Source organism: Lagopus leucura, unplaced genomic scaffold, assembly GCF_019238085.1.
Source record: "Lagopus leucura isolate 7727_CA_CO unplaced genomic scaffold, USGS_WTPT01 Super-Scaffold_100002, whole genome shotgun sequence".
NCBI classification, from domain to species: domain Eukaryota; kingdom Metazoa; phylum Chordata; class Aves; order Galliformes; family Phasianidae; genus Lagopus; species Lagopus leucura.
In genome coordinates, this window is record NW_024962263.1 from 33,931,451 (window position 1) to 34,040,955 (window position 109,505).

At 37.3% G+C, this 109,505-nt stretch overlaps 1 protein-coding gene and 1 long non-coding RNA gene across 3 annotated transcripts; both read right to left on the reverse strand.

Annotated features, from left to right (window-relative positions):
* Nucleotides 1–661: 661 nt before the first annotated feature.
* Nucleotides 662–68,030, reverse strand: ZNF236 (zinc finger protein 236). Its single transcript, XM_042868912.1, has 33 exons — nucleotides 67,970–68,030; nucleotides 59,376–59,518; nucleotides 57,825–57,989; nucleotides 56,018–56,196; nucleotides 52,548–52,672; nucleotides 49,749–49,921; nucleotides 48,309–48,455; nucleotides 47,044–47,115; nucleotides 42,908–43,111; nucleotides 41,197–41,425; nucleotides 38,900–39,172; nucleotides 36,859–37,062; nucleotides 33,824–33,968; nucleotides 32,418–32,678; nucleotides 31,980–32,230; nucleotides 31,469–31,570; nucleotides 26,548–26,699; nucleotides 25,316–25,422; nucleotides 25,071–25,222; nucleotides 24,745–24,957; nucleotides 23,956–24,235; nucleotides 23,317–23,420; nucleotides 20,895–21,260; nucleotides 19,456–19,601; nucleotides 18,092–18,335; nucleotides 17,516–17,695; nucleotides 16,473–16,625; nucleotides 16,043–16,233; nucleotides 13,794–13,925; nucleotides 9,264–9,461; nucleotides 7,706–7,835; nucleotides 1,303–1,479; nucleotides 662–842 (listed from the first exon to the last, which is right to left on the reverse strand). The coding sequence occupies exons 1-33, from the start codon at nucleotides 68,028–68,030 to the stop codon at nucleotides 715–717; spliced, it is 5,787 nt and encodes a 1,928-aa protein (XP_042724846.1). The 3' UTR covers nucleotides 662–714.
* A 16,726-nt stretch (nucleotides 68,031–84,756) lies between these two features.
* Nucleotides 84,757–97,567, reverse strand: LOC122179164. Of its 2 annotated transcripts, none has more exons than XR_006178557.1 (4): nucleotides 97,537–97,567; nucleotides 97,050–97,136; nucleotides 85,513–85,625; nucleotides 84,757–85,111 (listed from the first exon to the last, which is right to left on the reverse strand). It is a non-coding gene; the product is annotated as an uncharacterized LOC122179164 (long non-coding RNA). The 2 variants fall into 2 exon arrangements; XR_006178558.1 differs by having other exon boundaries at nucleotides 97,050–97,141; nucleotides 97,537–97,558.
* Between the last annotated feature and the right edge of the window lie 11,938 nt (nucleotides 97,568–109,505).

The following is a 109,505-nucleotide window of genomic DNA, read 5'->3' on the forward strand; positions in this document are numbered from 1 at the left end:
CTTCTATGTAGAAACAACCACCTGCCTCTGTGGTTGGAATGGAAATGAACATGCTCTCTCTCAAGAGCATAACTCAAGAAAAGCCATGCATTCATGGCAATTTATTTCAACATTCTGAAAATGCACTAACAAAACAAAAATAGAACCTTTTCACGTGCCTTGTAAAAAGAAAAGAACTACTTTTGCTGCATGCATCTAGTTGTAAAAAGAAAAGAACTACTTTTTACTGCATGCACCTACTTGTAACATTTTGTTTCTGAACTCAATTATTTCTTTAAATAGGTAAAAAGAAAGAAAAAAGAAAGCTAACAGCTTCATGGTTTTCCCATGAAGTTATTATTCCCCTCCTTTAAAAATTCTACTCTAGTATGAAGTTCCAGTTCATTTTTCAAATAGATATACTGGCTGTGAATTAAAAGATGAAACTGTATACAGCATTACCTGAGTTCATTCATTCACAGACAACTTAGCACAGATTAAGTGATGATTTCACAATATTTTTCTACAAGCTTAAAAAAAGGACATTGATTCTTTTAGGTAATTTTTGCAAATAATTAAAAAAAAATCCTATAATATATTATCTTATTGTTAATATTTCCAATGCTTGAAGTTTCAACTGTAAAATCCAACTTTTTTTCCTTCTCTGAAAACTTCTTTAGAGAAACCCAAGTTCAAAAAAAAAAAAAAAAAAGTCAGCTTTCAGACATCAAGGTGTCATCGAAAAACACTGCCTATATTTTGCCATTCACTTGACGATTCTTGTACCACTTCCTCTAAATTCAGAGCACGACTAATATCTTCCCCTTCTTGTTCTTGATTACTAGCAGGTTCTTGCACAGGACCTACAAGAAAAAAAGAAAATGAGTATGACTAGATGGGCAGTGTAAGACAAATGGAAATACGCTGAGAATTATTACATGTGAATAAAAAAATTACACTCGGAAATCTGTTATGCAACTATTTCAACAGTGGCATCATACAAATACCACAGATTCTACAGATGCTATTTAAAAAAAACATTTTGGGAAAAGCCACGCACAACAGACCAATATAAGCAATTATTCCCCTATACTAGGTTTTGAACTTTCTATTTTAGCAACAGAGGGCTCCACCACAACCACGGAGCCATAAGCAGTTACCCATTTGTTTCAAAGTGTTATTTGGTCGTGTTCAACTATTAGCTCACCAACTCCTCAGCTTATTGATGTCTAATTCTTCAGTGACTTAGGGGAAACGTTTTCTGATTTCCTAATAAACCATGCAGCTTCCTGTACTTGCCACTGCTAACACTGTGCTACATACCAGTGTAACCATGAGCCCGTTTCATATGAAGTTTCATATTGCTTTTCTGTGTAAATCCCATTGCACAGTAATCACATTTATAAGGCCTTTCTCCTGTGTGCTTTTTCATGTGAACTTGAAGAGCACTCTTCTGGTTAAAAGCCTTTTCACATAGCGTACACTGAAACGGCCGTTCCCCTAAAAGAGAAAAACGTAATTAATGTTCATTTAAACATATAAAGTTCCAAATTCAATAAAATAATTAAGACCACCTAGAAATTAAGTAGACAAACAATTTGTTTCCTCGTGTCTCCCTCAAAGTGCTATAACTCCACATAATCACAAAAACATCCTAAATGAAATATCAGAATATTGACATGAATCTTAACTCATCAATACTGTTAAATTTCATATTCGAATTACATCAAAGCAAACTATTTAATAGAGATTTTAAAAATCTTTTTTTTTTTTTTTAGCCAGTATGACTTTTCTGTACTTGAGGGGACCATCACTGTCTTACAACATTTATGAGTAACAGAGATAAAACAATATTCTAAAGTTAACAAAGCTGATGTCTGTAAGAAACTAGAATGCTGAATGTGTTAAAATAACGCTGGTAATTTTCCAAAGGACTCACAATATTAGTAATTTTTTAGTAAAGCCCCCACAACTTCATCATCATAACAGTATTTCAACAAGTATCTGAAATGACACAAATCCTCTTCTTTCATTACCCCTGTGCTTCACAGATATTGTAGCTTCTCAGGCTTAATGTAACTTCTCAGGCAATCAGTAAAAGAATATTTAATGCTAGTAAATCATTAAGTAAGCTTAAAAGTATTAACTAATTAGAGCTACAGGTCAAACAGTAACAGAAAGAGCGCTTACTGTTGTAAACACCAAACAGCACCAACAGTAGAGTAGGAGAAAGGTTTCTGAGCACAAAAAAAGCTGCCTACGACAATGGCCTTTCATTTTATCTCGCTTGTCACTGCTCTTCTTACCAGGGAGTACAGCTGCAGCAGAAAGTAAACAGGAACAGAAGTTCCTCTACTTATAAATAAAGGATTTATGTATAAATTCATTCAATAATTCTTTTGCTACCAGATATGTCTCAAAAGATCTACTTGCTGGAATGAAAACATGACAAGCAGAAGATGTAAGAACAATCTGGACCTATCTCAGACTCAATTCAAACACAACATTTCGAACAGAAATCAGATCTCTTGGCAAACTGAAACACAAGAGAATTTCAGCAATAACAAGAGATCACTACAGTTAATTCTGCTTCTTCTTCCTTTTTAATACGAAAAAAGTATGAAACCAATATGAGCATAAAATTCTTCCTAGGCTTGGATACTATTCTTTTTGCTCTCATCATCATCTCTAGTTACTCCCTGTTTTCTGAAGGGATGAAAACACTACTTCAGTTCAAAGCACGCTTGGAGAGATAGAAGGCATCTAATAGAAGTATATGGACCTAACAGAAGCATATTTCTATTAGGATGTCACTCCAAGAGGACCTCAGATGCTTATGTTACAGTGAAGCAAATAATGCTCAGCTACTTAAGATAAGCAAAAGGAAGATATACCTGGGGAACAGGCAAGCTGAAAAGGGAAGATTACTGTTCAGACTACAAATCAATTCAGCTAACAAGTACAGGAATACATTCTTGCATCTTGAAAACAAAGCTTTAAATGTATTTCTACTTTGAATTTTCAGGGAAAAATCAGCTAGGCTTGCAAAATATTGTTTCCACATACCTGCCTACTAAAGCAATTCTCAGATGTGGTCCATAAGAAAGATTTTGGGAAGATTGTTCTGATAAATCCGTTCAAGAAAGTGATCATTACACAGCCTTTCCAACAAGGCTGACAGTATCTGCATGCAAAGGATTGTTTCAAGGAAAACTCAACAAATTAAGTTTCACGGCATTACAAATCTCCAGTGTAGTGCAAAATTATGGTCAAAGCCACACTCACTTCAATACTCTGATTAAAAGGAACTACTTTAAAACCCAAGCTCCTCCCTTCACTCAAAGTTCTGCTTTTGCAGAAAAGATGCTGACGTTTTTTCTGCATGTACAGCATGCAGCCTGTCATTATTTTTCTTCTTAAGATTACACCGTAGACAAGAAAAGGGGCTCTTGATCTAGAAAGATGAACTGCAGCACAAGTGTTCTTTATTTTTGTTAAGCATGATTTCACTAATTTGAATTTAAAATGTTTCCACCAACACTTTCAGTTTTCTGCTCTAAAATAAGCAGCCATTTCGGTGCTGTGTAAGGGATTACGCCATATGGCTTCTTCTATCAGAAACAGAATCATTCACTTCCCTCTAATTTTTGCAGTGTTTATCCAAACTGCTCTTCACTGATAAGTCCTGAATGTATAAGATGATTAAAGGATGCAAACAAAGAGACTCAAGTTGTGTAGGGGAGATTTCAATTGGATATTAAGCAGAATTCATCCACAGACGGGCTGGTTAGGCACAGGGAGAAGCTGCCCTGAGAGAAGTGGAGCTTCCATCCCTGCAGGTATTTAAGGGAAGTGCGGAAAGCTCTAAAGGATGTGGTTTAGTGACGGGACTCAGTAGGTCAGGATGATGTACGGACTTGGTAATCTTCAGGGCCTTTTTCAACTCAGACGATTCTGTAATTTTACTCAGAGAAGAAAATGTGTTTTTTTTCTTTGGACCATGAATTCAGTAGGCACCGTGTATTATAAATTATTGTGTTTAATCAAGATAGGAATCTCAGTTTCTCACAGGCAAGGATCATTCCTTTAGGAAAGCCATTTGGTTTAGGCTTAACCTCAGCTGCTCTTACTAGGCTTTTTTTTTTTTAATCAATCTAAAGACTTCTTTGCAGGACATTTTCACTTGCTTGGTCTTCAGAGATTTTTAGAACATCCCCTTTCGAAGGAATGACTACCAGGTTTCAGCAGCAGGTGAGCCCACAACTTCAAACAACGAGACAGAAAATAATTCAGCAAGGACTTACTAGCTTGTGGGCACTCCCAGCTCCGGAGTGCTCATATAGAAGAAACCCAAAAATATCTGAAGATTTACTGAGTAAATTACAAGCAATTCCAAAATAGAAATAATTTCTTCTATGACGGTGCAGATTTATTAAGAACAGATGTATAAAGGGGCTCTGGTCTTTTCAAAGCCCTCCTGAAGTGGCATTATGCATTATAATGGACAGCATGAGCCAAAGCAGGAAGGAAGCTGCCTTGTTTCCTGTTATCAGACTATTTGTGGGATTCTTACAGCACTGCCTTTTATTAACATCTGAATTATTTAAGCCAGTTAAACAGAAAGCAAGTTATTATGGAATTTTGAAGGCAGTTAATCATCTTTGACTGCAACTCCTGCCTTTCTCTACCTGCCTTCAATATAACAAGAACCTTCCTTTCTACCACAGTAACCACAAAGAAGCTGTACTCCCTTTCTTCTAGTTTTACTATCAGAAAGAACAGTTGTCACTCACAATAACTTATATTCTCTTTGGGTAAGGTATGGAGGAATGAAAGCAGGCAGCCCATTAGATTAGAATGTACAGGATTAGCAGAAACCTCTAAAACATGAGAACAGCTGTACCATATCAGCTTACCCATCAGTCCTCATCAGGACTTAATGCTTATTTGCCAGGAGTTGTTTTCCTCTAAGTGAATGACTCAGCCCACTAATATTGAAGTCTATCCTATTACGCGTGCATTGAAAACTTACTCCTCAACTGACATAAGGAGGATCTCATCCCTTCCAACCCAACACACACCCTTGATTCTTTATCTCCTTTTTACACCCCTATCTATCCATACCCTGCCACTGCACAATCTCTGAAGCTGCTCTTAGGATTCCCAAATCTCAAGATTTTCTTAGCAAAAATATCTGAAACATAAATTAACATGTTCATGAATCCTCTTTCCATCCTCCTATCCTTTTCTGTTAGAGTTCTCAGCAGAGCAGCAACAGAATGAGATGTGCAAAAAGACACAAGCAACACCTGGACCTTCTGATTCTTAGCTGCCTGATAAATGCTAATAACTCAATTCTTGCAATTATTGCACCTGATTTACTTTTGACAGTATGCAGAATAAGCGCTGAATTAGTCAACTGGATTAGCCAAACTCATTGTAACAGTTCAAGCAATGTCACAGTGGGCTGTACATTATATAGGTCTGATCTAATTCATCCACAAACACATGGATTCCTGAATAATTCTCCTCAAATTCTTTTTTCATGGTAAAAAGCAAGTCACAGGCTACGTTCATTTATTTACAGACTTCACGATACACGCCAAAAGCCTGCAAGAAAGTACAGACAGATAAGGTATACCTTGATCTCAGTAACTGCTTATACACAATGGTAAAAATGAAGTATTCTAACCCTAATCAGAGTCATTCATCACCCAACAATCTTTTTTATCTTCTTTTTAAATAGTATCACTGTTACACAGCAAGTTAAAGCAATTCCCTGTGGCAATGTTATGCTTCCAGCTTCATCTACTTCCCCCCCATCTTCCATTGGAAATCATGTCATTTATTATTCATAACACCACAATGCAGTCTTACATGTAGACTGAAATTCCACCATGTTAAGTCCTTCATGAACAAAGAGCAGAGACAGACACAAATTTTAAGAATCTGCTATAAATATGAGAAAATAATGAAAAGGTAACAAGTGTGTAATGGGATAATCTGATAATCTAAATAATCAGTACAAAGCAATGGTCCTCACACATCAACAGCCTACCAGAAGTCACATAAACAAAAAAAAAAAGAATTTAAAGATGCTGCTCTATGAACACTCAAGGAACATATTCATTCCTCTCAACATTTGGCACAGCCATGTTAGAACGAATGAAAATGTGTGGAATTTTGAACAGGGAGAGAAACGCAGGGATCACATGTTGTTTAGAGATGGGAATAAAGAGCTCAGTGTGGGTCATTTGGTGTAGAGAGGGAAGAGGGAAACAAGGAAGGACAGACATACAGATAAGGGAAGTAACAGGAGGAGACAGGGAGATTGAAAGAACACAGTTTAGTGCGGCTCAAAGTCACTTAAGTGTGAAGACAGTTTGCAGTTGGTGCAACAGAGAACAAAGGTATATATGAATGGAAGTCCAGCACGATACAGAGACATCTGGCAGCGAGTTCTGCAGAAAAGCCAAAGTAGTTCAAATGCATCTGAATAAGACACTCATTTGTTGAAGTCAGAGAAGAGGAAATTCTAATATTTTAAGATATATGGTATGAGAGCATACACAAGAAAGTTGAATATTTGGGCAAGCCTATTCTTCAGAAATACAGTACTTAGAATTACAAGACTGAATCTGTGGGTACAAAGATCCATCCAAAAGATGAAACTCAGATTATACCTCATGAGACAAGCAAGTGATGCCAACTATGGAAAAATGACAAGGTTAACAAGATAGCTTAAATGAAGAGATTAGAAATTTTGCTTTAAATCCATGAACAGTAGCCAAAAGCTACATAAGACAGTGATATCACAGAAAGAGAAAGCTCCAGCTGACTCACTGAAGGAAACAGTAATTATGTTACTGGAAGTCCTCCTATGCTACAGCATACACAGTTATATTCCTTAGTCTTCAGCAGCTTAGAAGCAACATGGATAATTTTACCCATTCCTTTTTAATTCTAGCAGACACGACAGCCATTAATTGGCAGCAGCGGTATGGAAGAAAGTAGTTGTTTCAGAGAATGACTCCAATGTTTAAAACTCATGTTGTTAACACGCACAAGGTGAAGGGGAAGGCAGATGGGATCTATTACACGTAGCTTTCTCCTTGTGGCAGGCCACAAACTGCAGCCTGAAGAGTACTTTATCAAGGGAAATACGTGTCCCCCAGGAGGAGACAGTGTAGTATAATTACAGAATAACAGTTAAAGAAAATAACTTGGCAGTAAAGAACACAACATTGTATTCTAGCAGCAGACACAGATGAACTGACTAATGGTTGAACTATCCACCAAGCATCACTTACAGCAGTCAGCTTCAGCAGTTAAGACTGTTCTTTAACATCACTGAACACACCAAGACATTTGCACATTCTCCTACAGTCTTGAAGATATCCAGTGTTTTCAAACAATGCCTTAAAACATCCATTTATCAATCTATTTCAACGACAAAATTTTCAACATAAGCTTGTGTATTCATATCACTGCTGCAGGACAGTGAGTGCCAATATATGGAGATTCTTAGTCTCACCACTAAGCATAGATTTAAACAGAATATCATGCTACTTGAGATTGCAAGTTTGCTCTCATTTTAACCTTTTTCTTTTCTTTTTTCTTTGTTATCTAAATGCAATTACCTGAACCTAAGAGCAAACACTCTGAAATATAACAGTCACATATGCATAAGAAAATTGTATGAGATGAAGATCGTTTCTGATGTTACCTGTGTGAATGCGACAATGTCTCTCCAGCTGACTTGGTTTTGCAAAAGCTTTTTCACAGGTATCACACTTAAACACCCGAGGTTTCTGGGAACTCAGTGAAGGTCCAGCCTGATGGGTTTGCATGTGTTCCTAAGGTAGCACAGAAAAGATGACATCTCAGAACCATTGAGCATAGAAAGATATTCACTTTTGAAGATAAAAGCAGATGATCTTAGTCATCAATAGAAAACACACAGAAGATGGAACCCTGCATTTTTTTCTAAAAGAGATACTTGTTTGTATATCATCTCTTTGCAGGGCTGAGGCATCAGTAGCTTTACATTTCTGAAAGCCTCTGTCAAGAAATATTTATTTTGCATAAATTAGTACTTTCACAAATTATCTGAAGATAATATAATGTTACTCATGAAAACCCAGTGCTCTTTGAATGTTTTTATCACTTACAAACATAGATTTTGGTCAACTATGTATCATAAGCTAGCACTGGATACTTTTTCTCCCTCTCTACAGTACCCACCTCCCCATCACTTGCCTGATACACGGGCATTTGTACCCAGGTCCCAAATGAAGATCATTCTAAAACAGTAAAGACCTCAAAGGAGAAGACCGCTACACACACAGCTACAGTGTCAGCATGCAAATGGAACCACTTACAACCAATTGCTGAATTACTCAAAAAGAAAAAAACAAACAAAAAAAAACACTAAGGTTCTTAAGAAACATCCTAAAAAGCTCAGAAAGGTAAGACAACACAATTTTACTAGGTATTAATAATTTACCATCAGTGAACTTAATTCACTAACACTGGGCTCAAAAAGTTTACTTCCACAAAAAGAAGTTTAGGAGATTGGTGTCTGATTTCTTCATTTTCACAATTACCAATTCTGTATTCAAATCTCTTTTTCTTTTTTGCTGAAAACTTTCTCCTAAAATATAGGTAACTGAGTTTCACAGCATTTTGTGTTTTCCCAAGAACCAATAATCTTTTTGTCACATGTGCTTGCCCAAAAGGCACAAGCTTCACAACCAAAGTATATTTCCTTAAAACATGATACTCCAGTGAGAAGAAATCTTCTGAAAAACTCTCTTAAGAAGTACTGAACAGCAACAATATAAGGGGATTTTAAAACAAATGTTTGCTCTGAAGATGTCACTTGTACTCACAAAACAGAACACCCAAAAATCAGAGCAAGGATTTTGCTCTGCATTTTACAATTACAAAAAGTGTATCTGGAAAAGAAGATAAGTAGCAATAATATATATAAGAGAACAGAATAAACACCTTTTTCTGACACCACTGTTTATATGACAGGAATCCATGTTTTTCTTTTTGTGGACAACACATAAATTAAAACACTAAAAACTTCTCCATGCTCCATGGAAGAGTTATGTCAGCATATGTTGTCATTTAAGTTCCCCCTCACAGACATCATGCACTTCACAAACTATGCATGAACAGAAAAAGTAAAGGGCTAACAGGTATCTTTCAGTAACATGACAACAATTCCAAAACAAAAGAAGAAGTTAACAGAACAATCCACTGTTATTACCAAATACCTTGAGATGTGTTGCCCGCTTAAAGGCTTTATTGCAGACATGACAAACATGTATTCTTTCCTTGCCGTGAACCTCTTTACTGTGATGCATCAACATGGTGGCCGAAGAAAAGGTCTGACTACACTCAAAACACTGGTGCACACGACCTTCTTTTTCTGCTTGATTGCTTTTAGTCACATTAGGAGAAACCTCTGTCACCTATAACGATTTGTAAAACACGGTCAAATAATCAAGTATACTCACAGCAGACTTGGTGGTTGTTCTGGATGCTGCTTTGATGAGATCAATTTTTTGAGGGTGCTTGCAAGCACCTTATCAACACAAAGGAAAGACAAGTTGTATGTAAACAAACATGTATTTCACTGCTCTCAGAATAACCAAATTTTAAGGAAACAAAAAGACTAGAGTAACTATGCTCAAATTCATTTATGCTGTAAAATCTGATGTGTCTGAGTACATAAATATTTTTTTACATCCAGTTTCATATTCCTGAGATCTCAAATGATTCTTACCAAACAAAATTCAAAGCCAAACAAAGTTCCAGAGAAAAGAAAGAGAGAGAAAGAGAGAAAACATCTCTGACATTTACAAAGGAGAATGTTTATGGTTTTCCATGTGGTTAATTCATTCATCAGGGATTCAGTTACCTTAAGTAAGCATTTTTGAGCTACTAACACAGTCTCACAAATAACAACGAAAAGCTGACAGGGTCTGGGCATGGTTTTCCTGTGTTTCACTTTCCTCAAATGAGGTAACATGAAACTTGTTCAACTTCATGGAATTTTTTTCTTTAAAAAGAAATATATGAAAATACAGAAAAGAAACTAAGTGCTAAGTGACTAATTCAGGATGAACTAAACCCGAGAAAGGTACAAAGCAGTGCAGAACATTATCCATAGTAAAAATCAGGAATAGTAACAAAATTAGTAATGATGTAATATCAAAACAACTAAAAGAAGGGATTAGAAAAAACCTTTTATCACACACACTTATTTATACATTTCCAACTAGTTCGAACCTTTCAAGAAATCGCTGAAATGTCTACTGGTAAATTAACAGTCACCAGAAAGGAAAGTGGTCTTCATTAGTGTTACATGTTGACTGCTACCATATGGCTTCTCAGGTACTGTCACAGTTTGCAGGTGACATTCTAGTAAGCCTTATGAAATGCTACTCTGATTTATGAAAGCATATATAGATTGAAAGACAAAATCCAGTCCTAAATTTAGAGGAGAGACAATATGGGCAAGTAAAATTTTAGACCACCCATTTTCACAGAGTATGTGAACCCTGCAAAATTGTTCAGAATTCTCATTCAACCATATGAAAGTGTAAAAATAGGAAATTAATAGAATAGCTCAAGTTGGAAGGGATGCCTTGAGATCATCTATTCCAAAATTCCAAAGAGCAGGCTCACAGTCATGCCCAGACAGCTTCTGAATATCAAGTATGGAGACTCCAGGCTCTCTTGAAAATCTGTCCAGAATTCAACCACCCGTTTCACTCACAGTAAAACAAGGGTTATAGCCTGCTATCGTTTCATAGGCACCACTGAAATCAGACTGGCTCTGTCTGCTTTATTCCCTCACATCAGATACCATGCACACTGTTAAGAACAACCTCACCATCACCAACCATCATGAAGGTTTTTATCAGGCTGAACAATCCCCACACTCTGTCTCTCCTCCTGCAGCAGACACTAACACAATCATCTCTGGAGCCCTTCACTGTACTCCCTACCATATGTTCACGTCCCTATTTTACTGGTGAGTTATGACTGGGCAGAGCACTCCAGAGCATGTCCTTTCATTGGTGCTGAGTAAAGGGAAAGAATCATCTCCTACTGCCCTGCTGGCAATTATAGAGTCATAGAATGGTCTAGGTTGAAAAGGACCTCAAAGATCATCTAGTTTCAACCCCCCTGCTATCTGCACGGTCATCAAACACCAGCCCAGGCTGCCCAGAGCCACATCCAGCCTGGCCTTGAATGCCTCCACAGATGGGGCTTCCACAACCTTCTTGGGCAACCTGTTCCAGTGCATCATCACCTCCTGAGTAGAAAACTTCTTCCTAATATCTAACCTAAACCTCCCCTATCTCAGTTTAAAACCACTCCCTCTTGTCCTATCACTATCACCCATGTAAACAGTCATCCCCCTTCCTGTTTATACACTCCCTTCAAGGTACTGGAAGGCCACAATGATGTCTCCCCAGAGCATTCTCTTTCCAAGCTAAACAATCCCAGTTCCCTCAACCTTTCCTCACAGGAAAGGTACTCCAGCCCTCTGATCTTCTTAGCAGCCCTCCTCTGAACCCACTCCAAGAACTCTGCGTCTTTCTTCTGCTGGGTGCCCCAGGCCTGGACACAATACTCCAGATGGGGCCTCACAAGAGCTGAATAGAGGGGGACAATCACCTCCCTCCCAATCCTGCTCTTAAATGAATCCAAGGATGCTGCTGACCACCTCTGCTGCAAGAGCACATTGCTAACTCATGGTTAAATACTTGTTCACTAGTACCCCTCACCCCCTCCACATACAAGTCCTGCTCTACTAAGCTGCTTTCCAGCACATACCAGTGCATGGGGTTATTTTTCTCCAGGGACTGAACTCTGCGTTTCCCTAAATGGAATTTCATGACATTCCTGTTGGCCCATTTCCCCAGCCTATCGATATGCTTCTGAATGGCAGCACAACCATCCAATCCATCACAAAACTCCTCACAGTTTTCTATAATCTGCAAATCAATTGAGTACGCTCTCTGTTCTATCATGCAGGTCATTAACGAAGAAGTTGAATAGTACTCATCCCAGTATTTCAACCCTGAGGTACACCACTAGCAAATGGCCTTGACATTGTTGCACAGGTAACATCATCACTGAATGCAGCAGTTCAATCATTTTATTGTTTCTTTCCTTCTCTCTGGTGCCTGAACTCCATTATCTACAGTCTCAGCTACCAAGGGTGTTCCTGACATTCATATTTCTGATCAGTTCTTCCTTGTTTGCAATTATGAAGTCCAGCTGAACATCTTTCCTTGCTGGCTTTTTAACCTCCTGTACCAGGAATTTATCGATACACTCCAGAAGTTTCCTAGATTCCTTGCACCCTGGCTTGTTGCCCTTTCAGATGATCTTAGGTGGGCTGAAGTATATGCAAACCAGGGATTGCAAATCATGGAATTACTTAGGTTGGAAGAGACTTCTTGAAATCATCTAGTTCAGTTCCTCTACTCAAAGTGTGAGCTAGAGGCAGGAAACCCAAGACTGTGTCTGATGAAATACAAATCTTCAGATTCTTCTTAATCACGTGATCTGAAGCAAATGATTAGTATTCACCACAGCCTGATCTTCCTGACATCATTCCCCCATAAAGCCACAGCTGAATCACCATCCAGCTCCTATGCAAACCTCCATGTAATCCCACTATGGTCTTGTTGTCCTGTCCTAAAAAGCCATCATCCTATCATAGCTGTGCTTCATTTGTGTGTGTTCTACCTTCTTTCTGTGATTCCCATCAGATTGCAGACTGTATGCCTACCTCCAGTTGCATCTATCAGTGTACAGACATGCCAGAGAGGTATGCATTTCTGACAATTTTCCAAGAAGCTTGAGGGAGTTTCCTCTACTATTTTGTCATCTCACCACCCTTATGAACATAAACTTGAAGAGGGTCCGCTCTTTTCAAGCATTTTTTATGTTCAAAAGTTTCTCTCACTCACATCAGTCACAACTTGCCTACATATTGATGTCTGCTTGCCAATCCAGTGCCCCACATCTTTTGACTGTTAGTCATCATCTGCCTCTACCGTATTTCCCAGTTTAGAGATCACACAGAATCACAGAATCACCCAGGTTGGAAGGGACCTCAAGGATCATGTAGTTCCAACCCCCCTGCCTGGCAGGGCCATCAAACATACACATTTAGATCAGGTTGCCCAGGACCCCATCCAACCTCGCCTTGAACACGTCTAAGGATGGGGCATCCACAACCTCCCAGAGGTTCATGTTACCTTAATAAAATTATTAATCCTACCTTCAACAAGACAAATCTGAGCTACCCCTTCTGATAATAGTACTGACATTACTCATGTATAACAGCCTGTGGAAACTCAAAACACTTAAGTTGAAAAGTTTATACTCCATTGTTAAACCAATTTGGCTGAAAAAAAAAAAAAAACCAATAAAAAAAAGATAAAAAGATACAGCAATAGATGCTGCTTTTCCCCACAGCTCTTAACTTCATTTATTTTTATTACCTAACAAATTTACTTGGATTTTTTTTGGAGAAAACTGCTGAGTAAACACTGCTGCAGTTTGTAGAAAAACACATTATTAAATGTATTTCTCTTTTGTTTTTCAGCTCAAAACTTAAACACAATCTGGGTGATTAGGAAGTCACAATGAATCTCTTCCCAGTGCTCTTAGGAATGACATCAGCCTTCCTGCTTCAGTATACAAAGGAATTATCCAAATATTTTTATTAATAACATTCTTTACCCACAAGAGATACAGAAATATATAGTATCTACCTGATACGTTATTTCATCGGAGTTTGTAGCTGCTGAATGGGGTGTATGGCTCACCAGTATGACTTGCTGTGAGCCTGACCCACTTTGGCTAGCAAGACTGGAATCTGCAAGTATAGCAGGGAACTGCTGACCCTGTCAAAGAGGGAAGGGAAAAAAAGAAAAAAAAGGAAGAGTAACTACATTTAAACAATTAATTGCAGTCACACAAATTATTTTTATACCTCAAAACTACTTCTTTTTTTTTCCTTGAAAAATACCATGACAATTTATTTGAACAATTGCTAGAAGCATTCCTTCTCCTCTGATTTTAAATATACCAAGGTGTTACATGTAAGAACAATTGGAAGTCCAAAAAAGCAAAAACTCTAATTTTTCCCCATCCTGCATCAATTGCTGCACATTTCAGCCTACATCTTTTGCCTCTTTAGATGATGCTCTCCATAATGTTATCTTTTGCTTTTTTGTGTGGTCTTTCCACAGATTTTTCCTTTTTTAAATCTATTAATTAAACATATTTCCAAAGTACATTAAGTCAAAATATAAAATAACAAATTAAGTTTCAGAATTTTTAAAATCACATTACTTCTATTTCTGCATTACCACTAAAACTTCTACATGTGAATCTCTACATGTGAATGTATGTTACACATTACCAACCCATTTATCAAGATTCATACTATGTACAGCGTACTTGTGCAGCATCCAATTTTTTACTTGACTTAGTATTAAGAGTAGTGTCTTATTAATAAACATCAACACTGCTAAATCTACATTGTTTACATTATTACAAACTCTGAAATGAAAATATATGTTGCTTCTTTACTCCACAACATCAAAAATTCTCAACAGTTCACAAGAATCACACAAGCCTTCCCGCAACCCTTTCTTGACTTTAGCTTTTGACGACACTACAAAAATCTTACATTATGATAAGAATGAAATTAATACTGAAGCTTCTTGAGAGGTAATAGTCATACAGCATTATTCTTGTGTAACTTCTTGTAAGTTTACCTCTTTATTCATAGAATGTCTTGGGTTGGAAGGGGCCTTCTGCTTTTAACCCACCTTCCATGGGCAAGGATATATTCCATGAGATCCAAGCCCCATCCTACCTGGCTTTGGATATCTCCAGAAATGTGGCCCCCTCAGTTTCTTAGGGCAGCCCCTGTGCCTCATTCATCCTCTGAGTGAAGAATTTCCTCCTAACGTCTAATCTAAATCTCTTATTTAACTTCAAAACTGCTTCCCTTTATCCTCTCACTATTAGGCCATGTAAAAAGTCAGTTTCCATCTTTTTCATAAGCCCCCTTTAAATACTGAAAGAGCACAATACAACCTCCTCAAAGCCTTCTCTTCTCCAGGTTTAACATCCCCAGTTCTCAGCCTCTCTCTGTAGATGGGTGCACTCCAGCTCTCTAATCATCTCCATGGCCCTAATCTAGATCAATTTCCAGACAACATAATTCATTTAAACACTTATGTTGCTGTAAAGAGACCTGTTCCAATTTCTCTTCAGTTCATATGTTCTCAAGCACGCTCAAGGTAAAAGAACAATCTTATTTAGGTCTCCACTATGCAGAACCTCAAGGAAGGTACTACACCACAGTCTCCGTAACGTGTCCTATTATTAATGATTAACTGTTCCTCCTCAGATAAATTTAAAATTGTTTTTCAGTTCTCCCCAACACAGCTTCTTGTTTTGATCATACTGTCCTATCTTTTGAAAAGCGGGGATAAAAAAAAAAAAAACCAACAACTCATTAAGAATGACAACAAAACAATTTCACTCACAACAATAAAGGCAGAGATACAGACAAGGTTTAACCAGAAAAAAACACAAAGCAAAAAGATAATCATCTTCTTTATTATTTATCCTGCATGTACCTTATCTTAGGTAGATTTGCTATGAACATCTCTGAAGCATTTTTACTGTAACATTTATGCCAATCCTTGAGAAAATAATATCTACCAGCTTTACCATTAGGTACCCACAGCAAATACTCTTTACTCATCCCTGTTTTTATTTAAAGAGGAAAAAACAAACAAAAAAAAAGCTACAATTAGAAGACATTAAGTTTCTCATATTTTGACAACTTTTGCCTTCTAAAGAAGAAATTACAGCATCCATATATAAAACCAGTTTATCACAAAAAATTCATCTCAAAATTATTTTCTAAGAAAAATCCTAATTCCAGCCCTCTAAGACAATAATGCTAGCTTATCTGTCAGTTCAGAAAAACACTTCTTACCTGTGATGTGATATTAAGTGTAACTGCATCAAGACCACCTGACAACATTCCCTGAGTATCAGCAAGGGTCAAAGTGACACTACCATCTCCTCCAACTCCTGATGAAGACATGACCAAATTCTGGGCAGAAACTGTAGATTGAGATATGGGTGTTGTTGAAGGAAGGTTTGTTCCAGTTGTTGTATTAAGCTCTGGAATATATGCAAAACAAAAACAAAAACAAACAATCTACAGAATATCCTAGGGGTAGGCATTTCCTTCTTGTTCTGTGGAGTGGATAATTGAAATTGGTACAGCAATTTAAAACTAGTGAGAAAACATCTAAATCTTGTTGTTACTTAATTGTAGTGTGCAAGACTGTATTATTCCTGCCTAAAGCTTATTTTTTTTAACAAACTTATTTTTTGTTAGAAAATCACTGGAAGCATACCTGGAGCATTTAGTGAAGTGCCCTGAGAAAGAAGGTGGTCGTTACTTATAGTTAATGTTGCACCTGTACTCTGACTGTTGATGGTTGGTGCTGTCAACCTTAAGCTACTATTCAGATCACTGCTTCCAGAATTATGCTGAATAAGATCTTGACCTAAAAAGAAATTAGTCCTATTACAGCCAGAAATATCTCAACATTATTCTACTACTATACTCTATTAAAAAAAAAGTGTTCATAAATTAAAAGCAGAAGATAAAACCAAAACAAGATTCACTTCTTCACATGCATATTTTTACAAAAAACTTCAACATATTCTTAATATAGGTTCAGATGGCAATATACAGAGAAATACCTGTACTTCTTAATATTTAGACAAATATTGATAGATCTTAAATTCAAGGCACAAGAACTTCATGAAACTATACAAGCTAGCAAACTGAAGACTAATAGTTAAAACACTGGATCCACTTAAGAAATGTAATTAAACAAACATGTCTTTGCGGAAAGTGGACTGCTAATTACATTGTACATAAAATCAGTTTCCTAAAGGCAGTAAGGATAGTCTAAATGTTTTTAAAGACACCTAGAGTACTAACTACTTACTACAGTGACTGAAGAGTACACATGCAAGGATGGTCAGAACATCTATTGGAATATGTATTGGAACAGGTATGGAAGTGAATTTATATTAAATAAACTCAACCCCAATGCCTGCCTTAAGCTGCTTGCTCCTATCCCACCAGGAATTACCCAGGAATTGCACTAAGCCAAATGAGTCACAGTGAGGAAATAAGAACTGCTTACACAAACTTTCCCCCTGAGAAATATCTGTTGAAATAACACCATGAATAAAACAGGGAACTGATCTTACATTTGTACTCACTGCAATTGCATTTGGCTTTCAAAGGTAGATTTAGAAAATACTTTTGAAAGCTGATGAATATAAAAAGGAACGCAGCTGACAGCAAAAATATGCTCAAATACTGTACCAGCTAGCCTATGAAACAGATCTGGTACCACTAAAAATCACTAGAAATACCAACCAGATATTGTAAGAGTGATTTCTTGAGGACTTCCTGATGAGCTTGCAGTAGTAGAACCTGTAGCATGAGCTAGAACTTGACTCAAACTGGAATTATTTATGGTCAATGTTATCTCATGTTGTCCATTTGAAGATGACACCATACCCTGTGAAGTCATGACCTGAGAGATGTCCTGTGTACCTAAATATAAAAAGGTAGAACAAAAATTTCCATGAATATCCTTTCTTTACAATATATATTTTGTAAAACTACAATTACAACATTTTTTTTTGAACTAGTATGAAAGACTTAGCCAAGGTAAGACGCTAAAACTTGCAATCTAAAGGAGAAATTATTTCCACAGTCTAATTTATTCCTCTACAACTTAAAAAGCTTTTGTATTCCTAAAAGCTATACATATTCTTCAATTTTGTAGTACACATTATGAAAACCTTGTATTCAAAAGTGATAAAGTTGCAGAATTTGACAAATACGCTGTTACAAGAAGCATATATCCAACTTACTAAACGAAGTATTAAAAAAAGTGAAAAGTTGATGCTAAACAATTCAAAGCATAAGACTAGTGGCACTACTCACCACTAGCACTAGTCGTCAGCACAGACTCTTGCTCAGATAGGGATCCAATTGTCATGTTAGCTGAAGATGTTACTGTAGGCTGCAAAGACAGGCCTGATATAGGCTGAATAACCACGTTAGCTGGCACTGCATTTTCCGCTGTCTGGAGGGAGGGATTCTGTGGAGCCATACTGGGATCTCCAGTTAGTTGCTGAGCAAGTATATTACTCTGCTGTAAGGTTTGCTGTAGAATGCTTGGATCAATCTGAAAAACAAATTCTCAGTCTGATCAATCTGACTTAATAAATCTGGGTTACATGAATATTTATAACAAATCCAGAATTCAGAAAGGTGCATTTGGAATATATACTATTTAAGATTACTATTAAAAAAATTAAAATTTTTGAAGTATCTATTTGTAGGATGCCTATTCAACTTCGAGGTTCAGGAAATCATGATCACAGCTACAAATAGGCATACTGGGTATCTACTATATTGGCATTTTGTAGTGTCTTGCATGCAAGGCTTATTGCTCACAAATCACTGAAAGGAGCAGAAGGGAAAAACACCATCAGAAATGATCTGTTTTTCAGTCTTTATGGGTCCTAGAAGTCCCAGTTCACCAGAAAATATCTGTTTTCAATATTTAAATACACACTGTTTTCTTTGGGATGTTCGGGAATTAAGGGAAACAAAACTACAGTTTCCTTTACTTTTAGCTATAAACATTTTAAGTAGACGGACTTCAAATGAACCAATGCAATTCAGACGATGATCTTTCCTTGACCTAGGAGTTGGACATAGAAGTCACCAGAACTCTTTTCCTCAAAACGAGTCTCTGAAACTAATCAAACCCAACCAATTTCATCAAACGATTCTTTCATGTCATTTTGAATTCTCAAATTTAATAATTTCACTTTCTTTTATGTAAAGTATTTCTATTGTTCATTTTACAAGTTCAAATGGCATTTGAACTATGAGTCTAAATGTTTAAAACTAGATAAATAACGCAAGTGTCATGGTAAGGAAAATTCTTAGTAACATTTGGGTTCTTCTGTTTTGAGGAGGGTGACTGGGAGGGGAGATGTTGCTTAAAATTTTTTTTTTAAAATGAAAAGACAAAACGCCATTAAAAGAAAAAAAAATGGATTTTAAAGAAATCTGTCAAAATCCCAGAGAGGTAAAAATCCGAAAAACTTGAAGAGAAAAAAAGCCAAAACAAAAATCCCACCATGAACCTAAGCTCTAACATGACACAACTGAAACAGCATGGAACTGTCAGATGTCTCACTCAAAGGTACTACTTCAGAAGTACATATACTCATTAAACTTCCTTCAGTCTTCAAACTGATTCTATAAAATCAAATAAACTGAAAACAACCTACCTGTAATGTTATGTTGTTGATACTAGCAGCATCAATTCCAGAGATTTGAACATTTTGTCCAACCAGATTAGCAGCAAGTTGTAACTGTATTCCTTCAAGAGTGGCCAAGCTACCATCTGTCAAGGACACAGTTAAGTCACCTCCAGCTACCAAAGAAAACAGTTGCATTATGTTTTTCTTTATCATTACTGACCGTCTCTTTTAGCTTGCTTATTTTTATAAACAAAATCAATACAGAAACTACACATACACACTTCTGTGCGTCATTTCAACGTTCTGGCTGGCTAGTTTAAAATTTAATAAGTTCCATGTCATTTAGGGATAGTTATTATTTAAACAGTAGCTGGCATCTTACAAAATAAGAACCACTCCAGAGCACCTATGAAGATAAATCTGGAAAAATTTGCTTTAAGTGTTCCTAAGTGTATGCTACCCCTAAAAACAAGCAGCAATTATACACACAAGGTATGTGCATTCTGACCCATAGCACACGTGAGAGCTGTTACCATATTTATACACAGCACATAAATATTGTTCAAGGAAACTATGGACAACCTATGTAATCACATGGATGGGAAAAAAAGTGCATAAGCATTTGAAAATCGAAATCTTAACAATTTAGAAAGCTAATGTTAAAAATTGAATAGACTACCTCTACAAAAGCTCCCAAAATGTGGAAAGATCACCTCGTGTTTGACATACAACCTCCAAAAACACCTTTATTATGATCAACCAGCATCCTTTAGTGGATGTCCGAAAATCATCCTTCTTTGTGAATAAGTATCTTTAGCATAAAAACATCTTCGCAAGAAATATCTACTCAGGGCAAAATGCAAACCACTAGCCTGGATTTCAGAACTTTCCTGCCTCTACATAGGATTTCTGAGCATAACATAAATGCTTCATTCTGTTCACTCGGAATTCCACGCAAACATTAGGTAGTTTCATAGCAATGTATCACTCTGGTATTTAACTCCAGTAATCTGAGCTCATCTTATGACTTACTCTAAACAGTTATCTAAATCCAGCCAAATGAGTTTGGAAGATACTGGTAAATGTTATTTGAAAAGTTTGATTTGTGATAAATGTGGTATTAATAATCACTTTGCTTCTTTCCTTATTAGGAAAAGGCAAGAATATTACAAAAAGAATACAAGTAGTCTACCTATTTATTATCAGCATTTTTTTTTCCTTTCTATAGTTCAACATCACAGCAGACCTGAAGAGAACCTTCTAGGTTAACTGTGACTACCATAACTTTTTCATTTTCATTCTAAAATAAATTTCTATTTATGTCATCACTGTGCATCAAGTTATCAATGCAATACAACGCTTACCTGTTTGGAAGTAGCGTTTGGTATAAGTTTCTGAACTCTAACAGAAAACAAAAGTTCAGTACTTGATTTAAATACCACCACCAAAAAGTCATCCATTTTTACCTGACACGGAAGCAGGCAGGATAGCCTGGCCCACAAGTCCTTGTTGAAGTAAATTTTGATCAAACTGACTTGTCAAAACAGAGTTATTCATGATGAAAACATTAGGATCTGTTGAAGATGAATTAAGAAGACTGACTGGCTGCAGTCCCTCAGCTGAAGTGCGGGCAACAGGCTTCCTAACCTTCTTTGTTTCTGGTTTATAATGACACTGTATGTGGGTTTTTCTGCGCCCAGAAGTACGAAACCGTAAATCACAGTGTGGACATTTAAATGGCTTTGCTCCTGTATGCAGACGCATGTGGACTTTTAGACTTCCTTTTGTAGAAAAAGAATTACTGCACACGTGACAACTGAAGAGCTTCTGACCTGGAAAAAAAAACAAAAAAACCAAATAGATAAATGAGAATAACTCTAAAATTCAACAGCCCTGTGCCAACAATTTAAGAAAATACTGATTCTAAACTATTTTGAAAAGAAAGAATTTGAAATAAATAGCCTTTTTCTTTATAACTTTGGCTGTTTTTTCAAATGAACCAGTAGCCTAAATTAAGTCTATCTTTACTTCCTCTTAATTTCTAAAACTCATTTTATTTTTCATTCAGAATCTTAATAGGTCAGCTTGAGGCCTCTTCATTAACATCTCTCAAATTCCTCACTAACCACGTAGTTTCAAAAAAAACTCAGTTTGAAACAAAAAAAAGATAAAAAACCTACTTTCTGGTCAGAACTGCATTCCTATAACCTGGTGATGTTTATTATTTACAGTTGATAATGAGATCACAAAAAGAATCAGGGCATGCAGTTTCTCCTATCGAGTTCTAAGTCTCGTTTATTCAGAAGAATTTCCCATCAAACTCCTGAATTATAGTTCAACCTATTTCAGATTATAGACTGAGGTTACACTGATGTCACATTTTGCTCAACAAAAACAAAATCTCTGGCAGCATTCAAGTTCAGCAGAAACAACCTAAGAATAACAAATCAATGTAGTTCATGAAGACAACAGAGGCACAGACTGCAAGCACAGGCATCTCCCCCATTAAGAATACCACGGAAAAAAACATTTTCCAGTCTTTCCCACTAAAACCAAACCTGGGAAAAAAAAAAAAAGGCAGGGTGGAACAGAGAACAAGGGAACAGCAAATGAATTAACAACATCAAAACAGTTCAACTGGCATTTGGATAATGCCCTTAATCATATGCTTTCACTTCTGTTTAGCCCTGAAGCAATCAGACAGTTGGACTTGGTCTTTGTAGGTCCCTTCCAAGTGAACTACTTTATTCTAAAGAGTGAAAAGTAAACTCAACATCTGAAGTCCTCTTTAAACAGAAGGTTAAATATTCAAATTAAGATATGATGTGAATTTTATTAAAATGCCAAAATTCTGGAGAGTGAAAAGAAGAATGGATGGACTGGAATGTTGGAACTTCAACTATGAACAGGGATCTAAGGGTCAAAACGAAACTTAGAGGGAAGACTATTACAAATTGGTGTGAAAAGACATATACAAATGCCAAATGCTAAAGCAGCATCAAAGTGTAATTAAGTGTACTTTATTGCATCTACAAGATTATGTCATACTGCTTGCTATCCAATCAAATTATTAGAAGAACCATTATATGCACAAGAAATTAATAAGCAATGAAGCAGAAATATAATAATGTGTGTTATGCCACCACGCTGTATATGCTAAATCAAAATGAGATGCTGGGAGTAAGTATTTAGCCAAAGGACCAAATCTCACAACCTTTAACCCTATGTAAGACCTGGTTTTATGTATAACAATGAAGTGTAACTATGTATAGTAACCACAGAACAAAGGTCAACAGCATCCATTAGAAAGCTCCCTCCATGGAAGTATTCAAAGCAAGGCTGGATGGGACGTGGTCTAGAGGGAGATACTGCTGACTGTGGCAGTGGGATTGGAACTGATCTTAAAGGTCCCTTCCAACCCAAACCATTCTAATAAGATAACTGAAAAGAAACATAATTGAAGCGCTTGCTCAAAGAAATTTAAAACAATCACCTCAAATCTTAAGTTTTTGCAAACAATGTAGCATTTTTAAAGACCACCACAAACTCAAAGAATTTTTAACATTTAATTATATAAATTATTATTACTATTTTTAACTCCACCCTCTTGCTCACGAAAACCATTTAGCACTGAGATATTACCACTAATTTATGATTAAATTAGTGCAGATACGTATATATATTCTCCACGAACATTATTATGGCATTTTGAATAAACCATACGATGAAACTCGATGACGCTGCAAGCACCAAACGTCACCTAGCCATGGCACTCATGCCATTTTCCCCACATCATAGTGAAATATATAATCCCTCCCAAAACCTTCAAGCTAACACAGCTATGAAAGTAACTGGTTTCTTGACAAAGACATTCAAAATGATACTGACCTGTATGTGTTTTAACATGACAATCTAGAGTGGATTTTACAGTGAAACTCTTCCCACATTCTTCGCACTTATACGGCTTCTCTCCAGTATGGATACGAACATGCCTAATAATTCCAAAATACACACACGTGAATTTCTGTCCTTATGTCAGCTTCTATGAATATTTTCCACATTATTAATTTTAGAAATCCTCAACAATTAATATCAGCTTTACACTAAGCAGAACAACTAAGGAAGACAATTCAAACTTGCACAATTTGTCAAACTGAAAGAATATTCTTGTTTTATTTTATTTTTGTTTTATTTTTATATGCAAGTCTTGTTTTACGAAAAAATAATTTATTCTGAAACTGTAAAAAAAGATTCTAATAGCGTAGGAAACCGGAAACATGAAAAGGCTGTTCTACTCAGATACAGAACTCAGAAATCTGTTCTACTCAGATACAGAACAAGCAACAATTTCATACATATTGTTAAACCATACATACGTATTTTTAAACCATTCTGAAAAAGATAAATTTACATAAACATGAGTCAAGCCTTAGCTTAGGCATAAAAAGTTAAAACGATCTGTTACTACCAAATGTCTGCTAAAGAATTTGGAAAATTGAAAAGATACAAAAGTTTTCCATTTCTTACCTGACTAAATCACTGGGCTTTTTAAAGCTTTTGGGGCAGTAACTACAACAGTTGGCATATTTAGGCTCTGCTTCCAATTCTGCGTGCTTATCTTTGATCTCACTAATTCTGTCTTTCTCTGCAGCAGACTGAACAAGAACTTTTTCTGACACAGTAGCACTTTCTCGAGGCCTAATTTTTGCCAGTTCTGCTGTTTCTTCTTCTGTAAAAGTTATGACACCAGGACGAGATTTTCTGGAAGCTCTTTCAGAATTTTCATCATCATCTTCAACACATGCAACTACAAAAAAGAAAAATTATATACACACACACACACACACACACACGTACGTATTTTTAGTTTAATCTGTCAGCTGAAATTACAAAAACATAATGCTTATTACAAATACATTATTAAATACAAGGCCACTGTGCAGCCCGTGCTTCCACTTAATCTCTCTTTAAGAGATGTAACTATGTATATATCTTTAAAATAACACTAGATTTATTACTCCTGTTTTTACAATAATTAAATACAGGTATAAATTATTTAGAACAAAAGACTTCTACTTTAGTGGCACAAAAAGTCATTATGTAACATACAATACCTTGAGTACACTGGATAGCCTCCTAGCAGACTGATTTCTTATAACAACTTAGACAAAAAAGCAGTTCCAGCAGCCCTGGACATTACATGTTACCCATGCATTAAGGTTAATTTATAGCATTATTGGTACAGCATTCATGTAACCTACTGAAACATCTGTACTTGTTACGTAGTAAGGACTATAAGAGTAAAAATGAAATTACCTCCCCCTCCTGTTTCTGTAGCTGATGCTACAGCTGAGGAGACTGCTTGATGTTTTTTCATATGCTTTTTGCAGTGAACAGTTGTTCGAAAGCTTTCATCACAGAATGGGCACTTGTAAGGCTTCATGCTCATGTGAGTTGCCATGTGCCTTGTAAGGCTGCCATTAGTTGTGAAGGATGTATTGCAAATGCTACAGCTGAATGCTTTAACTCCTTAAAGTAACAGAAACAAGTAAGTAACATGCAGTTGTTCTGTTTACTTACACAAGTTTGGGTATAGTAAACACTCTGACTTAAGAAAACGTAGAGCTGGCATACTCTGTTACCTGTATGAGTCTTTTCATGTGACTTAAGAACTCCTGAGGAAACAAAGCCACGGCCACATAGTTGGCATTTATAAGGCTTCTCACCAGTATGCGATCGTACATGTTGTTTCAAATGGCTGGATTTCTTAAAACCCTTGTTGCAATATTCACATCTATTAAAACAAAATTATTAGTTGCATACAGTTAGTGGCCATAAGACATCCAGGAAATTCTATGGCTGAACCTAAAAGTAAAGTATAACAAACCTATATGAACGCCTGCTTTGATCTTCACTGTCCTCAAGAAAATGAGGCCTTTGGGTATGCAATTCAAGCTCTTCTTGTGATGACTGATCTTGTATCAAGCGAGTAGTCTAGAAATCAAAGCCTCAAGTAAATTTCACAACAAATTACTACTACAAAGCCATGCAAGTAGGCAAGGAAAATTAAAGCATTTACAGAAGTAAACACAAAGCCAGAGATCTATTCTTTCACAAATTCATGACAAGAAATTGAGTGCAATGCAATACCTTAGCTCTTTCATAGGGAAAAGCTGAAAAACATACATCTACTGAGTCAGAATAAACTGTCAAAGGTGCACTTACACCTTCTTACAAGTCTAGAAAAAAAAGTCTCACATTTTCCTAAATTTTATGGTGTTTGAAGGATTAAATTTAACCCTAAAGTAGACTTACTAAGCAATAGAAGACCTACACTGAGCAGCAAAATACCCATTAGTACTGACAGTCTTCAGTACTTTCTGGAGAAGTTTTTCCTCTGAGAAACAACTACAGAAAAACCCTCCAGAAAAACATGTTGTAATGTTTGAAGAAAACTTCAGAGACTGAACTTACTCCAACTTTTTCAGATCTGAAAACCCACCTCACTTCCTTGACTGGATTTTGTCTTTTACCAAAAAGCATAAAAGAGCTTTAATTCATGCAGTTCAGTATGGCAAAGACAGTTTCCATTACTAGATATGGCCTTCATGCTATCTGCTGTTACTATAATAAAATGCGAAATTTAAACTGCAAAGTTTTTTTAAGCAACTGATCTGCTTTACAAACTTAACCAGATGAGAACCATGAAAGAATAACGTACTATGTAACCTCAGTGAATGATGACTTATATATTTGTAATGCTTTTATTACTTGATCATACCTTTAATAATTTAGGAATTACGAAATAATACAATGCAATAATGCAAGATATTTTATAACACTAAGTCACATGAGAAGACTCATAGGGGTTCCTTAGTTCCAGATTTATGATTTAAAAGGATATAATGCTATGAAGTAAAAAGTCTTGAGCAAAGTGTACAATTCTTGATGAAACAAGAACTAATTACAAGCCACACTCCCTTTTTCCCAGCATTTTAACATAAGCAACCTAGGAAAGATTTGAAACTTTCCCAATTTCTCAGTTCACATAATTATTTATGAAGAACTCACAAGAAAATCCTCACTGAGCCCAACACAGTGCCATCTAGCAGTACTTACTACATTAATAGCGTCTGTATTAGGAACTTGAAGAAGGGATGGTGGATGGTAACTTGTTGAAAGAGCCTGAGATTCAAGTGTGCTTGAATCCTGCAGCTGCTGAACAGCTGGAAACTGAGTCTGTTGATTGTAGCTCTCATTAACTGCAAACCCTGCCAGAAATATAAAATCACAAGACCAGAAAATACACTGAATTGAACTCTGAATAACATCACATTTATTGAAGACTACCTTCAAAATAGATAAAATAGTATTACCACACAGTAATACTCATCTTATATTCTTCACTGCTGAGTGGCAAAATACACAACTGTTGTTGGCATAATTGTGTAATTGGGTTACTTACCATTAGCTGGAATTCTATTGGACAATCTCCTCCACAGAAAAACACTGTTTGAAGTTTCTTCAGGGTGCCACAATTACCTTAGAGCCATTGAAATTTTGAATTTCTTGTATGTAAGCATGCATGTGTCAAACAGGTTGACCCATCTCCCTTTATCCACGTTGGTACCACGCTCCCTTAACTACACTGGAAGCCGATCACAAGGATGCAAAGCTCAGTGGGGAGGATGGCGGGTGAGTGGAGGAGATGACCCAATAGGAGAACTCCAGTTTCTGATAAAGTAACCCCACTGTCTCCTACTTTGGATCTCCTCCACATATTCCCACTTTTTAGATAATAGTAAAGTATGGCCTCTCAAAGGCAAACTGCAAAGTAAAAATAAACATTTTCATTCACATTTCCAGTACAAAGATCTGACATTTATTTAGTTTTGTTCTTCTAGAACATCAGATCTTTATTACCTTGTCTTCTGAACAAATGAATGGACTGCATAACTCATTCAAAGCCAGGGAAATATAGCTCAGATTGCAATTTTTTATACTAATAGACACGCTCTTTTATCAGCCCTTCCAAGCTCTAATATTTTTAACGTATATGAATAGACAAGTAAATGTTATGCAGGGGAAAAAGGAGAAACCACAGGTATTCATAATTAACAAGGGTAGTAATTTTCTTATTTCTGTGCAGTTTGCCTTCAATGGACAAAAAGGGTGAAGGTTATGAAAACAGGGTAGAAACAAACCCATATCAGATCATCACAGCACCAGAGGCCAAAAAAGCAACGCTTGGAGAATGTTTTGAATTACAGAATATCAAACACTGGGATGCGTTAAGTATAATCAGAAGTTGCCCCAAAAGATATTTTTCACAGCAAAAGAACACCTGCCTATAGAGAAAAGTAATCTACTTATGTGCTACTGCTTATGCCATAGAATGAAAAGTCACAAATGTAAACCAATCTTGAAAGCATCATTAGTTAGGTAGTGATTTAGAACAAAACCTAATGCTGCAACTCATGTATTAGATTCTCTCTTATAACTACCAAGATTATAGGAAATAAAAAGATTCTAGAGACTAAATCTTGTAGCTGAACTACACTTAGTGAAACAACAAACTAAGAGTAGTATGAAGAACAGCCATGAAAAGCTTTATGGTCATTAGATGGCCACTAACTGCTGTTTTCAAACAAAATGTTAGAAGCATTGTTATGGAAAAGTAGTATTTTTGCTACATTTGGTAAGAATACACGCACAAAAAAGGCCTCAAGAAACTAGGGGAAAAAAGATGCCACTTTCATACCCTCCATACAGAAATGGACATTAACTTGGACATAACTATCAAATGTAAAAAGAAACAACAACCTAAAAAAATACGTATACTTTCATCTATTCACTATTTTTTACTAACAAAGAAGGAAAAAAGCTATTTTACCCAATACCCATTTAAATTGTTTTAATAATTGTCATTTTCCATATCAATTTTTATCCAGAGATTTAAAAAATTCCCAAAGTGCTTAGGAAGCAAAGTTCTGAACTTGGAGATATTTTGGGACAAACTGAAGAAAGAAATACTACTTCTGAAAGCAGATCAGGGATAAATACAAACCAAATGTTTAACAGGAATACATACACATCATGTTGCTCAGCACCTAGGCTGAAGGTCAATGTCCACTCAAAATTTGAAAGGATCTGACAACTCTGAATATGTGGATGACAATTGCCACCACCACACCATTTTCACAGAACAACTTTAAAAGTCTGAGGAGACAGAAGTATAACTAGAGCCTTTAATTTCTGCTCTTATTTCCCATCAATACCTATCATTTCCCTCAAACTTTTGCCTAACCTTTTTTTGCCAAGCAAAGAACAGAAAACAACTTTGGCACCAAAGTTAATAACAGGAGTCTCATACAAGTCTCCTAAACTTCGAAAGACCTTTTATGTTCAGTGTAAGTCATCAATTGCAATGTAATTTGTAACATCACCCAACCTACTCTCTTCTACACTGACAGAATTTACTGAAAATATAGAATATTCTGTAAATCAGTTTATGAGCAGAATCAGAAATCAAACTGTATAATGGTTCATAGAAAATACACTATCTTGGTTTGCACTGACAACTCAGTCTTTGTTTTCTGAACTGACTGGTCATGTAAATTCTAATATCACAAATGCATCTACATGCACTTGTTGATCCCTGTGGAGATCAGTGACTAGCAATCAAATGTTCTGCAAGTTGGCTACTTAGGCAACTTTTAGAACCAAGAGAGCAGCATCCACTGGAATCCATGTGTAAACAGTTACTCAAAGAGCAGGAGTACCAAGTCCTAAGACTGTAAATCAAGTTCTTAAGAAAGCAGAACAGCAGTCTGGTGGCAAGGGCGTATTCACATGGGCTACAGAATAATAGTATTTGAAATTCTTGTTGTATTTCAAAAACACTCCCCCCGTTACCACCAATTTAATTATTAACATTCAACCATGCTTCCAGGGAGACTTCAAAGGAAGAAAGGGTGACATAATCTATATGAAAACATGTTTGGTGACAGATGATGTTCAACAACCCAAAGACACGTCCTGATAAAAAGATCTATTCAGTTGTTCTGACCTCACTAAAAATGAGGATACCTGGATATGTAAGACCAGACAGAACACTGCAGTGCTTTTATTGTCCTTCAAAACTACCTAAAACAAATCCCAGATGAAATCAGAAGCGCACTCAAAATACACTTCTTAACCAGTCTGAACATATCAAAAAGAAACTCTATCTCAACAAACCAAAAATTCTGTAGAAGTACTGCAAACAAACCTGAAAGAAAGAACAAGTTCTGAGAGGTCCACGCAGACCTACGCATCAGCCATCTGTATGAAATGCATGTATTCCCCTTTTCCTTAAAATTAACAAACAATAAAAATAAAACCTGAAGATCTTCTAGGAACTCTGATGCTGTTCTCTTAATGAACACTGAGCCAAAACTTTTTAATAAGAATACAGCCTAAAAATGCCAAGAAAATTAAAAAAAAAAAAAATGTCTAGAACTTGAATGATCTGTCTAGCTGATAGGAAAAAGAAAATAGGAGCATGAAGCACAGATGCAGACATAGGGAGAGGGTCGACCAATTTAACGCATGCATCCGCGCAAATGCTTACCTACCTGAAATTCAAAAATTTTGTAGGGCTCCAGGATCTTCAAGGAAACTTCAAAGAGTTGAGAATCTGTGGATGAGATTCCAAGTAGAACAGGAAACATCTTATACAAATGAGCTTTAGGAAAAAAAAACACGTTTTGATTCTCCAGTACCAATTTTATAATTGTGCTGATGATCAGCCTATATTTCTGATGAAAGAATTGTTTTGTAGGATCTAGAACACTTTCCTTTCCTGAAAAAAGCATTAAGTATTCAACATTTAAAGAAGAAGATAAACAAGCTAGGAACTGAAGTCTAAAATAACAAAACAAGGTTTAAATAATGTTTTTTATAAATTCAAAAAAACAGTACAAATCCAAAAGAAAAAAACCCACCACCACACTGAAAGTAACACTGATGGTGAAAGTTTTCACCTTTATTCTGTATCTCTTATTGCTCATTGGGATAGCTGTAAAAGGTAATTTATAATAATCTATAGGGTTTTAATAGAATCTGTTTCAGTCCTGCTTAATAAAAGAGGAGCATAATCTATTTTCTCAGTTACACACGGAGTAGTATAACCTAGAGAACTGAAATCTGCAACAAATTATCCTATTTCTTCACAATGCCATGCAACTTAGCAATAGATTATATTTTTATGAAAGGCTCCATACAATTAAAGAGGGAATGAAATGAAGAACAGAGAAGTTTAGCCAGCAGGGATATCAACTACTGATTACCAGTTATGTAAAGTTCTTTGCTGGAGTCAGAAACAAATGAAACTCCGTAAACTTAACATCCCCGCCCAACCAAAAAACTACTATCTTCATACAAGCACCAACTCAAGAGAGCCAACAGCAAAAAGCAAAGCAACACAGTAATTTCTTCATAATGCATAAGCATTCCTTATGCACATTTCTGAGTATTTTATAGCTAAAACAAAGAAGTTTCCAAGTGTTTATGATCTCTTCATTTGTCATGCATGCAGCTTTATAGGAATACAAAGGAAATTGCTGTTATTAGGTGAAACTGATTTTTTACATGATTATATATTTTACACTTTTTCTATAATGAATCTCAGCAACTACTCAGTCAAATCTTAGACTGATTCTGATCATCTCAGGTTCTGAACAAGTACAGCTAGAGCTTTCACAGTAATTACAAACAGAATCATGGAAGGAATATAAAATGCCTGACTATAAATTTCATAATTTTATGGCTAAATATCAGCCCATAAAAGGAAAAGCTAATTATATTTAAGTATTCAAAATATTCTACCAGATATGGCTTCAAAACAGTAATTTAAGAAAATGTTTCTGCAAGGTTTCTTATATTGCAGTTACTTCAATTGCGGATGCTGTTTCAAAATGCCTTATGACAGCTATGCTGCAGAATAAAATTTATAAAGATTACTTTCAAAAGCTTTATAAAAATTTTATTTATTACTAACCTTGTGATAAGCTCTGTTGATCAAATGACTGCTGTGTTATAGATTGCTGCTCAAATTGAGTCATGTTTTCCTGTAAAGCATGCTGCGATGTCACAAATCTATCTGAAATGGGGGAGAGAAGGGAATTGGATGGAAAACAAAAATAGAAAAAAAAAAAAAGATGTAATTAACAAGACAATTCATCTGTTCCTAAGAATTTTATAGTAATCCAAACTTTTCCTCTACTAAAACTAAAAAAAATTAGCTGAATACATATATAAACCTTTGATTATTGCAGGCTTTAGTAATTACTAACCAATTACACAAAGAAAAACACCAAATAAAAATATGAGATATGCACAAGTTTTATGCCAGTATTTTTTTCCTATGTATTCAGTAATTTTATTTGATGCAGATAAATTTTAATAAGCTTAATATACACTATCTTTTTAACAGCATACCTAAACTGTATAACATATCAAGTTGTGAGCTTTTACTCCCTTTATTGCTCTGGTTATTTTCATATACTCACCCTCATCTTGCTCTAAAGGTTGATCAGCCAATTGTTGTTCAAGCGCTGTTTCTTCTGTGCCTCCTACTGGCTGCTGGTCTAACTCTAAAATTGCTTGCTGATCTGTTGCAACAGCTTCTGACTGCTGCAGCTCATCACTTTCAATCTCTACTTGCATCTGTGCAGAAACATGAATGCTCTGTTGATCTACTGTAGAATCATCTATTGAAGTAGACTGCTGATGTTGCTGAAGTTGCTGTGCAAGTTCATACCTGCAATGAAAGGCACGAAAGTCTTTTTATGGCTTAGACACTATTTGTCAGAATTTTTATTATACACAATAATCTACATCAGTTACCCATAAGTATCCTTTTTGATGATTAGCAATTACTAAATCGCCTTTCAAAGTATTTTTAAGGAAGGACTGTTGAAGGATACATACAAAAATCATAAACGTACCTATGAGTCTTCATATGTTTTTTACAGTTTAATGAGGTTTTGAATGTTTTTTGACAATACGGACACATATACGGCCGAAGGTCATTATGGATCCCCATGTGCCGCCTGAGGCTACCACCAGTAGTGAAGGCCCCGTTGCATATAAGACACTTAAAAGCTTTCAGTCCAGTATGTGTTCTAATATGTGCTTTCAGAACTCCTGCTGACACAAAACCTCTTCCACACTGAGAGCACTTAAAGGGCTTTTCACCAGTATGCGACCTTTTTAAGAGAAAGTAAAAGTTAATTTGCTTGATTCTAAGAGACAGTAAGATATTAAAAAAAAAAAAGTAAAATATAGACACTAAGGCAACTGCTGCATGCATGGAAGCAGGCTCAGTTAAAAAAAAATCTGGATATTAAAGCTTTAATAATTTATATATGCCCTGCATACCATCAATGGCAGAGCTAGAAGTAGCGCTTTCTTGTCAGACTTGCCTGAATTAAAAAAAATTTGTGTTGAAACAAATATACTCTTTAGATTAAGATATTACCATTCACATGTAATTTGTTCATTTTAGCTAAAATTGTGTCCACAGAAATTCAGAATAAAACATTCTTTACTTAAATCATAGTAATCTTCCCCTCCCCGTATTTTTTTCTTCAGTTATTCATAGATTACAGAACAGGAAGCAGTGCTTGATAACCTGACTAATGGCAGAGGCTGTGGGCTATAAAACTTTGCCAGATGGCTTGGAGCAATTTGATCTAAGTTAGAAGCTATCCATTCCTTTTTAACACAGAGTTGGATTAGTTACTACCATTGGTTCTCCTTCAACTGTAGTTTTTCTACAACTTTATGATTTTATGGTTGTAACGAACACCCACTCTGTGAACTTATACAGAACTTCAAGCAACAAAATGACCCCAAAAAGTATGCTCAACTGCTCTACAAACTTAAATTTTTAGACTTAATACATTTAAAAAATGGACACAGAATGAAAAGCTGATTTCCTTCCCAAATAACAGCAGTTACATACAAAGCAAATTATCTGGAGTGTGCTATTAAAAACTATTATAAGAATTTGCATGTAACGCCTGCAATTTTCTGTAAATCATTCAGTAAAAAAGAAGACTTCAAGTGTCCCTTCCAACCCTGGCCATTATCTGATTCTGTGCGATTCTGTTAATGAGCTGCATAGCAAACACAACCATGTGTACTGCCAGGATTACATGCAGACACAAGTTATTCCAAAATCTCTTTCAACACTACCAGAAAAATCACTTATCCTTGGTTCACTCCTTAAAAGACAATAAAAACAAAAACAGCTTCTTCAAGCTTCTCTTTTTCAGAGCACCCTGTAAATTTCATGCTTTTCATTAAGAACTGGTTTGTACATTTCCTTTTTCCTTTGTGTTTGTTTTACCTGATATGTTGTTTAAGATGACAAGATTTTTTATAGGCTCGATGGCAATAAAAACATTTATACGGTCTGTCTGCATCATTCACAAAATTACTGTTAAAATAATTTTGGAAGAACTGGCTATTCCTTGGAATTGGTTGGATAAGACCTGCACAAAAAACACACACACAAAAAGGAACAAATAATTGTTAGAGATATTTGCAGTTATCTAAAAAGGTAGTATTTGGAAAATAACAATGGCTAGACTTTTAGTATGCTAGTATATGATAGAAATAGCACATCTTCATCACCTATTTAAAAGGTTTGCATGTATCTATTTAGCATTATACACATTGTATCATGTGTGCTATCTTATAGATACAAATTATCACTAGGTCAACCTCATTATATTGAGCCTCAGGAGTATCCAACACACCAACTTTCAAAAAAGTCAACAGTTAAGAATTCACCACCCAACAGATGCTTCACATTTAGTCAAGTACCAAATATGTATCTTGTCAAATACTTAAAAAGCATTTGGTCTATTACAGTTTGTCATGACATATATAAAACTTGTTATGCACTGCACTCTGAAGTCAGTTAAAAGCATAGTTCTGGAAAACCAGTTAAGAGTTTCTGCTAATAAACATCCAACCACTGATACAAGAGTATTCTGTCTCAGACATAGACAACAGAAGCCCATCATTCCAAATGCTGTGACAAAACATGGGCAATAGCACAGTTCTCTCATGAACTTACCATCACTCATGCATCTGAACACAAAAATACTCATCACAACACCAGCACGAAAGACTAGCAAACAGATTTTCAATAAAATAGCAAAAGATCCATTTATGATACTTAATAATCAGCAAACAAAACCCATTTTCAAACCGCTTCATATTCAGAAACGAAAGTCCAGTGGGTTTCTGCTGACTTTCTTTCAAATATAATTGAAAAGATAAAGAGAGGAAACGAGAGAGATGACAATATCAAAACAAGAGTGACTTGTTCCCCCAGGTCCTATCACTATAACCACCTGTTGCTCTGCTTCCATAGTGAGGAAGTTATAGCCTGACATAAGACTTTCCTTCTGCTTTCTCTAGGCTGAACCAATCACGGGACCTCAGCTATTCCTCATACCTCTTGCTCTCCCTTGGACACTCTCTAATAGTTTTACATTCCTTTTATATTGTGGCACCCAAACCTGCATTCAGTGCTCAAGGTGAGACTGCACTAAGACAGAGCAGGACAATCTCTTCCTACATCTGGCTGGTAGCGCTAGGCCTGATGCACCCCAGGGTACGGCTGACCCTTTCGGATGCCAGGAGACAAGGCTGGCTCATATTCAACTTGCCATTAACCAGAACTCCCAGATTCTTTTCCACAGAGACGATCTCCAGTCTCATCTCTCAATCTGTACATACAAGCAGGATTACTCCAACCCAGGTGCAGAATCTGGCATTTGCTCATTAAATTTCACAAGGCTGATAAGTGCCTTACCTGGCCCAGCTCTAATCTATCAAGGTCTCTCTGTAAGGCCTCTCTACCTTAAGGAGGCATCAGCTCCTTCTAATTTAGTATCATCTGCAAACTTGCTTGGGATACATTTGACTCCTGTGTCCAAATCATTTGTGAAAACACTAAGGAGAACTGCCTCTAAAGTGGAATCCTGGGGAACCCCACTAGTGACAGGCCAACAGCTTTCCTTAACACCATTTACTATAATCCTTCGAACACAACCAATTGTTTACCCATGTATTATGTACTTGTAGACAATGCATGAGTTTTGGCTGCATGGATTTTCTTCCCACAATGTCAAACAACATTTCTGTAGTTCTCCCACATAACTGACCTTGCTTCCAGTATTCATACATATTCCGTTCACATCTGAACTCTAGAATCCAGTCAAGACACATTTAGTTTACTTCTAGTACTTTGGAATTGTCTGCCACATACACTCTGAAGAGACAGCTCTTAAAGCATGATCAGCATATGTGAACCCCAGTACCTTCAACAGCAGACTCCAAGGGCATCTCACTAGTTTCTTGTGCTGCCTGAACTCTGTTTTCCAGGTTTCAAAGTTTTACTGGCAGTTCTGCTACCACAAAAAATTTGAAACTCAATTACAGAGTGATCACTTCATCCAATGGGATCCTCTCTCTTTACTAGTAACAAATCCAATTGTTAGTAAAGCAGACTTGCCTAGTCAGCTACCTTAGCACTATAACAAGAAGTTTTCTTCAAGTAACAATTACTCTTGCATACAGTAATTCTTGCAATGTAAGCAAAAGGAATTTTACAGAGAGATAAAGATTTTAGGATACATCTATTGTCTATATGGTAGAACACCATATTAAGACAACTACACAATAGACAAAGCAGGGGTTAAAATACTACCGAGTCAAAAACCAATAAAGAGTAAAGATCCTGCCCACTGCATTGACCTCTGCTAGGTAATATATTATCTTAATTGAGATGTGAGACATCTTGTTCCAAAAAGTGGTTTTATGTAATGTAACAATTACTCTACAATAGAACTAAAATAACTACATCGATTATCTATAGCATGCTCAAGAATTATTCTGCCTCTTATTGAAATATTACCACTAATTCAGCAGAGGATCATAATTATACTAAATGTACTAAAATCATGTAATACTGACTCATTTAATACAGTAATTAGGATAAATGTGATGAGCTCAAGAAAAACCTAGGACATTAATTGTACATCATCTTTTCAATACCGAGGATCTAGAAATAGTTAAAATGCTCTAACTTACATAATGTAAAAATTAATATATTTCTTATTCGTAAGGCTTATACAGTTCCTGCATAAATAAAAAAGACTCTGTAATTCTGAAAAGACAGAAGAGTTCTAATGTAAGCAAACTATGAAATACCGCATTTAGTTGAAGCCTGATTTCTGATTACTTACTTCAAAGCACATCCTTCTCATTAAAGCCTGACTGCATTTGCTTTATTCAACTGTGACCTCTATTTTCTATATATTCTATATTTCATGTTTACAAGCAGGCAGAGGTTTACTGACTCTTTACCTAAATCAGTGATGAGTATGGGCTCCTGCAAAGGGATATCTGGTACAGGAACACTCGTCTTTCCTACTCGAACTTTTGCAGGTTTACGTTGATGTCGCATCTTTCTTAGTTCACTATGTTTAAAATGTGAAGCAATATGAGTTTTCCTGTGGCCAGACGTTCTAAACTTCTTGTCACAGTGAGGACAAGCAAAAGGCCTAACACCTGCAAGAGATTTAAAAAAAAAATTAGTTTCAAATTTTATTTCCATCTTCCCAGAAATGCAGTTTGGGGATATAGATTCTCTTTTCTCTATTTTCTGTTTTGGTTTCCGTCTGGGAGTTCACTGTTAAATATGTTTTCAGACGAGATCAATAAAATGTAATCAACAGCAAATATAAAACTGCCAAGTTACTAACTGGTTCTAACACTTCAAGCAAGCTTATTATTGGGAAAAAGAAGCGACAGCAGTTTTTCAAAGGTTGCTGGAAGCTATCAAAGAATTGCTTTGGTCAAATATCCTTCCAAAACAACCCGCTGACAACTGTGAGAAAAAGACAAATGAAATGTTATAGGACAAAAAACATGAATGGAGATGTAATAGTTAAAGAAATTCTGTATCAGTCTCTGACAATGTCAACAGTGTTAGATGGCAGTCAAACAAGCATGCCAACGACAATTTTTAAAGTGAGACTTTTTCACTACAAAATCCAGTAGCATTTTGAACAGAATATTCAGATTTGGGCACTTGCTCTTGGAATATATACTGGAGAACTTGGTAAGTTATAGAGACAGGCAAAGCTGATGCATTCAACTTCTGCCCAAGAAGAAATCTTGAATTTACAAGGCTTGAAAACATGACTGGGTACACCACGAAGAAAATCATAAATGGAAAAAAATGCACAAGAATGTACTGTTCTTCATAATACAATAAATAAGAAATCTCAAATGAAACTACTGGGCAGAATATTTAATGCAAGAGGAAGTCAGCATAGAGGGCCAAGACGAACCTTTAACCAATTCAGCAAACCTAACGTGACTGACAGAGAAAAAACAGCAAATACCCATTTCTGAGAGGCAGTGGTACAGTTATACGGTGAAGCTCCACAAGCACTGAACTACGTATTTTTCAATCCAAACAGTGCTTTGGATGATTGAATGAGTCTGATTTCTTAAATGTTTACTTTAAAGCAATAGACAAAAGTTTACAATTTTAAAGTAAAAAAAAAAAAGTTCTGCAGATGGATTCAACTTCAATATTTCATGGGTTAAAGGCAGACTAAGACCACAGTGAACACCAAATAAATATAACCAATGAATGACACAGGAAAAGTTTTGCCACAAACTCTGAATTTAGCAAGAAAATGCATTTTACAGAATACAGATATAAACATGAAATTCTTTCATTCCTGTTTACATGAGTATCACATCACGATAGCTGGTTGAAAGCCTGTGTACCAACATGAATAAAAAACAAAAAGTGGAAAATGACAAGACAGTTCATCAGGAGTGGAAAATTCATTTAATCTATGCAGAAAGTAGAAGATCATCCACAGAAAAAGAGATCTTGAAGCTATTGTATATGATATAAACAATAAAAATCATATCAGCACCCAAGTTTTAGGGTATGCAATGCAAGGTTTATAAAGTATCTAAATCAGCAAAACTACCATACATCTTACAGCAGAAGATAAAACAGGAAGTAAACAAATGGCCATGAGTGGCATAGTGAATTTATTGAAGACTGTATAGAAAAGAATATGCAGATTAAGATAACTGACTAAGCTAAATCAGAATCCAAATTGTATGAGTTGATTATGTATTCCACAGAATCTAATACACTCACAATATCAACATTAAAAGAAGAGCTGATTCATCAGAAAACTAAACACTAGAAAGCTAGAGAAAAAAAAATCAAGTTCATCATAAGACACTAGAAGTTATTTACTGTACAGTAGATGGTACGATAAGCACATCTGTAATTAAGCAATTAAAATTGTGTATTTTCCTTTGAGGCCTCACTCACATTATAGAAAACACAAATGCAGCTTTGAGACCTTACCTGTATGTAGACGTATATGAACTTTTAAACTCCCTGAGGTGGAAAAGCATTTCATACAAAATTGGCACTTGAAAGCTTTAATGCCAGTATGTGTTTTTATGTGTGCTGTGAGAGTACTCTTAACGGCAAATGCACGAAAACACTGGGGACACTTGAATGGCTTCTCATGGGTATGAATGCGAATGTGACGCACTAAATCACTTGGTTTTTTAAATTCTTTAGAGCAGTATGGACAAACATGCCACCTTATTCCATTTTCTTCACGTATAGAACCTGGAAAAAAAATAAAAACATTTGTGACTGAAGGATTTTAACCATTTTTTGTTTCTGAATTTCACTGTACTGTCACTATCATACTGAGTAATCTGAAAGAATGTGAAAACATTTTACAGATGCTACTAAAAAAACACTCTGTAGGATAATTAACTTCTTTGTCAGATACATTCAATAGCAATGAGCCATAATGAGAAGATCAAAATCCAAGAAACTCCTGTTGAAATTCAAACATTTTTATGCTATTGAAAATGAAGGGCAAAAGAAGAAAAACAGAGTTAAAAATGTAACTCCACAGAATAGCAAGAAACAGTTCACAGGCCACTCTGAATATAAGCATAATGCAATCCAATATACCTGTTAACTTAGAAATACCACATTTAACACAAATTTATCTAGCAGTGAATGTAACTCCAGAATCATAGCCACACCCACAAACTAGTTAAATCATTAGACACTCACTGGATATTTTATATGGATCTTCTCAATATTCAGTAAAGCTGTGAATCCCTCTGAATCCCTCACAGTTCTCAACTATCAGTACAATGTTCTGCTTTTATCTCCATTTCTAATCAAGTTCATGATGTGTATTTACTAATATTGAAAACAGCATCTGGATTATACGAAAGGCAGAGCTTACAGTTTGGCAGGTAGGGAAGGATTTCACTTTAGCCCAATAGAGCTATGGAGAACATAAATTTACAACTAAATCACTACTTTCAGGTTACAGACTTGCACTCTAATTTTGTCATTTTTAAAGGAATAAAATTCTGTTAAGAGTTGCTCTGAATGCAATTTAAGGCTATTTCTCACAAAAGTTGTTTGATGATCCAAGAATTCTATTACAAAGCAACAACATACCTCTGCTGCTGACAAATGACAAAACAATGACAATGGAAGCTTCTGAATACTATTATGTCTTTGTTCTCTTTTAAATTCAAATACACTGTTTAATATATGAGTTATTTACTCATTTAAATCAGTTTATAGGCACACCATGTGAACTGTCCCGGCACAATTATTTTTTTTAAAGTAACAAATAAAGACTCCTGTTTGACTGTATGGCATAGACATATTTTTGTTTGCAGTAAGGTATTTGTTATCTTTACACACACAGAATAAAACAGTTGTTATAGGCAGTGGGAAAATTTAATGCTGATTTTTATCAGTTACGCAGGGCAAGCTGAGGGGTTTTTTTGTTTGCTTTTTGTTTGGTTGGTTTTTTTTTTTTTTTTTTTACTCTGGATCAACTTCTACATCCCTTGCAAAATAAAAATGCATAATGAACATATTTATGAAGTTACTAGGGACACAGCCAAACGATTGGCCATCTCCAACAGGCCAGCCTCTGAAGTACAGCAGCCATACTTGGAACAAAGAACTTCTAGCAACCTTAAAGTCCAAGCAACCGTAATACTAAACCTGCAATGAAGCACACTGTGAGAGAATACAGACTTGTACAAACAAAATAAAGTGTGGAGGCAGGATATTAACCTGTATCTACGATGACATAATCACATGAGTACTACCATCCCAAACATAGTTTTCATCAAAAGCACTATCCACAATGCCAATCTTTACTCCTCCTTTTACAGACTGTATCAGTAGCCATTACCTATATGAGGCAGCAGCACTATACCTATGTGAGGCCTCACTTCCAAAGACAAAAAGGAGAGCTTGCAACAACTCTCTGCTCCAGGGGATACCACAAAATCCCAATTAGCCTCAAAGAACAATGGGGAAAAAGGTATGGAAAATTTGTATTTTATAATTTTATGTCTTCTATTTTCTCTTCTATTCCAAGAACTTTTGGAAGATTTCATAGTATAACTTTACTTATTGCTACTCTGTCAACTAATGAAATTCATAAATGACATTAATCATAACTTACACAAACACTGTATTTTAGATAACGTAGATGATCCACAATATGTTTTGAGAAATCCCTTTATGAAGTCATCAACATCCCCAGAAATACTGCAGTCCTTACTGCACAAAAAATTAGCAAACAGTAGCAACATTACCAGGTAAAAATGGCGATTTTTTCTTAATAACCTTTTTTTCTTTTTTATCCAGTTTATCTGTGCTCTCTTGTTCCTTATCTTGTTCTGCATTATTAGAGTCAGCCTGGTGATTTGAGAGAGTCTGGACATCTGTGTTCTGATCCTGGGTCCCAGGAGTCTTAGCTTGGCTGCAGTCGGTAGAATGTGCGGAGACAGGAATTGAAGACAATCCACTATTCTCTAAAGCTTGCTAGATGAGGGAAAATAAAAATCTTCAGACTAGAAAAGAAGCATTCCCCACTTCTACCAATTTTTCTGAAATGACTATTCAGAAGGTACAATGCAAATATAATTAAAGGACTCACCTTTCAAAAATGTGCCAGCAGTCTCTATGGAGTCAGGCATTTGCCAGGAATATATAGCTAAGTCTTATACCCACTACATAAGATAACAGTTTCCCATTAACATTCAAATTTGAAGCCCATCAACTTGGGGAGAAGCCATAATTGGTATAATGAAAATGGAAGATGGCTATAATGAAAAAGGTAGCTAGGGAGACACCAACCCTAGACGTGTTCAAGAAATATTTAGACGTACTGAGGGACATGGTTTAGTGGGAAATATTGGTGATAGGTGGACGGTTGGACTGGATCATCTCAGAGGTCTTTTCCAACCTTGTTGATTCTATGATGTGATACATCAAAAAGAGATCTGGAAAACCTCAAAAGCCTCTATCAACAAACCATGGATAATTGTTTTACTGAGGCAAGAGCAACCACCCATTTTACGTATATCAGAAGAAACAGAGAGGATACCTTCATGGATGCTACTGCATCTGAGAAGATCTTGGATTAGAGACCTCAAGAATTCATTTCAATAGGATGGCACAAATATTTAATCACTTGGAACAAACCTTTTTTTTTTTTATTTTGTACAATATGTGTAGTACACTAAATGTTCATGCCTCAAACATTACTTTTTCTCTTCTTTTCAATATAGCTATCAAGACTATAGTTGTAATTCTGTATGGCTACATACAATTTTTCACGCATTAGAGATTTAGTACAGATAACACGCAGAACCTGAACAGAGCAACATAGAACATATGGGTCTTCCAAAAAAGAAATGGAAGTGGTGTTTAACAGGCTAGGTAAGAATAGATTAAAGGTTTGCAGGATATCAGCAATGCTACAGATGAATACACTCCACCTGCTCCACCCTGTTTGCATCTTTATGCAATGGAGGCTTCAAAACAAACACATAGTTGAACTACTGCCCTACAGCTCTTCCACTACACTACACAGTATTTCCTACTGCCAACATCAAGGACATATGATGGGCTAAACAAAACTCAACCTAGGAAGGAATTCGCACAGACAGTAAAGAATCAAATAGCCCATATTAACTCTAGGAATCATTACCAATGGTTGCACGACAAGCTGATTCTAGGCAAGAAAAAGGAACCAAAACATCCACATATGGGTGCGTCCACAGCTTTCTTCTGTCATGAAATCAATATCTGCAATCTTCCTTTTGCTATATTATATACAGCTGTATCTTGGCATGTTCCATTCCTATTCAATAGATCTTTGTAATTCTTTCTTAACCAATAAATCATTTGAAAATGCTGAAGGAATGCTACCCTTGAAAATGCTGAAGCCAAATATCACCAAAATAAAAATGATGAGTAAAACTATTGAAATGTAAAGCTGTTACCATACACAGCTCTTACCTGCAAAATATCTCTGTTGAGTCCCACAGCAATGTTGAGCTGCTGACCAGGTTGTTGAGGCTGGCTATTTTCTACAGCACCTGGTTCTGATAACTCAAGGAGTTGCTGGATGACATCAGTTACAGCCTGTTGTCCCTGATTAGCAGTAGCTGAAGACACCTGGTTTTCTGTCTGCTGAAGAAGTGGAGACCGGAAATGCGTGGCCTAAAACATACAGTAGTACATTTTTAAAGGAAGATGAAAATATACATGAACAGTGCCTGTTGGGCTCCTTATCAACGTGCATAATCAAGGAAGAAGCTGAAATTTATGTATGTAATAACAAAAGAACCTTCAATCAGTCTACAGAACCCAGAGATCAACTACTGAATTCCACATGTATACGTCACAAGAAAGACGCACAATGCTGAAACAAGTCCTTTCAACGAGTAACCTTCTATTAGCTGAGATGTTTTGTATGGTGTCATTAGTATTGTTACACTGAAACACTTCAGACCAAACAAAGCGCAAACTTGTATTCCTTCACCTTTCAACCTTCAAAATCTCTCAGCTTTAAGTGGATCCGTTTATACTTTGAAAGTTCAAATACACACAGAGAGCCGTATCAAAATAATCAAAAAATTCTACTCTTGAAATCAAATGTATTCAGCACTGATTAGATCACTGTATCTTAGCCACCTTAGTAACGAACAGGTAGAAAAGACAGAAGAAAACAGTATTTCTTTTAAAAATCACAAATGAAGGCTTTCTGTTCCCTCTCATCTATATATTCCTCTTTTCTATAAGAAATAGACCGCAAGAGCCTACTGTTATCGAATCAATTGCCTCTAATCATTCTACTGCAAAAAAAGATGTATTTATGTATCAACAGGAACTGGAATTCCATTTCTCTATAACACTCTCTATAATACTCCAGATATGTGTTTCAAACATTCACTTCCCTACCTGCAAAATAATCACTTCCAGGCATGAACATACATATATACATATATATATATATATATATATATATATATATATATATATATATATGTATATATATATATAAAAAACACTATATTCTTCTGGATCACTTCTGACAAGAAAGAAATCTCAGGTTTTCTGCACATTGTATTTCTGTATTTATCTTTCCCAGATATTTTCCTTATATTGATAAATTACACTGGACAGTTAAAATTACACTGTCACCCTATTTGAGGATGAACAATGAAAAGTTAGCTTTGTATCTGTTATATCCTGAGTATATCATTAAATACTTATGTTTTTGGACAAGAGTATTAAAGCACACCCTTATCTCATTACTCTTGCACGCACACAGCAGAACGGCACTTGCTATTTGATTGTTTTTACCATTAGTTTGTCTTTTTCACTTCACTAGTGAGAGGGATGAAAAGACGGAGTCTTTTCAGATTCCAATTTAGCAGAAGTCCAATCAACATTTCACTATCTATTTTACAAAAATAAAACACATCATGTGACATTTTCACTGAAACAACACTGAAGCAAAGCGTGTAGCAACTCCTTATAGAAACTACTTTTCTCCCTAAAACAGAGAAGCTCTAATACAGTGGGAAGCTGAGACTAAAAGATCTGTAAAATCTTCCAGGGCCCTAAAACAAGAAATAAGTGTTAAATTAAAGAACTGCTTGACATCATCTTGAAAATTACAGCATCACATATCTTCAGCCAGTTTGTTCACATATTATACAGCACTTTTATATCCAGTCTCACGAAGGTAATCTTTTTTGAAAAAATAATATGCACGCATACACAGTTTGTTTTTAATCCTACTAAGTTAGCTTCTTCATTATGAAGAGTTTTCAGTGGTCTCTTTCTAGGTCCCCCTCAGAGTACTTAAATATCTAAGTATCAAACAGTACAAAGTGTCATATTATTACTTTGTAATTCCACATTTCTTCAGTTAGAATAATGAACCTTGTGATCACATTTGGGCTGTCTGACCCGCTGAGTAAAACAGAGCACACGCTCTGGGTCAATTACTTCCCTAAGAAAAACTACCGTAATTTCTATAATCACTGCAGCAGCTTTCTCCATTGCTATCAAACTTCAGGAAGTTACTCCAACAGTACATCATCCATACTAAATTCTATACATTAAGTGTTAGTTTGTCTAGCTTAGGTCCTCAAATTCTTTTTCTTCCTCTTTTAATAAAAAGGCGATAGATTTTTCCCTTTTCTGCAAAACAGAAAATGAAGTGATTATTAAATATTTCCATCTGATGGGCAAAGTAGATAGAGCTCCTTTAATCTTTTTGATAAAAAAACACATCGTGAAAACTTTGGGAATTCTAATTGGTCTGATTCCTCTTGTATTTTTGAATACAGTTCATAAGAAGTGGACACTATAAACAGACATGATAAAAGCAAGAATTGTCAGAATGGAATAGAAACTGCAGATAAATTTTTCACTTTGACTTAAAGACTCTTCCCAAACTTTGTGGGCAAGGAAAACTTCAATTTTAGCTGGCATATTATTTATGACCTATTCAATCCCTATTTTAATGGGATTTTATATCCTTTGAATATGGCCTGCTTTCTTTTTCTACAGCATGCGATTTTATTCTTGTTTCAGAACACATATTGCTTGTTTGTACCCTAATTCACCAAGTAATCCACTGACTTGTCTTCTTTATAAATTACAACTTTCATATCATACAGATCAATGATGATTTTATATCCAGGTTGCTGATAAAATATTAACTTGTGTAGTGAAAATTATTAAGGGACTCAATCAGAAACAAAGTAACAGTGGTGACTCCCTGTAAATCCTATTGAAAATTTTCAGGAAGTTTTACTCACAATGCATAACATTCAATATGATGTACCATTCCATTTGAAAGTGGAAAACATTTTTGCTTTTTATAAGCTTCAGCAGAAGAAGAAAAAGAAGACTCATTAAGGGTGCAACAAGAAAACTAGCTCTACTTACAAAGTGAAAAAAAAAAGATGCTACATACAGGAAAAGCACTTACATATTTTTTTTAAAGCCATGTATGATACATCATACAGTTCCATGGAAGAATCAGAGCATTCATCCTAGGTCAACAAATCAACAGGAACTGTACATAAACAAGCAAGCTGTGCATCTGACAGCATGGAAAAAACAGGTTTTACATTGAAGGACATTAAAGGAGGAATATTTGAAAACATAAGGCAAAATTACTGTTGATTCATCTTGGTTTAGAAGTTTATAAGTTTCAGGTGATTTCATATGTTCCTTTCCCTCAAAATTCCTATAAATGTTACATTTTATCATTACTTCTTAAAAATAGAAGGTACCCTGGCAAGGGGAAAGAGAATTCCAGGTTCTTCTCTGCTGAATAAGAGTCAGGCTGTTCCCTCCCTGGTTTACTAGAACTACTACACATAAGTTGAAGCTGATTCTGCAAAATTGCATACAAACACTTGGTGGCCCAGGAGCTACTAAGGCATACTCTTGTGAAGATCACAGAATCACAGAATCACAGAATCACCCGGGTTGGAAGGGACCTCAAGGATCATGTAGTTCCAACCCCCCTGCCTAGCAGGGTCACCAAACATACACATTCACATCAGGTTGCCCAGGACCCCGTCCAACCTGGCCTTGAACACGTCCAAGGACGGGGCATCCACAACCTCCCTGGGCAGCCCGTTCCAGGGCCTAACCACTCTCCTTGTAAAGATGCAAGCTTGAAGACCCTAAGACTAAAAATGAAATTGGAGCCAGCACTCTCACTTGCTATGCAAGAATATCAGGCAGTTCTTGGAGGAGGGAGCAGTTAGGTACCTGTTGGGAGCAATGGATCTATCAATGGGATACACAACAGTGTATCTTGTGTATCAGTAACAGTGTAACATCAGTGTAACAGTGTAACGCTTGCCACCATTCTGAAGAACTAAAATGCTTGATCAGAATTATGAGCTTAAAGCTGTGTAACAAATGTGGGAATACAATCCATATAAGATCTGTTCAATTCCTAAATACCCAGTTACATTGATCAGGAAGTCTGCCTTCATCTATTAGTTGACAAATCTATCACAGAGGACAACTGCAAATTTTTTTCACCAAGAAGCTGACAAAAGTCTGTGAAAGTTCCACCTGTTTTTAGCCTTGACAAACGAAAACTCTATACTTACGTTCTTCCACTTATTATCAACAGGTTGCAAAAGATTAGCAGGAGATGTTGTTAAAGGCTGGGTGACAGAGTCCTACAAATAAATTTTAAAAAGCATTTTTAGACTTTTAACACCAGGAGAAAAAAAAAAAAAAAAAAAAACAGCAGAAGTATCAGTTCCACAGCTCATTTTCCCCACAATATGGGCTAAGGACAGAAAAAAAAAAAAACTATGGGAAAAAAATGCAATTGTGCATGTAATCACTAGTGTTGCTTCATAGTTTTATATACATTAAATAAACACAAATTACAGGAACTGGTATCAGTTTCACCTGAGCTATAAGCTCAGATGCTGCAGAAGACAACAGCAGCCTTGCAGTAAGTATATTTTTCAAGATGTACCTAAGTATGAGAATAATATGAATTCTTCAAATCAAGTGACTTCAAGTTTTGGAACGTATATACTAAGGACAATCATTGCTCATCCTCACATCCATATCAAGGGATGGCAGACAAACCACAGACTTCAGCACAGGACAAGTACAATGGAGATTAGCTGTTAGAGAAGCTCTGTAAGTTGAGATCAAACTGAGGAAGACAGTTCTTATCTCAGAACACCAGTGCTACCACCTTTCTACAGCAATAAAAAAATCCATCATTAAACCTCTGCAACTTCAGATACTAAATTAAATATAAAGAGTTTAACACTCTCGCAATACATCAGTCAATTTTGTTCTACTTGTTAAGCTTTTTAAGACGAATTCTGTCTCTTCTATTTTGCTTACGCTATTGTATAGAGTTATTCCTTTCCATTGCCTTCATGCAAGCAAAGATGGACACACGAGGCAAAAATTATGGTAACACACTTCTCTAATATCAATATGCAATTCAAAAGGAAAATAATCAATCAAGCTAAACAAAGCAAGAAAATCACAGCTGGCCAGAGAAAGGAAATATTTGGTAGTAAGAGTTTTTTTTTCCATTCTTCCAATTAGTTTTGTTACATAGAGAGAAAACTTCTCTTTCCCATACAACCTGCAAGTACCAAAGCTATACTTGAATTAGATGTAGAATAAAATCTTCACGTTTTCATCTAAACCCTCAAATTATAAATGCTGGTGTTTCAATACGCAAATTATTTTTTTTTAAATGGCAAAACTTTGAAAGAGCAGAAGACATAAGAGAGGTCAAAACCAAAAACAGCTGTAACCATATGAAGAATTACTGGTTAAAACACAGACCTACTTAAACGCTTAAGGGGATTTTTGTGATTCAAGTGAAGCTTACCGCTGTAACATGAGATACATCTGTTGAAGAGCTTGCAGAATTCTGTGGACCACCCATGTGCATCTTGCTGATATGCGTGTTTAAACTACCCAAGCTTTTGAAGACACAGCTACATTCTGTACAGTTGTAGGTAGGGCCATTCTTCACCTTCACGAAAAGGAAGAAGTTGAAGTACATTTTCCCTAAAACTATCTAATTTTTTTAATCATTATTTATCCAACTAACAAACATACACTGCCATTATAAGAGACAAAATATTTTATTTCCCCAATTTATTGATATTCTGTTATACAATCAGTTTGGAATCTTTCTGCTACAAAGTTAATGGTAATCTGCCTGCATTACTCACCTATTACTGCTTTTCAATGTTTAAAAGCACCAGAGAGGAAAACAAATGTCATCTGGCATATGAGGCCTCAAGATTTCTCTTTCCTTAATATTTGCGACTATTACATACTTGGAAACAAAACCAAAATGCATCTTTATCAAATAAGACATGCTTGAAAATTTAACAACATACAAAATGCAAATTCAAGTTAGGGAAAACAAGGGGAAAAAAATGCAAGTTAAAAAAAAATGCATCTTCTGTTTATTTCTTTTTTTTTTTTTTTTTTTTTCCCTTTTTTTTTTCTCTAACAAAGATGATATTCTATATGCAGCAAAAAGAAAGACAGTTGCCTCTACCTATTTATACCTCCAAAATCAAAGCTAGGTCTCTGTTTATGAGTACTGCCATCTATGAAACACTGAAATCAGAAAGATAATTACTGAAAAAGATTGCTCAGTCAACATTGCTCAGAAGACTACATTACAATATTACAGCAGTGCCTTCAGTATCTTAAAAGTTGTCTGTCACAAAGAAAAAAGTATCAGCATAAAGAGGTCTGTGATTTTTGTGGCTTTAAAAACAAAACTTATTTTGCAACTTCCTTCTTCCTGTAAAGGAAAAGCTTCTAAAGGGGGCTGTAAGATACACTATTCAAAGACAAATATGAACTGTGCTTTATGTTGGAGTAAGCAGGTTGCTATTGGGATTGAAATTACTCAACATTTTCTACTTTGCTGTTTACAGCTTACTTTGATCTGATTTTAGCCCTCAATCTCCTGAGACTGCCACAAATGCCATTTTTAGCCATTAAAAAAAAAAAATCACAATTATGTTTTCATCTTTGAATGTTCTGAAAAAGCAATGGTAAATGAAGGCTTTGCTACTTATCCTAAGAATCTGTTTATGCAGATTAAGCTATTCTAGGAAAGCTGAATTTGCAGGTAAAACCAACAAACCAATAGCAACACTACAACAGAAAATCTGCAGTGGCTGCAGAAAGCACCAGCGTGCACAGGAATAGCAAACAGGACATTTTAAATACTGAAAATAAAAGGTTAAAAACCAATAAGCAGTATATTAGCACCAACCACTTTATGAATAATTGTATTTACCTCTGAATGAACTCTCTGTATGTGTGATTGAAGATTGCCTTTCTGAGAAAAGGCAGCAGGACAAAAGGCACAAGCATGGGGTTTTTCACCAGTGTGCTTGATCATATGGGTCTGCAACGCCCCCTTCTGGTTAAAGGCTTTTCCACATTCACTACATTTAAACGGTCTTTCACCTAAAGGAAAAAAAAAGTTTAAGGGATTTCAACATGTCTTAGCAGTTTCCTGTACGTATAATGAAATTTTATCAGCTAAAATAAAGTACCGCATACAGATAAAGGCATGTACGTAATTACAGGTTTAAAACAGACACATTATTAGGTGATATTTTTGTGAAGAGTGTTCAGAACAGCTTTCCTTAGTTCAGAAAGCTACTGTGCAAATGCACCGGAGGAAGAGAAATGTGAAAAAGCAAAAAATCTGTCCATAAAAAATTCTTACAGAAACACTGAGAAAGATGTATAGCCTCCACCCTCAACGAGTATTAACAGTTATTCAATTCTTGCAACCATCCATCCCCAAAAAATGAAGTCAAATGTTGTTATTATTCAAGACACCGTATAGACTTGCTCAAAAATTAAAAACCTTGAATGTTCTCTTTCAATATTTCATTTAGTACAAAACACGAGAGAAAATCCTAGTTAATGATGTTTGAGAATCTGCTGCTATTCCCTGATGTTAAGTGTGTTCAACATTGTATATACTTAGTTATTTCCACACTGATTAAACATAAAAAATAGTCCCCACAAATCTTAAGTGACGAAATGTAATAAACCTACATTAACTCATTACAAAGCAGTTATACACTGACAAAGCACAAAATCCAGTACCTTGCCAGCTTTCGTCTCAACTGACTCCTAGAAATCTCCACTGTAAACTCAGCATTAATATATATATATATATTTATATATATATATATATATTTTTTTTTTTAATGAAACAGTTCAACAGTGATAACTCCAAGACCCTGAAAAAATTTGTTACTTTGCTCTGCATACTTCTATAGCAAAATCACTACAGACATGCTACATCTAGCTAAAAGATGTGAGTAACAGCATGCGATAAATATCAGATACATATAATTTAAATGAATATTTTATATTACTTCTTATGATGTCGAGAGCTATAATTTGGTCTAGTTTAAAAAGATTAATTCTTAATTAATCTCACTGTTTGCAGAAAAAGGCAGTTTTCTGGAACAGGTTACAAAGAACACCGCAGTATCAAATCTTAAGGAATATACATTTTCTGCTCTATTGCCTTTGAGTTCAGATGATTTCTTTCATGTCTATGGGTTTTGGTATGGCATTTTTAACACAGATTAAAATACTGAACATGTAAAGGCTCCAAATAATAGGTATAAGAAAAAAAGTAATGCAATTACAACACCAGTGTATGCACTGTAATAGCACCACAGCCATGCTCTTTTCAAAATTAAAGGAACACATATTCTAAAGTCTCACAAAGATTTAGTACCTCAAGTAACTAAATTCACAGTCTGTCTGGCATTCAAAGCAATAATATACTTTCAATTAAATTGTTATTTCCTAACTGCTTGAAACTTAGAGTGACCTATGGTCACGTGCAGATGGGGACAATCTATTTTCTGTCTCTTGTTTCATTCTGCAAAAGAACTACAAAAGCTCTTCAAGCTTTTACATTTTCACAGAAGTATCCTCAACCAACTGTAGTTTTGCCTCCTCAATTCTGGTTAGAATAGGTATAACAATGTATCTACACAGACTCTAAAACAGTAAAACTATTTTTCAATGACATTTGTGAATGTTATTTTGATGTAACCTTTAAAGCAGGTACAAGAGTGACCTCCTGTGTCATTGTATCATGACTAAAAATCTGTAAAACTTGAAAAGATTCCTATGATAAGGTAACACAATCGAATTCTATGGGAATTTTTATTTCTCTATTGGTCAACAGTAACTTCCACATAGAGTGACTCTTCACATGATTGCCTGCACACATGGCTAATGCAAAGAACACTATGCACTTACCTAATTTACTACTTATATTAGCAAAAAACTAAACAGCAATTTATTCACAAGACAGAAAACAAGTTTTACATCACTGGAGAACCTTTTGTGAAGGTTTGGTTTAAAGCCAAACTCATACTATATAATGCATGGCTGGTTAAAACTTTAGAACTAATACCACAGTTCCAGGAACTAAACTTTTGCATTATTTTCTACTGCACACTTTCAGTTATTAATATTGCTTAAGGGTTAAACAAATACATATATTTATTACAGTAATTTAGCCAAAAACCCTGCTATTCATTCCACAATGAATATTTTCTTTAATTATCAAAACTGAGTCTAAGCTTACCACCTCCTAAGCTTACTTTGGGCATCTTGAACATGTCAATTACAGTAAGTTCAGAATACATATAGCAGTAACTTTAAACACATCAATTTAAAAAAAAAAAAAAAAAAAAAAAAAAAAAAAAAAAAAAAAAGCAAGGCCACTATGTTTGAAGTACTATTCACTGTCTTAAATTTCTACTATTTTTGTGATGGTAACTTTCAGAATCTGTTTGCAATTTAAGATCTTAATTAGAACAGTCTCTTGATCTAGGGACTCAAATTTTCTGGCCCACTGAAACTTTAGGTACCAAAAATTTTTTCTGTAAAAGAAATAAAAATAAAAAGAATAGTATGAAGTACTTAAATTTTTCATAATAACAAGCCAAACACATTAACAGCACTTCCACATCCCCACACATACAAAAGTATTCAGCATCTCTCAGGTTAATGAAATTTTGTGAAATAATTATTTCTACAGTCTTACCAGTATGAATTCTAACATGTCGAGTTAACTGACTTGGTTTCTGGAACGTCTTTCCACAGTGAGGACATGAATAGGTGAACCCACTTCTGTCAATATTTCTGTTATAAGACCTGGTATTTGATACCCTGTCATTAAAAAAAAAAGTTAACATCAAAGTCTTATTTTGAAGGAGCCCATTTTACAGTTTTTTTTTCTTTTTTTTAACAAACTTGAAAAGTGATGACAATATATACAGCATCAGCCACATCAGTGAAAATAAAATCTTTAATAATATTGAATGATCGATGGAAAGTACTTGGAGTACTTTTCTAGGCCTATCCAGATAATACAAATAATTGTACAGTTATTTCAGCAACCAAATTGGTAGATCTTACAGGTTCTCTAGAGAATTTCACTGTAAATTCATCTAGAGTGACTTCACAACTATGGTTTCTATGGGAACTTTCAACATTGCAACTCGTTTCTGTTTCTTGCACACAGCAAAATCTTAGTTCTTAACTACAAGTGTCTTATGAACCACCGCACAAATGCAGTTGCTTAAGTCTAACAAGAACATGTTAAGGATTTAATATCTCAAGCATGTATCATGATCTCCAAAGCTACAGTAACAGATACATAGACATGTAATTGATCTCTGTACAAATCAAACTAATCAATAATGTAGAAAAAGAACACCTGATTTTACTGAGGGGGGAAAAAAATGTCAAAAAGCCAGGTGGCCCTAAAGACCATTACAACAACTCAATGGAAACAAGAAGCAGTAAGCAAATCAATGCGACATCTACAGCGCTCCACAATTTCCATAATGCCTGAGAATTTACATCTATATGGTAATTCAGCTTGGCAGTTCTGCTCAAAATTACAGATTTAAATACCCAGTGTTTTCCTGAAAACCAGAGAAATAAGAATTAGCTAATATGGATCAGATGTGCAAAAATATACAAGCACCTTGAAGCACAAGCTGGTATAACAACACGAAAAACAGCAGGGAAGTTACAGTCTGTGCAGGAGGAAATCTACACTTTTCAAATGATGCATTTTTTCTCCTCTAAAAGAATACAATGTCAATTTAACAGGCAGTACATTTTCTTTTCTAGTTACTTGAACTTTTACATGCATTTTACAACTTTTCTTTTTAATATTCTTGCAGAACAAGCAGAGTCTGGACAAAATTGTTACTGATACATGTTAACTGTATCTACTAAAATTTACTGAAGTATGCAGAATAAAATCTGCTAAAGACTGAAGAGCAGTAGAGACAGCACACCTCCGCCACTAGAGGTGTTCAAGGCCAGGTTGGATGGGGCCCTGGGCAGCCTGGTCTAGTATTAAATGGGGAGGTTGGCAGCACTGCCTGCGGCAAGGGGATGGAGCTTCATGATCCTTCAGGTCCCTTCCAACCCAAGCCACAATTCTATGAGTAGGACAGACTTTAGAAACCATCCTTCTTTTCACCTCAGGACGATAGATGTACACCAGCCTGATGCACTCTTTGAGGAGAAATTACATCTGTTTAAACTATAGCTGTGATATTTTAACAAGGAAATACAATACATGCCTCCAACTTGAAAACAGCTGAAGGGATTTCAGCATTTACAGATACATTGATAATTTTAAATTATGGATTTTGTAATAGTTTTTATTCAGATATTTCAGAGACAGAACAGATACCTCTAAGGAAGGGGAACTACATTCTATTTCAGGAAAGAAAAAATTGAAAATATTAAAAGCCTTGCTTCCTTAACTCCTAATAAATCCCTGAAGCTTATTTTATAATGAAAAGCAGGAAATAAATAATAAGATCTTTACCTACATATGTAGATCCTTGAACCTTAAATAAATATTATACTGTATACTGTTAAGCTAATTAGATGAAACATTTACTTCTCATACTTCCTCTGAACAATATGAGAGGACTGAGTCAAATGAAAATTCAGAATTTCTACTGAAGAACAGAAGACCAGAGCTATGTTAGCTTTTCGATGAAGCAGCTCCTGCAACTAGCTAAACTGGTTCACATACTCAAGTTGCTTTGGAACTGCTGGCAAAAAGACAGTAAATAACTATTGTAAACAATTTCTGGAACACAAATGCAATGTTTCCACATCTCAATTGATAAATAAAGTAGATCTTAATAACATAAAACAGAATTATGTTCAAAAATTATGTTCAAGAAAATGAAGATTAACAAATGATGGAGCTGTGCTTTCCTGCAAGACCAAAGGAGTTACTCTTCAAGAAAGAATCTGAATGAAAATACCAGAAATAACTCCTCTTCCTGTTTTGCCATTAACCACTGTCAAAATTGATGCTGTTATCAATTTTGTCCCTCTCTGTCAAGCAAAACTTTCCATCTTCAACATTTTTAAAAGTAAATTAAAACTACTCATATATCTCACATCAAAACACAAGATGCGTAATACTCTCTCAAAATCACAGTTGCCATTATAATCATTCATGTATTTTTCTCATTATCCTAACTTATAAAGGAGACATCCACAATAAGAACTTGCTTCTTGACTCATAGTATACACTTACGTGACTCAGTACAAACATAGCAAACCCATACTTCAAACTCTCAATTTACAGTTTGCACAGAGAAACTGCAATTCTTATTTAAACCCTCTGAAACATAACTAACAAGATCTCTCGACCTGTAAAAGCTGCCTATAAGCAGAATAGGAAATGCCTGACATTTCTCATTTTGTTGTTTTCATTTCTCCTGCAGATTATTTCTTATAAAAAAATCTTAGGCTTTCTTAATACATAGTTTATATATAAACTATATATAAACTTTCTTAATACAATTTACCTTAAACTAAACCAACAGAAGTGTTTCTTTCAACTAACTTAATTTTCACCTTCCTAAGATGGAATCAAATTACACTGCTGAAAGAATTTATTGAACAAATATTTACCTAAAGCAAGAGCAACACTTACTAGGGTTCTTTCTTTCCCTTCATTATGTGCTTTTTCAGATTTGCAAGAAACTCAGGGAAGGTCATGAAAGAGCTACTAGGAAAAAAGTACTAAACTGCAAGGAACAGTTTATTTCTTTGACAAGGGAAAGCATTAAGATTTGCATTACAGTAACTATAAGAAACTACAGTAACTACATAAAGTTTACACAGGTTTGCTTCAGTACTGCTACTGGACTTCAGAATCACATGAAGGCACTTCAGAATGCAGTCTGTGTTAAAAAAAACACCACACAAACCCATATGCTTAACCTGTATGCAGACAGAACTGTGCTTAGTATGGGCCTCCAAATACAAAAACAGCCTTCACAAATGATCACCTAGTTTAGCAAGGATTTACGAACCAATGCTATTTCAGAACAGCATACCAAAGAAAGGAAACAACCAGCACAGGTTATGGTACTTTAATGACTGGAAATGCTACTCCTGCCTTCCTAGCTATTACCTTCAAAGTAACATCTTCTCATTTTGTTACAAAACTGTGATTGTCACCTTATTTTATAGTGAGTTTTCATATGCTCCTTCAGCTGTGAGGAAGTTTCAAATTCCCTTTTGCAAGATTTGCAGCTGTGGACCCTATTGCCTGCCAGTTCTTGACGATGCTCTTCCATGTGTATGGACAGCTGACTCTGCAACGTAAATTCATCTCCACACTCTGAACAGATAAGATTCTGAAACAGATAATAGAGACTCGTTTTTAAAAAGATTCACAAATACAAGTTCTGCTCAAGTAGGTGCATGAATACTTCTAAGGACTTTGGCAGCTAGAAGCAAACACCAATAAAAGTATACAAGTGAAAAAAGTTTAAGCCACGTAATATAAATCATGAACCACTGCACACTTATGGTAATACTTATCTTCTAGAAAACTCCACCTGAACTGAACTGCGTATGAGTTTGTAAGTAACAGCAACAAGCAGTTCAGTACTGTCATCTCTGCTCTCTGTTTCTTTGGTCGCATCTTTCAAGATATACACCATGACTTACCTCAATGCTAGAAATCTACATAAACATTTGAGGAAAAAAAACACCACCACCAAAATACTTCCTAACTAAAAATACTTTAACAGCAGATGTAAAGATTTTACACTTCTACTATTAAAAACATACAGAATATCACTTACTCTTTAAAAGTAAACCCACCGCAGTCACTACTGACTTACCTTAAGCTATCCCCACAGACAAAACAACAGAAATGAGCAGCGACGCAGCAAGGGAAACACACCCCACTGCTAATTTAAGTTTTTATACTGCTCATCTGGAAAAACATGCCAGGACCACGTTCTATGAACTACAGGGTATAACGTTCAAATTCCAGTTCTCCAAGGACAAGTCCATATGCACAATCACTGGGAAAGTCACTCTTGCAATTCTCTAAATTAATTACTATGTTCATTTCTGTTTTAGCACAGAATTACGTTGTATTACAAGCAGGGATTCGTTACAACTGAAAAGCATTGATATTTTTCTAAGTTTGATTTTTAAGCTGCAGACTGATTTTTTTTAAATTGGGAGGCATCACAATCTATTCTTCTGACATATGCTCCTAATATGAAAATCAGAGTAATTGAAGTGTAGAAATGAGTAACAGAAATCACTTTTGAGCATCTTCCTTGCTGTTCAATTTTCTTCTTCTAATGCTTCTGGCAATCACAAAAAATCAAGTTCCCCCAGTAAATTAAACTGTTTGGTGTTATATATATGTTAACACCCCAAACTGCACAGTCCTCTCATTTTAACTCAGTAGTGACTACTTAAACAAAAAGGAAAAATAGGAGGTCTCAAAAAACAGCTTCATGATACAAGAGATTGTGAACAAGTCTCAGCCGTAATAAAAATACACTAACAGAATACAGAAACGTTCACAAAGACTAGGAATTATCTAATATGACATAAGCCATGGAAATGATCACACAGGCTATTATTACACGTGGGCCTATCAATGTACATAAAATGACCAAAATCACTCCAAATTGGAAGTATTTATAAATAACTGAGACAAATGGTTAGGTAGGATTAGTTTTATCTATTGCGCATTCATCAATTAATGATTACTGATTGTATATGAACACTACTGAATGTGCACAGATTCTGTAGGAGAATGCACAATTGGAACACTTGTTTATATCTGATATGTTAATTTCTACTACTATTAAAATAGTTTCCCCACTAAACATGCTGTGGTTCTTATAAATTACATCAGTCAGTCTTCCGATCTAAAATACATAGCTGAGAGATTAAGGACAACCACCACACATTCACCTTCTTAAAACTTAAATGATGAAATATAATGTATTACCTCTTCTTTTTCATGCAGCATTATATGAGCTTTCAGGCTGGCCACTCTGGAGAATTTCTTGTTGCACACAGGACACGTAGGATCTTCGCCATTGTGAGTACATTTATGAAGTGTCAAGTTGAATTCAACATTAAATGACATTGAACACTGGTCACATCGGTGAGGCTGTTTGTTAGAAACCCAAAAATAAAGACAAAATTCAATCATCCCAGAAGTTATATATAATACAGATGACACATAACTAGAACTCAAAATTTTAAAAAACATTAAGACCCCCACATATAGCAATAACAACATATAATAGCATCAGTTTAAAATATTTCCTCTTCTTTGGGTTTCACAATTGGAAAAGCTAGTGCTTTGTGTTCAATAGTGTTTGGGAAAAGAAAGCCTAGGAATTAAAGAAAGCAGGGACTCAAAATTGAGTCTTTCTAAGGGCAATGAAGTTAGCAGGAGAAAAGAATGAGCACGAGACAGATAAGTTTCCCTGCTTTAAAACTGAGATACGGAATTTTCCTTAAATTTGATTAATTTCTCAACTGGAGAAGTGAAGAGCTTAGCTTATGCTTGGATTCAGTGCTCTTCAGTTGCTATCTGCACTACCACTTCCAGTTAGTGAAGGTAGAAAAGCTCTTTTGCAAGCATGGAATGTAATAGTTTTAACCACATGAACTTCCTGTTTTTATGGATCAGTTTTGTAACATGGAAACTTGGATTTTAAGAAGCGTTTGGACAACACCCTCACAAATACGATTTGGATTTTGAGGGATACTGTGGGGAACCACGAGTTGGACTCAATGATCCTCGTGGGTGCCTTCCAACTCGGGACTTTCTATGATGCTGTGATGACATAAGTAGCTTTCACCATATATTCATTAACATCCCTAAGTTAAATGTTTCCTAAGAATTCATTTACAACTGCAACTATCTTAAGCAGTACAAGAATTTTTCCAATCTCATGCTTTGTATGATAGGAAGCAAGGAAAATAAATTAAATAAAATGCTTCAGTTTATATATGAAACCTGTGGCAAAAGCTCAATTTAAAAGTCAGCAGAATCTTAATCACAGATCCTTTTTTTTTTTTTTTCCTTCTTTCCCACATTTCATTTGGAAACAGCTGTCACTATGAAATTAATCTACTGATTAATTTATACATACTAGGGTAGGTAGCCTAACTATTAAGAACAGACACAAGAGTCTGGCTGGGTCCAGATAATCAATACAATCATTTTATTTTCATTGCTAATGTGTAGAATCAGTTTGCAGATTCAATTAAAAGGATCCCATGTTTTCTTACCTACGTATTTTATAAATTGAAGAGAACAGCTAAAAATAAAGATTACTGAACTGAAAATAATTTCTTATCTCAAAGGAAACGTGCAGAGTGAAAAGAACAGCTTCATAAAACTCCCAAGTTTCTAAACAGTAATAACTAGTGACGTAACACCACCCCCTGAAAACGCTATCTTTACTTTACTTGTCAGTATATGAAAGTATCAAGACACACTAATATTTCTTAAGTTTACATTTGTAATTCATAAAAGTTGTACCTTGTCATTTTGCTCATGATCCCTCATATGGCGCTGGAACTGGGTCTCTTTTGGGAAAGACAGCAAACAGATCTCACACTTAGGGAAGCTGGGTACTTGGTAGGGAAAATCACCGCTCTCTATATTCGGTGTCAGCACACCATCTACAAAACAAGCATGGAAACATTTCGTATGGAGCCCCATTCCATTTACTTATAAGGTACTGTAAAAACTTTGAGTTTTTCAAAGAAGAAACTATTCTAATTCCTGCAAGTTTTTGACAAGATTGTAACTGCACTGGAACTTGAAGATCTCAAGCATAAAGCACATTGTTATTTCCATTCACACCACATCACAGGAATACAACCATCCCTGTAAATGCCTGTTCTCAAGGACAAAATCACCTTTTTCCTTGTAATTATAATTATTTCCTTCTGTGCTTCATAAAAACCCATCAATTTTGCAACAAAATGAAATGCTGACAAATGCACTAGGTATGAGATTAAAAACACGGACAGAGGTTACTTTCAATATTATTATATCACGTGTTTAAAATGCAACAACAGTCAGCAGTTCTGCCTACTTGTATTTCTGCACCTTTCCTCACCCCCAGGTCCCCCCATGTTTTCTTTTTTCTTTTCCCTCTTTCAGATCATTTAAGTATCTTCTGTCTCTAATATTCTGGCAACGTAAAATATTGTTTATTGTTGTAAAACCAACACTAAAGTTTCAAGTAGCTGAGAAAGATGTAATAAAATGCAAGTCACATGAATTCAAAGAAAATGGTTTTAATAGATTCAGTCCAAACACATACAGTTTTCTTGTTCTGAATGCCCAGTGTAATACAGCCTTTGATACATAGGTTGATATTTTGATACATAAGTCAGTATTCTCTCAGATTGAAGAAATCAGTTCTATCAATGTTTTTCTTTTATCTCAAACATTTAACAGGAAAAAAAAAAAACAACTAAATCGAAAACTCAAAGGTTGCAAGCAACATGAACAGATTTTACACTTGAGACCATACTATATTGCAAGGTAAGCTATCTTTATGCAAGTAAAATGTTAAGGAAAAACTGGCAAGAGGTCCTTCAAAGCAATATTAATAAAACAAAAATAAACTCTGTTGACTCACACTGCTGCTTGAGGACACTAAAGAGAAAAAAAAAAAACAGAATCACAGAATTCTGCTTCAAACACTGCCACAACTCAAAGTGAATCAACAACAGAATGCAACGAGACAAAAAAATAAAAAAGAACACTGATTTCATTATCTTGTCATGCAAGACATGATGCTTTCCCTTAAAATTGCCAACGCCTCTCTCCATGTTCGTAAGTACGAGGCACAGGAAGAAGCAACACAACGTACAGTATCCCATTTACATTTCCTCTAACAGGCAAATTCATAGTGAACTTCTGCTCAGTACTATTCCCACCTCCAAGCCCTCTATCATTTAACACATCATTCACATGGGGAAAAAACAAAAAAACAGTACCTTACGCCCTGACTACCTTTTCTTCCCACTAAAATCCTCAGAAATAACTTTAGAAAGCTTGTAGTTAAGGAGGTTCTTCATAATGTTTCAGAACACAACAGCATCAGTGAGAAATCATAACTGAAAACCGCAGCCAGGGAACTTACATTTCCCATTGCTGGACTATCCAAATCACCCAGTTAACTTTCACTTTGTAAAGTTAGTTTTCACACAGTTCTGTTACAGACATGATAATGCAAGCACCACAGAACTTGAGCATGCGTATTTCTACTGCATCCTTTAAAGAACTCCCTGTTGTAAATTCAGAGTACATGCAGACAGTATCAATAATACTGGCATGACACGATAAAAAAATAAAAAATGAAAATAAAAAAAGGAGGAGTGAAAGGAAAATTTACTCCAACATGTGGACAACATGGAAACTTAACAAAGAAAACTTTGTCCTATGGAAATTGGAGTAATTGTTCAACCCAATGAAGGCCTGACCTCTCTCTTAATTGAGGACTGAAAAAATTCTCTGTGAACCCAAGAGATCATTATCTTTGAGCATTCACTCCTAAGATCAAAGAGAGCAGATAACAGACTAAAACAGTGCTGCAGCAACTGAGCAAGCAGAAATGTAACCAAAGGTACTAACTTCCCTGCAGTGTGAGTGAAAGCAAGCAACATGTTCATTCCTATGTGTAACTAGTAACTAGATACCTGGTTAGTTACTTTCCAGGTCAATAATATTTATACGCTTTATGTTTTTATTAAGGTGTGCATCATATTTGCATCAAGCAGAACATTAATTAATCTACAGGCTAGACATCTTCTTTAAGAATTCACTAAAGACTTCAGTGGAACCATATATTAATTAAAAATTGAACATCTTGCAGTAGAATTTCATAGGAAAGAATAGAGAAACAGCCTTAACTTTGGTAAATCAGCAGCTCAGCATATCACAGCCCACACAGAAGTGCCAAGAATTTCTCAAGAGCGAGCACAAACCCAAAGCTGCCTGGAAGCCTTTCCAGCTCCCTAGAGGCCCTCACACTCCCAGGAGAGAGAAGGCACCCACTTAGAAAACTCACTGCTTTCACTGTAACATCTCAAGCATTTTTCTTTCAAAGGAAAACTTTGTAACTCTTTGCAAAGCCAAATCTTACAATCTTGTATCTTTCACAGTGCCTCAAAGAGCAAAAGGAAGAAGCCTGGGGAGTCAGGACTGGGCCTGAGACTCAGAGACTGGACTGCACAATACATTTGAAGGAGGCTGCTTGGCAGAGGGCTCCTACTGCAGAAATGCACCAGAAGGCCTTAGGGATAAGGTACAGTAAACAAACTTAGGTTAGATTTCAGACATCTCTGCTACTGAAGATGAGCTCAATGTTGCCCTAAGTAGTCACAGCCAGTATAAGCAGAAAAACAGTCCCATTGGGACTTCCGTTTCCACTTCTAGCCAAAGATAGGACTGAGATGTAATGCAGATTAGAATTAGAACATACTCATTTCTTTTCTTCCTTATCACTCTGCCTGAAATAGCTTAAGGGAAAGCTATGAAATTATAATAATCTTTTTTCCACTTATATTCTCACCAAAATCCTGTTTGTTCTCTGTAACCAGCCAAACACAGGATATTCTAAGAGCCACATAGCTCCTTTCTATTAAAGACACAGGTCGTGACTTTTTATTTCATTCTTCTAGTAATAAAGGAAGCATTCAAAACAATATCCCCACAGAAATCCAGAGATTTGAAAACAGCAAGACAAAATGTTACGTATTTCGAATCAGAAAGACAAAAGCAGAGAAGACATTGCCAATAAAAGAAGTAACAAGTGAGACAGACCATAACTTTCCTGTCGGGTAACACAGACTCCAGGTATGGTTTGGGGATGTTGTCATGGATATGAAAACGAAGTAACAGCTTGACAACTTTTTGTGCAAACAGTTAATAACAAGATAAAGACAGTATTCATGCTGGTATGTCATCCTCACAGCAGGTCAAAGTATTAACCTGCATTACCATATTTCTGGGAAATCCTCAATAAAATCCAGGTTTACTGAATTATTTCAAAGCAGCAACGCTTTTAAATGCATCATGGGCCATGAAACAAGGCCAATGCTGACAACTACTGAACCAAATGTAAAGGTCTGTAGCTTTGAAAACCCAAAAATGGTGACGATGCTAGTTCAGCAAGTCAGCAATAGCATACAGATAGAGTTCTCTGCTTACCAAAGGAAAAAAAATACAAATACTGATGCAGATGATAAAGCATCTGATTGTCACAATTAGCAACTCTATCATAAATACTTAATATGGTGCCTAAGCTCCCAGAAAATTGTAAATATTTGGTACAGAGATTAAGCCATCTGTTTGTCTTAGAGATACTCTGTCCAGATGACAACACAATTCTGCTGTGTGCTAACAAAGATACGAGAACACTATTCAACTCAACAACAAAGAACTAAGTTTGATTTCCTTGAATATATTACAGACAATAGGTGAACTCACTAAGCATATTACTTCAATTAAAACAATCACATGAAGACATGGCATTCTCCTGCTAGAGAGCTGCTATTTATTGACATCCCATAAACATAAACACATACACACACAAGGCACAAAGTGAATATCAGACTAAACAAATGCCTTGAAACGTTGCTCTCAGGTCTGCATACTTCAACAGATGATAAACCTTACCAAGCAAGACTGAAGTTTAAACCACTGTCATTTATTAACTGTATAGAAACAGTGCAAAAACTTTAAGGCATGAATGAAATTTCAATATTTCTCTAGTGATAATGTAAATCAATTCCATCATAACTTGAGACAGACAGCTGCCTATCAATACAATCAAACTGAATAGGAAGCACCCAGCTCATTATGCGCTACCAACAAAGACTTCTGTTTGTATTCTTGCACTTTGTCCATAGTGCAATTGTAGGAAAAAAAAACAGACTTGGAAAGTATCAAAGAGAACAAGACAGGCATAAAGACAGGCATAAAGATGGAAGAGAAGGCTGAGGTGATCTGAGAGCAGCCTTTCAGTATCTAAAGGGGAGCTACAGGAAAGAAGGGGACTCTTTAGCAGAGTCTGTGGTGACAGAACAAGGGGAAATGGTTTCAAGTTCAAAGAGGGTAGATTTAGGTTAGATATAAGGAAAAAGTCTTTTACAGTGAGGGTGATGAGGCAATGGAACAGGTTACCTAGTGTCGTAGATGATGCCCCATCCCAAGAGACTTTCAAGGCAAGACTGGATCAGGCCCTGGGCAACCTGATCTAGTTGTGGTGTCCCTGTTCATTGCAAGGGAGCTGGATTAGATGGCCTTCAGAGGTACCTTCCAACTCTAAGGATTCTTGACTCTATCTGAGCATTCTGAATGCTTCTGCCTTCAAATTCTTTGGAAACGTTTTGCCCCTCGTGAAGCATCAGCCATGACGTTTTGGATAAGCTCAGCTATAGATCCCTGTGACACTGCCTTCAGAACAATCGACTTCAGGATGAGTCAGCAGGCAGGTGCCCTCGGCCCTAAGCCACTGATACAACCTCAGTGCGGATGGAGGAAGACAGAATTAGAGCACTCCTGAACATTTCTTCCATACGTAAGCAGCACTGTGCCTCATGGCAGAACACAGCTCTCTGTGCAAGGCACAGATGGGCTCATTCAGCTGTAAACACGGCACAGCCTTATTACATCTCTAATAGCCTGCCAGCATCAGGCTAAGAAGACAATTCCATGCAACACAGCCCATGGAATTTGTTGATGAAAATCTACCACTGAAGCTACCCGGCAGCTGGCAAGTCTAGAGACTCAAGGGTTCAACCCTATCAAAGCTTATTACTGAATTTATGAATTAAAAAAAAATAAAAGAAAAAAAAAAAAAGAGGTAGAACAAAAGACCAAAACAGGGACAGCAATATTGACATTTCCTCATGCCCCGTCAGAAATCACAATAATGAATAATGATATATGAATCATTAAAACATTTTGCTCAGCTCTGCAATCATGAAAGAATTGGATTTGTTTAAACTTAACTCAGCACTTTCTTCAACAAAAAGCAACAAATAGTAATTCTTTATGACTGCTGATGGGAGGAGCAGGAAGAAGGCTCAACTCTCTGCCCATGCACTGGGCCAAAATACAGAAACCAATAAGGACCTGCTATATATTTTAAAAGGTAGTTTTTGTTATTTTTGGTCAATATTCAACCCAGAATTTAAGCAGTACCAGTGCAGACATTCAGCTCCCAGAGGCACACTGCTGAGAAAGATGTTCAGATGCCAGCTGTCCTGTTTGTCAACACGAAGCAGCCACCTTTCTTTCTGGAGCACCCAGGCCTCCCCAGGTTTCATGGCCACACTGCAGGTGGCAGAGGAGCTTGATAGGACACAGAATGAACAGCTCTGTTGTATCTGGTTCAGTGCAACCTAGACAGCACTGAGTCTGGCTGTGATAGAGTTAACGTTGTCATAAGCAGCCTGTATAGTGCCATGTTTTAGACTGGTGACAAAAAACAGTGCTTATTACACACCAGTGCTTCATTCCTGCTACTGGTAGAGTATGAATGCAGCCTGCTTCTCTCTCTTCACCCCTCAGTGAACAGGAGGCCAGGAGGGGACAAATACCAAGGGGATGGCCATGCCATCCAACAGCATGCTCAGCAGAAAAAAAAAACTCAGGGCAGTCCTTCCAAGATGGCTAAGCATCAGTCTGCTGGTGAAAGCGGTAAGTGACTGCCTTTCATAGCATTTTCCCCCCCTCTTTTTTTCTATCTTCCTTCATTTACTGAGGTATCCTCATCTCAAGCCACAAGCTTTTTCTCACTTCTGTTCTTCTAATTCTATTCTGCAGAGAACTAAGGGAAAATGTGAGTTTTGCAGGCCAAGGTAAAAAGGATCACATAAATAGCCCACATTTCCCCAGTCTATACAGGTATACAAAAACTGACATTTCCTTAACCAAACTTGATACTTTCATTAGATGTTCAGGTAAATAATGCTACATTTATTGCTTAATATTCTAAACTAGAAACTACATTTTTTGGATAGCTGCATATTTGACACCAAGCTAGAGCTTTTCAGAGGTTTGCTTTTACACGATTCGGACCTTGACCTATGTCCAGGCACTACTCTGTCAATAGAAACTTAAGAATGAACCAAGTAATTTGTTAGGTGAACTTCCCTCTCCCTATGAGAAAGCACAACCCAATCACAGCAGAAAAAAGATCTGAGAGGTTTGAAATGGAAATCTAATCATTCTTTAAAACACTTAATGCATAGGAATGAATGAGATATGAAGGTGTGAGTGCAATTGCAACAGGGAACAAAATAATGAGCACCAGAAAGATACAGAGAAAGGCAGAACAAGGTAGTTAGGTTAACACACAGACAGAACTTAAACGCGGGTTATTTAACTGCTTCAATTACTGGGGGAAAAGGCACAGATTCATTACAAACATAGTGAGGAACTAAAGAACACCAGGGCAATCTAAGGCTGTCTTTTTCCAGCAAAAACCCAACACATGCCCTCATGCATAAGCTTAGATTTGGTACTTATTATTATTTCTGCATATAGTTCAGATTTCCATTTATCACCTCTAATTTTCCTGGAACAAAGAGCTTGGCTAATCTTTGACACCCATGAACTCAAAGTAATTAGAGAAGTTGTACAACGAAGCATGACTGATCCACCTTCACTTCCTTGCAAACGAAGCCATACTGCCATATACGTACAGACTGCACACCTACAGAGATCAGTTTCTCTCTTTCGGGAAAGACACTCGAGTACCAGGATAAGAACTGTTTGGGCAACACTGACAAGGAAGAAAATCTATACATGTAGTTTCCTAAGCAAAAGACATAGCATCTATTTTGCAAACAGCTGTTTTCTTAATAAAATTTTTCCCACTCAAGGGGAAGACTGTGGGACTCACAATCAGTTCTTCAAGTTTGTTAGTCTGTTCCTGAGTGGGACAAGGAACCAACTGTCCTGGGAATATCATTTACCTCAATTCAAGCTGTCCTGTTTAGCCAGTTTCTTCATTTAAGCCTTTTTCTCAGCCAAACATTAAGGCAGAGAACATACTACAGTTGACAACACTGACATTACTGATTCTTGCAGACTGCTGAAGTCTACAGAACCCAGAATATTTGCTTACGTGGGGCAGAGTCCTTGCAACTGCAGTCTGCATGTTTCCGAATCCCTGTGGGAGCCCCAGACCCTGTAATTCTGAACTGACACCTGCAAACGACCCCATGACATAATTTCATTAATAAGCTAGCAGGTTTCTTCTGTTTAAAACACTGAAAATACAACGTATGACTAGACTAGCCATCAATCTGGCAACCCCTTATAAGCATACATCTTAATATTGGAGAAGTCTAACATCATGGCCCAATTACGAGCAAAGTACAGCCACCAGGTGCTTGTGGGTTGCCTCAGACTCAATCCTCCCCCATCCACAGCCCATGCCATCAGTGCAGGAGCTCACAACTGCCAGCAGCCTGCGGGGCCGATTCACAGTGCGGGGCCGTGCCCCGTAACGCGGGCAGGATGCACCACATAAAGGCCCCACCGAATCCCAGCTCTTAGCCCTGAGGCGCTGTCAGCACAGCCACCACAGCGAGCCTGCCCCGGGGCATCCACACGGCAATAGAACAAGCAAGAAACGACGGAAAGCGTGAGACAAACTCATACTCGGTTGGGAACACAGCAGGTCTGCTTTAATACATGAGCTCACAAAGAAGAATTTTAAAGCCTCAAAAAAAAAAAAAAGCCTCCTTTCGGGAATGAAGCCGCCTGCAGCCCTCCCTCAGCTCTCCCCACGCACACCAAGCACGGACGGCTCCCCCCGCCCTGGCCCGCTCCTCCCGGCCGGCGGGCAGGCAGTGCGAGGCCCGCGCCCAGGCCCTGCCCCCCGCCCGGCGCCAGGCCACGGCTCCGCCGCCTCCGTATCATTCCGCAGGGCCGGGCCGCGCTGCCTCCTTCCCCTCCCCTCTCGCCCATACACCCGCACAATAGACCCGGCCTTCCCCCCCTCGCCATATCCGGGGACTATATGCGCAACCCGCGGAGGTTTCCCCTCTCCTCGCCGCTCCCGGCCGCGCCCCGCTCTTCCCACCCGCGCCATTTACCTGCCCGGGCGCCGGCCGTGCCGCTGTCCCCGCTGGCGCTGGGAGGCCGCCCCCTCGGCATGGCGGCCCCCTCCCTCCCCCCGCCCCCCCCCCCAGCGCGCACGCACACACGCGCACACGACACGCACACACAGAGCCACGCGCAGCGACGTTTGGCGGAAGGAGGAGGAAGAGGGGGGCGGGGAAGAGAAGAACGGACCCGACCCTGAGCGCCGACCGTGGGGACTCGGCGCCCTGGGAGCACACGAGGCGGGCGGGCGGCGCAGGCGCACACGGGCCCGCTGGGGATGTGCTGCGGTGGGAAACGGAGGAAAAAGAAGGAGCGCACTCACGGCGAGGCCGAGCGGCGCAGGCGCGCTGAGGGAGGGAAAGGGAAGCTAGACGCGCATGCGCGAGGAGGAAAGAGTGCGGTGGGAGGGGGCGCATGCGTAGAGGGGGTAGCGGTTGGGGTCTGAGGGGGGGTCGGCTTGTGGGGGGTGGGCGTGGTGGGCGCGTGGTGTTAAAGTTAGGGAGGAGATGCTTCGCTGGTATCTCGTTCTAGCTCTTGGTGGCTTTCACTGCTTGCAATAGAACTGCTGCGTTCCCTGTTAGAGTTCATAAAGCTTTCGTTAAGCTTTTTTTATTATCTGAACAGCGTGGCCTCTTTCAAATCCTAAGGCTTTCAGAGTTAGATTTTCCTTCTGCACCTTTTAATTTCAAGTACTCAAAATAGGTGTGTTTTCACTCAGAGGGCTGTGAGGTGCTGATACTGCTGCCCAGGGAAGCTGTGATGCCTCATCCCTGGAGGTGCTCAAGGCCGTTCAGTTGCTCAGCTGTTGAGACGCTCAAATTCTTCTTGCTACATTCTAGGATATCTCTCTTTTCCTCCCCCCACCCCACGTGGCCAACATATGGCCAGTTTCTTTACTTCAGCCCGTGTAGCGTTTCAGTGTCCTCTATTAAAATGCATTTAATATTGCACGGGCCTTGTTGATCAAGCAAGTTCAATGTCCCTGTCTTCATTGCTTACTGCTTTTATATCATTTTCTGTATTTCAGTATTTCTCTGGAAATAGAATTAAATACGTACTTCAAGTCATTGATCAAAATTAAATAGTAGGCAAGGTACTGGTACCTGTAAACTGTAGCAACAGAGTTTTATTTACTGTTTTTTTTTTCATCATCAAATATTGATAATGCCTTCATAATTCTTTTATCATCTTCTGTTGGAAACGTAAGGAGCTGTTTTTTGTCAGCGATTAATTAAATGCTTTTCAAATATCTCATTAAATTATATCTGAATACTTGCCTTTAGCTACACAATTTAATCATATCAAGGAGAGAAATCAGCATTTTGGAATGCGAGTTTTCATTTCTTCCTGAAGGCTGATTGGATAAGTGCATTTAGAAAATTTCTTCTTCTATCTGCCAGTTAAAAAAAAAAAAAAAAAAAAAGTACTGAATTTAATTTTTTTCTGCACAAGTGCATCATTGATGCATAAATAGGGAAAACGAGGGTTGCAACTGCTGTGACTTTTGCCTGGGGCTCCTTGCAGCTGTCTGCTTGCTAGGAGCCCAGCTGAACGTCAAAAAAACGCGAAGAGCAGCAGTGGCCTCTTGTGGTGGTAGGCTTGTTCTATGCTGAACGTTACTATAGTTGTTGGTCGTTTCAGCAGTTAAATACAGCCTACAATTCCATGGGATAAGGCAGCATCTGTTCGCAAGATTTCAATTAGACCCTAAGACGTGATTCTCAAACAAGGAAACCCAACTGAATTGCTATCTTAAAAACCCTTTGCACAAGCTCGTTATTCCAACGACTAGTTTTTTTTCTGCTCTAACTTAGCTGTAGGATTATCTGTATTTTACGTGAGCTCTGCACTAGGATTAAGCACTTTGAATCATGAGTTCTGTCGCAGTTTTGCATGGAACTGAAATGTACTTCACATGAAAGAAAGCAGGACAGTATATGCAGCACCTTCTGTCTGGACTGATATTAGCAAAAATTGTATGTCATTTTTCAAATCTAATGCAAAAGGCAAGTTTCTATATTGGCTTTTCAGCATTACTGTTCCCTGCATGTATTTTAGTGTTCAGAATTAGTACATACAATCAGGGTTAATTTTGTACCACGAAAGCCTGTACACACAAAAGCGTGTCCCAAATTTATGTGGTATGTCGGTGCTTATCAGTGTTCAGCATCACTTTCATTCCTTGCAAAATTAGCTTTGCATAACAGCTGAAGATACATCAAAATTTGCTTCAGACCTTTGAGGAGCCCCTGGTGTTGAAAGAGAAAAGTAACACTTTTATGAAGAATATATGGAACAGATGTTGAAGGGCATATAAAAATAACTTTATTAATAAGGAAGTGCTAACTCAGATGTCTAAAATACTGTCTTTGAGTTTACAGACATTTTCAGTCTACCGAAGCTATTTAATCTGTGTGGTTTACTTTCTTAGTCTATATGATTGACATATTTTCCAGCTGTGCTTTGCAGATCCTGGAAGAAAGGAACTTAATGCATAACTGAAACTGTTGCTCTTCGTGTTGAGTGAATCTGTTTGAAGAAATGCTGGTATTTCAATGTATTTTTAAAATGTTGTATTTTGTAAAGAATAAAATAACCCCCAGCAGTTTCTCTTTAAAGTCTGTTGCATTATTCTGGAGGTGCTGCACAGAACTTTGCAGGTTTTGGGTGTGCCCTAGTGTTACAAGCCAGTGCCTTTTCAGGTGAGAGCCTTGCAGACCATTAGTCACGCTCTGCTTTCCATGCAAAGGAAGCATGGGTCTGTTCCCCGGAGGGAATCTGTAATGTAATACAGGGAGAGTGCTAGTCAGATGGTTGGCCTTTAACTCCTTCCATCATGAATTTTATCTGCTGTTGCTAATTTCTAGGAAGGAAAGCAGCTAGTGTCAGACCTAAAATTACACACACACACACACACACACACACAAAAATTATGCTTGCTTTTTTGACTACAGATGAAGAATACAAAGGCTACAAAAAGCATGAGGTTGACACAAGGCCCCAGAACAAATTGAATTTTAGGTTTTACTAAATTTTAAGGCAAACATGAAATCTGGTGAAACATCTCAGTAATGCTATTTATGAGGTAGAGTGCTGTTTAGTGTGACAGTGGTCAGGTCCTTTGCCATTGTAACATGCTGTCTCCAGTTGCTTATGTACTTGAACTGTTTGGGCTAAAATTTGCATGCTGCCTAACTTCAGTTTGGATTTGGTTAATTTGAATAGATCATTTGTATTTGTCAGATCATGTTTCAGCTGTTCTTTTTCAGAGGAGATGGAAAATTACTGGCTGTATTAAGAAGTATAGTACTTAGCAGTGACACCAAGTTTTCTCTTTGGCACAAATTTTAAGTTTGCACAAGTCCATTAATCTCTCCATGAAAATTTCAATCAAAAGTATCCTTTTGAAAGTGTTTTGATATGCTCTATAAAGATTTTTATTTTTTTTTTAAATAACTGGGTTATGTAACAAATCTCTGCCCATATTTTCCAAGCAGCAGCAGCAGCAGCAGCAGCAGCAACACAATGCTTTCCCTGAATTAGCTGTAGGTTGGTGAATCCCTCCACAGTTTGTTCAAAATCATTATGTTTATTTAAGTGTAACACCTTTGGAGTTCTTTTTATTTGCTTTCTGCCTTTGAAATTCTCTTTTCTTACCCATTGTACTGCTAAATGCTTATGAACTTGGAGTGTATTAATAAATGTGGATTTGTATCATAGTTCGACTTTAGTATGTGAAAAAAAAAAAAATCACAAGATTCACAACAATCTCAGAGACAGAAATACTAGTTGATCAGCCAGAGGTGACAGAAATAAAGGCCAGCACAATGTCGTACATAGCCAGGATAGCCAGGCCTCCACACAAGGGCTTTTTGATAGCTATACCAGCACATTTCCCTACTGCGGACACAAAGCAGTGGATGCGGTTAAGACTTTATATGCGTTACCAAAATGAAATAAGCTGCATCAAAAAGACAAATTTTATGCTTATAGGACATAGTCTGATCTAGAACTTGCAGTAGTGTGGAAATACCATTAAGTCTTCTTTCATACTGATAAAACAGCAAAAAAAAATAGAAAGACCTGGTGTATATTTGGCCTGTAGGTAATTGCTGAAATTATGCATTACAAGAACTGCAGTATACATTTTGTATGAGGAATTTCACTAAAGACCCAGTTTTTCAATAGTAATATATTAATTCCCAAAGAAAGATTAATGTTTTCAGCTTCGCTGAGATGCTCTGTTCATTTATCAAAGACAGAGGCCTCCTACTCTTTCTTAGTTTGCTTTTGCTTGGATAATGGACTTGGATTTCCAGCCCTGCCAACTTGCTTCTGAAAGTGCTATTCCAGTGGAAAATATTTTGATAAAAAATTAATACTTGGTATGCATCTAATGTTCATACTCATTAAAAAAGTAATGATGATTAAAGAGGTAACTGAAAATACTTTATCCACTTGAATAATATCCATGAAATTCTCATTGTTGGCTACAAAGCTGCATGCACAGTTCAGTATTTTGAGAGAAAATAAATTAGAATACTGAGATATGGTATATGGCAGTACTGAGGTGGTAGAACTGTATGACAGCTGAAATCTTAGTGTATTCTGTGACTGAGATCCAGTAAGAACATAAAATCTAGCAGCCTCTTAATGTATGCAGCTAAACTTAGATATGTTTATTTTTATGACTTTCACCTGCTATTGATTAACCCAAACCAATTGTCTAAAAGACAAAAACAGTTCCTTACCAATGTTGGAGATATAATTGATAGCTATGTGTCCCTACGAAAAAGTTATCTATGTTGGGTCCTACACTGAGTTTTTAAGGCTTGTTAGGCTTTTGAAACTGAGCAAGACATCACAATTCACTTGACCAGCTTTTCTAAATGTTCTGTTATTGCCAAGAGAGTCCAAGGATTCATGACTAGAGGTGTGCCATTTCTGTTGCATTCATTGCTTCCATCTTGTGGTGCATGTACTCCACTGGCTGTTGGTAACGTGCCTGGGAGACATTCCAGTTCTTCTGGACTTCCAGCAGCTCTGCTGCAGAGATGCCAAAGTGTATTGTCTACACTAGGTAGTACAGAGTTTGGGTTCTGTTTTCCTTTTGATTAAGCTTAAAGTTACTTACTAAAAGTTTATTGTATTAACTTTCATGCTTTTTATGGTGGCATTAGTTTGTGTTATCTGTACTAGCAGAAATTCCAGCCTCTAAGCTTTTACTGTATATTTTCTTTGTGCGTGGAATTATTATTGTTTTGTAATTACACGATCAGTGTGGCTTTTGTTCATGCACTGTGTAATTTAAATCTTTTTGTCACTGCAATTTTGCTTTCTGTGTTCAAGTAATAATAGAGGAGTCTTCATAACCTACTAGGTTCACTGATGCTTTGCTGTGTATTTGGCATTTAATTTCCTGTTTCTGTGCTGCCTTGTCGTGATGTCTTATGATAGGCTGAAGTTGATGTTTTCTATTTTATGTTGCCTTTTGTTTTTATCTCCTCTTCTTTCTTCTTTCTTTCTTTCTTTTTTAATAGAAGACTTGCGTTTGGACGCATTATTGAGCTCCCAGATGCTGTGTAGACAGCAGAAGCTTGACAACTCAAGTGCACAGGAATTGTCCAAAAATTTTTTCAGTAGAAGCAAACTTCCAGATTTGGCAGCACTATTTGTAGGAGTTGCTCAGAAGTAGGAATTCAGAATAAACATTTTAATCCCAACAAATTAGAAAACAAATCTTTTCCAGCATCAGTGAGCAAGTGGGGAGATCGTAGCTGCAGCGTGCAAACAGTGCTTATTCATAATTTATTTAGACAGGTAGCTAAAGGATTTTTAGAGTTTCGCAGACATATATTTTTCTTACTTATTTATGACAGTGTCACACTGTCACGTATGGTATTTATTAATATAAATGAACCCACAGTGAGGGAAAAAAAAAAAAATAAATAAGAAGGAAGTATGTATGTGCTTGCAGGGGAAGGTAAAATGAGGAAAGTAAGCAATAATATTTCCTAAAAATGCAGAAATGTTTTATTTTTATTATAGAAATCTGATAATAGTATTCTTGTTTTAAACCTAAACCTGACATTTTGTAAGTCAGTATATTTAGCTGAATGTTCACGTTCATAACCTAGTAATTTTCAAAACTTGTGATTACAAATATATGGGACTTAATTCTTCTGCATTTTTATGGTGTTAATTCATGTGCAGGTGCACTGTGGTTTACAGAGTACTCAGGATGTAGTAAATGCACACTGCGGAGTCATCTGATGGCTGTTTTCACTCAGAAATTCCCTCCCTACCCTTCTGTCATTGATTTTTCCTCTCCCTACAGCTTGTCACCCTTGGTCATGCTGACATCCTTGTGGGAAGGAGGGAACCACAATTGAGATATGGTACCAACCCAATTTTAGAGTGTATATATTGTTGTGCTTTTTGCAAGCATAATAATTCTGATGCCAAACACAAACATCATCTCCTCAGGTGCAAAAAATCAGGGAGTAACGTTTATCAAGTGTTGGGAATCTGCCTCAGCACACTCAGGCTGTGTGAGAGGGGTGGACCTCTTCTAAGGAAAGCAGGCTTTGGGCACTTTAATCACAAAAATCATGAGTGAGCTTTTAAATTAAAAAGTAGCGAGAAAGCCAGTAGGTGCAGAAAAAGATAGTTTGAAGTGAAACCTTACACAGTTATGGGATTTCTGATACATCAGTCAGAAAGAAACCAGTCAGAGAGGAAGTGGAGGCAGACTGTCAGTTAACGAAGAAATCATGTCAGATACAAGTTCTTGAAATGTAAGATCCTGCATGAGGGAAGTGAGTCTTGCCCTAAATGAAAGAAGTGACAATGTATAGATATAGGAAGCTTGACTGGAGAAAGATAATCCATGGAAGACTATAATAACAAAACAATAACAGAACAATTCAAAGAGGATGAAAGAAGTAAGCCTTCTTAGTGGTGATATAATGCTATATATATATATGTATTTTTTTTAATTTTTTTTTTAAATCATAACCTAATTATGCTAAGAAACTCACCACTTTGGCAAGCAAACTTATGAATACACACACACTGAAACTTGAATCCAAAATTTAAAGAACATACTGTTGGATTTTTATAACCCAGTCCAGCAAGGAAAACTCAGCACCACCTCATAAAAGGGAAGATCCTTGTATGGTTAGATAGTTGGAAGACAAAAAATAAATGGTTTGTATTCACAGTGGGAGGCAGTGACAGACAAGGTTCCATAAGATTTGTGTTAGGACCTTTGCTGTTCAACATATTCATAAAGGACTGGAAAGCACAATAGCAATGAGGTAATCAAGTTTGATTATATAATTTATTCAGGGTAGTAAAATCTAGTGACAGAGCAATAAAATGACAGCTGAAATTTGGTGCAGGTAATTGAACAGTGATGTGCATAACAGAAAGAAGAACTCCTAATTTCACTTACATTAGCTCTGAGCTGACTGGAATGAGAGTTGGGAGTTATGATAGATAGTCACACAGAAACATCACTCAGTGCTCAACAGTGATTGAAAGACTAAATCAAATGTTAGGAGTCATTAAGAGAATAATGAAAAGAAGAGAAAATGTCACTCTGCCATTATGTAAATCTCTGATTTTACCACATGTGTAATATGTTGTACAGTTCTGGCCTAGCCCTCCCTACTGTCTTAAGCAAGACAAGGGTCTGGAGAAAGTTTGGGAAGGGCAAGAGGGATGGTCAGAGATATAGAGTAAATTCTATATGAGAAATGAGTGAGCTACAACTAGGCTGAAAGAAGATTATTTTAATAGTAAAGGACAAGCTACAGAAAAATGATCCAGGAAGAAACTAACTTATTATTACTAAGGAGAAAAATAATGAGAAAAAGAGATTCAAATGAAGAGTCAAAGGGTAGAACAACAGAAATAGGAAACTGCAGATACTGAGATGCTCAGAAGAATTCCTTTTAATAGCACTCATCATTCCATTGGGGATTGGATACTAGGTTGAATTTCTTTACAGAAAGGATGGTTAGGCATTGGAACAGGCTGCCCAGGGAGGTTGGCAGTGTCACCATCCCTGGAGGTATTTGAGGACACGGTGCTAAGGGACATGGTTTAGCAATGAACTTGTAGTATTGGGTGGATGGCTGGACTTGATCTTGGTGGTCTTTTCTAACCTAAGTGATTCTATGATTCAAGCATCCAAAGACTTGGTGAATGCTGCCCAGCAGTTCTGTACACAGAGACATAGCTAGACCTATGATCACAACCAAGCTTCTAACACTAGACTGAATTATTATTATTTTTTAATAGTTACATTAATTTTATGCTTTTGTTTGCCTGTGCAATAGGTTTCTTGCTGTTGTTGTTTTTTCTGACATAACTCTTTTTCCTCTCTTTTAACTATTTTGTTGAAATGCAAATGATAATCACATAGCTTTTTATTTGTTTCAGAGTCCAACCTCGCATTAAGCTTTTGGATCCCTTTCTGGCACCTTGAACTAAACCCATAAAAGAGTTGCTATTAATGAATGAATTATTCTCTATAATTATAGGTATAAGAGTTTGAAGACTATATCAGCCTGAAAATACATCAGTCAGCATCATAACAAGAATTTAATATCCTTCCTCATTTAAATAAGGAAAATAAATCAATTATTCATCTATTTTCCATCTTAACAGTAGGACAGAGGCAACAAGATTATAGCTGCTGGCCTAATGTAAATCATTAGTGAGTAAATCACCTTGGCTGTGGTTAAAATCACTGTAGGTGTTCTACTTAATGAAGTGTTAGTTAGGTGGCAGATGACCATAAAACGTTGGGGTTGTGCGAGTTGTCAGTACAAGAGAAGAAAAGTGCGAATGCCAAGCTGTGTTTCATCAAAGGCAGATACTGAGGATTGTCCTTTACTGATGCTAATTGCAGTCTTTGCTACATTCAGCAGCTGCTGAGCTGGACCAAAATGTAGTCGCTAATGTATATGCAGAAAGGTCTGTACGTTAGTAGTAAGTCACATCCATTTAAGTCTGTTTTACAACTTCTGTAGACAGCAGAGGCAGATGGAAATTGTAAGTTTTCAAAAGCAAAACAAAAAAAATGGTGGCAAATGCAGAGTTAAAACCCAAGCCTGATCACAAATTCAGTGAGAAGGAAAGAGGAAAGAAAAAAGTATAAAATCTTCCTAATTAAAAACCAAATAATTTCATACATAAGTCTTAGGAAACAAATACTCTGCAATAATGTTTTTAGCAATGTCAGTAATTTAAAACATATTTCTTTTACAAGTTTTTTAGAGTTGTGGCCTTAATTTTTTCCTGTGTAACGTGAACTGAGTAATATCACTTTTATGAGAAGAGCAAATGATTTTGTAATGGCATGTATCTGGATGGAGGCTCTAGTTATGTAGTGAACTGCATGGAAACCTGATGCTGACTTTTCCTGGGGAAGGTGAGAACAGCTGCATGCTGATATTTCAGGAGAGTTGACTGCTGGGGCTCTTAGTCATCAGCACAGAACTTCATCTTTATTTTATTAACATATATGTGTATTTCTTCTTTTTTTTCAGTGCCCACTAGCATTTTTTGCTTTGCCAAGCTTGTATTTCCTTGTATTTCCTTCTTCAGTTGCACGTTCCCCATTGCATTGTTCCACATCATTTTAGCTATGTGGTCCACGTATGCATTCTCCAACGATCTTTTTCTTCACTCCTGGCAATTTGTCAGGAGTAAATATGGAATCTTCAAAGAAGCTACAAAACTGTAATAGCCAACCGTTTATATCAGTGAGCATTTTCTGATTTTTCTGGGGCTCGTAGTTTGGCCAGCTATGGATGCTTTTCTGTGGGCCCTCATCAAGGGTACTGCTAGCTCTCAAGTTCTTATTTCAAGAGACAAAGGTAACTGACATTTTATTTAAGTGAAGCCACTGAGAGTCCATACAAAGTAAACAGCTGTTACCTCACTGGGTCATTCTTGAAAATCACAAACACATTTTGTCTGAAAACCAAACTCTTATATTTTTTTCTTTGAAATAAACCTCAAAATGACATAAATCCCAGAAAAGGTCAACCTACTGTGTTGGCAATGAGATTGAAAATGTCTTTATAATGGGAAAAGTTAGGCAGTCTTAACATCAGGTATCAGTGTAAACTCCAGCTGTATAATAAAGGGTGAAAATAATCTGATTAACAACTTTTAGTGCTCTCACATGGTATCCTGGGTTTTATATGTTAAAAGCTGATTTGTCATTAGAAAGTACATTCCAAATATTGTCTCGGATCTCATATCTATCAGTTACAGTATCATAATCATGCTTTTTTTCTGATTTGTCAGCAATTTTCACCAGCAGCAGTATCCTAATGATTACTTCGAAATCAAACCTCTGAAAGCAGCTACCATACATGTAAATGTCTGATATTATGTTATATTTGCCCTGTAGAAGACTGTGCTAAATAAATAAGGTTGATTGAAAAGGCAGTCTAAGCTCTGAAAAGAGAAACAAGGCAATATAATTTTAAAGAGATTTGTAGAGCCGTGTTGTAAATGGAAAAATCTAGCATAGAAAGGCACTGAAGCATATAGTAATAAAAATCAATTGTCTGCAGAGCTGGCTGAACAAGTTATAAGAAGTTAATGAAATGAATTAAGTGAGAAACACCTGGTAACAAGTAAAATGAGTTGGTCTTGTTTTGTTTTTCCATAGAGAAAGGAATGAACACTCAATTTTATCTTGAAATCCATTTAGGTATTCCCCCTTTCTGCTTTTGGGAGGGGATATCTTCAGCCACCTGTTTCTGTGCTGCATACAGAAAGCTATTTTCTGTTATTGCCAAACTTTGGAGTGCCTATCTGTATGTATTCTCACGTGTATGTACTCCAACCATGATATTTATGCTGCATTTTTCTGAGAAAAGAGATCATTTTTGTCCACATGGTGGCTTAAAAGTCTGGTCTGTATGAAAGCTGAGGGTAATCACAGATCAGGCAGCTGCAGGTTTATTCTGTACTAGGCCAGATAAAAAATAAAAATCTTAGTCAAACCAGAAGACATATGGAAGATAATTATTCCTTTAAAAGTTCTGCTATACATACATGCATGTATATATATAGCCGCAGAGGAAGAAGGCCGGCAGGCAGCCAGACTTTCCCAGCTGAGAATTCCCCTGGCACTGGGGGACTCAGCTGGCACCCAGCCCACTGCTGGCTCCTGTCCCGCTCCGCTCCTGTGCTGCAGAGCTGAGAGCACCTTGCCCCAAGCTATATGCTCAGCTGGTGTTCATAAAGCTTTCGGGATGTAGGGCAGGGTATGTCTGTCCAGAGAGTCAATGATCCATAACTGACTCCCTCTTTCTGCCCTGTCTGCACTGCCAAGCACATTTCATCTCTTTGGTTGCATGTTTTGTGTGGCTCCCACAGTGTATGGTCTGAGCGACTCCAAAATGTGAGTGTTACTTTCCCAACCGCTGCAAGGTAGAAAAGCTCTGCTACACCCCATGCTACCCATGGGGAAATAAGGTAGTACTTTGTAATGTCTTTGAAATCTGTGTTTGAATATAAAGATCCAAATGGCTCTAATTGCATCTGTATGGCCTGGAGGAGTGGGAGCTCAGGTGCCAGCCAGTCCGGCTCTCAACCCCAGGTTCCCTTTTTGGAGAGGCACGCAACTCTTCCCAGGCAAGAATCATACTAAGAGTCAACGTGCAGGCAGGGTAAGCATCCATAATATCATCATAGGGCAACTAAATTTTGTGAGACGGGGTCTGAAGAGCGGAATCCAAAGCAGAGTATAGGTACTAGACAGAGTTAGAATAATTGTCCCAAAGAATTATTCACTTAAAACTGTTGGAAATATACTGGTAATACATAGATTTGTCTGAAAACTCATTCTGATTAGGACTTACATATTTATTGCAAGACTGCCTTGTAAGAATCTGGAATTCTCTGACAGTCAGTGCTTACAAGCAAGTATGCCTTGCAAAAGTATACTTCCTTACCAAGTCAGTGCTGTACGTTCTGTGTGACAGCCCAATGGCTAGAACATGGAGTCTGGAGTCAGGTGGCATTGGGCCTTTCATTTTGTCTCTCTTCAGCTGCAGATGCTCTTAAAGTCTGCACACCTCTAAGGCTGCCTTAACAGTAAACTACTGGGTGGTCTGCTTTGGGGCATCACCTTACTGCAGCCTTACCTCCAGGGAAGCATGTTAAATGCATTGTGTTGGATGAAATTTAGATTAGAAGAAATTCTTTACTCAGAGGGCGGTGAGGCGCTGGCACAGCTGCCCAGAGAAGCTGTGGTGCCCCATCCCTGAAGGCACTCAAGGCCAGGTTGGATGTGGCCCTGGACAGCTGAGCTGGTGGGAGGCAGCCCTGCCCACAACAGGGCATTGGGTCTAGGTGGGCTTTAATGTCCTTTCCAACCCAAACCATTCTATGTTCAATGAACGTGCTCTCGTGATTTGCAGGACAGTGCTGGAAGTGGTGGGTAGTGATTTCAAGTGACTTAAAATATGGGATATTGATGTATGCTGCCTTGAAACATAACACCGGACATTCTTCATGGGATTAATCAAGATACAGAATAAAAGCCTGTTACACCTCATACTGCATTCAGGTTTTAGCTGAACACTGTGCAGCCTGTGTTGCAGTGGGATTAAAGAAATGGGAATGCAGTCTGTAAAAAGAATGCAAAAAGCACTATCTTTATGAACTTGTCAAGAGTGATTCCAGCTGACTGAAGCTTTACAGATTTGGTATTTATCCTCCTGAAGCCTACTGCTCTCCCTCAACGGTTCCTGGTGGGGAAGGGACATGACTTTCTCTGGTAGCAAATTAAGCAGTTCCCAGGCATGGAGGCCAACTGGCACAGGCTGCCTCACTGGTGGAGCAGTAAACAAACACAGCCTCCAGAGGAGGGTGCCTGAATGCAAATCCTCTGGCAGTAATGGGCTGTGGGATGCTCTAACACCTAGCCTGTGCCTGGGGATTGCTTGGGAGACAGCTTACTGGTACAGACCAGAAGCATGCTGGCAACTGCACTCCAAATCCCATAGCAGCTGAATTCGTGCTCCTCAGAACACTCAGACACAGTCTGATTCCCTGAGATGGAGCCTGAGGCTTTACAGTAAGGATGATGGAGTACTGGAACAGGTTGCTTTTGTTCTGCAGAGATATTCAAGACCAGTCTGGATGCCTACCTGTGTGACCTATTGTAGGGAGCAAGCTTTAGCAGGGGGTTGGACTCAATGACCTCTCAAGGTCCCTTCCAATAATCTGTAATACTGATTATGTTTGGTGAGGAACCATTTAAAATGTTTCAAATACTCATTTTAAGTGAGCTTTTAACTCTTGAAAGATACAGATTTATAGCTTGGTCCTGGATTTCTGGTATTTCTCTTTTTAGTACAGCCAACCTTTTAATGAGTCATAGAAACTCGTAAAACATCCTGAAGAAGTCTACTGGTTTCTGGATTATTTTTGAGACTTTCTGGGCAAATTTAGAGGCAGATACTTAAATATGCTATGAGTATTCTATGTCATTGTTAACATGCAAAAGCTCTCTTCAGTGTCTATTCTCTACAGCAGCTATTAGTGCCTGTTACCATTCTTATTTAGAAGATGATACGATTGTAAAGCTACCTTTAGAGGGCATTAATTTGGGGCACTGGATAGCATTTTATTTGTAGCTGTCATTAATACCTGTAGATAAAAATAGTTGCTGATCTGATTACATATATTAATTTGTTAATTGCCACACATTACAGACTGATAATTCCTACTTCCTGCTGCTCACTAAATTCATTTGTTGCACCCTGTTAGACTAGCTAAAAAGGAATGGATAATCCACCATAAACTTTATAATCTGTTTGTAATCACCCAGAACATGGAAAATAACTGAACTGTTCTTACCTTTAGTTTATTCTCTTTCTGATTCTGATAGAAATGTGACTGCAAATCTTGCCTTTACTCTGGCCATGAGAGGAAAAGGTTCTGTTTTTTGTTGTTTGTGGGGTTTTTTTTTACCCTCATCAAGTATCATTTTCTTTCCCACAAGAAAATATACCTGACATAAAAAAAATAAAATAAAATAAAATAAAAATTCAACTATAACCTGAATAAAATGTTTCTCTTTTACTCTAAGTTACTCATTCATTCAAAAATCTCTATATTTGGATTGTTCGTTACTTACAGAACTAATTTAGATCCCTTCAAGTCCACAAAAGGTCAGATAAAAACTTCTGTCAAAGCCCTGATAACCTGCATGTGTTGCTTTGTCCTTTTTATGTTTTGTTTTTGTTTTTTTTTTCAAATCATTATGATAAAAGAGAGAGGTCCTAAGAGGAGCCCCTGAGGAGCCTGTGGACGCTCTGTTGTAGGACATTATCTTACTTTTTGTGGCTGAATGATGTCTGCATGTTTCAAAAACTAAAATTTACAGAAAATTAGTGCATAAAATCGTGCTGAGGCAATAACAAGAAGTCACAGTAGGAAGAAAATGGCTGCTTTTATTGCAGCATATTCTTTACAGGCCTTATGGTACCCAACTGTTGGGACAGGCACGGAGCACTAGATGAGGTGGTATCACTGTTTGTATAGCATTGCACCTATTAACAAACAAAAAAACAGACTAAATATGAATTAATACAAGCATTGGAAGATCCAAAGAAAGTGATGTAATAAAAACAAAGCTAAAGAAACAAGCACTAAAATACATTGTTATTCTTCAGCTATGCTATATCCGATCATCAGCTGAAACTCTTCTTTGCACTTCCTCATTGTTTCAGCATTACTACTAAACAGTCTCCATGTTGTGACACCCTATTCTAGTGCTACTCCAAAATATTGCAAAATATTGCATATTAATGTCAATGTAGAGCAACAGTTAGGTCATGGCATGAAGTGGTAATTGAGCACCCAGTGAAGTGGTGTGGTTGGCCCAGGGAGCACAGACACATCGTTTGCTCCTGTGCTTCCCACCTGACCAGAAAGGGAGGACCCACGATGGAACCACCCTGGGCTGATATAAGAGCCAGCCACTAAAGTGAGAAGTTTTCTTAGACTTATGCTATTTCCTAAGAAGGAATGCTGTGAGAGTTCCTTCACCAGTTTGGGTCAGTTCAACTCTTCTTTCTATATGTGACTATTAGCCTACCTGTGAACACTTTACCTGATGTAGCCAATAACCTGTCAGAAGTGATTTTGTTTCTTTGTCAGCAGAATATAAATATAGTGACAAGAGACATAAAATTACGTGGCAAATAAGAATAATGATTAGAGGACTCTATTTTTAGATTTTTTATCTCTATTTGAATTACCACTGAACCACCTCCTCCAAAACTGAAAGTCCAGAAATCCTTGATTCAGAGAACATCAACTAACATTAAAACTTACAGCATGCTCTCTGTTTCCCATCTAATTTCAAAGCAGATAGGAGGTTTCAATGGCTGGTGGTAAGTGGCTTGGTTTAAGTCTGTGTCATCTGTGCTTTGTTGCAGTTTTTAGTTCACGGTCTGCTCCGGGAGAGCTAAGTAAAGAAGACAGCATGTAGCTGAAACATTGTGCTTTTAATTGCAGCTAATGGACAATTAACTGCTGAGCTTTAACAATGGAAGTAGTGGATGATGGGGAAAGTACAGTGACTATAAAATCAAAGAAAGAGTATTAAAAATGTTTGGTTTTGGTTTTTTATAGAGTGAGTTGGAGCAGGCACAACTTTCTCTTTACATTTTAGGAAATTTGATCTGAATTGATCTTTTACTCACAGAAAAAAATTAAACACCACATGTATTTAAATGATCAGAAACTTAGTAGCCTTCATAAGTTACTGTATATTTTCATGTTCACGTAAATTGTTGTTGACTCAACATAAAAAAAAAACCTTCATGATCTATTATTAAAAACAGGCAAGGGATAGAAAAATAGTGTCTTTGATGCAAGAAAATCTGACTGAAAATAGAACAGATGTGAAAGGCATTCAACACAGAAGCAGTAGGATATATTTTCTAATCTTGAATAGGTACCTGATGGAAATTACCTACTGATGAAGTGGTGCCAGACAGAAGAGAAGATCTGAGGATTAGCACTGCACCTGGAGGATCGGTGAAAGAGTGATATGAAAATACAGGGCAAAGGAAAGGAGAGAGGAGGCTGTGCAGACAACTTGATGTTTACAGACACCTAATAAATGAGATGACATGGAGAAGAGATGCTTGTGTGACTTGGATGACCCAAAACACATATGTCAAAAGGTCAGAATGGAGAAAGAGATCACCAGTGAATGAAGAGCACAGCTGAAAAACAAGTTTAAATTACTGAAGAGCATGAGGAAAAAAAAAAAAAAAAAAAAAGGTAGAAATAGAAGCTTTGTTTCTGGGAAGAAAGGGAGTTCGGTTTCTGGGAAGAGGTGGGAAGTGGAAACACCATCAGGGAATGCAACAGGATGGATAACAAAGCAGTACAGGAATCTGTGAACTAGGATCTGGAGATCTGAAAGTGTTGGTTGGAGGGACATCTGAAAGTCACCTTGTTCACCTACTGTATTGAAGCAGAACTTTTCAACAACTGATAAAGTCAGCAATGAGTTTGTCTAGCCAAGTTTTGAAAACCTCCAAGAATGGAGTTTGCACAATTTCACAGCTCCAGTCCTGCACTACCAGTGAAGACATTTATAATGATGCCCAACTGGAACTTCCCATGCTGCACATGGCTGCTGTTGCCCTTTGCAGTATCATCCACCAAGTTGTTTTGGTGTTTCGTTTTTTTTTTTTTTTTTTTATTGCTCTGTCATCTTTGTACTTCCCCTTCAAATGGTTGTAGTCCACTATCAGATCATATCATGTTTTTTTCTTTACAAAACCAAGCAGAGTGCTTCTCGCATATGTGGGGAACTATGCCCTAGGCTCCTTTCCATCTTCATGCCCCCCTGCCATGGTTTCTCAACAGCCAGGAAGTGGAGTGGGTGAAACAAAACACCATATTCTAGGTACTGCTTAACCAGCACCAACTAAAGGGGAATAACAACCTGCCTTCATGTGCTAGCCATTCACTTCTTAATGCAGCCCAGTTGGTTACTGTTGTTTCTCCTGCGGAGACAACTTGGCATCCTCTGTCACCCCCAGATGGCATTTCAGTGATTTTAAAATCTGGAAAGGAAGAGCAGAAGATTAATATCAGTGCCAGGAAGAGAGAGGTCTACGTGAGTGAAGTCTCCTTTTTAAGTAGAATGGATTGATGTGTCACAAGAATGGGTCTGGAGGGGAAAAAAAAGAAAAAAAAAACACAGACCTCCTCCATGAAGTAAGGTAAGACATTAGATGGGAAGCATCTCTTCATCAGCTTCTAAAACAAATAACACTTGCAGACTCTTTCATAGATTTCCAAAGAGTTACAGTGGCAAGGTGTGCTAGAATCACTGGTTAATTTAGATTGTCATAGCTTGCGATGTGGAATAAGGGGTGATATTCCTCATCATGACATCATGTAGTGCACTGGGAGTTAGAGAGTTAAAGCTCCAGATCTGTGGATTGTCAATAGTTCCAGGTACCTTTCTCAGAAGTGAAGAAGTCCAGCTTCCAGAAGACTTCACTGTTCTTTTTTGGCTCTCCTTTTTCTGCTCATCTCTGCGGTGTGTGCTCTTGTGCTCTCCAGCCATCTCACCTTCAACATTAGAGTAAGGCCTTTGGTTTTGGACACACTCTCTCTCCTTCATTTAATCCATTAGCTTCAGTTCCAATTATATTGTAATGTATTGTGTTATCTTGCATTCTGTGCTCATATTTAGTAAATTAGTTTTTTCCCTTAGCTTACTGCCACTGTTGTTTTTAGGCTCATCTCACTACCTTCCCCTTTCCCAGGGAGTGGGTCCCCTCATCCTGTTATTCATGGAAGCAGGCCAAATTGGGCTGGAATCATGACAGATTGGAAAGGAGTTTCATTGGTCAAGTTGTCTGTAGCATGGTCAAAGCAGAGACAAATCTGAAGGTACATTACATTGCTCAGGACCTTGTCCAGCTGAGTTTTTAATAGCATCAACAATGGAGATTTTGGAACTTGCACATGCAATTGACTTTAGCATGTGACTACTCTCTCATGAAAGCATCTTTTCTAAGACTGGGACAAAACTTCTGTTGTTGTGATTTAGAATAATTGCTTCCTACTTCTTCACTGTGTACTAAGAAATGATCCCCATCACCCTACACGAGAATAAAGCAGAACCCCCATTAGGTTTCCTTTACCCAGGTTGAAGAAACATGGCTTCATCACCTCCTTGAATGTGATGTGTCCCTGCCTTGTGGTCATCATGGTGGCCCTTGATTCCATTATGTTCATATCCTTCTGTTGCTGGGCAGACCACAACTGAACATACGCACAAGATGTGGTCTCATATTTACAAAATAATGAAGAAAAATCACTTAAATGTGACTTGCTGGCTACACCATTCCTAGTACAACAAAGGATGTGGTTAGCCTTTATCACCACAAGGATATAGGGAAGTCTCTTTAGTCCTTTGAGAGGAAAGGCTGTGGTATATGAAAGCAATAAAATCAAACAGATCTTAAAAGGTGCTTTTTTTAGAGGAGAGTTTTGGTTATAAGTGCTCAGTCACAGTCATTGAACAGTTTTTCATGCAGAGGAATTTCACTGCCAGTGAACTCCACTTAAATGTTGGGTGATGTGGCTCAGCTTGGATTTAAAATAAAAGCTCTAAATCTGTGTTGTGTGTTAGTTACAATGCAATGTTGCTGTACATATACTATTTCACATCATGGAAGCAGCCTGGCTACAGCAATATGCAGCACAAGATTAGTTTGCTTATGAACTTCAACCTGACGTTTAGAAATTGCGCAGCAGGAGAGCAGCAACATGGAGATTCGTGTTGATTTCCATACTTGGCAGAAGTACAGAGGAAGAAGAAAATTAGAAAAATAAAGACACTGTGTTGGGAAGAAAAACTAAAATTAAATCAGAACAACTTTATTCAATACCCTTACGTTTGATTTTCTGTAGATTTGAAGTATATAGTTTGGTAATTGCATGGGGAATTGGAAAATAAAACACAGATTGAGGTTAAACAAATAAATGTTTCAGAAAATGTGTTCTTTACTCTCTGATTTACTAGGCCTTGTCTGTACTCCCTTCAGACTAAAAGAAATAGTGCCAGACACTGTTCAGCTGCAATTCCAATAAAATCCTTGAGAATGCTGTTCTGAGATGGCAGACATAGTCAGTACCTTTGCAGTACCTTTACTCACATGTATGTTGTTTTCCCTTTGTCCATTGGTCCAAATGTGATCAATACATTTTCAAATACAAGTACCCAACTTAGAGGAAAGTCTTTAAGCACAGCATCCTGCAATTTAAGCTCTTACATTTCATTAGATGACTGTTTCTCCACTCCATAAAATCATACATTTAAATATTTCTAGTCCTGTCTTGCAGTGTTGATGCTTCTCAAGTGTCTGAAATCAACACATTTTACGCTGCTTTTGCCATAATCATTGAAGAAAATAGTAACTAATACTGATTGGAAGTGCAGGCCCCAGAAAGATTCCATCCTAGTACTATTCTTTTTCTCTCTTTTACTAACCACTATGACATAAATGTATAAGAAGAGGTAATCGTGAGAGGGGGGAAAAAAGAACTGTGTAGCTAATCATAGAGTCATCAAGGTTGGAAAAGACCACTAAGATCACCCAGTCCAGCCGTCAGCCCATCCCCACCTACCACATCCACATGGTTCTTGAACACCTCTGGGGATGATGACTCTACCACCTTCCTGGGCAGCCTGTGCCACTGCCTTACCAGAAGAAATTCTTCCTCATATCCAACCTCAGCTAAGGGGCAGTGCTGGAAGGATAACATGGATCTGTGAAGCGATCATAATGAAATTCAAACTGAGAATTTTGAGTCAGGATTCTGGCCACTGGAAGAATGTTATTTTGGAACTGCTGTTCAGTAAAGTAATAGGAGAAGGGCAAAAAAAAAATAAAAAATAAAAAATAAATTAAATAGTACTGTGCAGTTTGGGTAGTAGAAATCTGGATTTACTGTAACATTAGAGACACCTGAAACTGAAGCTTTCTGGCACTACATCAGTTTTTGTTGTTACATAAATAATAAAATATATAAACAAAATATATAAACATAACCCTACTTTCTTGAGTGCTTTGTATCTTAATAAGAGATAAATAATAATTTCTGTGTACTTTTCATTTTGAATTAAGTTGCACATTGCCTTTTTGCAGCTCAAAAAAATTGAGCTTCTGAAGTAGAGACTGTGGTACAAAAGCGCTACGAAGTGAGCAGTTGCTAGTTTAAAATGCCAAGGCAACATCCAGGGGGGAATCTGTAGCAGGTTGGCCCTGGCTGTCAGCCAAGCACCACCCAGCTGCTTGCTTCCAGCCCAGAACAACATCATTTACCAGTACTGTTGTGGGCAAAATAGATTCAGCATAGGGAATTTAATTAAAAATGTTCAGTTACTGATTTGGGTATTAGGAAGGAAACAAAGGAGGCAGGCATTTAAAGACTTTGGGAAAACACCTTTCTCCTCCCTCTTCCAGGCTCAGTTTCCTGCCAGTTACTTCTCCCCACTTCTGATCTCCACTACCCTTCTTATCACAGCTGGTTATGCTCATTTCCATTGGTGATGCAGTGGGCTGTGCAGGAGGTTGGGGTCAGGATATAGAGATGCCTTTATTGCCATGCCTTCCTTCTCACTATTTTCTTCTACTGCTTCTTGTTTGCTCAATTTTGGCATGGGTTATTCATGGGGCAGCAGATCCTTGGGGTACCTGCTCTGGCACGGTAGTACCATGGGCCACAGTTCATCCAGGGATGTTACTATGCTCACGACAGAATACCGCATGCTCCTCTGGCCCTGTTTTTTTTTTTTCCTTCTGGCATTTATTGCCATTTCTAAACACATTCTAACAGGAGCACCATAAACTCCTCTGACTGATTCTCCAACCCCAATGGGCTAAGCTGCATCTTGTGGTGAAGCTGGCTGGAAACAGCATGAGGTTACCCTTTTCTCACAAAGTCCACCCTTGTGACCCACCCACTACCAAAACCTTGTCATCTCCCTGCTATACAACATCAAAAATGGCTTAAGGACATGACAAACCATTGTGAACATCCTAAACCCAACCACAGTCTCACCTTCAGGATGCCCTGTAAAGAATGATGCAGTGCTCAGCATGGTGGAGATTTCAGGTAATTCAGCCAACCACAGAGCAGCCCCATGATATAGTCATAACTTAACCAGCCTAAACTATGCCAGGAACCAGTGTGTAGGAGCTGGGACTAGTGATAGACAGTGTGGGCTTTCAGCTGTCCTTGTTTCTTTTTGTAAAGAACATGAGTACTTCTCCGCATCTGTCTCAGACAAAGCATGTTTGGCACTTCACAAAGTAAATTGTGTTTGGGGGAAAAACTAATCAGATTATCAATCAGTGCAGACAGAGTAAATCATTTTGGGTGAACTGCCCAAACATATCCAGACTGGGGTAAATGTTTCATGGAAGCAGTTAGCATAATAGATTTTTTAGAAAGGCATGGGGTTAAAATACTACAAACAGTTGTCATACCACAGTTTAAACTGTTAATACGTAGTTGTATTTTCATGATCCTTTCTCACTTTAGAAGCATAGTTGCATTCTTAGTTTTTAAACAGTGCCCTAAAAAGACTGACTCAGGCAGCAAATCTTCAGGAGTTAACATCTTTGTATAGATCTCACATTACATCACACTGTGGAACCTTATGACAAAAAAAAAAAAAAAAAAAAAAAAAGATTTATTGTATTGTGAAATATGCAGATATTACTTTGGCAGTAGTTCTGTAAAAACTTGAAAGGTGATTTTTTCAATGCTGCTTGTAAAAAGCAAATTCATTGTCTTTGGAAGAGGTGGGTAGCTGTATTGAGAGGCACCACTGCATCAGGAAAAGAAAAGGAGCGCAGTCCACTAGTAGCAACCTTGGTAGTTCAAAAGAAAGTAAACATCATCTCACTTTCTAGGAAATATTAGAAAGTCACCATGAGGCATATTCTTTGTTTAGAAATCATAGCCTGCCTGGCTCTCCAGAAATTTTGCTCCCAAATAACCCTACATGTCTTGCTCTCATAGGTATGCTCTTGACATCTCTTGCTTTATTCTGGGTTTCTGCTCTTCTTACATACATTGGTAATCAGTTTCCCAACACCCTGGAGACCTTCTCCATCTCTCTCATCTTCTTAAATTGCATCCTATTTAGTTAGTTACTTAGTTACCATTCCCCAAAGAGGCTCTTGCTTGCTCCTTCCAGTTAGTCTGTTCAAAAGCTAGTTTGTGTCCCCTCCTAATTTTACTTGCCTGTATCACAGAGAAAACAGCTATTATCAGCATCCAAAGTACAAAATTCTGCATTTTTCTCATAAATGAACAGTGTGACTCATTGTTCATTGTCCTCACACTTACATTGGAGGAGCTGTTAGCCCTTATCTAAGTGTCGGAGCAGAATGAGGAGGATAGAACACCCATTCTTTTCACGTGTATCTTGATGCTATCACACTAACATACTGTGCTGCACATTAAGCACACCAGCTGCTGAGCTTGCTTTATCAGTTCTAATAATAATTGAGTATTTAGCTGGGAGGATGAGGGAATTAAACACAAGGGACCGGACAAACTTAAGGATAAGTCCATTGTGATTTTAAGTAAAGACTGACACAAGATCTGCTTAACCAGCAGCTCTCTGGAGGAGGAACAATATTCTTGGGAAAAAATTTTCTATACCTCATCTGTTTATATCCGGGGAATATTCAATTCCATGTGAACTTCTCAGTGTGTGCCTTTTACCTCAAATAAAAATGAACTAGTCTATCGCATTTTAATTGTAAGGAAAACTACCTATAAATGTACTACACTTGCAAACGTGCATGTGGGGGTCACCTCACAGGAGGTGAGGCATGGCAACTTATCGCCCCATGCTACTTTCGCATGTCAAAGCATTATGACTTTAAACTGATATTTTGTTATATTTTTATTCTCTACATTGAACTGACTGTACATTCATTTCTTGAAGTCACTGGTGAGCCAGACTTACAGTGACTGTCTCTTGAGATTTTGACTGTGGGAAGACTTAGGAGCATTTGTAACAATTTAGTTGATGATGAAAGTTGCAGCAAAAGCAACCAAGGTATGTATTAACTGGGTTTAATTTTTGTAAAGATTGTGTCCACCAGTGCCAGCATACATCTAGCTCCGTATTCAGCTGCATGTCCTTTTGTTTTAGTGTTTCTTTTTTACTAAAACATTTAATTTCTAACAGCACCTTGTATGTGTGATACACAAAGATAGTCAAAGTAAATTCAAGCTTTGAAATCTTCAGAAATTAAATTTCATGCTGCTCAGTATAAATACTTGTCATAAAAACTTCCAGGCAGAAGATACTGTAGTGATGCTATCATGCCTCACAAGTTATTTTATAGCTGATCAAAGCACTACTCATATCTAAGAAGTTTCTGATTATACAGAAAATTGACAGACTCTCACTGCCAAAATCCTGTTGTATTGTCTAGTTATTATTGCTATAAATAAAACTTTCAGCAAACAATCTGATATTAATAGTACTTTATGGTTATATCAAGTACAGGAATCAACATCAGCATCTTGGCTTTCTTTCTTCCTTTAAATCCCATGCCTCTTTTACAAAGAATGAAATGCAGATCAAAAGTAAAGTCATACCTAGACTTCCACTTATTCAGGAAGAATGACTGAGCATTACTGGTGAAGTTTATAACACCAGATAGTAAATTTTCACCTTTTGATATAGTAATATTTTGTTATAAACATGACCTAATAAAGACTACCAAGAAGAAAGCAAAAAATAAACTACAAGCTGAGCAGAAAGATAAAAGGATACCTCAGCAAGAGAAAAAAACAAAATCATTTCTACAAATGGATTGGCAGCTGGCAGGGCAGAAAAATGACTACTCAGTAGGCTTTACACAAGGACTAGTTGATCTGATGTCATTGCATGGGCACACACAATCTTGGAAGCATCAAGATAACTAGGAGAAGTTCCTGAGGACTTGAAAAAAAGCAAATGTCACTCTTGTCTTTAGGAGGGGAAACTTGAAAGATACCAGGAGCTATAAGTCAGTCACCCTCATTTCAATTCCTGGGAAGCTGTTTGGGAAAATAATCCTGGAAGATATATCCAAGTATATGAAGGATAAGAAAGTAACTGCGAGTAGCCAGCAGCTATTCACAGAGAGGAAAACATGCTTAGCTGATTGGTTAGCCTTGCAATAAGACAGCTGAGTGGATTAGGAAGCAGTGGATGTAGTTTGTCTTGGCTGTAGAAAAGTTTTTTGATGCTGTCTTCCATAGCCTCCCCATAGATGAGCTAATAAAGTATGGGATAGATACATGGAACAGAGAGATGGGTTGAAAGCTGGCTGAAACACTAGGCTCAGAATTGTGATCAGAAGGACAAATTCCATTCTGAGGTCAATCATTAATGGTATACCTTAGGCCTCAAATACTGGAGCCAGGACTGTTTAACTTCATTATTCAGCTGCATGACTGGATACAGCACATGTTCAGCAAGCTGGCAGTAGGAAACCAATAGGAGTTTCTGATATACCAAAAGGACCTTGACAGACTTGAAAACCAGGTCAAGTGCTTCAAAAGGAAATAATATTCTGCCCTGGGACAAGATAACTTTAGGACAGCTGAAAAGCAGACTCCTAGAGCAGGACCAGGGAATACTGGTAAACATGAGTTAACATTGTGCTGTTGCAGCAGAGGTTGCTAAAAGCATCCCTGAATGCATTAAAGGGAGCATTACCAGCAAGTCAAGAGGGGATGATCCTTCCCCTTTCCTCAGTAGGGGTGAGAAGACAGCATGCAATGTTGTATCTTCTTGTGGTCTCCACAGTACAAGAGAGACACAGATATACAGGAAGGAGTGCAATGAAGGACCACAAAGACAAAGGGACTGGAGCATCTGACATAGGAGGAGAGAGAGGGCTGGGATTGTTCAACTGGAGAAGAGAAGGATCAGGGGAACCTTACCAATGTATGCGACTACCTGAAGAGGGAAAATAAAAACTGTGGAGCTGCGTTCTTTTCAGTGATACTCAGTGAGAAAGGGCAATGGGACAAAATGAAATGCAGGAAATAACACTTGAACATTTTAAATCCTTTTTAAGTTGTTGAATCCAAAAAGAGGCTGTCCAAAGATACTTTGGAGTCCTCCTGTTTTGTGATACTCAGAAGCCTGCTAGACATAGCACTGAGTAACCTACTCTAGTCAGCCCTGCTTTAAGGACTGGATGAGTCCAGATGGGACCCCTTCCCAACTCAGCTGTCTTTTGATTCTGTGACCACATACCCTGAAGTTTAAAACAAGTCATTTTGTGCATGTTTTATTTGCATGCCTGTTTAGATTTTCAGTGTAAAAGAAACCATAGAGTAACTAAGTAGAAAATAAAGAAAAAATAATATTATAATATTATAATGGAATAAATTACTATGATATGTGAAGCCCACAGTAAACGTGAATGTGGAAACATACGAAGTAGAGAACATTACATTTCTGTATTTAATTCACTGCTTGTTGAAAAATTGATGTAACTGTAAACGTTAAGCAAAAATGCTAAAGTACAAGATATCTTCATACTGAGTTGATATTCAGCCTATTGAATAAGCAATTCTTATGAAAAAAATACACCCTTCTCCCTAAGGATCTCTATAGAAACGGAGGATTTGTTTTCCTAAAAATAATAATAATAATAATCTGGCAATTAATCAGAAGGAATTGCGTTTGTCATGTTTGACGCAATTATAAAGGAATGCATAATCAATAGCAATCAAACATGGTTTTATTAAAAATAAAATATAATGTGTAGAGAGGGACTATAGATGAATCTAAGTGTATTAAAATGAAAGTAGAAATTTACTAGTAAAAAATGGTAGTAGTGGAGGGAGCCTAAATATTACTCTTCTTAACCGGGGAAAAAGAGGTAATCTTGTTTAAAACTGAAAATGCTATGGTGAATGCACAAGAAGACAAATTAATCATAAAGATTTGGATTGGAAGGGACCTAATATTAGAAATCTATTAATTTTACTGTCTTAAAGAGCAATGATCCTAGCATATACACAAAACATTTCAAGCAAGTTGGTAGAGACACTGGGAGAGTACTCAAGGTGAATTTCACAAGACTTTGCCTCATGTTGCCACTCAGCAGTCAAGCATTCTGGTAGGTTTCTGTACACCTCTGTTGATGGAGCCAGAAGAGTGAGGTCCTACAGATAGCTCTGGATCCTAAGGAATGGAGCTGTCATTTTCTTCTTGTATGTGAAATTAATTTTAGGGAGTCAGAACCACCACTGCATTCGGACATCAGTGGAGAGAGAGCATGAAATTACCATGGTTGGCAAATTAGGTATATTTATAGATGTTCTGGGACTTCTTAAATTGCCCAGGAAAGAAATGGTATGAATAACATATTTAAGTTATAAGATGAAACATATAAGGGTCTTCTTCAAGCAACTTGTGAACCTGAAATGCATGAGACAGCATTTGATGTAGATAGTAAGTAGATGTAGACTGAGTATAGCCAATGGACTAAAATAATGCCCTTAAATGCTGTGCATGTGATTTAGTAAGCCATAAATGTACATTCAACATTTAAAACTGTCCAAACTGAGTAAAATAAAGGTAAATCAGAAGCAGCCTGAGGCAAGCCTTTCTTTCATCTGCATTAGGAATGTCCTATTAGAGCAGTTAATAGAGACTGGAGGAAGAGTTAGAGCTAAACCATCTGTGCCCCCTAAAACTTTACATTACTTGCATCTCTTTAAATAAAGCCTCATTGCAAGAACAAGCATTTCATGATTTTGTTACCACTCATCGTAGTGGAAGAAAACTATCAACGATAAAATTAAACACTGAACAGATTATGGTGAAGAACTGGAACAGGCTGCCCAAGAAGGTTGTGGATTCCCTACCCCTGTATGCATTCAAGGCCAGGTTGGATGTGACACTACACAGCCTGCTCTAGTGATTAGTGACTCTGCCTGTGGTGGGGGGGTTGAAGCTGGGTGATCTTTGAGGTCCTTTTTAACCCAGACCATTCTGTGATTCTATAATATTGCACCAATGGAAGAAGCAATATAGACAAACAACAAAATGTGAGGAATTTCAGAAGACCTCGCACATTTAGACCTCAGGTAGCCAACATAACTCTTTCGAAGAGACTGGTACTGTGTCAGAGCTGAAGTTACCTGAAAACATTTACTTGATAGATCATTAGTGCAAAGAAGGAAATATTATTTCCTCTGTTCATGAAGCTCACAGTAACTATACACACAGATAGGAATCCACAAATACTAAATGGATAGCCACCACTCCAGCTTGTACAAATGAATATTTAATAGCTTGTTTATATATTCTACATATCATTGCTGAATAACATTTAATGTTTCTCTTGAAATCAAATAACCAAGAAGAATGTAAATATATTTTTCTTGTCAATCAGATAGATAAGACACATCACATGGACCTCTAAATCCCATTAAGTTGCAGTGAAATTTTGGAGACAGTCAAAAGCTGCTGTTCATTTTTTTTTTTTTTTCTTGTTCATTCTTTTCAGTTTCTTTCCTGCTTAGTTAATGCTCATTAAGTATCTTTGGTACTTCCTTATACATACATTTTGGGAGACATTACAGGCTTTAGTCCAAGCTTTGGTTCCTTTCCCTTTATTGTTCTAAACAACTGACATCAAACTGAAACACGGAAGAGACTTTAGAAAAGGTAGTTCTCCAGGTAGGAGAAACAACTTCAGCATTTGTCATACAATAATTGTTTTTATACAGAATATCTCTTACCCACAGGCAGCACCATGCATTTGGATTTTGGCAAGAAGAGTTACACCACCTGAGCTGCTAACACTTTGTCCAACTCAAAGCAGCACTCACACTGTAATGTTTATTATTATCCACTAGACACATCCCATCCCCCACACGCTACTTTAATCCTTTTTTAAGACCAGTTTTCTGGAGCCCATCTGGCGTTTTCAGACACATCTCACAACTGTGCCTTGCTGCTACATTGCTGGGGTACATTGTAACCTGCATGAAGTCACGCTGCAGAACAGAGAGTCTGTGGCAACATAAGTGCTTTTTGTTTCTATCCCTCTGCATGTTATCTATAATCTGATTTTAAATATGTTAATACTAAAACAAGAATTCCAACTACTACTTTTATTTATTCACTTAAAGCTTTTTCCTCAATCCTAGCTTTATCGGCTACAGAAGTTTATAAATTACATCCCCCAGGCAAAGTTCTCTAATGCCTCATTTAAGAAATATTAGTAATTCTGATCTGCGGAAATTAACTAAGATATACTGTTGCCTTTCTTTATATCCAATTTAAGTACCAAAGATTGAAACACTAGTGGTATTTCTAAACCATTTGAAGATAAAATAGGAAACAATCATTAAAAATGAGATTCAGTTTACATCATTTTAAGACAGATCTATTCAGATCCATAAAAGGAGGACAGGAGAAAGGACACAGCACGGTTTTCCTATGTGAAAATTGGCCAATAGACAATATCTAGAGCTGTGCTTTTTTAGGCAATAAATAGAGTTTTAAAAAGTGCAACTGTTCTGAAATTCTGACTTCAGCTAATAGTTTCTCTGGGGATCTCTAAGGAGCTGGAGTCCCAAAGCTATCAGAGAACAGAATGATTATCTCTTATCCAGATTACTTACTGAAAGATACATAGAGAGATTAAATTTCAGCACTGGCACAGGTTGGCCAGAGAGGTGGTAGATGCCCCATCCCTAGAAATATTCAAGGTAAGGCTAGATGGGCTCTGAGCAACCTGACATAGCTGTAGGCATCCCTGTTCATTGCAGGGATTTCCACTGGATGACCTTTAATGGTCTCTTCAAACTATTTCATGATTCTATTATTTAGTTTCCTACTGTGCTTGAAAGAACTGGAAGCTGTAAGGAATAACGTGCCCACTTCTACTTTATATAAATAGCGAAATATTCCTTAAAAGAATTTGTTTAACTCACACATGGCTCTTCTCAGCAACACACCACAGGCTACTTGAATACATGTCTTCCTCCATCAGTGTACATCCTATATTCTGGATGAGGGTCCTAAGCTAATAACAGAGCCAACAATTAACAGCACTGTCTATGGAGAAAGATATAGCTTCAAACACAGTATCAAACACAGTATCAAACACAGTCACCTAAAGTGAGGTCAGATGTTATTGGGTAAACACTATCACAGAAACCTCTTCTGTAAATTGGAGATATTTTTTCACATAAAGTTTGAAGTTAATTATTGATATCTTCTCTAGCCCTAGGAGCATAGCATTTGAAAATGTTTATCAAAGACTTGCAAATTTTCTATGAGACACAGGTTATAATACTATAACACGATGGAAAGTACACCAGTAATAGCAGAGGAATACAATCCTAGGTTGCAGCAGATGAGAACAAACCCAAACACAGCCATCCTACACACAGACACAAAGAAAGAAGAACTGCTTACCTTTACAAGACCTCCAGTAAGCAAGGATCTCCAGCAAAAGAGACCCTTACCTGCACTGCCAACCCTTAAATGAGGTCTGGGAAGGGGCGGATCCTGGTTCCACCCCATTCCCATCACTCAGCTGCATTGCATGCACCTGAGTTCTCCTGACTTGGCCCTGCCTTCCCACCAGGTGCTTAATTTGGTTCTGGCCATGACTCAGTATTTCCATTGCACAGGGCAAAGCAAATATTTCAGCTTAACCCTCTGCACTCAATTTAAATATTAAAAAGATAGTACTTGAGGGCAATTTGTTTCAGTATTCAAGAAATACTCTGATTCTGAGGTAAGCTGAAAAAAATCTCAGCTGAGTTTTTTTGCATGAAAAAGAAATTAGTAGCAAGTCAATTATTTAACTTATGTAACTTTTACATTGAAAAATCATACAGAAACTTACTTTCTAGGAGTAACAACAGAGTGCAGAAAGGTAATCTCGCTGGACAGCTCTGTTCTGCAACAAAGCATCACTTGGATAACATAAAATTTTCCCAGCCTCTTTCTGTAGTAGAAAGATTAGCCTGATGCCATACCAAATTCAGAAATACCTTCCACATTCAAAAATGTGCGAGTCTCACCATCTTTCTGCTCATTTGCTTCATCCTCATCTGAGACAGATGACTCAGGTCTGTCGGTCGCTATCATGAACGGCCACAGCTTGTACCAGAGGAGATTTAGATTAGACATAAGGAAAAACAGCTTCTCTCAGAGAGTGGTCAGGCACTGGAATGTCCTGCCCAGCAAGGTGATGGAGTTGATGTCCTTGTCAGTGTTCAAGAGGTGTCTGGATGAGGAGCTACGAGATATGGTCTAGTGGCTTGTTCTAGCAATGGCAATGGGAGGATTATTGGACTGGATGATCTTGTAGGTCCTTTCCAACCTTGTGGTTCCATGATTCTATGAATGTTTCAGGATAATACCAGTGAAGTTGCCCCTTAAAGCCTTGTTGAGTTTCATGGCATCCAGGTAACTGCACTGAACAGAATGAGGGGCGCTCACAAATTGTTTCACTAAATCAGCTGTACAGCCAACAGTTTCCAGCTAAAGAGTCATTCAAATACCAGGGGGTAAGGGAATAAGAGTAGATGCTGCAGTTATTTCTACAGCAGTCACTTTATTAATAACTGGGAAGCTCCTAGCCAAAGGCTGCATGTTGCTTGTTTCAAAAAAGCAGATGCATCTGAGCATCCTTCTTCAAATAAGCCTGACTATTCATATCTATTCTGTGTTTCCTTTCCGTGTTCATTTTGTAGCTTAAGGGATCTTAGAGGCTTCAGATGACAGACAGAAAGAAAAATACAATTTTCTGGTCATTGCTAATTACTGTTTGGCATAATTCTCTCCAAAGGGTTCTCCTGTATGTTTATGCATCCTTAACCTCTGGCATGCCTAAATTATTCTGTAATACCTTTGACTTCAGAAGCATCATACCAATTAGCCTTCCAGCTTTTTAGTTCAGAACAATTATTTTCATACAATGTTTTAATGACTATGGCAATATCTTCCAATAAAATGATAATTATACAATACACAGCATTTATTTTGCTATGTTAACTTCCTTACTTTCATTGAATTACTGACATTTTTCTTGTTTCACCCCCCTTTGAAATGCCCTCTTCTGGCATTCAACAGGGAAATTTGGGGACTATCTGAAAGATCAATTGGGTTTTTTTGATCTTTTGATCTTTTTTTTTTTTTTTTTTTTTCAGTCATGGTTCTTACCTGCAAGAAACAAAATCCAGTGAAATCAAAATGATCTGAAGCAAAAATCAAAAGCAACTGAATTTATAGACCTATTTTCCCACATTACTTCAGATGTTATCTGTTATGGTCATATCACAAATAAGCTGGAGGAAAACACTTGGAGTGTCATGCAGGTCAATAAACATCTGGCTTATGAAGTGTTGCCCTGCTGCCTGTATTATGTTGATAAAATTACTTCAGTCAGGAGGAAGAAATGTAAAGTACAAAGTACAAGTGGTAAATTTTTCCATCTTGACATACGGAAGATTTGCTTGTTTAATTTAATTTTATCAAAATGAAATTCTATCAAAAAAATCGGAAAGAAAAAGAAACATGAGGGGTGCATGTTTAGGGGGTGCACCTCCATCTCAGTGCGGGTGTAGACAGGCCTGTGGGTCCTCTGTATATTGAGATGTGACAATTAATGTGCACTTCATCTTTCTACAAGCAAAACATATAAAGGCACTGTTGGTTTTTTGTTCGTGGCGGTGGTTTTCTTCTTTTCTTTTTTCTTTTTATCTACTACAAAAACAATTTTGATGTGCTCTAAATACAGATCAGTGGTGGAACCCTGCAGCTATATGTGTTCCCATAGTCATGCTCCTCTCTGAATTCTTCTTTTTTATCTCTCACGCTTTGCAAATATTTGAAATTCCTGGAGGAAGCAGTCTTTACCTGCACCCAGTAACAGATCCACTGAAAGAATATTTAATTAGAAAGTACTGTGTTGTCTGTGTTATCTGAAACAGCATGCTTAGCTTCCTTTAATTCACGTGGCAGATAACTTCTTTTATGATAAGTCAGTTCTCTTATTTTTACAGTTGTTCTTTGCATGGTTTTTATGTCCTCTTATGATGTTACTGAGCAGTTTGCCTGAATGAAGACTGGGCTGTGTGCTGGAGCTTTGGAAATTTTCTGCATTAAAGAAAATAAATAAATGTTTAGGTCTGGATTTTTTTTCTTTATTTTACAATGGAAATTTCTTATTGGCTTCAAATCAGGGATTACCTGTCCAAGAAAAATGAATATATGATAAAGAAAGAGGTTTCTGACGTCTCCCTTGGCTAGGAGTGGTGATCACATGTTTGAATGGTGTGCTGCCTAGAATGAATCCAGGAAAACAAACGTTACTTTATGAATCCAGTTATTGTTCAACTGAAGTGCAGTGATATTGCCCAGTGTGCTTAGGTGGGAAATTTTTGTCCACAGGATGGACAATGGAGATCAGTAGATGTGATATAAACAAAAAGGATATTCCTGTGTTAATAAAAGTAACTATGTGGCAGTCACAAAATTAATCACAAAGCATCTGACATAGACAGATAACTCTAGAGTTTTGCTCCACTCACTTTTTTTTTTTTTTGTATATCATTAGAGTTTAATTATTTTTCAAATAACTTTAATGAAGAACATAGAATGAGTATTTCTAAAGATTTATAGCATGATTTGGTACTCATGCTATAGGTGATGAAATATCCCCAGCAAGGTGCTATGGTCTGTGATCACCTCTTGTATTGCCCCAAACAGAAAACACCTCTGAGCTTTTAATGTAGGTTTTGGGCAATTAGGCAATAGGCATTTACCATGAGAGGGAATAATGTCCTGAAGAAGCATCTGGTGTTCGTTTGGCAGGTTAGTTTCCAGTGTAGTCAATTCCTGTCTGATCGGACCTCTTCTCATCCTACATTCCAAATAAGTCACATCATCCATACTTATCTGGCTTCTTTCTCAGTTTTCACACAATCAGACATGCTCATAAAACTGTCCTAAACACCTTTTTCACATCCTCCAACTATTTTGAATAGGTGTGGCAGTTTTTCAGAATTTCATCACTGTTAGCTGTGCTGGATTTGCTCTAGATTACTTCACATACTTCCTAGAATAGTCTTCTCTTTAAGTGTTCTTGTGGAATGGCACATGTGTGTGCTGTATGCCAGAAAACAGCAGCGACCTTATTTGTGGAGAAAAAAAAAGCCAAAACAGCCTTCTGCTCTTTTCCACCACTTTGAGCTATCAGAGCCCTGGGGAGCCAGGTGAGTTCTTCTTTGCTCCTCATTAAAGGATATAATCGTAGCAAGCTTCATGTCTTCAGACTGCTGTTTAGGACACAGGCCTGTATGTGCTGGTTGGATCAGTTGAACTAACATCTCCAAATGGCTCTCAGTGTCATTATTTGCAATCTGTACATGACTGATATTGAGGATGACTTCTTTTCTCATGAGGTATGTTTGGTAAAATTGTCATCTTTGATATCCTCTGCTCTTGTATTAATGTTCATAGCAACAGATACTCAAATTCATATATTTTTCTTTTATTTCATGTGTGTTAAAAGATATGATCTGATTTAAAAAGAAGGAAGCTTTGAGACATGGGTGGAGAGACAGCCATTTCCTGCATGTTCTAAGGCCTCTTCTGTTTGCACTTATGATCGCTGCAGTCACACTGACATGTCCCTGCAGATTTAGCAAACCATGCAAGTCCTAAAGCTGGTTCTGCACACTGTGCCAACCCTCTCCAATACATGTACCAAAAACCCCACAGATGAACCTGCATTTCTGGGACCTTGTGGAACTAACTGAAGACACCTTTCTGACCCTGTGTTGCTGGAGAGCTGCTCCTGCCTTAATGTTTTCCAAAAACTGTTTTGTAAAGAATGAGTGGCACAAACATAAATACTGCAGGACATGTGAAGACACCCTATCATTCTGTCTAATGTTACTAACCATTACCCACATCAGACTAATTTTTTACAATTGCTATGGGGGTCAGCAGACCTTGGATATATTGCTAGAATTTTTTCTTACACAGTGGTTGAATTTTGTGCTATATAAATTTAAAATTAAAGCATTATGATATATAAGAAGACTCATAAATCTGCCCATAAGCACTCAAATAAATGGCCTGGTTTTTGGATAATTAGGCACCTGCAGCTTCTATCAAGTTCAATAGAAGAGATGTAGCCAGGAACAGGCAGCAACCTCAAGGTAGAAAATAATTTAAAAAAATCAAATTTCTACCAGTACCATATCAATCCTAATCATATGCAGGGGAAATAAAAAAGATGCAGAAAATGTACTCTTGATGTGGATTTTGCTAATTAAGGAGCTCACTGCCCATCTGTCCACTAGTTGGCAGGCATAGCAATGGAATCAGCTATGCTGTGAATGCATCCCTGGCTGCTGCTGAATCTGTTAAGAAGTCCTAGCAACCGCCTGCCAGCACTGCACTGTGCTCATGCACAAGCATTAGGATCGTTCAAAAGTGCATGGGAGTTTTCCAGTGGCGCACAAAGCATTTCATTGGAAGAGAGTTAAACACTGGGGATACCAAGCTTCAGCGCAAAACCATTTTCAGCACTGTCTTAAAAACAACAAAAACACACTAAGAATCACAACATGGAATGCACAGCATGGAGATTTTCCCCTTCTTTTCAGGTTCCTGTTCATGAGAATTATGCAATTGTACAAGTGCCTGCAGCAGATGCTCAGAATGTTCTCACTTGTCTGATAGATTAAGTGGGTCATTTCAAATTTAGGCACTATAGGATTTTTTGGATCACTTTATTGGATCAAGTTCATAGCATATTCATTCCTATTTTGATAGTGGCTAGTCCCCTGTATCACCAGGGACTGAACTGACTGTAATGTAGATGTATACACTTTATTTTTCAGAAAACATTTGTTCAGAAAAGGTACAGTGGCACATCAGCAATTTTGTTTGGTTTAAGAGATGACATGGACTGTTTTAGTGTTTCAATTTGCTTTGCATATCCTATCTAACAACTCTGCAACATTAATTTTGAAGTAAACATCATTCAGTCAGCAAATAAAGAAATGAATTACTTTGTACTCATTTCACATAAACCTTTAAGTACATCTATGCACAATTTCATTTTCTATCATCTTTACGTATTACCTGTTATATTAACATGCTTTCCTAGCCTTCTCTTACTCTTTCACTGTTCTGTAGCTGCTGGAGAGACCTTTGTTGAAGCTTTTTTTTTTTTGTACTGAAGCAAAACCCTGTCAGCAGAGCGCAAAAGCTTGTTTAATGGCCTCTAGCTGGCTGCAGATGCCTACAATTCTGAATAGTACTCAACATCAGAAAACTGAACGTACCGTTAATTAAAGCTTTCTTTTCAAATGATGCCAAAATAGAATATTTGCTAGAAAGACTGCACTTTTCCTCTGACATGAAGGAAGATGAAAGACATTTACTCTGTGATTTAATTTGCATTCTCTGAAGTGACTCTCTGAAATGTCCCTTGGTAGTAGAGAAAGTACTTGTTGCTGAAAACCTAAAACAAAGTACTGCTTGTCACTTTTTATACAGAGTGTCTTGCACATGAAAAATTAGTGGTGGTGTAAAAGGGCAGATATAAGGTTACATGCTTACTCATTAGCACATCCTAGAAGGCTTTTTTTTTTCCAGTCACATTAAATTATCCACACCAAATTATCTACTTTAAGGTTGTTATGCACTGATATGTTAATATTTATATTTGTCATGTGAAATAGTTATAGACAATATTGAGCAGAACTAAAGAGACTGAATTGATTTTTCTATAGTAAAAGAATACTTTTTTGAGTTTTACAACATAGAACAAAGTTTTACACTATCTTATTCTGTATTCCTAATACTGCGTTCAAGTTCTTAGTACATTTTGGTTTCTTATTTATGAATAAACATATATTTCAATAAGAAAAGTAGAAGAGTAAATGATCTGTAAATTGTATAGGCATTGCTTATTAGAGACTGCAGATATGCACTTTGGGTTACACAAGTGGCATCCAATTTGTGAGGCAGGTATCCTGGTCTTGGTTTTCCCAATTAAGAAACAAGCTGGTAGGTGCCTACACCTCAACTTCCAGGCTACATAACTTGCTTTTCTGGACAGACCTGAAAGTAGAACAGGAAATGTGGTTTCAAGCTATGCAGAGTTCAGATGTGACTGCAGCATGAACTTGGAGCTGCCATCTGGGGAGACCACACCAGATATGTACAGCACTTAGGGCTCTACGATCAGTGCAGGGCAAGAAGAAACATACTGCTGTGCTCCTCCTGGAAAACCCCTTCCAACTCCCCTACAGTCCCCAAAAGGGGTAAATGCCTCAATGCCAAGTAAAAAAAGATGCACTGACTGGGATTCTGGCAAAATTCCCTCCAGCCTTAAGTTCTACCTGCAGGCTCCTGCTTGCCTGCATGAGGAGAATACGTAATGAGTCGGTGGGACCTGTTCCTCTCTTCACACTGCACTGTGGAAAGTGCTGCAGACCATACAGATCCCTGGCACCCTTCTGTCCTCATTAAGTTACTGCATGTTAGCACTTCTAGCATATGAGAGAAGTGCTTTTCTGCCCAGTACTCTGTCATACATCTTATTTTAAATTATTAAGTCCAGCTGTTCTTGCTCAAAGACTTTTATATCTAGTAGGAGAATCCTGTTGCTAAACTTTAAAATCCTTTAAAAAAAAATACAGGTATTTCTGATTCATGAAAAGTTGTACAATCACATCTTCATGTAATTAACAGACTCCAATCTTGTCCCTTGACTGATTTATTCTCAATGGGCCGTTCCCATTTCTAGATTTTATAATGCTTAAAGTGAATCAAGCTTGTGTCCAGTTTTTTTCCTATGATGGGCCATCAAAATGGTTGAGGTCTGGCGAACATGACGTAGTAAGAAAGACTGGTTCAGCCATAAGAAGAGAAGATGGAGTGGGGATGATGTTGCTCTCTTCAGCCAGCTCAAGGAAGAATATGGCAAAAGCAGAGTTCTCTCCGTGGTGCGCAGTGATGGGACAAGAGAATGCAAATATTAGTCATGAAACAACTTTTCTTTCCAGGGGATCTCAATTCTTTCTAGTGTAGAAACAGCAGAACAAATCAGTCTCTGTTAGCATGGGGAATGCTGGATTGGTTTTATCTGGTGGAAGTTTAATGCACTATCCATCCTAAATATAGAAGGAACAAACCAAAAGTCACATTTTGGGAGAGAAGCATTTAACCCTCACCTTTCCCTGGTACCTCTTCTTTCTCATTTTCTCCAGCCTTGCAAACTGCTAGAAAGAAAAAAATTTAAAGCAGCCTTCAGTGGCTGGTTTATATATATATACATACATGCATATGTATTTTTTTTTTATATATGGTGTAGGCATAAGTATCCAAAGCATGCGTGCTGAGCCTGTAGCATGGACCTAGCTCATCTGTGCCTACTGCAGCTCCTTGTGAATAGATGTAGATTTACTCTTTGCACAAGGGTACAACGGGTGAAGCTAGTAACTGATCGACCCCCTGATACAGTCAGGTGCTTGTAATTGCTCTACCTTGAGCTGTTAATAGCACTCAGTAAGACACTTCTCTTCCTGCCAGCAGTTGTGAGGTGGTTGGTAAGGATGTGAGGTAACCATCCTTCGGCTGGTTCAGCGCCTTAAACATTGCTATTGCTCCTTTGTTGGCACAGTTTCTGAGCCAATGGCCTGGCTCCAAATCCTGTTCAGGCTGCTAACCCATATGAAGCATACTGCAAACAGAAATATTTATGTAGTGTCTTCCAGCATTGCTCAAGGTATCTCAGATTACCATAAGAAGGCGACTATTGTTGCTCATTTTTACAGGGTTTCTATGCCTGTGCTAGGTGACAGTCCTCCCCCTTTTTTGGCAGTACACATGATTTTCATGCTCAAATGCTAGCCTCATATCCATAATATATATCCACATTATAAGGACAGCAGTATTTATGCAACATTTCTGGTGGTAGGTGGGAGTTGCATTTTTTTATCTGTCTCTGTCTCTAGGTTTGATGATATCAGGTCATCAGTCTCTACAGTGACACATATAAAGCTCTTAAATATGGCTGAATTTGCTGTGTCCTCCGATTAACATAAGCCAGGGAGGAAGGAAGGAAAGAAAAGAACTTTGTCACAGTTGACTATGTTAACTGGAATGTATTTATTTTTTAATAAGAGAGAATTTTTTTGCTGTAAAACTATGACTGAATGACACACCCTTTAAGGGGGCTCCTTGCTGCACCAGAATTGCTAGGAAACTTACTCCTTGGTCCCTATTTAACACTCCACCACAGTGTCCTTCAGCTCCAGATGCAGCTGGTTAAAAGGTCACTGACTGCATGTATACAAAGGAAGTCCCAGAGTGGAAGTGTGGGAAGTGAGGGGCTGGTGAGTGAGTCTCACATCTGAAGCACAGGTCTTCATGTTTCCAAAGGCTGAATAGTAGTGCTCTCTAGAAATTTCCTTGAGTAATTATAGCAGTTTCATTCACAAAGATCATGGAATCGTAGAATGGTTTGGGTTGTCAAAAACCTTTAAGATCATCTAGTTCCAACCCCTGCTATAGGCAGGGACACCTCCCTCTAGACCAGGTTGCTCAGAGCCCCATCCTGGCTTCCAGGGAGGGGCTGTTTAGAACCTCCCTGGGCAACCTGTTCCCAGAGAGGAATGCAGGATGGAGAGTACAACTCTGAACTCTTTCTCTAATCCAGGAAGGAGTTTTATAGTTCTGGATATCCCAGTTGTTGTAGCTAAACTATCTTCCTGCAACAGTGTTGGGTGGTTAGAAAAAACCTTGGCTACTGTACAGTGTAGGCTGCCCTGATTTTCTTCTTCTATAAAAACTGAAAAATAACATTCTGATTTATTTTGAAGAGCTTTAAAATCTACAGGTAAAATAATAAGAATTAATACTTGGGGTTTTGTATAATACCTGGCTGTTACATGATTGAGGCACCCTACAGTGACACAAACCGTTACGGTAATTCAGTTTTCTTCTTTACTTAGGGATTCACTCATATGTATTACGATTCACAAACTTATATGACAGGTATTATAGGCAATAAAGGAAATGTTCTGCCTGCCATCTTTAGGATAAATTCACTAGTAAATAAGCATGATATAAGAAAACACGTAATCTATGAAGACAAATTCTTCTCCACTCACCTCCTACTGTGCTTAAAAACTTTATCCTTCAACTGCTGCTCTTTGGATCAAACAAAACAAAACAGAAAAACAAAAAATGAATGGAAAAAAAAAACAAAACAAATCTCAAACCTGAAACCAATATCACAGAGCAAAAGCTATTGGTTAAAAACTTAAAATGGAAGTGCAGAGTAGATCAGCTTTAACCAACTGACTCGACTTCTAAGGTCAGGAAAGGTTTCAGTCATACTTTTCGTTCCTTTGCTAGGGAAATTATTACACAGTAATGTCTTGGGGCTGTGCGTTTTCTAGCATTGCCAAGACAAGTCATTTCTGTGTGCACTGTGAGCAGCATTCCTATTCTATCATATGACTACGAGATGGTTATAATGAATTGCAGTTAGCAGCACTGACTCACTCTGTAGTTTACGCCAACACTTAATGTCATTTATGCTTAATAAAACTGTAGGGTTCTGCTTTACCACCCACTTTTTGTTATTTATCTTGAAACCTAGCATATCACAAGAAAAAAATATGTCAGCTTGATGTAAAGTGCTTATTTTATGTTCTCCATTCAGACTTTTTTGTTGAATTGACAAGATCCCTGAGAAGTTCTCTGAAAAGACATGCAGAAATGCATACATTTGAATGAATATGGCATGCTTTTCAGAGAAATATTCTGATATTCTGACTACCTAGTCTGTTTGTTTGATGCAAAGTTCATTTGGAAATCATGGATTCACCCAGGCTGAAATCTGCCACTCTAGTTCAGATCAGACAACTGACCCACTTCTACGCTCCTCAATTGAGGCCCACCTCAGAATTTTGTGCACTAGCTGCCATGCTGCCTCTGAATGACTGCTGCAAGGAGAGTGTTAAATATTGCAGGTACAAACCTTATTAAAAAAATATAAAATCAACCATGTTTCCCAGTGACGTTGTAACAGCAGCAGCATGGCAGCTAATGAGAAACATCAAGCTCTGAGATCTGCTGGAAGAAACCAAATGTCATCTCCTGAGCCACACGGTGCTTTGCCCTGCACATTTGTCCAGAAGGATTCAGCAATTTGCTCAGCTGCCATTTTGAGCAATAAGCAGCTCGAATTCTAGCTCTATTCCTTCTAACTAAAAGCAATGAGGAAATCACAGAACCATAGAACTGACTGAGTTGGAAGGGACCCTGAAAGGTCATCTAGTCCAGCTCCCCTGCAATGATCAGGGACACCTACAGCTACATCAGGTTGCTCAGGGCTCCATCCAGTCTGACCTTGAGTGTCTCCAAGGATCAAATACGCCTGAGGCTCACAAAATGAGTTTGTTGGGGGCTCTGAGAGCTTTCTTCATGCCATACTACCATCACAACTGACCGTGCATAGGAGCCCCTGTGCTAAAATCCTGAAATTTGCATCTGAGCATACATTCCTCATGAGCTGGGCTATAGAGCTGAGAACCGAAAATCTAATGAAATTAGAGGTGCTAGTCTGTATTTTGGGTATTGTTGCAGGAAAAGTGAGTAGAACTGTATAAAAACTGGATTTTGTGCTCAGTTCCTGAAGTCTCCTGCCCCAACTAGTATTGGAAATACCTGAAGCCTGTTCTGTGCTCTCTCCCAAGTGGAACAGAATTAGAATTCAAAATATCTGTAGCAGTTCCAGGAATAAATCTCGTCTCTTATTGATTTAGCAATACAAAGGCAGTAGAAAATTCTCAGTGTTACGTGTAGGGGGAATTGTTGCAGTTTTCACTGTAGCAATGGAACAATTGAAACAAGTAATTCCAGTAAGGTGTTATTCTACTAAAAACACTTTAATTGCAGATTAACTGTGTCTAAGCTGCACTGTATTGTATTTATTCACCCTCTTCTGGCCAAAAAAATTGACGTCTTTCAGTAATACTGTTATTCCAGTAAAATCAGCAACCTAGCTTCTCTGTGTAGTGTCTGTTGATCAGCAACTACAGTTCTCAGATTCGTGACCTCCTTGCTCAGGGAGCCTTTCATGGACAGTGTGAGTTGTGAATACAGATGTGACACTGAGAGGCTGAGTCATACATCTGTGGCTGGGTTTACCTCAGTAATACTCCTTTCTTTTCTTTTCTTTTCTTTTCTTTTCTTTTCTTTTCTTTTCTTTTCTTTTCTTTTCTTTTCTTTTCTTTTCTTTTCTTTTCTTTTCTTTTCTTTTCTTTTCTTTTCTTTTCTTTTCTTTTCTTTTCTTTTCTTTTCTTTTCTTTTCTTTTCTTTTCTTTTCTTTTCTTTTC

Coding starts and splice junctions, on each gene's coding strand:
- ZNF236 (XM_042868912.1), bottom strand. CDS start 68,030: ATGCCGAGGGGGCGGCCTCCCAGCGCCAGCGGGGACAGCGGCACGGCC. Junction 57,990..59,375: donor ATCATGAGCAAAATGACAAG/GTACAACTTTTA, acceptor TCTAACAAACAG/CCTCACCGATGTGACCAGTG. Junction 49,922..52,547: donor ACATGTTAGAATTCATACTG/GTAAGACTGTAG, acceptor TTTTTCCTTTAG/GTGAAAGACCGTTTAAATGT.